Source organism: Protopterus annectens, chromosome 16.part0 (assembly GCF_019279795.1).
Source record: "Protopterus annectens isolate FY-2018-M chromosome 16.part0, PAN1.0, whole genome shotgun sequence".
NCBI lineage: Eukaryota > Metazoa > Chordata > Ceratodontiformes > Protopteridae > Protopterus > Protopterus annectens.
Window position 1 is genome coordinate 153,070,629 of NC_056750.1, and position 128,038 is coordinate 153,198,666.

The 128,038-nt window shown below is 39.8% G+C and overlaps 1 protein-coding gene across 1 annotated transcript; it reads left to right on the plus strand.

Moving 5' to 3' along the window:
- Positions 1-23,009: 23,009 nt before the first annotated feature.
- Positions 23,010-120,170, plus strand: LOC122790538 (vomeronasal type-2 receptor 26-like). The gene is made up of 3 exons (XM_044058087.1): positions 23,010-23,195; positions 65,382-65,505; positions 119,255-120,170. Exons 1-3 carry the CDS (start codon positions 23,010-23,012, stop codon positions 120,148-120,150), a joined length of 1,206 nt encoding a protein of 401 aa, XP_043914022.1. The 3' UTR covers positions 120,151-120,170.
- The last annotated feature ends 7,868 nt before the right edge of the window (positions 120,171-128,038 follow it).

Sequence of the window (128,038 nt, forward strand, 5' to 3'; positions counted from 1 at the left end):
GCCGGTACAAGTCACAGTCTACGAACTGGTGTTATACAAACACAAGAAGGAAATTTTAATAACAAAGCACCGAATGGTGGAGCAGCAGACAAAACCTTTAATTTTAAAAAATGGACAGAGCTCCAACCGGAGTTCAAGCAAGGTACATTCAATAACAATACGCAACAACTTGACCTAGATTTTGACTTTTTTAGTAATAAACTGTACATATATAAGAACTGGCAACTTGAAATTAACTACCTTAAGGAATGCATCAATGTTAAAAGAGTACCGAAAGGATTAAGATGCTATAAATTTCCCAACAGTGCTACTGTGGGTTCTATGTTGCATACACAATTAATAGAACTGTTTAACTGGACTGGTTTAGAAATGCTTGATTTAATGGTCAAAGACTATCAAAATAAATGTAATGGTATACTGGATGAATTAACTGTACTAAATGACAATATTGTGCAGCACAAAAATTTCCTTAGGCACAAAAAGAAATATGATGAAGTTTTTTCTGAGGTAGATCAACATTGCTTAAAAGTGATTGATAGAAAAGTTAAAAAACTGGACAGAGATTTGCTGGAGTATAAAGAGGGGAGGGCGTACCCCACGGGGTTGAAATATAACAAATCTGCAGGAACTAATGTAGAAGAATTTCAAAATAGAACAGTGGATCAGAATGCTAGAAATGTATCTAATACTGAACCTTTACGTAGAAGTGAAAGGCTAGCACAGAAAGGCAACAATAACACTCCACAGGGTTTTTACTACCCCCAGGGCAGACCAATGGGGAGGAATTTCAGTACCCCTTACCAACAGGGTTGGGGGAGGGCCCGCAATTAAACTACGAGACAGATAATTCCAACGACAATGATTCTGTACCAACAACTTCTGACACAAACAGTATAGTAGTCTCTTTGGATAATTTTAACATTTACAACTACACGGACCTAGACATTACCCCTGACTATTTTGAACTATTTACTAAATGCTTGAATTATATTCCAGCAAGACCTAGTTATTTGCCGAAATTGTTGATAGAATTAAAATTATTTGTTAGAAATTTAAATCTTTCTCTCTTTTTCAAGGGACAAAGTTCTATGCCAAGCAACATCACTAGGTCCAGTTTATTTAACCCCCCCCTCCATCCGAGTTTAAAAATTTTTGAAGAACTCATAGAAAAAACACTTAGAAATAATCTGGTAAATAAGCATGACCACTCACACAATTTTTATAAACATTTGGAAGAAATTATGGATTTACTGAAGAAACAAAAAATTAGGGTCATGAAACCAGATAAAGGGGGTGGGATGGTTCTTATGAACCTAATTGATTATGATAATGCAATACACGACATACTACAGGATACTGACACTTACGAGCAGGCTTCCATTAATGAATTGAATGTTACATATGCTAATATTAAGTACATTTTGAATGATCATCTACTCCAAGGAGTGATAAATGAAGAATTATTCAATTACTTGAATGTACCACATCCAAAAACTCATTCTAAATAATAACTACATCTTTTTCAATGGATAATTCTTCAGACAAAACAAAGGGGTAGCAATGGGCTCCCCATGTGCATCATCTTATGCAAACATAGTTTTACATAAATGGGAGCAAACTTTCATTCACGCCACTAAATGGAAAGAAAAGATTTTATTTTACAAACGTTATTTGGATGACATATGCATTTTATGGCAAGGCTCCAAGGAATCTTTTCTGGAGTTTTTTGGATACATTAACACAACTACTGACTTCTTGTCATTCACTTATGAACTGAGTAGAAACTCACTACATTATTTAGATATTCTATTAACTAAGGATAAGGAATGTGAACATTTTCATTCCAGTATTTACAGGAAGCCTTCGTTCTCTAACACATTTTTACATTTTGATAGTTCACACCCTATTTACACAAAAAAGGGGATCATTAGAGGGCAACTGATTCGAGCATCTAGAATATGCAGCACATTAGAAGCTTTTCTCGATGAAGTTACATCTTTAACAAAAATGTTGCTAGAAAGAGGCTATCCTATACAGTTAATAAATTCTGTCACTGAAGAAGTTCTAGAGAAAAGGGATTCCAAATTTCCACCTCTTCTTAGCAAAGGGCTTCCCCTTCCCACAACCACTAATACAATACAAAATGACATACAGAAAAGTTTTATTTACACTTACACTAGTGATTCAATATACATAGAGAACACCTTACATGCTTTTTGGCCAATATTAACAACACAGGAAGATATTAGAGTTTATTTACCTAAAACATTAACTTTTATTAGAAAGTGTGACACTAACTTGAAAGGGATGTTTGAACAGAACTCTAATCTACGACAATTGACGAACACTGTCTCCTCTCATAGAAAAAATGGCACATACAAATGTGGTATGTGCAAGCAGTGCAATTATTTACTAGATGCTGCAGAAATATTTTTACCATCTAGGAATTGCACTTTAAAGACATCAGGATACCACAACTGCAGCACAGCAGGAGTAGTGTATTTGGGTATATGTACATTTTGTTTTGGTTTCTATGTGGGAAAGACCACTAGAATGCTCAAAAAAAGAATTTATGAACATATATACGAGACAGAGAAAAAGAAAACTTCTAATGCATTCTTTAAACATTCTTTAATATGTACTAACATGTCTTTAAAAATTTTTGTCCTGGAACGGGTCACTATTGACCCTAGAGGAGGAGATTGGGAAAGTTACTTAGAAACTAGGGAGCTAATCTGGCAACTTAAATAGGATGCCTCTAGAAACCCGGGAATGAATGATAGTATTAGCATCAACAGTATATTAAAGATGAAAAGGAATAGATTATAAGTGGTTTTTATTTTAATTCAGACTTAGTTTTTACTATATTAGTTTAAATTGGTATCAGTATCAAATATGTTATGCAAGTTTTTTAAGAAGAATGTTATAATTTATGCATACATGATTTTAATTTACAGATAAATAAAATAATTAGGTTATAATAACACTCACACACAAACACATATCAACTTATGCAAGATGTTTTTTAGTGGTTTACATAGACAACAACAGTATAATGTATTTAATTAATGAAGTCATTTTTAAAAGAAGTTATTGTTAAAGAAGTCATTTTTATTTATTTAAAACAGAAATGTATCAAAAGTAAAGTAATATTTATGTTCCCTTTTTTATTATAGTTATTGTTATTTCTTATTTACTTTGTATTTATTACAACAGTAATTAATGAATTTTGTAACATTTTCGATACACAAGAAATAACATGCATTTCTGTAGCATATAGGATTTAAGTAGTGGAGGAAGTTTAATTATTAACTCCATTAGAACTTCGAAAAAAGCACTAAAGCACTATGGCACTTTAAATGTTGATGGTAATTAAATTTTAATTGCTAATTTGGTCTATTAACCTGTGTATTTAACCAGCACGGCCACAAGCTCATTTTTATCTTGAAAACGCCTGGAATTGTCCAGGCGAAAGCGCTTGGTTACATTGGATTGTTTTTACCGTGTTTTGTGGAATAAAAGATCTACGTGAAAACTCTTTGGTCTTGGCATTTTCCAACAGTTCTATTGGATTTCCTATTGGATTTTTGCTTTTACATATACCACTTGTATTTCCATCATCTGTATGGGCATTTGGAAGATTTTGGTGCATACTACTGTTTCGGAAACACGCAACTGTTTCTGAAACACATTTCTGTTTTAAAACCTTCAATTACTTGTTGGTTCGAGTTTGGTGAGACTTCCTGGTTCTGAGTTATCTCACTTGGTTTTGCTTCATTTGTATAAAAATGTCCCTTTTATGTATAGTGAATACTGGACATTGAAAGACAGTTTATAGAACGTTTCTTATGAGTCCAATAGATGTAGTGCCTAGGAATCTGCTATAGTTGACAAGCAGCATAACTAGTCTTGTTTTGATAGATTTGAGTTACTTAAGTTATATTTGCTTGTGACATTTGTTACCTTCCCAATCTCTAGTTAATTTTATTCCTGGATAGCTTATCTGGATGTTACAATTAAGGTCTCTTTTATTCAGACAGCTCAAGCACTGGAAAGATTCACAAAAGTTAAATTGATGACGGTCAATTCCCAGTTTGAAAAGATGTGCTAAGATGATTTTGAATTCAAAGGAGGTAGATAATGGTGCTGGACAAATTATTCTACTTTTTAGCCATCTCAAAGGATATGCAGTGTTGTGTTCAGATATGGTGGACTAGTCCCTGTCAGAGCACTATATGACAGCCGATGCATTGGAACATGGAATAGCATTTCTGTTTATGATCATATCCTCTTAAATAATTTATTCTTTTAGGTCCACAGGTAGGTACTAGGCTATTGGCCCTAGGGCCTATATAAGCCTAGCCAAAAAGGCACCCTGGCGTTCGCCACCCAAGAAAATTATTTTCCTTTGCCCCTGTCGAGCAGAGCCACAGAGGTGATCCCTGGGGTGAATTTCCTATTTCCCATCCAATCATCAAGATTTTTCTTGAAGAGTGCTAATGAGGAGCTTTGTTTGATATAGACAGGTAGTTTGTTCCAGAGTATGGGAAGTCTCTGGGGCAGGAATCTATCCCTCCAGTATTTTCTGTTTATTGTGATGACAAGGTTTAGGTCCCTAGAGCATGTACCTTGGAGGGATTGGGATTTCTTTAGGTGAAGCATGTCCAACAGCTCTGGGTGTGACATAGCTTTGTATGTTAGGCAAAGATCACCTCTGAGTAGGTGATATGTGATGGAGTAAAGCTGGAGTTTTTTGAGACGGTCTGTGTAGGGCACCTGTTTGAGGCTGGTAATCCTCTTTGTGAGGTATTTCTGTGGCCTTTCCAGTTGTTGTAAATGTCTTGTGAGGTACATACCAAAATGGGCATTGTACTCTATAATTGGTCTCATGAGTGAGGAGTAGAGGGGACCAATGACCTCTTTTTTCCTGGATGAGAAACCTTTTGTGATGAGGTGTGCAATGTAGAAGGATTTCCTGACTACTGTGGCAATGTGATTATCAAAGGAGAGACTACTGTCCAGCAGTGTCTCAAGGTCTCTTATCACACTTTCGGTGTTAAGTAGACTACCACCTATGTGGTAGCTCATGGGAACAGAGTTTTTACCAAAGGGGATGACAATGCACTTTTTGGCATTGAGCTTGAGGCCATGGCTTTGACACCAGGCATCTGTCTCAGTGACACCCTTTTGTAGGATGTCCACATAGTTAGGAGTTTCGATTATGGCTCCTAGTTTGCAGTCATCTGCAAACTTCATTAACCAAAGACCTTCTGTATTAGCCTGTACTTCAGAAAAGTAGATGTCAAACAGGAGAGGACCCAGGATTGAACCCTTTGGTACGCCACTTGTCACTGCTCTGAAATCGGATTTGGAGTATGCTACTTTCACAGTGTGGGTTCTGTCAGTGAGCCAGTTGGGAACCCATCTTGTGACATAGGGATTTATACCAAGTTTAGTGAGTTTATCTATAATTCCTGAGTGGGGGATGATGTCAAAAGCCTTGGCAATATCTAGATAGGCTGTATGAACCACCTTACCCTCATCTATGGCTTTGGTGACTGCTTCAAAAAAGTCTGTTAGGTTTAGGAGACATGATCTGCCTTTTACAAACCTGAACTGGATGGGATCCAGAGTTTGGAGATTGCCATTGCCTTTGTTCATAAGCTCGATGATGATACTTGGTGGCTCCCCCTTTGTGGAGTGGGATAACCATCAGTGTGTGCCATTCAGTGGGCACAAAGCCTGAGGTGAAGCTATAATTCAACATGGTGCTTAGGTGGGGTGCCAGTTCATTCTGTAGTTCATGTAGAATGCAGCCTGGGATGTTGTCAGGTCCCATGGATGCTGTGTTCCTGGCTTTGGAGTGTGTATTTTTTTACCTGTGCAGCCGTGATTACAGGAACTTTGCATTTTTCCAGTATAGAGATGGGCCCTTCAGGGGGTGAAAGGGGAGTAAAGTTAGCAGTGAACATATCTGCCAGGATGTTGACAATATCATAGGTTCATAGGTTCATAGCTTAGTACTAAGCTAACTGCCCTTGTGAGCCATTTTAAGCCTAGCCAATTATCCCTTGTGGGACTCAAACCCTGCACCTTGTGTTTGTAAGGCAAACACCTTAACCATTAGGCCACCCTCCCAACCCTTTAAAAAAAATATAACTAGTATGTCAGATCTGCCAGCCCATTTCATAGGTTAATTGCCCTTGCAAGCCTAGCCAATTATCCCCTGTGAGATTCAAACCCTGTACCTTGTGCTTGCAAAGCAAACACCTTAACCATTAGGCCACTCTCCCACCCTACAGTGGTTCTGTATATTTAGTCCCATTGTGCTGCAACTCAGAGCAGATCTGAGTGTTGCCATTGAGATTCTTGACAGAGCTATAGAATACTTTGTGGTTGTCTTTAGAATCAGTGGCGAATTTGTTTTCATAACTAGCTTTGAAGGATTTTATGAGAGATCTCAGCTTCTTACTGAGGCTGACCAGGGAGTTCCTCCAGTCATAGGATTTTACTCTTTTTTGCAACAGTTTCTTCCTTCTGTTGTAAAGTTTGTTTATGGCAGGGGATCATCAGATTGGCTTCCTTTTTTTGGAGGATAGCATCTTGGTTCTGTTAAGGATAGCATGATCCATGCACTCGTGTAAGGGCTTATAAAATGCATTTGTGTAGGATTTAGCAGTCGTACCTCTATTGTCCATCTGCATGGGTGAGGTGTCGCGAAGTTTACCACTTCTGTCTTAAGAAGTGTGAAGTTGGCTTTGGAGAAATTTTTTACAATGATTTCCCTAATGGGGGTGGGGGTGGGATGTGGATGTCTAGGGCGATTAGCTTGTGGTCGGATCTGACTAATGAGGAATTGACCTCTGGTGTGGAACACCAGTCGCCCATGTTGGTAATGACCAGGTCTGGGATATTGCTGCCCCTGGTGGGGGTGTGGATAAGCTGATCCAAGGCATTGGAATTTATGAATTCCAGAAAACGTTGAGAAAAAAAGTTGGTACATGAGTAGTTTTCCCAGTTAATGGTGGGGTAGTTGTAATCACCCATTATTAGGGTGTTGGGTTGTACCCTAATATTTTCCAGTGTATCAAGAAATGAGGATTGGGAATCCTGGGGTATGGTGGGGGATCTGTAGCAAGTTACAATTTGGATTGTGGTCTTGCCCAGAGTTAGTTGCATTTGGATAATCTTGGATGCATTATGCTAAGCAACTAGCCTGGAGCTGTGGATATCCTTAATGAATATGGACACACCTTCACCTTTAGTGATTCGGTCCAGGTTAGTTGGCCGAAAGGTGTGGTGTGAATTATAGCCTGGTAATGCAGGGGTACTCTCTGGAGCCTTGAACCTGGTCTCTGTCACCACACAGACGTCGATGTTCTCCATTTTAAGGAGTGCCTCAAGTGAATGCATTTTGAGGTTTAGACTTCTAGCATTGAGCAGCATTACCCTCAGATTTTGCTTGCTTGTACCTGTTATGGTGGTGAATTTGTCATTTGAACCTTGCCTAAAAAAATCACTATAGAGGTGGCAAGAGCCTTAGACAGTTTCTGGAATCCCAAGGGCAACAGGTGCAGGCCATCTCTGGCAAAATATCTTGGTCTGTCGATCATGTCATCCGAGGCAAACAGATACTGGATCCCCTTAGAATGACACCAGAAGCTTAGCCAATTGTTGATGTTAATCATTTTGTCCTTGTACTGTGGTATAATTCTGGGTGATGGCAGGATGCTACTCAGGGCTAGGGTCATACCTGCCTGGGCTACAAGATCGGAGAACTCTTCCTTGTCTCTTTTCATGTAGTCCAGGAAGGTACGTCTCAGGTCATTTACACCAACATGGACAATGACAGAGTCATATTTGTACTTGTTGTGGAGTGACCTGAGTGCGTGAGTTATGTTGTGGATCCTGGCACCCGACAGGCAGTTGACAATAACTTTCTCTTTCTTTATACTGGTGAGTAGAGCATCAGTGTGCCTACTATAGAGTCACCTATGACTAAAGTGTTGGGTACATTGTTATGCCTTATGGGCTGTGGTTGAGTGGCACACTGAGTTTGTGGGCTATGTGTCATTTGGGTTGTGTTGGGGATGGAGGTTGCTTGTGTTTCTGCTTTGGAGGTCTCTGTTGCTTGAGCAGATTTTTATCGAGAGCCTCCATAACTGTAGGTGTGCATTTTGTGTTTCTATGTGTGTGTTTTGGTGGTGTAGATTTTGAGGGACTGTGTGATAAGTGTGGTGTGGTGGAAGTGTTTACCTTCTCCTCTTGACTGTATAATCCGTCTTGTGTGAAGAGAGCTTTGATTCCAGTTTGGCTATATAAGTGCATCTCTCACAGGTTATAGTGTTGGGTGGTAGGAGGAGAGGGTTATCTGTGTACATGAGGCAATTTTTGCATTGCCCCAAGATGCCCAGATTTATCAGGTAGACAGGAGAAAACACTGGGAGCTGACCCTTAGACATGCCTGGATATGTGCTTATTTATTTAGTACTAAAAACTGTTTTTGTCTAGTCAAGTGAGAAAAGTTGAGTGCTGTAGTAATTTTTACCTTATTTAGTGCTTATGAGTTCTGAACAAGTGCTTAGCTCAAAGAAACAGATCTGAGTGCTAAAACTAAAAAACTGTGTAGTACTAAGGGAAAATTTGAAGAGGAGGCTTTATGGCACCGGGAATAGTTTAACCCTAGCTAAGCGGCGATGCATACATTTTCTTTTTAATATAACAGTAGCAAATGAGCAAACTGATTTAAACAAATTAACCAATTAATCAATAAAAAGCTAAAAATTGAGCCCCATTCCAGCAGTCTTTGATCAGACAAGTTCTAACTGCACACTCCTGCCACTAGGGGACAGGGGAGCCTTCTCCAAAAAAAGATGGTCTGGATTAGTGCTCAAGTTATACAAACAAAGCTAGATTCAGCAGGCCTGAATTTAGTCTATGCTACAGCAAACAAGGCACACCAATTTCAGAAATAAACCATTCAAATAAGCAGGCACAAAAAAACTGGCTAGTTCTAAGAGAAAATTTGAAGAGCAGACTTTATGGCGCCGGGAATAGTTTACCCCTAGCTAAGCGGTGATGCATAAAGTGTTTTTTTTTTTTTTATATATAACAGTAGCACATGAGCAAACTGATTTAAACAAATTAACCAATTAATCAATAAAAAGCTTCAAACTGAGCCCCGTTCCAGCAGTCTTCGATCAGACAAGTTCTAACTGCACAATCCTGCCACTAGAGTGCAGGGGAACCTTCTCCATCCTAGTTGCTAGTGTGTGCGGAGTCCCTTCTGTGGCGTTTTATACACCTAAACTAACCTCCTCACTGAACCCGCCTTCACAAACGGATCGGGAGCAAAAGGACTGCTGTAACCTTAATATAACCTCCTGCAGTCAGCATTTTCTAAAATAACTTTTTCTAAAGACAGCAACAAGGTTTATACACCTAAACTATCCCCCTCACTGAACCCGCCCCCATGAATGAATCGGGACCAAAAGGACTGCTGTAACCTTAATATAACTTCTGCAGTCAGCATTTTCTAAAATTACTTTTTCTAAAGACAGCAACAAGGCTTATATACTTAAACTACCCTCCTCACTGAACCTGCCCCCACGAACAGATCGGAACCAAAAGGACTAATGTAACCTTAATATAACCTCCTGCGGTCATCATTTTCTAAAATAACTTTTTCTAAAGGCAGCAATAAGGTTTATATACCTAAACTACCCTCCTCACTGAACCCTCCTTCACAAGTGGATCGGGACCAAAAGGACTGCTGTAACCTTATTATAACCTCCTACAGTCAACATTTTCTAAAATAGCTTTTTCTAAAGACAGAAAAAAGGTCATTATCTGTTACGTTACATTTTAAATGTATCTAGTAGTGTTATGGTCTGCTCGGGAGCTCGCAGCACTAGTAATACTGGATTAAGTCCCCTCCCGGCAATACCTATTCTAAGCTCTATAGAGTAAGCAAAGGGAAGCAGTCTTACAGACCTTACCCCACTTTGGCCGGTTCTTTCCTGCTTTCCCTGGTTAGACCTTACTGATCATCTCAGTAAGCTCTGTGATCTCGGGGTAGCTGAGTGAAACCACGTGAAGCTAGAATCCACCAATCAACTTACTGTTACTATAGCTTCTTCTGTAAATGGAAGTGAGGTTTTTTAAATCCCCTACCTTGGGCCATTTTTTACTGTACTTCCCATCCTAGTTGCTAGTGTGTGCAAGCCCCTTCTGCGGCAGTAAGCTGCTGGAAATAGCCACTATTTATATAATTTGTATTTAGTTTACTTAGAAGAACTGCTAGATATGCATAATTGTTCAATCTGATATATGCAAAGGAATGCAGACATGTTATTTGTTTAAGGCAAAGTGGCATATATTGGAGAGTATTTACTTGAATAACACTATATACATGCTCAAAGGTTTAGTTGAATCACACAGTGGCCTGTTTGATTTATTTTAAATTAATTTGACTGCTTACACCTATTTTAGAGTGCTTGGGTTAGTTACTGTAGTTTGCAAATCACTGTGTACTCACTTATAGCCTCAGTTGTCTTCTTTGGAATGCCTATGTAATTCGCATTTTGTTTTCACTGTGAATGAATGCAATTGTTACTGCTGAAACTTGCAATAAGAGAATTAGGTACACAGGTTTGAGTTCTGACAATATTTAACTCCCTAGTAAGCTGCAATTTTCTTAGATGTCAAAGAGTATAGGCTTTCACATTGGAACAAATAGGCTATTAGCTTTGGGCTAAAGTTGTTATCTCTGAATGAAAATATAAGCGGTGTAGTGGTTTTTAAAGCTGTAAGCCCCTCCACCCACCCAAACATGGGAAGGAGACATATCACCACCTAAGGAACATAATTGGTTTCACCTATGTACACTGCTGTCTGGTTCTGTCACAGGACAGATACCCAATGGCTTGTGGTTTATCCAGCTAGTAAATAAAGGTGCCTTCACTTACCTATAAGGTGGGAATGGGCATATTATGCTTTCTGCCATATCTCATAGCATATCTGGATTAAAGGTATCAGCTGGGTAAGTAGTGATTTAGTTAATGACATATTTTGGCGGTAACGGCCATTCTATGTTTCTTCCTCACATCTAAGCTTGTCTGTACTCAAGGCTTTAGCTGGGGAAGATCAGTTCTTTTTAGATTGTGTGAACCACGAGTGATGCGCAATTTAGGTCAATAGAAGCAAGACACAGACTAAGCGTCACTATACTAGATAACCTTTGCAAACTAACTGCCTATATCTTCCGAAACCCCCAGAAGGAAGCATATTTTTTCTATTTTTTTCTTTTTTCAGAATTAACGCTTAGAATAGCATACTACAAAGTGCTCATAGGACCCCTTTGTATTGCTGGGCCGGCCGTTAGTATAATAGGTGTATGTTTAAAAGTCTGCTCATGAAAGTGATAGGTCAATTCACAGTGAACACTACAGACACATGCTTTTCTAGGTATACACCTAATAACTGTTCATCTTATTACCTGTAACATATTTCAGCTGATAAAGGTGTCAGGCATTGTCAACTAAACTTGCTTACCCACAGCATTGTACATCAGTTGTTTCTTAATATTCAATGGTAAATGGCTGCTTGTTAAAAAGTATTGTACTTTGTTTACGCCTCTCAGTATATAATGTAAGGATGTATTTACCTGCTGCATAAGTCTGTATAGTGAATGTTGCCACATTAGCTATATGCTAAAGGGCAAATATTTTTCTTCTCATCTTTACCCCTAGGTTTATACACCTAAACTACCCTCCTCACTGAACCTGCCCCCACAAATGGATCAGGACCAAAATGACTGCTGTAACCTTAATATAACCTCCTGCAGTCAGCATTTTCTAAAATATTTTTTTTCTAAAGACAGCAACAAGGTCATTATCTGTTACAATGTTACATTTTAAATGTATCTAGTAATGTTATGGTCCACCCGGGAGCTTGCAGCACTAGTAATACTGGATTAAGCCCCCCCCACCCCACCCGGCAATACCTATTTTAAGCTCTATAGAGTAAGTAAAGGGAAGCAGTCTTACAGACCTTACCCCACTTTGGCCGGTTCTTTACTGCTTTCCCTGGTTAGACCTTACTGATTGTCTCTGTAAGCTCTGTGATCTCAGGGTGGCTGAGCCCCGCTCCGTTCACCTCGCTACGCTTGACTCACTCTACTCCCCTACCCTGCCCCCAATTCCCACACGCCCCCACTACCTCTAGATTTATACCTATACACTCCTCCAGCTACCCCAAAACCAATCACAAAACAACCCAATAAACATCATCTACCAATTCTCATTGACTTCAACCTACACACACCTCCCACTAATTCCCACACATATACCATTATAACCACTCAACATGTATGCAATCAATGCCATCAGCCTTGCACTACTAACTGCAACCTATCACCTCACCTCCTATCACACCACTTTTCCTAACACCATTACCACTCCATCAAAACATACATCCACCTACTCCAGCCACACCAAACACTATAGCCCACATATACCCTCAAGTAGCTACCATCACTACACAATCCCTCTAGTATCCAAAACACTTATCAAAACAACCACAAAATCACATTCCACACATAAGTGCATACACATTCTTGCTAAGCTATCAAAATTCCTTCACCATATCAGTCGCCAACTAAGATTAGCAGGTGACATACACACTAATCCAGGCCCAAACCCTGACACACACTCCCCCTCCTCCCCACCCCATCCAGTAACTCAACCTTACTCTCCAGACCAAAGAATAGCCTACTTTTCCTGAACTTAAACATACATAGCATTAATAATAAAATACATCTACTACATACTCTAATAGACTCCTATTCCCCAAATCTACTATCCCTAACTGAAAATTGGTTAAAACCAACTACTCCTGACAGCGAATTCCTTCCCTCAGACTATAATGTAATACTTAATGATAGACTTTCCAGAAAAGAGGGTGGGATAGCATTACTTTATAAAAACAACTTAAAGGTTACTAGTATTGACCCTCCTATACTCCTGCTAACACCCTCAGAACTACTACTAGCCAAACATGAACTAACTGACAAAAAAAATCTATAAATATTATAATAGGATACATACCACCAGGTAATAACATCCCCACCCTAGAAGCCCTTTTACATTGGACAAATCAAAACCTACCCCAAGAAACAATTATCCTAAGCGACTAACATAGACTGGCATACATGCTGTAGTTCCAATCCCTCCAACTTCATAAATCTGTATAATATCTCCCAAATCATTAACACCAGTACAAGGCTAGGTAATAATAAAAACAAAGAAAGCCTCCTAGACTGGACCCTAATAAACAATGCCAATACATTCTATCAAGCAGGTGTCCTACCAGACAACCTCAGTGACCACCAGCCCACCTTCCGACTAAAACTCAAATCCCACACTAACTCCGAACCACCAACCCGGACCATTAGAAACAAAAGAAACTTTGACATAACAAAATTCAAACTTGAACTACAATACCAAAATTGGAATCTTCTTAAGACCCACCCACTAGATGAAGCAGTTGACCTATTTAACATTACCTTCCTAAACATCTTAAACACCCATGCCCCACCTCACACAAGCAAACAAAAAGTTAAAATAGCCCCCTGGATCACACGTATCTCTAGAACCATGATAGCCCAAAGAAATAGAGCCTGGCATCAATGGTGAGCCAATAAAACCATAGCAACCAAACAAGAATTCCAAAAACTCAGAAACAAAACAACAAAAAACTAATTTTACTAGACAAAAGGAACTATTTTCTCAATTGGCCAAATAGACACCAAAACAACCCCGAAAAACTCTGGGCAGGACTAAATACATTATTCCACCCCAGTAGACAGAGTACTCCAACACCAGCCACCGTAAAGGATAGCACTAAAATTCTAGAATCCTTTAATAGATTTTTAATAAAAAACATTTCAAAACTGGTTCATCAACAACCCACAACACTTACTGCTAACAACCCCAAGTCTGCTACCAATATCAATACCACCTTCCAATTCAAACCTATTCCCACAGATTATATAAAAATGCTATTAGGTAAACTCAAACCAACTAGCCTAGCTGCCGACAGCATTCCAGCCAAATGCCTTCAAATAGCTGCTAATGATATAGCCTACCCAATATCAATTCTCCTGAACAGATCAATAACAGAAAGAAAAATTGCAACAATCCGGAAAATAGAATATGCCACCCACTACACAAAGGTAGGACATGTAAAGACCTTACCAATTATCGCCCTATTGCCATATTATCCCCACTTGCCAAAATATTAGAAAAATGTATTCACCACCAACTTATGCAATACCTACTAAAAAAACTTCTCACACCTACCCAACATGGATTTACACCAGTCCACAGTACAACTGCCATCCTCTCTTTCACCAACCTAATCAGCCAGTAGGCAATCTAACATCAGCCATATTTTTAGACCTATCAAAAGCCTTTGACATGGTCAACCATCCCAAACTTCTTGAGTCCCTGTCTGACCTTGGACTAGCCGCTAATTCACTAGCCTGGTTTCAAAATAACCTAATAGGTAGACAGAAAGCAGTCAGGTGGGATAACAAACTACCCACACTGCTCCCTATTACAACTGGAGTCCCACAAGGATCAATTTTAGGCCCTCTATTATTTTCCATGGTCATCAATGATCTGAATAAGATCACCCAAGATGCAACTGTCATACAATATGCTGATGACAACATTAGTCTGCTCAGCCACCAACCCCCTCACACTCCTTTCCGCTACCCAACAAGTCTTCAAAACCACTGAAGCTTGGTTTTTCAGTATAAACTTACTTAAAAAAGACCAAACTACTAATCTTCAAAGGAAATAAATCCAACTTAGACACTGATTATTTTAGTATTACATCTAGTGATGGTACCATTATCTCCCCAGACTCCCACACAAAGCTACTGGGTGTTACAATTGACAACAAACTGAAGTTTGACTTGCACATAAATCAAACCATCAAAAACATACACAGAAAACTAGGCAGTCTGTACAAAAATAAAACATACCTAAATCAACAGACTAAAATTACCATGGCTCAAACTCTGCTACTATCCACACGTCTATATGCTGCCCCCGTCTTCACCAACCTATCCAAACCGAAATGACAAAACTAGACACATTACAATCAAATTTCCAGATTTGCCACACATGCTCCCTATTGTTTCCATCATTGCCACTCGCTATACCAACTTAAATGGCTTGAACTTCAAAATCTCATTACATTCCACCAACTAGTTTTCGCTAAAAAACTCCTATTCTATCCAGACAAAATACCAACACTATCTAATTTACTTAAAATACATGAAAACCCAAGAGAAGTATGCTCTAGTGACAGGACCTTAATCAAAATCACCAGATCCAAAAACTCAGCAGCAGACTCCCTATGCACTAACTACATAGGCAGAATCTGGAACTCACTGCCCCCTGATATTACCTCAGCAAATTATGTCATTAAGTTTAAACAACTACTAAAGGAACACCTACTTACCCATAGGCAATGCCCATGCCTTCCCCCAGGTTGACCCTCTACACCTGCTTTTCCCTGAGGACTTTCTCTATCAACCTTCACATACTAATTTACTGAAGGTACTACTACTCTTAATATGCAAACCTCAGCTACTAGCAGTTCTCCTAAATTTTTGCAAACTCTATGGGAAAATTATCCATACTATCAAAAATTCAAGTACAAATTATTGGTCATACAACTAATTTGTCCTGCTACTACAATTTGCAGCTACAATATTTTTTTGCTTAAGTACCTCTAAAATGTGCAGCCAAAACATTTTTTTCTCACTTTGTACTTCTAAACTGTTATGAATTGTACTTTGTCTCTGTATATGTGAAATGACTCTGTATGTTTTTACTTGCCTTTGTATGCCTTTGTATATTTACAAACTCTGGAGCTTTTCTCCCCAGGCCTCCACTGAAAATATAAATTATCTAGTCGGATTCTCCTGGTAAAAAAAAAAATTAAATTAAATAAATAAATAAATAAATAAATAAGCCTTGAACCAGAAACTCCTAGCTCAGAAGGGCAGAATCTAACCTCTCCTCTCACAAGAGTGCAGACCACACCTTCTTAATGTAAAATAACTGGCCCGAAGTCTAAATGCTTAAACCAGAACTAATACACTTTAGAATAACAGGCACTAAATGTTCAATCAGCAACTTCCAACTTAGAAGGATGTAAGCTACCTATCCTGCCATAAGAGTGCAGACCACAAACCTTCTTAATGTAAAACAACTGGTCTGAAGCACAAGTGCTTCAACCAAAGGCTTAGAATAACAGTTATAATTTAATCAGGCTACTAACAAGCAGTAATAAATGCAGCAGAATAAATGTAATTAAGTACTTTTAAGAACAAGCAGCAAAAGCAAAATAAAGTAATAAAGTAGGAAGAAACACAAATACAGTAAAAGCAGATGCATAAAGTGCATTTTTTTATATAACTACAGAAAATGAGCAAACTTATTTAAACAAATTACCCAATTAACCAGTTAAAAAGATCAAAACTGAGCCCTGTTCCAACAGTCTTCAATCAGACAAGTTCTAACTGCACACTCCTGCCACTAGAGTGCAAGGGAACCTTCTCCAAAAAAGATGGCCTGGATTAGTGCTCAAATTAAACTAATAAAGCTAGATTCAGCATGCCTGAATCTAGTCTATGCTACAGCAAACAAGGAGCACCAATTTCAGAAAGAAACAGTTCAAATAAGCAGGTGCAATAAGCCTTTAACCCAAAATTCACAGCTCAGAAGGGCAGAATCTAGTCTCTCCTCCCACAAGAGTGCAGACCACAAACCTTCTTAATGAAAAATAACTGGCCTGAAGCCCAAATGCTTAAACCAGAACTAATAATCTTTTAGAATAAGAGACACTGAGCCTTCAATCAGCAATTCCTAACTTAGAAGGATGTAAGCTACCTGTCCTGCCACAACAGTGCAGACTACAAAACTTCTTAATGTAAAACAACTGGTCTAAAGCCCAAGTGCTTAAACCAAAAGGCTTAAAATAACAGGTACAATTTAATCAGGCTACTACCAAGCAGTAATAAATGCAGCAGGATGAATACAATTGAGTACTTTTACAAAGAGGCAGCAAAAGCAAAATAAAGTAATAAAGTAGGAAGAAACACAAATACAGTCATTTTTAAGGTTAAGTGGGAAGGGATGGAACATGATAATTTAAGGTGAGAAACTAAGGGGGTGGGCATTCCCAAATGATCTCTCTCTACTCAGTAGAATAAGCTGATGAGATGGGAGTTGGAGGAGTGTCCAAAATGATATTTATAATAGGGGTGGGCAACTTAAAAAATACCAAATTTAGAAACACAACAAGAACTGAGCAAAATATGCACTTGAGTTTCAGACCAGTTGTTTTACATTAAGACGGTCTGTGGTCTACACTCTTGTGGCAGGAGAGGTAGATTACATCTCTCTAAGTGGGGAGTTACTGGTAGAAGGCTGGTTGAAGGTTTAGTGTCTGTTATGCTGAAAGTGTCTTAGTTCTGGTTTAAGCACTTGGGCTTCAGGCCAGTTATTTTACATTAGAATTAGAAAGAAACACAAGCTAGACTCAAAAAATGAAGAACGAAAGGCAGGAGTCGGCAAATCCACTTGGTTATTTTATTAGCGATTTTGTCTGTCCAAATTAAACGGACTTCTTCAGTTATTTTACATTAAGAAGGTTTGTGGTCTGCACTTTTGTGGGAGGAGATGGTTGATTCTGCCCTTCTGAGCTGGGAATTGCTGGTTAAAGGCTTATTGTGCCTGCTTATTTGAACTGTTTCTTTCTAAAATTGGTGTGCCTTGTTCACTGTAGCATAGACTAGATTCAGACCTGCTGAATCTAGCTTTATTTGTATAACTTGAGCATTAATCCAGACCATCTTTTTGGAGAGGGTTCCCCTGCATCCTAGTGGCAGGAGTGTGCAGTTAGAACTTGTCTGATTGAAGACTGCTGGAACAGGGCTAAGTTCTGAGCTTTTTTATTGGTTAATTGGTTAATTTGTTTAAATCTGTTTGCTACTGTTATATTTAAGTGTATATCTGTTCTCCTGTGTTAAATTGACCTAATATCTTTAGCATAGTCTGGTTACAGGTTTTGCTTTATTCAGATCTGCTTGTTCCTGTGTTTCCTGCTATGCCATCTTGTGTTGGCCAGGGGCTTTCTGCACTTAGTGGGAGTAAGTGAACTGGTTGGAACTGGTCTGGCATAGGGTGTTGAGCTAAAAGCTCAGGGACAAGGGTTGATTGGTCAGTTCCAGTGTTTCTATTTTACTTTGATTTTTGTGGTATTTAAACTCAGCATTTGCATGGGTTTGTGCATGTTTGCCCATTGCACACTGCTGCTATGATGTGTTAACCCTTTGTGAGGTATCTCAGTTGCATTTTTCCCTTACCAGCACTCCTGTGTGAGTGAAGCCCTCGCCTTCAGCTACTGTATTGATTTTATCCAGCCCTACTCACACCTATAGGTACTCTCCTCAGATAGCACCCACTATACTATCCCTGACCTCTCTTCCACAGATTCTGATAGCCATGGACAGACAATTTTTTGAGGTTTCTCCTGCCAGTCTGGTTGATATGGGCATCCTGAGACAGTGTAACAACTGCATTATGTACACAGATAACTCTCTACTACTCCCACCTAGGAACACAGTATGTGAGAGATGTAATCACATTAAGAACCTAGAATTCTTCCTGTCTTAGTCACAAGCCAGTACATTTGGCACTGAGAAGGTTGTCTGCACAAACACTATGAACACCACACCTCTAACACCACCCACATCTATACAACACACTCCTACATATTGGTGAGTTCTCAACAAAAACATACCTAAACAAAAGAGACCTCCGAAGCAAAAACACACATGCACATCACAACCCACAGCACTAAGCATCACACGTAGTATACATGTCTGTGTCTCACAGCCTCTAAGGCTCAACCACAGACTCAACATGCTAGTCATAGTAGACTCTGTCATTAGACAAACAGATATGCCCCTCACCAGGCTAGACAAGGAGAAAGTCACGGTAAGTTGCTTGTCAGGTGCTAGAATCTGCCATATCATACACACACTCAAAGTCTCTTAACAACAGGTACTGTTATGACTCTGTCATAGTCCATGTTGGTGTGAATGACTTGAGACATACCTCTCTGGACTATATGAAGAGAGACATGAGTGAGCTTGCTGAATAGGTGTCACAGGCAAGTATGTCCCTAGCCTTAAGCAACATCCTGCCATCACCAAGAATGATACCTCAATACAAACAGAAAATGATTGACTTTAACAATTGGCTTAGTTTCTGGTGTCATTCCAAGGGGATCCAGTACCTGACAGCCTGATTGAGCATGACTGACAGACTACAATGCTTTGCCAGAGATGGCCTTCATCTGTCTCCCCTGGACTTTAGGCTACTGGCAAAGGCTCTTGCTTTCCCCATAGTGCCTTTTTTAGGCAAAGTCATGAGCACAAAATTACCAACATGAAAAATTCTTATAAACGAAATTTAACGGTCATGCTGCTTATCACTAGGAGTCTTAGCATGAAACTGCACTCATTGCAAGCATTGCTTGCCCTGGTGGATGCTGACATTTGTGCAGTCATTGAAACCTGATTCAAAGCTGTAGAGAGCACCCTGACCTTACCAGGTTACTCATCCTACCATACTTTCAGACCCCAAATGGAGGGCTATAAAGCCAAAGGAGGTGGAATTTCAATATTTATCAAAGACATACACACCTCCAGGCTGGTCAAATGGTATGACATACAGGACCCACTGCAAGTGCAGTTAACTGTTGACAAAACACCTCTTCAAATCTTAGCTAGCTGCAGACCCCCAACCATGACTCAGGATGCCCACTCCACCTATCCAGACTTACTTGAATTCATCAAGATTCAGCCCTCTACCCTGAACCTGGTTGACTTTAACTACCCAACCATAGAGTGGAAGACCTTATCTAGCCCAAACATGAATGCCCAGAGATCCCTCAACTTTGTCAATGCCAATGCATTGGATCAGCTTGTCAACACCCCTACAAAAGGTGAAAATATCCTGGATCAGGTCCTAACCAACATGAGTAGCCACTGTAGCAGTCCTACAGTGTCATACTCCTTGGTAAGATCTGACCATAAAGTGACACTTTTGAAGTCACCATCTCCCCTGACCCCCCCCCCATCAGGGTCAAATGAAAAAACTTTTCCAAAGCTGACTACAGTCTCCTCAGAGCAGGTATAAGCAGCTTCACAGCCACCATCCCTTCAGTTGGAACTAGCACTAATATTCAAGCCTACACCAAAAAACTATATGAGCACCTATATAGCTGTATGGACTTAGCAATACCTGCCAGGAACAAATCATCTTCCTCAAGGAAGAGAAAACCTCTCTGGTTGACAGCAGCAATAAACAAACTCTATAATAGAAGGAAAACATTGCTGTCCACGGCCAGGAAGGAGCAGGTGCCAAGTTGGAAACAATCTCTCCTTTTTCTGAACAAGCAAATAAGGTCACTGGTGAAATCCTCTAAGGCTAACTTCGAGTCCAAATTGGCCACATCCACCATGGTCATTCACATGGGCTTCTTCACATATGTCCACAGTCTCAAAGGCAACACCCAAATCTGCTCTGAACTGGTGGTCAATAACACCACATACAGAAACACCATAGAGATAGACAACCTGCTGGCAGACAGGTTCAGTGAAAACTTCAGCCCCCCTGTCCCCCCCAATCAGTAAACCAGGACATCTCCAGCACCTGCCCTCCTCCCCCCTTATCACCAGGGAGCAGGTCCTTAATGCCCTCTCAAAGGCAAAAAGTACAGTCTCCATGGGACCCGATAACATCCCTGGCTGTATCCTACATGAACTCAAAGATGAGCTCTCAGCTACATTAAACACCTTATTCAACCAAAATCTGTGCACCGGCTTCATCCCAGCTGAATGGAGAACAGCCACTGTCATCCATCTACACAAAGGTGGAGCATCGACTGACCCAGGCATTTATAGGCCCATCAGCCTAACCAGCCTGATCTGCACAGCCATGGAACAAATTATCATGCACCTTATAAACAAGGACATTGGCAACCTCCAAATGCTTGACCCCACACAGTTTGGTTTGTCAAAGGAAGCTCATGCCTGTTAAACTTGGTTGACTTCTTCGAAACAGTTACCAAAGCCATGAATGAGGGGAAGACGGTGCGCACTGCCTACCTTGACCTAGCCAAAGCCTTTGACACTATTCTCCACTTGGGCATAATAGATAAACACTCCCAGCTAGGCATCAACCCATGTGTTACCAGATGGGTAGCTAACTGGCTCACTGATAGAACCCACTCAGTCAAAGTAGTGGAAGCCACCTCTAGTAGTAGACCCGTAATGAGTGGTGTACCCCAAGGATCTCTCTTGGTGCCTCTACTGTTTGGGATATACTTTTCTGAGGTGCAAGCTGAAACCAGTGGTCTGTGGCTGACCAAGTTTGCAGATGACTGCAAGCTGGGTGGTGTCTTAAATTTCCTTAGTGATGTAAACAGCCTTCAAGAGAGCCTTACCAAACTAATGACTGGTGCCAGAAGCATGACCTCAAGCTAAATGCCAAGAAATACATTATTATCCCCTTTGTGGAAAATGTCATCCCCACTAATTATGACATTAATAACAATGTACTAAGCATGCAACCAGATGTGAGAGTCTTGGGTACTCAGGTTCACAGCAACCCGACGTTTGACCACCACGTTGCCTCGGTTTTACGGAATGCGCTCTACATGGCCCACCTCATAAACAAGGGAATTTCATCCAGGAAAAAGGAGGTCATAACATCCCTGTACTCCTCCCTTACCAGATCCATTATCAAGTACAATGCCCCCCTTCAGCATGTACCTTGCCAAGCACATGAAGCAGTTGGAGAGACCACAGAGGTTCCTGACCAGGAAAATACAGGGTCTCAAACACCTATCCTATACAGATAGGCTAAAATCTCTGTCCTTATACTCAGTCTCATACAGACTGCTCAGAGGTGACATGTGTCTAGCATACAAGGCCATTTGAGAACCAGCCTTGATGGAGCTGCTACATATCCATAAGACAAACTCTACTCATGCAACCTGCATGCAAGGCCTGTACCTGGTCTGTGATATCAATAGAACTTTTTGGCGGGACATATTTCTGTCCCAAAGACTCCCCCATCTGTGGAATAGACTCTCTCTCCATGTCAAGCAGAGTACCTTTCTAGCCCTGTTTAAGAAGAACCTGGATGACTGGATGGGAAACAGAAAATACACCCCTGGGATCCAACCTGTGTCCCTGCTGGACAGGGGAAACAGGTGCTGACTTTGAGGGAACATAGGAAAATTCTTGGCTAGGCTTATAAGGGCCTCCAGGCCAATAGCCTAGTATCATCCTATGAACCTATAAATGCTCTAAATCCTACTACTGAAGTAAATAAATGCATATGTTCAACTAATAATAGCAGTACTACAGGACACATTCACCTTGTATTCAAGGTTTCCTTAAACATTTTGTTCTAACTACAGAACTATAGTTTTTAAATTCCATATTTAAAATGTCTGTACACCGACCACATATAAAATTGATAAGTGATGTTCAGGGTCTCAGTAATAGTGAAGTCACATTTGACAGGTATCTGTGGTTACATATATCTCATTGCCATTACCCCACAGGTAGAAGAAAGTGGTCCTGCCTAGAACACAAAGTGATAAACAAGCAAATTAGTCAGTAATGGTAAAGAAATAAAAAATGTGTAGATAAATAAATAAATAATAACCTTTGGAATTAAGTTTTTTTCATGCTTCTAGCTAATTATACTCCTGATTATTGAGTATTGCTCACATATTATTACCATAAACATGTTGATTAAATGTCTGCAAATTACATAGAGCATAATAGCAGTTTGTTTATACATTTTGCTGCTTAGCTGTTTTACTTTATGAAGAATGTCCATTTCCATATGAAATCCAGTCTTGATGAAGAAGTCTTTTTTGACAAGAATGGAGATACACCAGCAAGTTATGATATTATGAACTGGCAACTGGATATGGAGGGCTCCAACAAATTTGTAAAGGTTGGACTGTTCAAAAATGGTAAACTATTCATCAATGAAAGCATCATAATATGGAATGGAGGACAGACTCAGGTATAATGGAATTATAGCCATACAACTACTATGCTACTATCTTTAAATTTTTTCCATTACAGAAGCTATTCTTTGACAAACTTCCTTTAGTTTCTGGAGATTTTTTTATTCTATTTGTCTGAAGTATGTTCTCTGTCTATAGTGATGTCTGATGTTTTAAAAACACAGCCCAGAAGATGAATGGAAGATGCAGACACAGTGCTTTTGAGTGCTTTCATGCAATTTATTTTATTAACTTCATCAGACCTCTGAATAAATTGAATGAAAGTATTCAAAAGCACTGTGTCAGCCTCTTCCATTCGTCTTCTGAGTTATGTTTTTAAGTTTTCAGTTTTGTTCCAGTTTTTTCGAATTTGAAATGTCCGACTTTTTATCTGACTATTATGTTTATCATTCTCTTACTCAGACAACTGTTCTTTGATTTTCATGCTGCACTGCTTGACGGCTTCCAACAACAGTCTTGTTAGTTTTTTGAATCAGAAGTGATCTAGTGGATTCCTTATAAATATCTATTAATACTGGCATGAATAAGGTACATGTCATCATGATGAGTTTCAATAAAATCTGACTCATTGTGCATGTTCAATTAAATATGATCAGAAGGAACAAAACAGATGCAGTGGGAGGCACAAACATATTGCTAACACACACACACACACACACACACACACACACACACACACACACACACGTGAGCAACAAACTTCTGAGGTCACATCATATGTTTTATAGTTGCCAATATCAAAAGTTTGGTATTTGTACAGTAGTACACCTTCCTTAAGCAACGGTATAGATAATAGCATAACATCTTCTGAGAACAATACCTTCCCACAGATAGCAAAATGAGAGTGAGAAAGAATACAGGAGGAAAGTTATATTAATTTTATATATCTGATAACTGAATAAAGGGACCAATGTTGATACAACATTTTCAGACAGAACTGCAGCTACAGACCTCAATAAATAACGCAAAGAAGTGCATACTGTGGGGAACAATGAATGTTTGCCATTAGTATGCTGATAATTTACATATACAATGCAATAAATGATAAAACATGAAAAACAGAAAGTGTATATATCCATATAATGGCTCAATGATAAATAAAAAAGAGTTTCCCACTGTGGAATGTAAAAAAATTCACTGACACCACAAACAAAGAAAAAAGATAAAAAAAGAACTTCATCAGAACTAACACAAAAAATTGGTTCACCAATTTATGTGCAACAATCAATCACATCACATCAGCTGACATGTTCACATCAAAAACATTACTTTCAAAACTTTAAGTAAATAGTCAAATATAATCTTAAATACACAGATGTATAAGTAAAACACTAGATGTTATTAGTTTTTATAGTTTCATAGGTAAGTACTAATGCAGCTGCCCTTGTGGGCCATTTTAAGCCTAGCCACTTTCCCTTTTTGTGCTCAAAATAACTTATTCCTTTAGCTTGTAGTTTGGTCTTACCCATTCCATGGTTGATAATTATTTATTAGCCTTTATAAGAATAGCTGGTATCATACCATAAATAATTTGAGGTGATCCGTGGATGGGATAAAGCATTTAGGAGCTACCTTAGTCCATTAGTAGTACAGGGGGCATTCCTGGAGTAAAGTATGTGTTTCCCATCCACAGAGCTAAGTTGTGTTTGAAAACGGACAGGAATAAACTTTGTTTTATGTGGATGGGGAGTCTGTTCCACAGCAGTGGTATCCTCTGCAAACTATATCTGTCCTTCTGAATTATTCTGTTGAAGATGCAGAAGAAGTTTAAATCCCTAGACTGTGTATATTTGGTCCATTTGACTTGCGGATGTGCAGTAAATCCATCAGTAATGAGTGGGAGAATACCTTATATACCAGACTCAGGTACTAGGTATAGTGACAGGGCTTTGAGTCATTCCATGTTGGACAAGTTGTTTTTGTCCTTGTATCCTTTTAATAAGGAATCTGTATGGCGGTTCCAGTTGTTGAACGTGTCTGGACAAATACATTCCAAAGGGGGCAGTATATTAAATGATCAGCCTAATGAGGGCTGAGTAAAGGGGCACAATGAAATCCCTAGAGCTAGACACAATCCCTTTGATTATAAGCTGTGCAATACAGAAGGACTTTCTTACAACTTTAGACAAATATTGGTCAAATTTAGGTCACAGTTTTGATCATACATTTAAACCAGTACTTATATCAGCCTCCAATAAAGTTTGCCATTTAACTTCTTTGAATTCTAATAAATGATTAAAATCTCATATAAATGGTCTATTATGCACATAATCAATTTAAAAAAAATTCTTAAAATTAACAAAGCCTGAAGCATGTTTTGCAAGGCATTAGAAATATCCTTCTTGTTTATTGCTAGCAAATGCTCATATATTATCTACAAGTGTTTTCTAGTAGTTTTACCTACATAGAAACTCTTGCAGGAGCAACAAGTAGTTAAGTAAACCAATACTTCTGATTTACAATTAAATCTCTGGTTAACATGTACTTCTCTTCCACTGTGTTTTAATACTACACTTGAACCAGTTTTTATAAGCCTTCAGTGGGATTCAATAAACTCAGTGTAGGCTTCACACAAAGCTTACATGGAGTTTACATGTTTGTGTGGTGAGCAGCAGTGCTAATTCATATGCATACCCAGCACTGCATTTAAATGTAAACAAGCACAGTTTCCTGGCTAGCAACAGTGCTGCCAGCCAAGAAACAATATGTCGCAAGACTGATAGCAGCAGACATGTAAAGCTGTTTACCTACAGGCAAATTAGGTCTGTGGGATTGTGCAGAATGCTACAATTATTACCAGGGTTAATATTATAGCAATATATATGGTACAAATGCATTATAGGACAGTGTATATGGTGCAGAGTATTGTGGAATCCCATTTCAGGCATTCTTTACAAAAGTTGTGTAAATGATCCATAACGATACATGGACTGCTATTTAAAATAAACAGTCAAGGGAAGTGTGTATATTGAGTAGCGACACACAGATGAATTGTAGGAATGAACAGTGGGATAGGGGACAGGTGAAACCTCATAATGTACAACAGATGAGGGCAGTACTTGCAGGAACACTAATCACATATCGACATGATATAATATAGACTGCACAGTGAAAGTGTATATTAGATGACTGTCAGACAAGTGACATAATGGAGAAGTCTTTGTGATATAAGCATTCTGACTTAAACAATGAAGAGGACATCTATCTTGGATGTTATATGCAATTGGGTTAGGTGCATATGGTGAAGCTGTGCAAACTGATTTGCCTCAATATGACTGTAATGTCAGCAGAGGTCTCCAACAAGTGGGACACAGTTATAGGCTCATGGACAACAGTAAATAGAACCACTCACAATCATGGACAATATCAGAATAATACCACTAGTAATCCTATGTCTGTGACAGGACATATGTGATTCTGAGTGATCATAAATGGTTCTGCACAAACACCCTTGTACAACTATTATGACATGTCAGCAATCTAAGACGGTAATAAAGCACACCATCCTGACACTGTAACATCTGCTGAAGGTTCTAGGAGGGACATTGCTATACCTGGATGTGGAATTATGGTAAAGACAGGTTAGTTGACTGGTATATATGGCATATATATGGCACAATTCACACTGTCATGAATGTAACCCATGCTATCAATGTCTTCAAACAGCTATGAGTGCACTGTATGCATCACCAGAACAGGTATCACACATGCAAATGGTGTAATCCCTTGATGGGGGTTCCGCACCATCAGACAGTAATGATTATGCAACAAATAGAATACATAGGTGTGGCCAATAAGATGCGTAGGAGCTCACTGTGGCAAAGGTGGTATACTTCAGTTGCACATCACTGGAAGATGTGTAAGGAGGGACATGAAGAAAGGTGCATTGTACTCAGTTATTGGTGTGATGAAGGCTGTGAACTATGGAGGTATTATAGCCTCTGATGTGGATGTCTTGCACATACTCAGATGCTGTGTTACATACAAGGGAGTTGTTACCACTGTGGGCACAAATTGTTGGCTGCTCCACATACCATCTACCTCAGGACATAGGTTACATTCTTGGTCTGCTTATTGGGGTGCGATGTCTAAATTATCATTGGGCTGTGCATTTGTTTCATAACATAACAAATCCCCCCATGTTTTTGTTTCATCTCATGTGTTGTCATGGCTGTGGTAGCAGTCTTTGGTGTGTGTTGATACACCCTGTATTATACAAATGTCACAGTTGTAGTCAAGGACTGCCCACAATCTGCAGTCCTCCAGACAGCTGTTTGGACACAGGATGTGTATGTCATTCTTGATGTCTGTGACTCAGATAATGGACAGAAAAGGGCCTAGCAGACAGTCTTGACGTATGGACCTGATTACTGGACTCAAGATATAAGTCACTTCACATATTTCAACATAGCTAGATGCCACATATGTGATCCGGTGATCTACCCACTTGGTGATGTTGGTGTTTATGGCCACTTGTGACAGTGTTGAATTAATACCTCAATGTGGATTTGTGTCACATGTCTTGGTCTGGTCAAGTTTCACAGGATGATAGTGTTGTTATGCATTCCTTCAATGACCTTCTTGCAGACATCTAACAGATGTAACAGATATGGATGTAGCATTACCTCACACATGTATTTTGCACACAGCCAGGATATTAGGCATAATGGTTTTATTTGATGTATTTTAACAGCTATTATTTAAATAGAGATGTGCAATATATGATGTAAATTCTTTGTACTTTTTGTGGAATTGTCTGAGTGTAAATTATTTTTTGATGGTGTTTGTTTAAATATATGCATGTTCATATTTCTAAATGTATGACTAACACTAACTTTGTGACTGTAAACTAAATTTACCTATGGGTACAAATAAAGGAACTGAACTGAACTGAAGCAGTGTCCATTTAGAAAAGGTCCATGATTACATGTTTGTCTACCTTACAGATGAGGAGAGTCAGGATGTGTCTATACATACAACAAGTGCTGCCCACTCCACTCAGATGGATGCACGTTGATGTACACCCTTCTACAGGAACATATTCCACCTGGAGGATGTGTTGAAATGTGGCTCCAACCATGGCAGGTGGGTCTATGTTCTGAGTCATGCTATAGGCAATCTGTGATGTTGTCACAGCCCAGTGATTCTGTATCCGGAGGAAAAAAAAAAACCAGGATTCCCTTCAGTAACGTGAAGAGTGAAGAGGGAAGAGTTCAGAATCCCATCCCCCGCTATGACATGGATAGCAGTGATTCTGCGCGGCGGCGCATAGCCAGCTGACTTAGAACTGGTGACGGGGGGGGGGACACTTTTGTTTTAAAAAAACAAAGCATCGCGAAGGCCCGAGACGGGTGTTGACGCGATGTGATAAACCTGGATGAAGATAAGACAGTGCATGCTGCCTATCTTGATCTGGCCTAGGTTTTGACATACTCCCCCACTCAGGTATCATTGAGAAACTCTCCCAGCTGGGGATTAACCCTTATGTCACTAGATGGGTAACCAATTAACTCACTGAGAGAACACATACTGTGAAAGTTGGTGAATCACCCTCTACCAGTACAGCTGTCACCATTGGCATACCCCGATGATCTGTGCTGGGCCCTTTACTGTTTGGAATCAACTTCTCAACAGTCCAGGCTAAAATTTACAGCCTTTTGCTTATCATCTTTGCTGATTATCTTATCGGGTACAATCATTGAGTCCATCAATGGTGTTGACATATTACAGCAGGGGCTAACACAGAAATTTGATTGATGCCAAAGCCACACACTCCACATAAACACAAAAATGTGTCATTATTTTTGCCTTCTGCAAAGTGGAGTTCCCCTCTAATTACAGCATTGACAACACCCCTTCCCCATGCTCAAACCCAATGGTGCAATACTTGAGAAAACACACAGAGAGCAATCTGAACTTCGACATCAAGTTTTCATAGTGCAATGCACGTCATAAGTCAGGCCATCATATCCAGATCTGATGATGTTATAACAGCACTGTACTCGAACCTCATCAGAACACTAATAGAGTACAATGCTCCCTTTTGTATTTGCCTCACCAGACACCTGCAGCAGCTGGACAGACCACAGGGGTTTCTTACCAAGAAAATACAAGGCCTACAAATTGTGCCATGATGTATGTGGAAAGACTGAAAGCCCTGTCACTGTAATCTGTATCGTATAGGATGATGTGACTTGTGCCTGGCCTACAGGCCAGTCCCTGACCCTGCCCTGATGGAAATAGTGCACATTGGCAAATCAGCTATAGCTGATGACATCAGCAGAGTCTGGTGAGAGGAAGATGATAATAGCAGTGTCCCACATGCTGGTGTAAAATGCTCTCTCTAATGTCAAGTAAGTGCACACACACACACACACACACACACACACACACACACACACACACACACACACACACACACCACATCCACACACACACACACACACACACACACACACACACACACACACACACACACACGACTCACTTCAGTGAGAACAGAACCCCTAGCTAAGTACACCGACTAGAGAGCTTTGTGTTTAACACAAGCTTCACAGCCCAAGTCTGACTTGTAAAGTGTCAGACAACTCTTCATAGGTGATGACATCAGCAGTGTCTACTGAGGAGAAGATGGTAATAGCAATGTCCTACATGCTGATGTAAAATGTTCTCTCTCTAATGTGAGAACAGAATCCCTAAGTGCACTGACTAGAGAACTCAGTATTTTATGCAAGCTCCATGCACGAGTGACTTTTACAAGGCTGCAGGACAATTTCTAGTGGATGACATCAGCAGTGGATATTGGAGAAAAGATGTTTGGAGGTCTGCATGAAATGGACGTGTAAGCATGTGCAAATGTCAAAATATTGGCGACCCATAGGATTGGAGTGGTAACTGCAGGATTTACATCTACACTCATCTAACTATACAGACAGACACATACACACACCTCAATTGACTGCAGTGAGAACATTACCCCTACCTATCTACCCCTACTGACTAGAGGACTCAGTATTTTATGCAAATGCAATGGCACAGGTCTGACTTTTACAAGGCTGCAGTACAATGTTTAGTGGATGACATCACCACTAGATGTTGGGGAGAAGATGCTTTGGAGGCCTGTATGACATGGATAGCTAGCCATGTCCATCTGTCAAGATATTAAAGTTCTATAAGTTACCAGATGGATGAGTGCGCAGTGTGTATTATTTGATGGTTGTGTTTCCAATGTGCAGGTATACTTTAAGAGGCAGCTTTACTAACTTTATGCAAACAGGTGTCCACATTACTAGAAGTATTGGAAAATCTGAATGCTTATTGCCATTATAAAGATGTGCATGGTATATAAGACAACATGTGTTATTTATTTCTGTAGTGTAGTTGATATATTTGTAAACAAGTACTGCGAGACCAAGGTTGCAGTGCATGGGGGAGGTAACAGATGGCTGCATTGTAAATATGTGTTGTTTTCTTAGATAGTGCCTTCATTTTGTTTGTGTTTTCACATGTAGTTTTGTGGCATGAATAATAAATAGACAGTAAACAAAACTAATACTTGCTATTGTCTACTTTGCATAGCAATACATGGAGCAGCAGGTTTGCATGATGGTTGGAAAAGTGTTTGCGCATGGGAGAGGCACATTTCTACTGCTTTCCTTGATTGCACATAGTTAAGCGGTGTGCAAACATGAACCTTGTTGAGAACATTATGACAGTTCTCAGTACTGAGTGTATGAAATACACCTGCTGCTTAGCTGACTCTGTGGTATCAGGTGTAATTGCCTTGACACATTTCTTTTGGAGCCCAAACGATGTAGGGTTTGAATCAAGGTGCATGTAATACTTTTAAATAAGTAATGGTGATGCAATGAAATAATTCTTTAAATGATATTCACTGTGTGTTATCTTGGCACAGTATGTTTAAGTGGCATTGTATGGAGGTAACTGCACCATTGGCATTGGTGCATGATGCCAAACTCCACACAAACATAGAGGCCAAAAAGTGAACGGCTCCATTTTCTCTCTCTCTCTTTTTTTGTTATTTATGTATGTTGTGTGTGATTCTATTCATTGACCAGATTAGAGGCGTTAAAATGAGGTTGATAGGAAAGTGGTGAAACTGGGGGGGCAAGCAGAGGAAAGAACAAAGGGAAATCAACACAGTAATGTGCAGTAGGAAGGTAGGAAAGAACTATGGCTATCCATTTCTTCAACAGTGTAAAATGAAAATATGTACAGAATATTAGCTGAATTTGGAATTTCACCTGCACAAAGACAACAATACAATCATGTTGTATAGCCAAATGGACCAAATCAAGGGTATCAAGAAGACATGTGTGCAAAGTGGAGAGCTATGTATGGGATGGTATTTTATTTATTTATTTATTTTTTTGCTGGGGGGCAAGTGCCCATTTTTTTTTACTTCAGTAAGAGAGGAATTATGGGTAAGGGATGTTGGTATTTCTGAGTCAGGTAAGTTGGGTAGGTTAGGAAGCAAATGCAAACAAACAGAAAAAAAAGACAAGACACAGCGACAGTGAAGGACACAATAGATTGGGGACACCATGATCGGGGTGAGGGAGGGGACGACACAAGCACATGCCCATCACACATTTGTACAGTGAGAATATAGACCTCACCCACAAGACTGTCATCACCATCCTCTTGCGCTGCTGGCTGCTGAAGTGTTTGACATTTCCTCTTCCTACAGACCATAAGGGAGAGCAGCCTTTCCATCCGGCATAGTTGTACACACCAACCCTGACATCACCTTGCAAGTGATAAAATCCCCACCTCTGTTAATATTCCCAGAGAAAAACACAGCACCAACTGCCAGGGAAGTTCAACATGAGGGCACAGGTAGTGTAAGGACAGTACTGCCAGTTGGGTCCCACATGTGCTGGGTGTCAGTGCTAGAGCTGGTGGAGCCACTGGGGTTGGCCTACCTCCCTGTGCTGTGAAGCATTTTGTGATTTGTTAGAAATGGATGACATGAAAAAATGCTGATGACACATAATAGAAAAAAAAAAAGATAAGGTTTGGGGTGAGAGAAAAAAAGAGATAAAATTAGTACTATCATATGTGACATACAATGCATTATCACAATAATACAACTATTTTACCTGAAGTTTTACATTTGGTACATTTCCTAACAACTACAAACTATAATTATGGATTGCTTAAAGTAATCCTTGCAATGTGAAGATGTTGCACATGTGCTTGCTCCAGTTATACAGATTAAAGTTAACACAAGGCATTTAAGCCACTTGTGTAGAATTTAATTATGTAATGTTATTAAAGGATTTCATTAGTTTATACTTTATATTAGTGGTATTTGAACCCACAACATCTGACTACAGCCTCTCACTTGACTAGTAAACTTGGTTTGTGCTACAAACTGATGCATGCATACTTGCTTTTACAGTTAGGATATGCATGCTTACTTTGCTAATACTGTATAGAAAATAAAACTTTTTTTGTAATTTTTAAAGCTACAATAGTACTTCTCTTGTGCTGCATACATACCACTTGCTTCCCTCAGTCTCTCTAAATACTCAGAGTGGTCTTGCCTAGTCACATTAATTTCAGAATTAGCTGTGAAAAGAAAAGAAGAACATTATGCATACCAGTCTTGCCTATATTAGGCTTTCCGTTTATTATAAATTCTCTATATTAACATACTTATGCAACTGTGGGATGTTGTTAGTTTGGAACTCATCCAATCACTGATTGAGTGTATCCCTCTTATACCTTTTCAGGTCATTAATGTGGTGCCTACACTGTTTTCCAGTATGTGGGATGACAGGCACACTGGATATAACCTTGGCCAGACTATTCTAACCCAAAAGCAGTGCAATAGCAAATTATGATTTCCTTGTATTAGAAACCAGGACCATCTATATTACAGCCCTACACTTACACCTGCTGCCATAAGAATAGTTAAATAATAGCTGGATATTTCCCTAATCATTATTAACTTTTGTGTGTTAACCACCGTGAAACACCACTTACCATGGTAAGAGACACTGCTGGGAACAGAGGCACCGAACACTTTAGGAACAAAAGCAAGAAACTCTTTAATGCAAAACAAATAAAACCAAACAATAACATTTTCCAACTTAAAAAGCTACAAAAAGCTGCAAAATTAATACTTAAACTTGTTAAAATTATTTTATATTGTCTCTTTTTTGTAGTTAATTGGAGTATTTTAATAATACTTTGTACAAACAACATATGTAGGTGTCTAGAGATGTTCTTATTAGAAGACCAAAGACACATTCTTTCAAATGCGTCTTGGTCAAACTTAAAAGACTGAAAAGGCAAAATATAGAAGTGGCTTTTAAGCGAATTCTTTCCCTGGGAAGGAATTCGCTTGGCTGCAGTGTGATCTTGGAGTTGATATATTTAAGTGGGGGTGGGGTGGGCAAAGCCCCCCACTTAATGTAACGTTTAAAGTGTTTTCTTTTTTTTTTTTTTTTTGTTGGAACAGCGATTTTTTCCCTTGGAAAAAAATCACTGTTCTGACAGTTTGACATTGCAAGCTTTCACTTACTTAGGGTCGATTAATCACCGTTCGTTTTTTTAAGCATTCAGTGATCTAATATAGACCCATCTAGAGACAGTATAAAATAAAATAATTTTAACAATTTTAACAAGTTTAAGTGTTAATTTTAAGCAAACGTTTAAACAATATTTAACATTATATTTGGTAACTAACTCTATGGTAAATGTTTTGTTTGGTGGGTGGGAATGGTGAGGTTGCTTGCTTAATACTTTTATGTAGCTTTTTAAGTTGGAAAATGTTGGACCTAGCTGTTTTAACATTACTTAATTACTGACGTTTAACTGTTTCTATGGAGATATGTTTTTATGGTTAATTAGTTTAATAGGAAAGTCCAGGGTGAATACTTAATGCTGCAAACTTTCTGCTTTCTTTGTCTGAAGAAGTCTGGCTATGTAGCCAGATGAAAAGTGCTTTACATTAATGTTTGGTTTTATTTGTTTCGCATTAAGAGTTTCTCGATTTTGGTCCTAAAGTGTTCATTGCCTCTGTTTCCAGCAGTATCTCTAACCTAGTTTGTCAGTTCTTTGTTTTTGAGAGTTGAACACCATTTACCATGTTTGCACAGTGCCCAACCTATAGTTAATACAATGTATCTGTTCTGAAATTGTTTACTGCCTGTTTCACAATGTTAAGCATTGCTCAAATGAAATAAACAAAAGCTAGCCTTGTTTTAGCCTTGATCAGTGTTTACATAGCATTTATTGTGTTTGTCCATTTCCCCTGTTTGTGCTACACCACACACAGTGCAAATACTAGCCTTAAAAAACAGGTAAATTATGAGGAAGGAAGAAAAGAAATCTATCAAATAAACAACACTACAAAATTTATGTTGGTACACATGAACTAATTTTACACAGGTCTGGATTTGAAGTCTTACTCCAATGAACCTCTAAAACACAGTAAGGTTGCCTTATCCTTCATTGCCACAGAAACAGCTTTGAGCAGAGAATGAAAATCACTGTGTGTGCAAGCAACTGTGACATCATCCACAGTATTAATAAAAACATATGAAAGTTGTAAATTTCTGAGTTGTTTGTACATGTATTAGTTTCAGATGTAGTACAATGAGTGATCTCACAACCATTCATTGCTACTGCTTGCAGAAATGCAGCTTCTATGTTATCTCTTTGTGTTTGTTACTCATTCTTTTATCTGATGAGTAATCTGAGATATGCAGTTTGTAAGGCATTTTTTATAACTGTGCTTAAAATGTGTAATGATATTAAATGGCAATAATATATAGTTGTCAACAAATGCATGGGGGTTGGATATTACTGAACAGAAAATTTGAAATGTTTGCTGCTTATTTACATTTCAAACCTTGATACAATTGCTTCTATGCTTTGTAAGTGTAACCTGGCTGACACACCCCACTGGAGGTAGGGATGTCTGAACTGCTGTTGTGCTTTCATTCTACCTGCCCATAATCATTCATAGTTGCAATGCATTAGCAAGAAACACTGCCTGCACTATGTTTACATTTGCTACAGAAAAGAAATTGGGATTCAGCAATTCTAATGAGGTCACACCTCATTTGTATCGTCACCATGCTCACAGTCCTGAATCTACACTATCCTTTGATCCTATGATCCTAATCCTATAAAAAGGCAATCATGCAGCTAGGGAGCCTGAAGATGAGGAAACCTGTTTATGTGGATAACACAGAAGAAGACTGTTATTACTTTGGATTTATCTGCACAGAAGACTACTGATCTTGATAAGGTATGATTGCATTCTTCAGTTATATACTGGATATGCTCACATGTCACTAAGAAAAATATTTTTATATATATGCATTAGCAAATGCTACTTTTATCTGTATGCACAGTTGAGAAATTTACTGATAGCATAGGCATTTTTGTCAGGGCACTTTACTTTCGCAGATCCACAGCCTTATTAACTTTCATCGCAAATGCTAATGTTTCAGCCGTTTTTCTCTTTATATTCTTCTACTGTTATTTCAGTGAAATGTAAATGCCCTATATTGTCAATGACACAGGGGTGTAAGGCTCATAGGATAGCCTGCAGACACCTCTAGGGGAGTATTGGCCACAGGTAAAGGTATCTGGTAATTGCATAAAATCAGATGTTCTGTCATGAATGTGTACACATGTTTTTGAGACAGTTTATTTGACAGTACTTTTAGCAGTTCACTGATCCTTTATTCATTTTGGTTTGTTAGCAAAATGTGTCATTTGCCTGTTGCTTTGGAGGTGGGGCAGCCAAGTTCCATTTCTGTGTTTGCACAAATAAAATTGTTTGTACAGAGGTTTGCTTGTTATTGTTAAACTCCTTGTTTTGGATCCAGCCTTGCTTTGTGTGTAACTGTAATATGTTACAACCACATAAATCCTTTTTTATATTTCAATATCTTGGCTGTTTTTTTTTTGTTTGTTTCTCCAGTGGGTAATACTGAAAAAAAACTGCCTTTTTATGTGTTATATCTAAGAAGGATTTTTATTTATGTGATACTTATGTGCATTATCCTTCTTTTGTGTTTTATGTCAACTAGGACTATTGCACCCAAGCATCCTATTCCCTGAACTCCCCCCCCCTTCTGTGACTCTGAGAATGAAGGAACTGTGAAAGCACTTAGGTGACACGGTGCCTTTCTGCTTGAGAGGGGATATAGGGATATTTTTGGAAGAATGCAAATTTGTCAGCAGATAGTGGATGATGTAAACACTGTAGGTAACCAGAGCTGGACATATGATCAGGTGCATCACAGGGCCACTGACATGATTTCATTGGCCGGTAGGAGAGGAGCTGCAGTGGCTCATTCACGGATGGCTACTGGTGGGTGGGGGGGCTTGCTACAGAGACACCAGTGACACCAAATGAAGAGTTCCAGAGAGCTCAGTGGAAAGTGTACAACAGCATGTGATTGATTCTGGTTCCCAGGAGGAGCTGACAAGCATGCTTACCTTTATCAATTGTTAAATATTTCTTGTATAGCAAAATATTGACAGCAATACTAAAGTTCTGTTTAACATAAATTTTTTGGAGGGACTATTTGTAGATTGATACAGTTAACAACACACTGTGGTTAATAACACATGGGCTCAGGGTAGATGTGTCATCCAAGTTTTTGTTAAATGTATCATTAACTGGAAAAATGGGCAAAAAGTTTGAACCCCCTGTGTTACTGTTATTTATGATGATGCTGTCCCAACCTTTTGCTTAACTTCTTCCAGGACCAGCCTCCATAGGAACTCTGGAATCATCTTCACATGGTAAGCCAAACATTTTTTATGTCAGTACTGATAAGCAGTTCAAATAATTATTTATTTTATCCATCCCCCTTTACCATATAACCCATCTCTCTACACACCATTAAAAAGTCTATTAAAACTAAAACCATACTCTTATGCCCCAGACAAGCTTCCTTCTAACTTTCTCAAGCTAGCTGCAGATGATATAGCCCTTCTATCACCATACTTATCAACCATTCAATCCAATAATCTTATGCACCCCTCCTCTGGAAGAATGCATTCATCATCCACAAAGGAGGCAACAATACTGAAATCTCCACCTTCCGTCCTATAGCCATCCTGTCCCCTATCTCAAAAATCCTTGAAAAATGCTTACACTTGCAACTCCTTCCCTACCTCCTAGACAATAACTTCTTTCTCCAACTCAACATGGACTTAGACCTGGACATGGTACTACTACTGCCCTTCTCCCTTTCCTTGACATCAACAACCACTCCCAAGACTCTGGCAACATTGTATCTACCCTTATCCTAGACTTATCAAAGGCCTTCGATAATGGTTCCCACAAACTTGTCTTGTTCAAACTCTGTTTTCTCAATTTCTCCCCTCCTCCATTTACTGGTTTTCCAGTTACCTTTCTATTTGACAACAAGCCAACAAGTGGAACAATAGTACCTCTTCCTTCCTTCACAATCCAACAGGAGTTCCACAAGGGTCTATACTGGGTCCCTTACTGTTTAACATCTTCATTAATAATTTTTATCAGTGCATTCCTAATACCAAACTTGTCCAATATGTAGACAATTCCACCATAATTTTCTATGGTCAATCTCTCCTCCAAACTCATGCAACTAACACAAGATGCCTTCTCTTGTACTGAGTCTTGGATGCTGAATAATCACCTTGCTCTCAATGCATCCAAAACCAAAATCATGATCTTTACCCCATCTAAAAACACATTTATCAATAAAAATTCCTTCTCCATAGTTAGAATAAGATTGCCATTGAAATAGTCTCCCATACAAAACTTCTAGGTGTTATCATTGATAAACATTTAAAGTCTGACATTCATATACAAACTAATATTAAGAAAACACACCAATCCTGTATCTTCACAGCTGTTATCTTACAAAATCATTCAAACATATATCTCATCACCTCTCTCTTGTATGGAGCCCCTCTCCTCACCAACCTTCAATCCTCTGTAAAATCAAAACTGTCATCCTGCTTCAATAAAATCTCTAAGTTTACTACTGGGACCAAATCCTCCTCCCATCTCTGTGATGCACTCCACTCCTTGAACTGGTCGGAACTCCTCTACTATCTCTCTTACATTCAACTGCTAACTGCTTACAAACTAATTTTCAAACCCGCTTACTGCCCTTCCCTCTCCTCCATACTCACATTACATCATCCTGACAGACTACTCGGGTCCAATAACCAGAACATCCTCAAAGTGTACAAACCGTTACATTTACCTGGGCAATTTCTCCAGTCTTTCTCCCTTGCTCATCTATGGAATTCACCCCCCCACATTTGAATCACCCAAAAACACTCTGCCTTAAAGAACATGCTCCATTCCCATCTCTCTTCTCACTGGAAATACTCATGCTCTCACCCACCTGACCTCCTCTATATCATTTCTGCTTCCCCATCCTTTTTTTTCTCCTTTCTCAAAACTCAGACTAGTGACTCCCTTCGTTTCATTTCCACTCCTTCTCCCCTTTTTCCTTTCTCATAACTCAACCTATTCACCTTTCACTATTCTTCTCTCCTCCTCTAATTCTTCCTCCGTCTCACCTCATGAAACTTTGAGTGCATAAATGCCTGCACTCCAAATTATACTTATATACTCCAAAATACGTATGTTTTAATTTCATTCAATGCTATGTTACAACACATTGCTCAAATTCTGTCTTCTATATTGCTGTGTTTTAGCAATTTTTGAAAATTGTATTGTACTTGTTAACTTTGTTGATATTAGCTTTGTAATAATTATATATGGAGCTTTTCTCCCCAGGCCTCCATTGAAAACAGGCTCATTCTGGCCCGATGGACTTTTCTCGGTTAACAATCTGCAAATAAATAAATAAATAAATGTGTGATGTGGGTGTAAGGACTGTGAGGAATGGAGGACGTTGCTAAAAAGTTGGGAAAGGGACCACGTACTGATTTTCTTTTGACCATTTTGGAATTTTGTTTGACTCATAATTATTTTAGGTGGAAGAATGATTTTTTTTTTTGCAAAAGAGGGGTACAGCAATGGGGGCAGCATTTGCCCCCTCTTATGCTATTTTGTATATGAGGGACTTTGAGATATGTTGTTGGATGATTATTTTGTGAATAACATAGTTTATTATAAGAGGAATATTGATGATTTATTGTTTGTTTGTAAAGGAGATGAAAAGGAATTTTTGGAGTTTATGCAGAGTCACAACAACAATCCCCATGGTTTAAAATTCACACGGGAAACTGATAGATCTAGTGTTACATTTCTGGACATGGTTCTTTATGCAGATGATAAAAACAGTATCCAGTTTAAACCATATAGAAAGCCAACTTCTGTTAATAATTTCTTACATGCTACTAGTATGCACCCTCCACATTTGATACAGTCCTTGCCCTATGGAGAATTTAATCAAATTCTCAACAATACCTCTGACGTTATGTTGTATGAAAGGTGTTTAAGTGAGGTGTATGATAAGTTATCCGTCAGAGGGTATAATAAAGAATTGTTGGTGAGTGCTAGGAATAGGGCATTGGGTAATGTGGAGGGCCATGTTAAGAGAACAATTAGTTCGAAGAGGGAATTTTTGTATAATGAAAGTGTTTCTGAAGATGATAAAGAAAAACTGTTTTTGTTTCTAGGTATAGTGACTTCTCGACATTTTTGGAAAAGATAGTTAGACTAGCTTGGGATATAGTTTGTGAGGAAAGATCTATTGGATTTTTATTTCCCAAACATATTGTTTTTTCCTATGAGAGGTATGACAATCTCAAAGAATTATTAAATAAGAAACCTTTAGGACAAATAGGTCATAGTAAAATGGGTAATCGGGTAGGCATCCATCCCTGTGGACATTGTTCAATATGCAATCGGGTAAGGAATTTACATGAGTATAAAATGAATGGGAAGTTGTATAGGGCTCTGGAATTTTATGATTGTAACAGTTGTGGTGTTGTTTACATTTTGGGATGTAACTGTCACCCAGTCCAGTGGTATATTGGTCAAACTACCAGGAGGGTTAGGCTTTGGATCTTAGAGCACTTGGAGGATGTTAAGAGAAAGAAAGTTGAGAGCCCAGTTGCAATGCATTTTTTGGCCAAGCACCAGGGTATGGATAATAGTTTATTTTTCAGTGTTTTGGCACGACCTAATGACATGAGATGTAATTTTAGGACAGAGTTATCTAGACTTGAGAGTAGATTAATTATCAATTTTCACACTTTACATCCAAAGGGAATGAATATGGAAAATAATTTAATTTTATAGAACATGGGAAACTATCAGTTCCTTTTTTTGAAATTTAGAAAGGATGTTTGCACATGTGTACATATGCATATATTTCTATATGTATTTTGGGTTTGATTTACTTATTTATGTATATGTTTACATGGTAAAAGATTATAACATCAGAATTATTTTCTATATAATGTGTAAGGTCATAAGTTTTAATAAAAAATTTGATGTTTCTGAAATTATGTAATTTAATAGAATATGGGCCATTACTGTTTCCCGCTTTGAAATTCAGAAAGGCTGTATGTACATGTGTACACATATACACATATATTTAATTTAGATATGAATTTTCCTTTATCTTTATGTGTATTTATGCGCATTGGAAAATTAATTTTGCATCAGAAGTATTTTATATTTTATATTTTATATATAGCATGTATGGTTGCCTGAATTAGTATTTAGAAGTTGATATTTATTAAATCATATTTGATATATATATATATATATATATATATATATATATATATATATATATATATTACTATTTAATAGATTGAAATGTGAACTATATATAAAATAACATATATATATATATATATATATATATATATATATCTTTTATGCAAGGCTACCTTATATGTTAAATTAGAAGGTGAAGATTTTGAAATTACAGTTTGTGTATATGTTTTCACATGAAAAATTAAATGTGATTTGCATTATATATGATGGGCACGTGTCCCTTTTAAGAAATATTTAGAATGTATTTAAAAATGATGATTCTGTCTAACTGGTTAACTAAGTAATTAATTGGAACATTGATTAATTGCATTAATTGAAGTAATTATGATTGTGCTGCATGTATTTAAGGATGAGGGTGTTGTTTAGAAATGTTCCATTAGAAGGCAAGAAGCCGAGGTACCAGAATGTTTTGTATGAATAAAAAGACTTGTCCTTGGAGTGATGTTCCTGTTTCTTTTTCTGATGGTGGCAACTTATGTTTATTGAGATTTCTTTGTGAAGGTGTTTCTTCTGTTTTTTTCTGTTCTGTGTATTGTTGTACAGTCTGTAACAGTGGCACCACTGTTAGTCTTTTAGCATATATTGGACTATAGTAGTGTAGGATTTAATTTCTTTCCTATGTTTGTTGCTTATTATCACAGGTTATCCTGACAGTGGAAGTGTAGGGCTCTTACCACTTGATGTCAGAATATTGGCAGACTCTGATGATGATGATGATGATGATGATGATGATGATGATGATGAGAAAACAGAGACACAGTCAGGAGTTACAAATGTTGAATATGACACTGAGATTGACATTCAGCCATCCCCTATAATTCCATCAGACATAGCCAGTAGGCTTACACCAACCCATTCCAGTGAGCCCATAGATGTTGGCCAGATGAGGTCTATATCACTTTGTTGAAAGCTTAATTGAGTGAATCACTAATTATTGAACTCAAATCAGCAAAAGCTAAATTAAGCAAATGACCTTTTCAGCAAAATGTTTCTTAAGGAACAAAAAGTAGTAGGCCGGCAGCCATTCATACCAAATGCATCAAAATTGAAAACCCTGTAAAGTGAGGGGGATTTGACCCCCACTCCCCCTAACTAAATATACCAACTCCAAGATCGGACTACTGTGGGGAAAAGGACAAATCTCCAATGATGGCAAATCACGTCCTTTCCCCTAGGAAATGTTTCACTGAAATGATTGTTCACTTAATTGACTTTCACTGAACAGGGTTTGACGATTAGTTACTCACTCAATTAAGCTTTTGACAAAGTAATACAGACCAGACAGGTGGGGGGTGAGACACTCAGTCAGGGAGTGTGGTTACTGCAGCTTCAGTGCCTGTTGACACTAACCATAGCCAAGGTGTGTGTGAGGTGCCACGCAGGAAGAGGCATGCTGTCCATCCTTCACCTAATCCAGGTGTGTCTTCCTGTGCCAGTAGACATATGTTTATGGCCTTCATGGAGGCACAGACATGTTCCAATAGGTCCTCCAGAGAAATACTTAGGGCTGTAGATGTGTCACAGTCTTACATGGATGACTGCCTCCACTGTGCTGCTGATTCAATGGATTGGATGAATGAGATGCCGGGACAGGCAGTGCCTGTGATAGAACAACTGCTGGGAGGGAAACTGCACCCATGTGGGTGCAGGTCAGCCACATCATCTGATGTTAGCTGATGTGGCCATGCTTGATCATATTTCTGTAGTGGCAGTACTTCCACTGCTCCATCAGTGGTTGAGGTATCCACACCCAGATGTGGCAGGGCAAAGGGGCATGGTCCTGGGAGTCCTAGTGAGGAGAGCTTGTCCAGCAGATATCAGTCACATTCAGGTAGGAGCAGTGCATCTGACTGTGAGAGTGGATGTGCCAGTGCAACTCCTGGCAGAGCCAGTTCTCATGGTTTAGTATGACAATAATCATTGGATCATAGGAGATTACTATGCTATCGACCCAGAGGTCATTTTAAGCCTAGCCATTTCAACCCAATGTAATACTGTATAGGTACTAGTCAATACCCAAGATTGCATTTAGTGATGACTATCCATGTCCAGGAGGGTTGTGGATGCTATCCCCAGTAAGAATGTATGATGCCCCATCCACTCATCCAGTTTCTCTTAAACAGTGTCATAGAAGTGCTCTGTTTCATATGAATTGCTAGCCTGATCCAAAGACATGACAGTCACTGAGAGATAAATCTATCCCTCCACCATGTCCTATTTAAGTTGCAGGCCATATTTAAGTCCCTGAAATGGGTAGCCCTAGACCCATTTGATTTACAGATATGCAGTAAGTTAGGATTGGGTCTTGGGTGCTCTATAGGCCAGGCATAAGTGTCCCCTAAGATGTGTATAATATATATAGTGACAGGAATTTTTGTCTGTGCATGTAAGGCACATGCTGGAGGCCTTTGATCTTCTTTGTTAGAAACCACTGAAGTCTCTCTAATTACTATGTATGGTACATATCAAATGGGGCATTATAATCAATTATGGGCTTGGTAAGTGCTGAATATAGGGATTATAACTTCTTTTGCTCTCAAGGTGATGCCTTTACTAATCAAGTAATCATGGAAAGCTTTCCTTACAATGGTAGACAAATGGTGGTCAAAGTTAAGGTTGCGGTCAACCTGTGATCCCAGGTCCCTTACCACTTCATGGGTATTTAGGTTATTGTTATTGATTTGATAGTGTGAAGGAACATTGTTTGTGCCAAAAGGAATGATGATGCATTTCTTTGCATTCAGTTTGAGACTGTGACTAATACACCAGTTGTTGGTCTGTGTGAGACCATCCTGGAGTATACTGACATCATCTGGGGATTCTGTGATTGCACCTAGTTTGCAGTCATCTGCAAACTTGGTCAGCTACAACCCTTTAGTTTTGATCTGAACTTCTGAGAAGTATATACCAAACAGTAGGAGGCCCAGCACTGACCCCTGTGGCACCATGCTGGTAGTAGGTCTGCTGGTTGATGAGGAGTCACCCACTTTAATAGTGTGTGTCTAGTTTGTGATCTAGTTGGCAACCCATCTTACAACAAAGAGATTTACATTAAGTTTGCTAAGTTTATCGGTAATGCCTGAATGTCGGATTGTATCAAAAGCCTTTGCCACTTTAAGGTATGCTGTGTGCAAAGATTTGCCTTCATCAATGGCCTTGGTCACAATTTCAAAGAAATCCACCAGGTTAACAAGCAAGATCTGCCCTTCACAAAGCCAAACTGGGTAGGATCCAGGGTTTGGAGGTCACCTGTCTTTATTTATGAGGTCCATAATGATACATTCCATGGCCTTACAGATGAGGCTGGTCAGACTTACATGTCTGTAATTCCCCAGGTCTGTTGCTAGGCCACCTTTTTGGAGGGGAATAACTGTAGCTGTTCTCCATTCCACAGGAACAAAGTCTGTGGTTAGAATATGATTGAAAATGGTACTTATTGGTGATGCTAGTTCATGTTTTAGCCTGTTTAGAAGATAGCCTGGGATGCCATCTGGTCCCATAGAAAGGCAGTGTTCTTTGCCTTTGACAGAGCTTTGAGGACCTGCTCTTCAGATATATAAGGTAGGGGGGAGTTTGGGGGAGGGTTTGTTGTAAGTTAGACGGGGATAAGGGAGTGAAATTTTCACCAAACCAAACCACTAGCAGGTTCTGTATCTCTGTGGGGTTAGTGTGTGTGTGATACCATCAGCCACCAGTTCTGCACATACTTTGGTCCTACCCTTTAGGTTATGTACATAGCTGTAAGGCCTTATGTTTTTTCTTAGCAATACTTGCTAGCTAGGTTTCTGTCAAAGGAGCTCTTGGAAGATATGACAAGTTGTCTTATTTTCCTGTTAAGGCTAAGGAGGTTGCTTTTCCATTGCTGGGTCCTTGTCTTTGTTTCCTTGGACAGCAATGTTTTGCTTTTATTGTAGAGTTTGTTGATGCTGGAAGTTCACCATGGCAGCTTGCTTTTACTTGGGGATGTGGCTTTGATTCTATCTGGTACAGATGAGTTTATACACTTATGCAAGTCATTGTACAGGCCTTTAGTGTAAGCTTTGGCTTCGTAACAACTTTCCGCTTGAGGTGGGGCTTGGAATGCATTTATGCCTTCACCTAGGAGAGTATAGTTTGCCTTGATGAAGTTTTTTAGTCTGATTTCACCCTTTGTGAGTTCTAGTGTTAGTATCAGTTCAAAGTTGACTGATTTGTGGTCAGTTTTAACTAATAATGGTCCAACAGTTGCAGCAGTGTACCTGTTTGACATGTTGGTGAGGACCAGATCTAGAATGTTTGTTCCTCTTGTTGGGGTATGGACAATTTGTTACAGGGCATTTTAATTCACAAATTCAAGGAACATTTGTGCTAGTTAGTTTGGGCTAGAGTAGGTTTCCCAGTTGATGGTGGGATAATTGAAATCCCCTATAACCAATGTGTTCTAAATTTGGATTGTCTTCAGTTTGGTTAAGTAGGTTTCATGGGTATCATGACCCATTGAGGGGGATCTATAATTGGCTAGGATTTGAATAAGGGTCTTACCCAATGAAACCTGGACCTGGAGTAATGCCATGGAGTTGTCCAGTCTAACTAGACATGAGGTGAATTTATCTCTACTATAGATTGAAACACTGCCTCCTTTGGTTTTCACACATTAATTTTGTGGTCTAAAGGTGTGGAAGTCATTGTAGCCTTGCAAGGCTGGGGTACTCGCTGAGGCCTTAAACCAGTTTTTTTTGACTGCACAGGCATCTACATCTTCTAGTGATAGAAGTTCATCTAGATAGTGCAGTTTTTGGTTTAAGCTCTTAACATTTAGCAGCATGACCCTTATTTTCTTCTGATTGGTTAACTTCACATTGGTAATGTTGCTTTCAAAATCATGCCTAAAAGGGCACTAAGGGGAAGGTAAGATCCTTTGCCAGCAGCCTAAAGCCCAGGGGTGTCAGGCTCAAACCATCTTTGGCAAAACGTTGAGGTTTGCCGACCATGGCTTCCCAGGCAGACAGGAACTGGAACCCCTTGGAATGACACCAAAACTAAAGCAATTACTGAAATCAATCACTTTTTGTTTACACTGTGGCATCATTCTAAGTGAGGGTAGTATGCTGCTCAAGGCTTGGGACATACCTGCCTGGAGCACATACTTAGAGAGCTTGACCATGTTTCTCTTTATATAGTCCAGTGAGGTACATCTCAGGTCATTCACACCAACAAGAACTATGACAGAGTCATAACGGTACTTGTTGCTGAGACACCTGAGTGCATGCATGATTTGCGAATCCTTGCACCACTCAGGCAGCTGATTGTGACTTTCTCCTTGTCCAGTCTGGTGAGTGGGATATCCGTGTGTCTCACTATTGAGTCTCCAAAGACAAGAAAACTTGCTTTTTGATTGTTACACCTTATGGGCTTGGTGAGTGAGATACTGGTGTTACTATGTGTCATGGGTGCTGTGGAGACTGCGTTAGCTGTAGCAGACTTGTAATTTGGAAGTCTAGTGTTTCAGTGAGATTTTTAATAGAACCTCCAAGTCTGTGGATTTAAGTGTTTGCTGTGTACTATATGTATGAGTAGTGCTACTATGTGGTTATGAAGTGGTGGGTGAGTTGAAAACCTTCTCTGTGTTACTGTTTTGAGTGAGAGAGCATGGGTTCTAGTCTCTTGGTGTAAATGCATCTTGCACTCTCTACTAGACTGTGTTATTAGTAGACGGTTATCTGTGTACATGAGGCAATTACTATACTGCCCCACGAGATCCAAGTCAACAAGTTTGGCAGGGGAAACAAGGGCAGTACAACTGTCCATAATGCTAGGTTGAAGACTGTTGTCACTAGGAGTGGCTTTTCAGAAATGATCACTGTGGAGTTCTGTGAATGGATATTTCTGTCTAGGTTGTAAGGGAAAAATTGTTGAATTTAACTGTCCAGCTTTGGCGCACAATTGCACAGTAGTGCTCAGTGCAGCATTATGTGCAAACAAACAGAATCCTGCTCAGATGCAGGGCCTAAGTACCAAAAGTTAAAACTTGAAAAAAGAAAACCTAACAGAATTCAAAAGGAGAAATTAGGAAGCTTATTCCAAACCTTAGACTGGCCTCCCTTTACCAGTCAACTGGCAATCAAGCACAATTCTTTCAAAAAAGTGCAGACAGGCCCTTTCCAATCCAAAATGGCCTGGAAAACATGCTCAGAGCAAACAAACCACTACAAACAATACCAGGAGTAACAGGCCTGGATATGGACTATGCTACAGTTTCCAGGAGTAGCAGGCCTGGATCCGGACTATGCTACAGTTTCCAGGAGTAGCAGGCCTGGACATGGATTATGCTACAACTACTAGCTATCCTACTAGCTATCAGTGAGAAGCACTAGAGTGTATTTAACACAGCAGAAAAATGGCAGAGGGACACTGGAAAAATGTTTAAAACAACAGAAAATCAGCCAGGAGGCTCTAAAGAATGACTTAAATATTTTAATAGATCAGTTAATTAAGTACTGCTTGGTAGAAAAACCAGAGCAGACAGAACAGATAGCTTTAAAACATTGAAAAAATACCAGTAAATGCTTAAAAACAGTGGAAACAACAAAAAAGCTTGCTAAACAGTGAAAACAGCAATACAATTTGATTTTACAGGCACAGTGTATCAGGCAATTGCAGTACAACAGTGCAGTTTTAGTACTCAGTAAATAAATACAGTATAAAAGTAGGCAGCAGGCAATAAAAAAGTGCAGTAAATAATATAAATAAGAAAAAAAGGCAACTTATGTTTATTGGAAGCTCAGAAGCCTCTAATCATCTGGTATCTCAGCTCAGAATTGTGGCTGGTAGCCCACCTCAGTTCAGCTTGGTACAAACAAACAGAAACTTGCTTAGATGCAGGGCCTAAGTACTAAAAGATAAAACTTGAAAAAAAAAAATCTCTAACAAAATACCAAAGAGGATGCTTATTCCAAGACCTAGACTGGCCTCCTTTTACCAGTCAGGAGCCAATTAAACACGATTCTCTCACAAAAGTACAGACAGGCCCCTTCTAATCCAAAATGGCCTGGAAAACGTGCTCAGAACAAACAAACCACTACAAACAGTTCCAGGAGTAGCAGTGCTGAATCTGAACTATGCTACTGCTACTAGCTACCCTAGTTTCAGCAGGAAACACTAGAGAATATTTAAGACAGCAGAAAACTAGAAGTGAGATACTGAAAAAATGTTTAAAATAGCAGAAAATCAGCCAGGAGGCTCTAAAGAATAATTTAAATGGTTACCAGATCAGTTAATTAAGTACTGCTTGGTGGAAAAACCAGAGCAAATAGAACAGAGAGATTTAGAGCAGTGAAAAAATATCAGTAAATACTTAAACAGTGGAAACAGCAAAAAAAGCTTGTTAAGCAGTTAAAACAAGAATACAGTTTGATTTTACAGGCAAAGTGTAGCAGGCAATTGCAGTACAACAGTATAGTTTAGTGCATGGTAAATAAATATGTATAAAAGTAGGAGGCATGCAATAAAAAAGTGCAGTAAATAGTATAAATAAGCAAAAAAAAAAAAAAAACAGACAACATGTTTTTTTTGGAAGCTCAAAAGACTCTAGGCATCTGCTATCTCAGCTCATAATTGTGTCTGGTAGCTCACCTCAGTTCAGCTTGGTACAAACAAGAAGAAACCTGTTCAGGTGCAGGGCCTAAATACCGAAAGCTTAAGCTTGAAAAAAAAACTGTAACAAAATTCAAAAAGAACAATGGGGATGCATATTTCAAACCCCAGACTGGCCTTCCTTTACCAGTCAGTTGGCAATCAAACACAACTCTCTCACAAAAGTGCAGACAGGTTCCTTCCGATCCAAGATGGCCTGGAAAACATGCTCAGAATGAACAAACCAAAAAAACAATTCCAAGAAGCAGCAGGCCTGGACCTGGACTATACTACAGCTACTAGCTACTCTAGCTTCAGTGGGAAACACTAGAGAATATTTAACACAGCAGAAAAATATAAGTGAGACATTGAAAAATGTTTAAAACAGCAGAAAATCAGCCATGAGGCTCTAAATAATGATTTAAACAAATAACAGAGCGGGTCATTAAGTGCTGCTTAGTGGGAAAACCAGAGCAGACAGAACAAATAGTTTTAAAACAGTGAACAGATACCAGTAAATACTTAACAAATAGTGGAAACAACAAAAAAGCTTGCTAAACAGTGAAAACAGCAATAAAATTTGATTTTACAGGCACAATGTAGCAGGCAATTGTAGTATAACAGTGTAATTTAGTACACAGTAAATAAATACAGTATAAAAGTAGGTGACAGGCAATAAAAATGTACAGTAAATAGTATAAATAAGCAAAATAAACAAACAAACAAAAAAACTTATGTTTTTTGGAAGCTCAGAAGCTTCTAGTCATCTGGAATCTCAGCTCAGAGTTGTGGCTGGAAGTCCACCTCAGTTCAGCTTGGTACAAACAAACAGAAACCTGCTCAGATGTAGGGCCTAAATACCAGAAACTAAAACTTGAAAAGAAAAAAACTTTAACAAAATTCAAAAGGACACAAGAGGATGTATATTCCAAGCCTTAGACAAACCTCCCTTTACCAGTCAGGTGCCAATCAAACACAATTCTCTCACAAAAATGTAGATAGGCCCCTTCCAATCCAAGATGGCCTGGAAAATGTGCTGAGAACAAATAAACCACTACAAACAGTTCCCGAAGCAGAAGACCTTGATATGGACTATGCTACAGTTACTAGCTACCCTAGAACTATCACCTATACTATGCATGGCCCAAACCTGTCTGACATACCAAGATGTAGACCTAGCACAGAAATTGGCCACGTTCTTGCAAACACACACCAATTTTACCCGGAGTGCCCATACAGACACACACACACAACAGTTACATTGTTCAGCAGTGAGGCTTAAAACTCATTCTGTTTCATTGGCCATTTGTTACTTTATCCAAATGTCTGCCTGTTTCTCTTTCTTACTCACATGCACTCACTTACCTGTTGTGTCAGACTAGCCTTCCTACCACCACCCCCCCCCCAACATCCTGTGCAAGTGATGATAACTGTGTTCCATCCTTGTTTTCTATCTTTTGGATTCAGGGATACATAAGCTTTGTATCTAGTGCTCAGGGTTGTATATCTGTGTTTGTGATGTTGTGTTACTGATTGTACTGCTTCCTTATTGTTTTTTGTAATGTGTACATGTTTCTCCCACTCTTACAGCAACAAAGCCTGACCAAGACATAAATATGGCTGAACAATATGGAAACTTTTTACATATTGTGGTCTTACAAAGTTAGACAGTTGATAGAATCACAACAGTTTTTGCATCAATATTTTTAACAATCCTCTGAGAGTTATGATGTCTGAAACTGAAAAGAGTCTCATTAATTTCTGACTTTTGTCTTTAATGATTTGCCAGTACAAAAGTATTATACCAAACTGAGGACATTCGGTGAACATCAGTACTTTAGGGAGGTATGAATGTGTATTAGGCTTGAGACCTAATACTTGATAGAGGACACATATAGGGTTGCCACCTCTCCAGCATTACTCGGGAGTCTCCAGGATTTTTATACCTTCTCACGTCTCCCAGAAGTAATTCAAAAAAGTCTGAAATGTCCAGGAATAATACACTTCCTTAACTGGAACTCAAGCAACCCGCATTCACTCACACATGATCATGCTCACTCTCGCTCTTCTGATCTCTCTCTCTCTCTCTCACACACACACACACACACACACACACACACACACACACACACACACACACACACACACACACACACAAACAATCAATTCCTCATTCATACCTGCATTCATTCACACATCGCACTCAGTCTCCTGATTTCACACACACAGTCACTTCCTCTTTCATACCTGCATTCACTCACACATCACACTCAAGCCATTATCATCATACAAGGTCGTTATTGAAAGAACAAAACAGTTTTCTCAATTTCTTCTGAAACTTTTGCACTGCTAATATCTTTTGAAACCTTAAGTTAAAATTGCTTAATAATGCCAAATATTACAGATATCTTACCATTTCCTATGAATCTGAGTTTGAATCTGAATCACCCAATTCAACTACCTTAATAAGCAAGCATTATTTATCTATACCCCTGTAGGGCATGTATCCCTACTTATTTTTTGCTGTGTCTTGGATTTTTGAGAGCAACACAGTCAGATGTATTACAGTAATACAATTATAGAAGTGATACGGCTTTTTGATTTTATCATCTACCAAGGTAAAATTTGTAAAGAAACAAGTTTAAGCAAGAATGGTGCAATTTCCTCATGTGATACAACAGCTTTGCCATGAAATGGTTTAGTTGTCTCTCACTACAACACTAACATGCCTCTCTCATTTTTCATTCACAGCAAAAATAAACAATCTAGACTACGCTGTTTCCACAAAGAATGCAAGCCAGCTGGTCGCATGCACCAACCAGCACACCATTTACAGCTATGCTACTTCTGTTGCCAGACTGTCTGCACATTTATAAGCATAGCTTCACTATTTACAATCAATGTATTTCAATTTCTTTAGCTGCAAAGTTGAACTGTATCTGCACTTGCAAGGATCAACACCTCAAGAAGATCCAGACTTTGTGAAATCATGACGAACTGATAATTACTCACCAGCGTGTTTCTCTGACATTTCACTGAATCCACTTTATATATCAGTACTGATCCATACTGCAATTAAATTAAAAATAATAAATAGCTGTACATTCACTAGGAAACAATTCACTTATTTTTGAGGAGCAGATTTGCCAGTTTGCCCAATGGGTGCCGACTTTACTTATCGGATGGACGGCACCTTTAGGTTTCCAAATCTTGATTGGTTCCCGGAACCACCAGTAGTCCCACCTTGTTCATGCTTGCTGAATTAGCAAATGTGCACATCAACATGGCACTATTGTTTGGCCTGCCTTCCTAGAGCACCTGTGATAATAGTATCATTTTATTGAGTAGGTTTTCACTTCTACAGCAGTGTTGAGGGATTAAACAGTGCACGGAAACCACATCGGGAATATCAAGCACATACAACCAATAGCATCAGATCATAATTTATATAAATTAATTCACCACTGGTCCTAAATGTAATCTCCAACCTCATCATGCCATTCAAGATCTGTTAAACCAGGAATGTATTAGAATGTCAGCGCTTAATAAGGTAAAAATGCTGGATGATCTCATTGATATATAATAAACACCTGAACTAAGAAAAAAAAGGAGGTTCAGTTTATCTTTAAGCAAATGACTAAACATTTAGATGAGTAACAACAAATTTGTCGGGGACATTTTGGGGGAACTTAGTTAGAATTTTAAACTATGTGGAGACTGCAGAAAGCAAAAGTTGGTGAGTGCAGTGGGGGCAGTGCCTGGGCTGGTTTGGTAAATACACCTGACTGTTGCAGGTGTGTGGAATGTTGTATCTGCCAGGGCTGCATACCTGCTGCTGCTGTTAAATCACTATGATGGGTTTGTTGAGAAGATGTGAAGGCTGAAGGTGAAGGAGAGTTGACAGGTGCAAACAAGAAAGAATATATGAACTAGCTATCTGTGGAACCTATAAGAAAAATGCTGATTGCTGTGAAGGCATGGCTGAAAGTCAAAGATGGGGCTAATTGATGCATATGCATTCCATATATTCTGTCATTTATAAAACAAATTTTTCCAGTGGGATGTTGTTTTGGTTAAATTAAGGGCATGCACTGAGGATGGCTGAAGAAAAAAATAGTTAAGCATAATAATTGCATTATATACTGCTAGTCTAAGGACTGTTACCAGTTATCTGTTTAGTGCAACTACAGTCTCAATGAAGCTGCCAACTAGGGTTGCCACTTCTCTGTTTTTTTTTCTGGACTATCCAGAAATCAAATCAATTCTCTGGTAGTCCAGAAAACACTGTAACAACTACATTATTCTGTTTCAAAATGGAAACAGACTGCAGGAGTTTGTTACATCGGCTGAGTTACTGTGCTTTTTTACAGGAAAGCATAGTAAATCGGCTAAAAGCAAGCAGCTGGAATTGAAAAAGTCGGCATTCTTCACCAACTCATGTCATAGTGATGTCACAAAATGGCAGGACAGGGGCGGGAGAGGGGTTGGGAATGGTCAGAGTTACGGATAATGCAGGGGGCATGGCCTTATTCCAGGTATGCCACAACAAAAGGTGGTAACCCTAGACACATGTTTTGACATAAGTCTCTGCTGTCTCATGATGAAGTCATTGCTGCACAAATCACCCACCTTTTACTTACTTACATTACCAAGGAACAACATGAAAGGATATGCTATTCATTCATTTGTATTATTACACAATTTAGTTTTAATACTCCAGGTTCAACACTTACTTTGTAAATCCAGCAGTTTCTACTGTTTTAGTTCATGGGTGAGTCTGTCTGATGCTAGAAGTACACAGCCATTACATTGGTAGTTAAAGGTTATGACGGTTGCCTGGTATCAATGTTACTATATATATGTGCACAGGAGGAAGGTTTTAGCCCCTTAGGTGGTGAGTGAGTGTGCTATACATTGTCTCCTAGCTAATGTGAGGGCATATTGAGCACACCTACATCTGCCTGCATCCACAGCAGCTTCTGGTTCCTCCTCTGACTCCTCTCCTACATGTGGCTGTGGTAATCTTGCCATTGTTAGCGGCATGTGTGCCCCTTCCCCTTGTTGATCCTGCTGAAGCTGTTTTCTCATGATGATGCCGTGACGTATACCACAGATGGTGAAGATTTCAGTTCATATACGTGCATTGTACTGCAGTGCTTCCCTACATGTATCAAGACACTGGAAATGCGACTTCAGCAGATAAACACATGCTCTATGATATTTCTGGTTTGAGCATGGGCCTCATTATGGTGTTCTGCAGCAGGCGAGTGTGTATTTCTGATTGGTGTCATCAGCCACATTTAAATAAAGGGGTGAGTGGGGAGCACAGCCACCCACAATGGGGTGTGTGGGGGGGTGTAGCCCCCCATATAACTTTAAAGTATTCACTATTATAAGACGGTATATCCATTAGAAATGCATTAATATATATATATATATATATATATATATATATATATATATATATATATATATATCTTTAGTAAAAACTATTGGCATAATGTGGGGGGCTATGCCCCCCACCCATGCCAATGTGGGGGGCTGTGCCCCCACCCCCCTTCTTTAATATCCTCACTCCAGGGTTGCACTGCAGTGGGGCAGGGGCTATATTCCATTTTCGACCAAACAAACTTTTACCAAGTGAACTTTCAGTCAAGTGAGCTTTCAGTGAAGTGAAATGCCTGGAATCTTTTTTGACTTGTGTAATTTGACCAAATGTATGGAATCCATATATATATATATATGTGTATATATATATATATATATATATATATATATATATATATATATATATATATATATATATATATATTAGGTATAGACGTACTGAAATTAAACGAGAAACCAAGAAACACAAAGATCAACATTTACAATGTTGATGACAAAAAGTTGACCTTGCAAATGTTGACTCACTACTATGAATGTGTCAAGCAGCAATCCTGGTGCATGCAAAACTCACACCTAAAAATTAAATGAAACATTAGTTTTTGCAAGGGTGTAAGTGAGCCCTCCACACCTCCCGCTAATTAGTTATCTAGGGTATATTTCTCTACCCTGAGAAATGTGCAGTCTTGCACACCTGTTAACTATTATCTGTGCAGTCAGCAATATTTTCTTGGCAAATCAGATGTTGACCAATGATAGATTCAGTGTATTTCAGTGGACACACACACACACACACACACACACACACACACACATATAATATTTATATATATTCGAGTTACATACTTTTGGTTTAAAGTTATATGTGTGGTCAAACTTCAGTTGTTTATCACACATACTGGCTTTTTTTGTGTGTGACATTGTGATAAAGCAGGGATTAGTGAATTTGCCTTTTCCCCACGGAAGTACAAATCTGAATTTTGCATGGGATGTGGGGCCTCCAGCAAAAAAAAAAAAAAAACATTTAATAAAGGCTTCTTTTTTTTAAAAATTTGGGTTTTCAACAGTTGTGATTGATGACTTGATGATTAGTTTTTTTGAGTATTCAAGCAAGTAACTCATTCACATCTGTACATGTATGTACATATATATGCATATATCTATATCTCTATTTATATCTATCTATCCATCTGTCTATCTATCTGGTTCTCTATTACATTATTTGAAGTACAGAAGACCGAAATTCACAACAACGAGATGAAAAGATCATAAGTTCAAAACAAAGAAATTTGAAACCATGAACCGCCAAGTGCACATGCCAAACAGCAGTACGAGATTGTGAATGGAGATCAGGGTACACAGTCGGAAACTAGGTGCTCTATTTATATGCTAAATTTTAATACCGAAATGTAAGTTTTGTAACACTTCTTAATGTAGATACTGGTACACTGAGGATTGGGAACTTTATTTCCCCACTGTAGTACAAGTTTGGAGTTGGTATATATAATTTGCAGGGAGAGTGCGGGGTGCAAGGAGGCTTAATCCCTGCAAAAACATTAAAAAGGGTATACATTTTGCTAAATTATTTGTTTAAATGGAGTAGCTAGTTTTCGTGTGTATACAGTGATCTCCATTCAGAAACTCGTACTGCTGTTTGACATGCACAGTTGGTGGTTCATGGTTTCCAGCATCGGCAATGTCATATTTTGCTGTTCAGAACATAGGATATTTTTATTTTGTTGTTATGAATTTCAGTCTTCTGTACATTTGATAATGTAATAGAGATCCATATACTTATATAAATATACGTAACACACGCACACATACACGCACACACATGTATGTGTGTGTGTGTGTGTGTGTGTGTGTGTGTGTGTGTGTGTGTGTGTGTGTATATATATATATATATATATATATATATATATATATATATATATATATATATATATATATATATATATATATATATATATATATATATATATGTGGGTGTACCAGAAAATATCGAGTCATGGTAAGGTCGACAGATCAACAGGTATGTGAGAATGAAAGTCCCCCCAGGTAGAGGAATATTCACTTTTCCTGGAGACTGTGCAATCTTGGAATTAGTATATCTAATTACTGTGGGGTGCAGGGGTGTTAGCCCCTGCAAAAAAATAATGTTTTTTTTTCTTTTCCCCTTGGTTGTGCGACCACAGAATTAGTAAATTAGTATATGTAAGTAAAGGTTGTGAGGGGTGCAGGGAGGACTGGCCCCCTGAAGATATATGTTTTTAGGATATATTTCATTTGCAGAATGTTTTTCTATGAAAAGAAATTTCACTGATTAGAAATCTGTAGATAATTGTTATATATAAAATAATACAGGGCGCTAATACCCTCTAACAGCAGTTAGTCTCCGAACCCCCTCCCTGTTCTTCTTGTGGTGTTAATCTTGGTGTAAATCTGTTTTTGGACACGCCTACTAAGCCCATCTCATTTGCTCACTCAACTAAGTACAGTGAGATCACATTTTGACTTCAGACACTCCTACCAGTCCCATCTCCTCTTCTGTGTACAGAGAGAGCACTTGGGAAGGACACCCCCTACAACATTTTAATCTGCTCTGTTCCCTCCCTTTCCACAAAAAAAAAAAAATATATATATATATATTACTTACAGTTTCTTGAGCTGCTCTTACATAATTGTCTTCTACCTTAATACATTAATTTGCTGTTCTGTGTGCTTTTAAGTGTTCAAGTGCTCTTATTTGATTTTCATAAACTTGTTTTTGCCATTTTTAACTTATCTGCATTTATTTAAACTGTATTTGCCTTAATATTTCTACACACTCAAGTGTGCTAGCTTGTACTGCATTTAAAGTGTTTTTGCTACTGTCATTAGTTCATTCTTTTTAATACAGAGATAACTTTTTGAGAATGCCAACCCACTTAACTAAATATATATATATATATATATATATATATATATATATATATATATATATATATATAAATTTTAAGCTTGTTTTCTGCCTTTCCTGTAAGTAGTCTAATCCAGATACAGATTTGCTGTATCTAGGACTGTTTGTAAGCTTCTGTGCCCCCAAGCCTTTCTGTGTTGGAGGGAAGCCTTATAGCTTATCAGTGGTAAGCACTAGGTAGCCTATCTACAACAAGATCCAGATACAGATTCTTAGTTTTAGCACTTGAATTTGTTTATCCGTGCTCAGCACTTGTTCAGAACTTGTTGTAAGCACTAAATAAACTACAAATTACTATAGCACTCACCGTTCCTCATTACCTAGAGGAAAACAGTTTTGGTACTTACTTTCCTCATTTGCTTTGAGAAAAACAGCTCTTGTACTCACTTTCCTCACTTGTCTGGATGAAAATATTTTTTTTATTTAAGCATGTCCAAGGGTCAACTCCCAGTGTTCTCTCCTGTCTATCTGTTGAATCTGGGCATCTTGGGGCAATGTAGCAATTGCCTCATGTACACAGACAGCCCTCTCCTCCTACCACCCAACACTGCAACCTGTGAGAGATGCACTTAACTAGCCAAACTGGAGGTAAAGCTCTCTCCAACCAAGACTGAACTTGATAGTTAAGAGGAGAAGGTAAACACTTGCACCACACCACACTCATCACATAGTCCCACTAAACCTACATCACCAAAATCCACACATAGAAACACAAAAACATTTGCGGAGGCTGTCAATAATAATCTGATCAAGCAAGAGAGACCTCCAAAGCAGAAAAGCAAGCAACCTCCCACCACCAACACAATCCAAATGACACATAGCCCACAGACTCAGTGTGCCAATCAACCACAGTCCATAAGGCAAAACAACGTACCCAACACACTAGTCATAGGTGACTCTATAGTCAGGCACACTGATGTCCCACTCCCAGGCTAAACAAGGAGAAGGTCACTGTCAGCTGCCTGTCAGGTGCCAGGATCCACCACATAACCCATGCACTCAGGTCACTCCAAAACAAGTACAAATATGACTCTGTGATTGTCCATGTTGGTGTGAACGACATGAGACGTACCTCAATGGACTACATGAAAAGAGACATGGAAGAACTCTCCGATCTTGTAGCCCAGGCAAGTATGACCCTAGCCATGAGTAGCATCCTGCCATCACCCAGAATGACTTCAACAATTGGCTAAGCTTCTGGTGTCATTCTAAGGGGATCCAGTATCTGTCTGCCTGGGACAACATGGTCGACAGACCGTGATGCTTTCACAGAGATGGCCTGTACCTGTCACCCCTGGGATTCTGGATACTGGCAAAGGCTCTTGCTGCCCCTATAGTGCCTTTTTAGGCAAGGTTCAAATGACAAATTCACTACCATAACAGGAACAGGCAATCAAAAATTGAGGGTAATGCTACTCAATGCTAGAAGTCTAAATCTCAAAATGCACTCACTCGAGGCACTCCTTAAAATGGAGAACATTGATGTCTGTGCAGTGACTGAGACCTTGTTCAAGGCTCCAGAGAGCACCCCTGCATTACCAGGCTATAACTCATACCACACTTTTTGGCCATCTAACCTGGATCACAACACCAAAGGCGGAGATGTGTCCAATTCATTAAGGATAGCCACACCTCCAGGCTAGTTGCTCAGCATAATTCAGCCAAGGTTATCCAAGTGCAACTAACTCTAGGCAAAATTGCAATCCAAATTGTAGCTTGCTACAGATCCCCCACCATGCCCCAAGATTCCCAATCCTCTTTTCCTGATATACTGGAAAATATTAGGGTTCAACCAAGCACCCTAATATTGGGCGATTTCAACTACCCCACCATTAACTGGGAAAACTACTCATGTACCAAAACCTTCGCTCAGCACTTTCTGGAATTCATAAATTCCAATGTCCTGGATCAACTTATCCACACCCCCACCAGGGGCAACAATATCCTAGACCTAGTCATTACCAACATGAGTGACCGGTGTTCTATACCTCTTTGGTCAGATCCGACCATAAGCTAATCACCCTAGATATCCACATCCTGCCCCCACCCCCCATTAAGAAAACCATGGTAAAAAATTTTCTCCAAAGCCAACTTCATGCTTCTTAAGACAGAAGTGGTGAACTTCATGACACCCATGCAGATGGACAGTACAGTTATGACTGCTGAATCCTACACAAATGTACTCTATAAGCACTTACACAAGTGCATGGATCGTGCTATCCCAAACAGAACCTTGATGCTATCCTCCAAAAAATGGAAGCCAATCTGGTGGTCCCCTGCCATAAACCAACTACAACAGAAGGAATAAATTGTTGCAAAAGAGAGTAAAATCCCATGAGTGGAGGAGCTCCCTGATCAGCCTCAGCAAGAAGCTGAGATCCCTTATAAGATCCTCCAAAGCTAGCTATGAAAACAAGATTGCCACTGATTCTAAGGACAAACACAAAGCATTCTATAGCTATGTCAAGAATCCCAATGGCAATACCCAGATCTGCTCTGAGTTACAGCACAATGGCACAAAAATTACAGAACCAACTGATATTGCCAACATCCTGGCTGATAGGTTCAGTGCTAACTTTACCCCCCTCTCACCCCCTAAAGGGCCCATATCTATACAGGAAGAATGCAGAGTCCCTGTAATCACAACTTCACAGGTGAAAGCAGCACTCTCTAAAGCCAAAAACACAGCATCCATGGGACCAGACAACATCCCAGGCTGCATTTTACACAAACTTCAGAATGAACTGGCTCCCCACCTAAGCACCATGTTCAATCATAGCCTCACATCAGGCTTTCTGCCCACTGAATGGTGCACAGCAACAGTTATCCCAGTCCACAAAGGGGGAGCCACCACTGATCCTGGGAACTATTGCCTTATTAGCCTGACAAGCCTGGTCTGCAAGGCCATGGAATGTATCATTATAGAATTCACAAACAAAGACATTGGTAACCTCCAAACTGTGGACCCCACCCACTTCGGGTTTGTGAAAGGCAGAGCTTGCCTCCTGAAGCTGGTCAACTTCTTTGAGGCAGTCACCAAAGCCGTAGACGAGGGTAAGGTGGTTCACACAGCCTATCTTGACCTCGCCAAGGCTTTCAACACCATCCCCCATTCTGGAATTATAGCTAAACTCACTAAACTAGGTATAAATCCCTATGACACAAGATGGGTTGCCAAATGGCTCACTGACAGAACCCACACTGTAAAAGCTGCAGACACCAAATCTGACTTCAAACCAGTGACAAGTGGAGTACCACAGGGTTCAGTCCTGGGACCTCTCCTGTTTGGTATCTACTTCTCTGAAGTATAGGCTAACACAGACAGCCTCTGGCTAATGAAGTTCACAGATGACTGCAAACTAGGAGCTGTAGTCAAGTCCCCAAATGATGTGGACATCCTACAGAAGGGCCTCACTGAGACAGATGCCTGTTGTCAGAGCCATGGCCTCAAGCTCAATGCCAAAAAGTGCATTGTTATCCCCTTTGCTAAAAACTCTATACCCATGAACTACCACATAGGCGGCAGTCTTCTTAACATTGAATGTGTGATAAGAGACCTTGGGATCCAGGTGGACTCTCCTTTGATAAGTCAGGAAATCCTTCTACATGGCACACCTTATCACAAAAGGGTTTTCATCCAGGAAAAAAGAGGTCATTGTTGCCCTCTAGTTGTCAGCTCAACACTCATTAGACCCATTATAGAGTACAATACCCCTTTTGGAATGTACCTCACAAGACATCTGCAGCAGCTGGAAAGGCCACAGAAGTACCTCACAAAGAGAATTACTGGCCTCAAATAGATGCCCTACACTGATCATCTCAAAAAACTCCAGCTTTACTCTGTAGCATATCTCCTACTCCAAGGTGATCTCTGCCTAACATATAAAGCTATGTCAAACCCAGAGCTGTTGGACATGCTACACCTAAAGAAATCCCAATCCCTCTGAGCTACATGCTCTAGGGGCCTAAACCTTGTCACCACAATAAACAAGACTTGCTGGAGGGATAGATTCCTGTCCCAAAAGACTTCCCATACTCTGGAACAAGCTACCCATCTACGTCAAGCAAAGTTCCTCATTAACACTCTTCAGGAAAAATCTTGATGAGTGGATGGGAAAAAGGAAATACACCCTGGGGATCTCTTCTGTGGCTCTGCTCAACAGGGGCACAGGAAATTAACTTTTTTGGGTTGGCGTAAGCCAGGGAACTTTGTTGGCTAGACTTACGTAGGCCCTTGGGCCAATAGCCTATACCTACCTATGAACCTATGAACCTATGAAATGAGGTTTCAATGAGCTAGATTAGATGATTTGAGTTTCAATAAAATGAAGATTCAGTGTTATGACACAGAGTAGATTTGGTCACAAGTGCATATTCATTGCATTCCACGATTTTTGCTAAATTTTGTCTTTGGTTTCAGTGTTTGATTTACATTACAGCCGAACTGCATTAGTTCAACTGTAATATAATATCTGGAGTTATCTTCTTTCTTCACAAATGTGCAACCATCATATGTGTAAATAATCTTCCTCTTTTTTCAGATCTCTAGCATTTAACACCAGGCCACTGATCTTCCGTCTCACCTCATCTGGTGTTTCGTTTCACATTTAAGGAAAACTGTGGTTTGGGTAACACAAGGGTATATATTTCGTTTAATAACTTTATCTATAATGATTGAGCAAGAAATGGAGACAAAAGTGTTGTCTAGGTCAAGTTAAGGTGAGTCTTTTGGGTCTATAATTACCAGAATCAGTAGTAATGCCTCTGTTTTGCATGGAAATGACTATCACAATTCTTCAGTCCCCAGTCACAGAGCTGGCCGAGAGGCTAAGATTGAACAGATTGTGAAGTAGGCAAAGAAGCATTGTGTCGCAGTGGCAGGCACCATTGAGTTAGTCTTTTTCAACTCCAAGAGATCCTTTACAACTGGTTCAATGTAAATATCTGGAGGAAGCCAAGAAGGGAACTCAAGAATGTGTTGGATAATTAAAGATAGGAGAGAAAATGATCCCTTATTGAAATATTCTGACTAGCATTGCCAAGTCCAGAAACCCTTGAAAAGGACCAAAAACACCAGAGAAGAGTGACTATTGAGCATCATTGTGCTCTTTTCAACTCATTTTTATGAGAGTACTCAAGCTGTGCTGCACCAGTCAATGTGAGTCCCCCCACCCAACCCACAGATCCAAGATCACCATACCTCAGAGAAAATGGAATGTCTTCAAAAAGGCAATCAATCTCATAATTAGTATTAGTAAGTGTAGATTTTTGGTCATTTAGTCTCTGCATTCCAGAACTCAGCATTACAGGTCCTGACATTTCTTACCAAAAGGAACTTGGATTAAATTTGTCTGCTAATAGGTCAGCAATGTCTTCAAGAGATGGCTGATGGAGCCATTATGCATTAACTCAGTGGCTATTGTTCTTAAGATTCCTGATGCAGTTGAAGAAGGACTTCTGATTGTGTTTGATAGAAGTGGCAATTATGAATTCATATTTAGCCTTGGAAGATTTGACTTTGATTCTTAGCTCTTTGTTTAACTTTTTGAGTTTAATTTGGGGGAATGGAGGGTTTCAGTTTTTTACTAAGGGGGGGAGCTTTTTTTTTCTGTTGGTATAGAGCTTGTTTATACTAAGGTTCTATCAAAAGGATTTATTCCTAAACTTGGCACTGTATTTGTTATCAACCAGAACTGATGTCTTAATACAGGTATTGAAATGAGAACAGAAGTCCTCAATGAACGCAGCAGTGTTTGCTATTGGGTTTTCTTAGGCAGGGGAAATCTTGAATCACTGTGGTGGGCCACCTCAATTGCCATGCCAAATGATAATGAGGCATTTCTGGGGGAGCACACTTTGCTAATTAACCATATGCTAGCTCACAGAAATGTCTACAGGAAGGGATTTATGCACCCTGGCAATTCTGTAAATAAAGTAGCTCAGTCAAATATATATTCATTAAGACTGCCATATTCAGCCATTAGTTCTAATGGGAGAGATGATGTTTCAGGTAAGTGTTATGGAGTTTAGCTGAAAGGAAGTAGCAGTGGGATGTAAGAATATGACTATATGCATGCCTGTGATAGTGTGCATTCTTGACTGGAGAAGTCTGAGTCAGAGGAGTAGCTGGCTCCATCTGCATCATGTGCAGATATCAAAAACTGACACCCCACTCCCTCAGCTTTTCAAGTGAAGAGCAAAAAAAAAGCACCTCACTGTATTAAGCCAGCTTAATATAATGAAGTGCTTTTTTAACTGTCCCCCACCCACAAGCTTTTCAATTGAAGAGCAAATAAAAAAAAATCCTTCTATTGGCACACCTTCCAGGTGGCCAGATGTGCAAAACACACCCACCCTGCCACATCCATACAGGGCTCATTTCTGCACCCTGCCACAATCTTCCTTTCTCATCACAATTTATTAAAAATATATATATTTAAAATGAAGCAAACTGCTTGCTACAAATGTAGCGATCTGTTGCTACAGTTTATACCCTGCCCTGCATGGCGCACTACAGTGCACATGTTTTAGATAAAAAAAACAACAAAAAAAACACTCATTTTAAACTGTAGCAAACTGCTTGCTACAAATATAGCAAAGAGTTACTACAGTTTAAACCACATATGCAGAACTGCAGCACTCAAGTTTGATCAGCTAAAGAGTGATTCTGATTGCCTCGTCCTAGCTACAATTCTGATATCAGTGTCTCAGGTTTTGTGTGTGTGTGTATGTGTGTGTGTTTGTTAGTGTGTTTCTGTCTCAGTTGTCACAGCAGGGGGTTAGTTAGGGGGTAGTGTGAGACTGGGGGTGTGTGGGGGTAAATAAATGAGTGTGCCCACAAGTGCTATTAAATGTGGATGATCTGATGCTGATGGATGTATGTTTGTTTGTGGAACTCTCTGTCACTGTGTGTGGGGGAGGATGTAGTCTGTTATACCTTTTAATGCCCGCACCAGACAAAGCCTATGATACTTGGTCGACTAGCTGACACCAAGGATACTTTTAAATATTGCTCTACGTCACTTAAAATTAATAAAACAAAAGGTTTACATCAAAATGCATTTTTAAAATATAAAGTATGAAACTAATATTTGGCACTACTGACACACTATAATTCTCAGAGATGAATTTACAGGGATAGGGTAAAAATAAGTGGCAAAGTCATGGGTGTTCTGCAAAATTAGGGGAAGTTGAATGTTATGGTGATGTATCCATGTCTGTGCCTGTGTGAATGTATGTGTGTGTGTGTGTGTGTGTGTGTGTGTGTGTGTGTGTGTGTGTGTGTGTGTGTGTGTGTGTGTGTGTGTGTGTGCACGTGCGTGTGAATGAATGAATGCATGTGATTGGAAGACTGTATGAGAGTTTACCTGTGGCAACATAATGCATAGGCCACCAGTTATAATTACCACCAAAAGGTACAGTTTAGCACTGGTGGCAATTGACAATTACACCTGATTCAGAGCATGCAAATTAGCCAACAATGAAATCTCTCTCATTGCTGCCAAATATGCTCTTGAATCATATCCTATTTTTGGAGCCCCTTTGGCCTGCAGCAGTCTATGCAAGCGCATGACAAGTTTTTGAATCCGAGACAGTTTCTAGAATAAATAAACAAATAAATAAAACAATTGCACTACAGTGGAAAGTCAGACCAGTGTTAATAGGTGTCTACCAGTTGATTCAAGCAAACTATCCACTTCTACCTATAGGTAGGTATAGCTTTTCTTTGCGTGGCTGAAAAGACAAATGCATAAAAGATTTAAAGATTATGGGGATGTATAATTCTTGCAGCTATAAAGCAACAATTTTATTTCTTTGTTTATTGCATGCATTTATGTATAAACAATATCAAATACAATTGTAATTCCCATTTTTATGCAAGAAATCAGCATTGTAAATGAATCATTTGTAATGCATTTCATACCAAAGCATTCCTTTTATCCTCTTAGTGTAAGAATTCTGGATAAATCCAAAAGTAATGGGGAACAAAGGCCTAAAATCAGACAGATTTTAACTATGGTTCTTATAAAAATAAAGAATTGCTACAACAGCAGGTTATGCATTATTATGCATTTTCTGAAGGACATGGAATCTGAAACTCATATGTTTGTTATTTTTTAGTGACTTCAGTATTCATTGATTTGCTTGAAAACCACAAATTTATAAGGAACAGTCAAAACACATGCGGTAAAACTCTGCACATTCTATAAAGTTCTGGACAGTTACATGGTATGCACAAGCCTATCTTTTCAAACCATAAGGCTTACATGCATGGCTCTGTAGACAAATCTTTACACGCCTGCAGTCTGATGTTCTTAAGTAAACAAACCTGCATGTAATATTTTCACCTTTACTTGTTAGTATTGTAAACATGGTACAGGCGTACTTAAATCCAGAGACTATTAAACTTAGTGCACATAATGTAATAGTATCTGAATAAATGTATGACTTATTTTTGCTCTTCTTAAGGTTCCTGTTTCAGTTTGTAGTGAGAGCTGTACAGTGGGTTACAGAAAAGCCTCAAGACAGGGCCAGCCAGCTTGCTGTTTTGATTGCATACAATGCTCAGAGGGAGAAGTTTCAAATGGAACAGGTAAGAAACCATACATTTGTATATATATTTCAGAAGCATTACTCAACACTGAAGTGAATGAGACGTGCATATCTTAAAAAAATGTTCAAATTCTGTGAGGTATTATTTTTCAAAATTTGCTTTAAAAGTGATCTGTTTGCAATTTTCTGACATTTATTAAGTGTGGTACACTTCGTCATTCAAAACCATTATTTTCAAATATACAGACAGGAACATTTTTTATTTATTTTTTCATCTCTGATTTTCACTGTTTGTTTTACAAAGTGTATAACGGATTGCTGCAGATGGCAGTTTTAAAAATGTCCAACTTTAGAGTAATTTTTGAGAATATGTAAATGTGTATATGTCTAGGAGAGTGTGAAAACCATTCAATGAGAAGGACTATACCTATAAAACAACTGGATGAAGCACAGGAGTTAAGCTTTATTATTATTATTTAATTTTAGGTGGAAATAACTGCTCATTTAAGTCATACAAGACTGTGCTAATTCTTTCCATAAACATTTATAGATTAACACAGCACAAAACTCAATAAAAATGGATGTGCAGGACGAATTATAAGATCTGCTGCCATTTAGGTATACCGGTAGTGACATACAAGGGAAGAAGTTAACAATGGCAATCATCTGGGGGAGAATAATATTCATAGTTACTATAATGTATGCATGTATGTGTCTGTGTATGTATATAAAATATAATGCACATATATTTACATCTCTGTATATATATATATATATATATATATATATATATATATATATATATAAAATAGATTCATAGGGTCATAGGTCATAGATTCATAGGGTCATAGGTGCATATTAGGCTTACAACCACTAGGGCCTTTATTAGCCTAGCTGTGCAATCCAAACCAAATGTGTCTCTATATATCATGGGTGTTTATTAGAAGGAGGTATATTCATTAGGAAGATTCTAGAGATTATGTGGGGGTTATGTTAGTTTGGGCATTACTGTCTGCCTCTATGAGAGACATGGGGCCAGACCCTTTGGTGAATTTCTGATTTCTCATCCATTGATCAAGGTTATGCCTAAATAGGGCTATGGATGTATTCTGTTTCACATGGATGGAACGACACATATCTGACTCACCAAAATATCTTATTTATATCACAAGCAAAATTCAAATTCTTAGAGCTAGTTGTTCTGATGCTGTTCATTTTGCAGATGCACAAAAGTTCTGTATGAGCTGGATCAAAAGATACCTGCTATACCAGGAGATATAGGGCTTTAAGGTTATCTGTATAAGACAAATGTGTTTATATCATGGACTCTCCTGGAAAGGATCATTTGTGGGTGTTCCAACTCCTTGACTACCAGATCAGCACTTTGCATCCTATCAGTTAAGTAATTAGCCTGGGTGGCAGTTTTCCCAAAAATCTGTATAATGCATTGCTTGTCATTGAGTTTTAATCCGTGACTTTGGCACAGTCATTTGTCTCTGTTAGAATCTCTTCTAAGATGTTTGTGTACTAGTGAGAAACTATGATAGTTCCCAATTTGCAGTCATTTGTGAACTTGGTCAGCCAAAGGCTCTTAACATTCGCTTTTACCTCTAAGAAGTAGATACCAAATAGGAATGGTCCCAGGATGGAGCCCTGAGATACCCCACTAGAGCCTGGTCTGTTAGTGGAGGTGGTATCAACAATCCTGACTTCCTGTGTCCTGTGTGTGAGCCAACAATCAATCCATTGAGTTATGTAGGGGTTTAAGCCCAGTTTGGTGAGGTTTTTCAACTATACCTGAGTGGGCTATTGATTGTATCGAAAGCCTTAGCCAGGACCAGGTGAGTGGTGTACACCATTTTTCCCACATCCATTTCCTTGGTGACCTTCCCAAAGGAGTGCATCATATTTAATACATATGACCTTGCTTTGACAAAGACAGACTGGGTTGAGTCCAGTGTCTGAAGGTTGTCTATGTTTTTGTCAATCATTTCCATGCTCATTCTTCCATGGCTTTGCATATTAGACTAGTAGGACTAATAGGTCTGTAGTTTCCAGGGTCAGATGAAGGTCCACCCTTGTGAAGTGGGATACTCTTTCAGTCCTCCATTCCCATGGCATAAAGCCGTTTTGAAGCTGTAGCTCAAAAATGATGCAAGTGGTCCTTATAGGTCATGCTTAAGTCTATTGAGGAGGCATCTTGGAATGTTGTCGGGGCTCACTGAGGCCGTGTTTTTGGCCCTTATTGAGCACCAGCAGGAACTGCTCCACACTAATACTTGGGGGGTATGCTAGTAGGTATTTCATGGGGGGAAGCAGGGGGAGTGGGGGGTGAAGTTAGAGCTGAATTTGTCAGTCAGCAAATTCGCTATGTAACTCTCCCCAGTAAACGTGGCACCACTAACTACCACTTTGGCACACTGATGTGTGCTGCCTTTTAGTTTCAGACACATCTGTAGAAGATGATGTGGTTGGATTTAGTCTTTGAGGCTACCTTGACCTCATAATTGGCCTTATTAGACTTAATTCATCCTCTCAGTTTCTTGTTCAGTTCAATTAGAGAGCTCTTATAGGTTCGTAGGATTTTCCTAGGCTAATGACCACAAGAGCCTTTTTAAGCCTAGACATGCATTCCAAATCTTTGACAAGTTCTGATACCCCTGATAAGTGTAAGCATGGGCCTGGGAGATTAACCATTTATAGGTTACCTGTGTCCATTAGAGACATAGGTGCCAAACCAGGAATGAATTTCTGGTTTCCCATCTAATTGTCCAAGTTGCACTTGAATTGGGATAGGGAGGAACTGTGCTTCACGTGGACAGGGAGTCTGTTCCATAGATGGGGTAGTCTCTGGGATACATACCTATCTCTCCAACAGGTCCTATTTATATCACAGGCAAGGTTTAAGTCTTTAGAATGGATAATTCTGCTGCTGTTTGTTTTGTGGATATGCAGGAGGTCTATCAGTCTGACAATGCCCTGTATGCCAGACATAGATCTCCCCTCAAAAGCCTGTAGAGGACAGAATACAGGGATAGGGCCTTGAGATGGTCTGCATAGGACATTTTACTTACACCCCATATTCTTTTAGTGAGAAACATCTGTGGACATTCCAGTTGTTGGATATGCCTGGTTAGGTACATACCAAAGGGGACATTGCACTCAATGATATCTCTGATGAATGCCGAATACAGTGAAACAATGACTTCCTTGGACTTAGATGTTATACCTTTGTTTATAAGTTGCACAACACTGAATGATTTCCTCACCACTGTAGACACATGATGGTCAAAGGCTAGATTACTATCTATGTATGTCCCTAATTCCCTGACTACTGGGTCATCTCTAAGGGGTGTGTTGTCAATATGATAGTTACCAGCGATGGATGGCTTCCCAAAGGATACTGTTATGCATTTCTTGGCATTTAGTTTTAGACCATGGCTCTAACACCAGTTATTTCTCTGTGTCAGCTCCTCCTGGAGAACATTTGTGTCAGTGTGAGATTCAATGACAGCTCCTAATTTACATTCATCTGCAAATTAGTCACTCAGAGACCAGTGACATTGGCCTTGACTTCTGAGAAGTAAATGCCAAAAAGGAGTGGTCCAAGGACTGATCCCTGAGGTGCTCCACTTGTGACTGGCCCCTTTGTAGAGGTGGAATCCCCAATTCTAACTTCTGGGGTCCTGTCTGTCAGCCAGTTGGCTATCCATCGGATGACATATGGGTTTGTACCTAACCTCTTGAGTTTGTCAACAATGCCCGAGTGGGGTATTGTGTCAAATGCCTTGGCCAGTTCAAGGTAGGCAGTGTGAATGATTTTGCCCTCATCCATTGTTTTGGTGACCTTCTTAAAGAAGTCCACCAGGTTGAGTAGGCATTGCGGTAGTTGATCTTTCTGATTTTAGCCATGACATTTTTCCTTTTATTCTATACCCTAGGATTCTGCCAGTGTAGTTTGTTTTTAGAGTTTGTTTTGGGCTTACTTCCAGTAGGTACAGCAGTCTCTATAAAGCCATTTATATGGTTGTACAGGGTCTCTGAGGACTATTTTGCATAGGTTGCTGTGGACGTGGAGTCTGGAGGGGCACTGAACTTTAGCAAACTAAGAGGATGCAGTTTGCTTTGGAATAGTTCCTAATATTTACAGTGTTTGCTGGAGTTACCACGTTGATTTTTGTTTTCATGGAGACAGCTTTGTGGTCTCCACCCACCAGTGAGGACTTGGGAGGGGGGTGAAACACTCTCCCACATTGGTGAGTACCAGGTCCAGTATGTTTGAACCTCTGGTGGGTGCACGCACTATCTGGTCAAGGGTGTTTGTGTTAAGTCCAGGAATTATTGTGCCTGTGAGTATGAGACAGTGTATGTTTCCCACTATATAGATGGATAGTTCATATCCCATAAATAGGGTATTTCACTTAATGGTGAGTGTCTCCAGTAGGTCTAGAGTATGGGCTATGGGATTCTAGGAACATAGAAGGTGACTTATGGTTTACTAGGACATGGTATGGAACTTTGTCTATGGTGACTGTATATCAGTAAATTCCATGGCATGGTCCTGTTTAACCAAAAAGGTTTTTAGACTAGGATAAACTTTTGTCCCTGCTTTTAAAAAACCCAACCAAACAAAAAAAAAAATTTTTTTCCCACAAAATTAAAAGGAATTTGTGTTGTGATATATTTTAGGGGGAAAATTGGAACAGTAAATAAACCACCTCTTAAAAAGGGAATTAGTTTTAAACATTCGTGCCACCCCCACCCATGTTTTTTTTATGGAATAAAAGTTTGGAAAACTTGGGGGGGTAATTAATTCAGGATTATAATTGGGTGGAACTGGGGAAACCCTGGGTTAAATGACAAAATCAGTCTCAAACCAATATTGAAGAATAGGAAGTTGGTGGTAAAGACATGTTAGGCAATTGAGTCATATAGGATTCAACCTTATGAATTGTTGTTATATTTATTTTTTATCTTATGTATAATTTGTATTGTATTCTACTTTTATAGATTTATTATCCTTGAGAGTAGACACATTCTTTTTATAAGAGACTCTGTCTGTTGATGGATTTAAAGAAATAGAATATTGAATGGATATTAATATATTGTTTATTTAAAGTAAAACAGAATCCTTTCCGATTAATAGAGACAGATATTATATTGGTGATATTATACTATTATATTTCTACTATTTTCTAATATTTTATGTGTGGACATATATGTATCACATCTTTATGTTGTATATTGATGCAGTAGATCATACTACTTAGGGTAGGTTCCTTACCCCCGATGATTTATTAGTTAACTGCAGGTTTTCCCATGGATTATTTCCCCCTCCTATACTATATTCCCTATTTATGATATATTCTATGCTGTTTAGCTAAAGGGTTTTTGTCTGTTTATCAGAAAAGTTGATTTAATTTATGTACACTACCAAGTAGTATGTTAGCGACTGTGATATTAAAAACTGCTGCTATGCTCTATACATTTTAATATCTTGTATAGTTTAGCGCCTTAAATGAAGTAAGGTTTATGCTTGACGCTATTATTAACCTATTGCGTAAAGCACCTATAATCTTTGTAGGTATTACTTAGGATAGCTCCCTTACTTCTGACCGCTTGATACTTATTAGTTAACTGCAAGTTTTCCCTTGGAGTATTCCCTTCCCTACACGATATATATTTTTATATATTTTTTTTTATATGTGAAATGTTTTACGCTGTTTAGTTAAGGTGCTTTTGTTTATTAGAAAAGCTGATTTAATATATGTACACTACATCAAGTAGAATGCCAGTGACTGTGTTGTTAAAAGCTGCTGCTATGTTTTATACATTTTTAACTTTGTATATAGTTAGCGCTTTAAATGAAGGAAGGTTTATGCTTGACGCTATTACTAACAGATTGCGTCAAGCATTTATAATTACTGCAGGTTGTTTTTAGTTTAATCTTATATTATGTATGGGAAGTTTTATGCATTTAGTAATAGAGTTTACTTGAATTGTTTTAATGAAAGCTAGTTGCTTGTTTTAGAGTGAAGTGATGATATATTTATGACGCTTTCTCATGAGAACCAATGAATTATGAGGGAAGTAGTATTTAAACTTTCTGTGAATGAAGGAATGATGTATTATCTGATGAAGCCTGATGGTGAAAGCGCTAATAAATTTTGTCTTGATTAATTATACCTTCTGGAGTTTTATATGCAGAGCGATTATAATATCTTTACAGCTGTAGAATTTTTTGTCATCGTCTACTATTGCTGAAGATTTAGGATTGTTGAGAGCCTGGTAACCACTGTGGTGACTTTTATTTTTGATATTAGTTACTAGTGAGAAACTATGATAGTTCCCAATTTGCAGTCATTTGTGAACTTGGTCAGCCAAAGGCTCTTAACATTAGCTTTTACCTCTAAGAAGTAGATACCTAATAGGAATGGTCCCAGGATGGAGCCCTGAGATACCCCACTAGAGCCTGGTCTGTTAGTGGAGGTGGTATCAACAATCCTGACTTCCTGTGTCCTATGTGTGAGCCAGCAATCAATCCATCGAGTTATGTAGGGGTTTAAGCCCAGTTTGGTGAGGTTTTTCAACTATACCTGAGTGGGCTATTGATTGTATCGAAAGCCTTAGCCAGGACCAGGTGAGTGGTGTACACCATTTTTCCCACATCCATTTCCTTGGTGACCTTCCCAAAGGAGTGCATCATATTTAATACATATGACCTTGCTTTGACAAAGACAGACTGGGTTGAGTCCAGTGTCTGAAGGTTGTCTATGTTTTTGTCAATCATTTCCATGCTCATTCTTCCATGGCTTTGCATATTAGACTAGTAAGACTAATAGGTCTGTAGTTTCCAGGGTCAGATGAAGGTCCACCCTTGTGAAGTGGGATACTCTTTCAGTCCTCCATTCCCATGGCATAAAGCCGTTTTGAAGCTGTAGCTCAAAAATGATGCAAGTGGTCCTTATAGGTCATGCTTAAGTCTATTGAGAAGGCATCTTGGAATGTTGTTGGGGCTCACTGAGGCCGTGTTTTTGGCCCTTATTGAGCACCAGCAGGAACTGCTCCACACTAATACTTGGGGGGTATGCTAGTAGGTATTTCATGGGGGGAAGCAGGGGGAGTGGGGGGTGAAGTTAGAGCTGAATTTGTCAGTCAGCAAATTCACTATGTAACTCTCCCCAGTAAACGTGGCACCACTAACTACCACTTTGACACACTGATGTGTGTTGCCTTTTAGTTTCAGACACATCTGTAGAAGATGATGTGGTTGGATTTAGTCTTTGAGGCTACCTTGACCTCATAATTGGCCTTATTAGACTTAATTCATCCTCTCAGTTTCTTGTTCAGTTTAATTAGAGAGCTCTTATAGGTTCGTAGGTTCATAGGATTTTCCTAGGCTAATGACCACAAGAGCTTTTTTAAGCCTAGACATGCATCCCAAATCTTTGACAAGTTCTGATACCCCTGATAAGTGTAAGCATGGGCCTGGGAGATTAACCATTTATAGGTTACCTGTGTCCATTAGAGACATAGGTGCCAAATCAGGAATGAATTTCTGGTTTCCCATCCAATTGTCCAAGTTGCACTTGAATTGGGATAGGGAGGAACTGTGCTTCACCTGGACGGGGAGTCTGTTCCATAGATGGGGTAGTCTCTGGGATACATACCTATCTCTCCAACAGGTCCTATTTATATCACAGGCAAGGTTTAAGTCTTTAGAATGGATAATTCTGCTGCTGTTTGTTTTGTGGATATGCAGGAGGTCTATCAGTCTGACAATGCCCTGTATGCCAGGCATAGATCTCCCCTCAAAAGCCTGTAGAGGACGGAATACAGGGATAGGGCCTTGAGATAGTCTGCATAGGACATTTTACTTACACCCCATATTCTTTTAGTGAGAAACCTTTGTGGACATTCCAGTTGTTGGATATGCCTTGTTAGGTACATACCAAAGGGGACATTGCACTCAATGATATGTCTGATGTATGCCGAATACAGTGAAACAATGACTTCCTTGGACTTAGATGTTATACCTTTGTTTATAAGTTGCGCAACACTGAATGATTTCCTCACCACTGTAGACACATGATGGTCAAAGGCTAGATTACTATCTATGTATGTCCCTAATTCCCTGACTACTGGGTCATCTCTAAGGGGTGTGTTGTCAATATGATAGTTACCAGCGATGGATGGCTTCCCAAAGGATACTGTTATGCATTTCTTGGCATTTAGTTTTAGTCCATGGCTCTAACACCAGTTATTTCTCTGTGTCAGCTCCTCCTGGAGAACATTTGTGTCAGTGTGAGATTCAATGACAGCTCCTAATTTACATTCATCTGCAAATTAGTCACCCAGAGACCAGTGACATTGGCCTTGACTTCTGAGAAGTAAATGCCAAAAAGGAGCGGTCCAAGGACTGATCCCTGAGGTGCTCCACTTGTGACTGGCCTCTTTGTAGAGGTGGAATCCCCAATTCTAACTTCTGGGGTCCTGTCTGTCAGCCTGTTGGCTATCCATCGGATGACATATGGGTTTGTACCTAACCTCTTGCGTTTGTCAACAATGCCCAAGTGGGGTATTGTGTCAAATGCCTTGGCCAGTTCAAGGTAGGCAGTGTGAATGATTTTGCCCTCATCCATTGTTTTGGTGACCTTCTTAAAGAAGTCCACCAGGTTGAGTAGGCATTGCGGTAGTTGATCTTTCTGATTTTAGCCATGACATTTTTCCTTTTATTATATACCCTAGGATTCTGCCAGTGTAGTTTGTTTTTAGAGTTTGTTTTGGGCTTACTTCCAGTAGGTACAGCAGTCTCTATAAAGCCATTTATATGGTTGTACAGGGTCTCTGAGGACTATTTTGCATAGGTTGCTGTGGACGTGGAGTCTGGAGGGGCACTGAACTTTAGCAAACTAAGAGAATGCAGTTTGCTTTGGAATAGTTCCTAATATTTACAGTGTTTGCTGGAGTTACCACGTTGATTTTTGTTTTCATGGAGACAGCTTTGTGGTCTCCACCCACCAGTGAGGACTTGGGAGGGGGGTGAAACACTCTCCCACATTGGTGAGTACCAGGTCCAGTATGTTTGAACCTCTGGTGGGTGTACGCACTATCTGGTCAAGGGTGTTTGTGTTAAGTCCAGGAATTATTGTGCCTGTGAGTATGAGACAGTGTATGTTTCCCACTATATAGATGGATAGTTCATATCCCATAAATAGGGTATTTCACTTAATGGTGAGTGTCTCCAGTAGGTCTAGAGTATGGGCTATGGGATTCTAGGGACATAGAAGGTGACTTATGGTTTATTAGGACATGGTATGGAACTTTGTCTATGGTGATTGTATATCAGTAAATTCCATGGCATGGTCCTGTTTAACCAATATAGAGTTATGCTTGTTCTTAATATGAACTGAGGCTGATACACCTTTTGTCCCTGCCTGTGCAGCTAGTGGTCTAAATGTGTGAAATATACTGAAGCCTTGCAGTGTCAGAGTACTTTCTTCAGATTTAAACCATGTCTCAGTAGTGACACAGATGTCTGTATTCTCCAGCGTGCAGAGACCTTGTAGGTTGTGATGTTTCTTGGTTAGGCTCCTAGCATTGAGTAGTAACACCTTTTGGTTTCTTTGGATTTTATTTGCTATGTCAGTAGGATTGTCAATTTGGCATTGCCTAAAACAGCTCTAAGGGGGTGGGTGAAGTTTTAGCCAATATTTGGAAGCCTAGAAGAGAAAGATGCAGACTACCCTTTGCAAAACAACATGGTTTGCTAACCACATCCTCCCATGCTGAAAAATATTGAATCACTCTGGAAAGACAGCAGAAACTAAGCCAGTTATTGAAGTCAATCGTCTTTTGTTCACACTGTGGTGGCATTCTTGGTGAAGGTAGAATGCTGCTCAATACAAAGCACATACCTGCCTGAGACAAATATTCAGAAAGAAAAACAATGTCTCTCTTCATAAAGTCTGGGGAAGTACGTCTCAGATCATTAACACTTACATTGATTATGACAGAGTCATACTTGTACCTGTGGTGTAGTGACTTGAGTGCATGTGTACTTGACAGATCCTGGCTCCAAATAAGCAACTGACCTTTATGTTTTCCTTATTTGGCCTAGTGAGTGGGGCATCTGTGTATCATACAATGGAGTCCCCTATGACTCCGCTGAAAATGGACACTTGTTGTCCAGTCAGATTATCCTGGCAAACAAATGTTAAAAATAAATAAATGGCAAGAGTGATATATTTTTATATATCTGTATCTATATCTATATCTGTATCTGTATGTATATATGTCTTTATCTATATTTAGCTATCATTCTATCTATATGATTATATTTCACTACATTGACCATAAATGGTCAAAACTTATTAGAGCAAAAGAACAAGAAACCCCTCACATTCCTTGCTTATTATGTATACTGACTCTGAGATCTCAAAAAAGTGGGGAAAAGGCGAAATCCCGCTCTCCACTTTGTTGTGATCCCTCAGGTAAATGATGGCATCCTGGGTGAAACAACAGTTTGATAAAACAAGTTTCCTTTCTAAGCATTCGATGTACTGAACATACGACAAAACACACTGAACCCTTACATCTGTAGGTGTATATATATATATATACATATATATATATATATATATATATATACACAAGTGTATATGTTTGTGTATATGTGTGCATCTGTGTCTGCATTTGTATGTTATGTATGTGTCTCTCTCAGTGTGTGTGAGTGAACAGGGTGAGCATGATTGTATATATGTATGTGAGTATGGTTGTGCAGATATGTCTGTATCTCTGTGTATATGTATATTTATATCTGTACCTATATCTATATGTTTCTGTCACTATCTATATATATATATATATATATATATATATATATATATATATATATATATAGCTTGTTATTTGCAATAGTGCATGATAGATCCTGGTCTGTTCTAATACTGCACATTGCTTTTATCACATCTATCTTACTGAGTATTTTTGTTGATCTGTTCCCTTTTCTGTACTCCTCTAACAGTGACACTTCTTGTCTTAATTGCTTTATAGTTTTTCCTATTCAATACTTCCATGATGGTATTCAATTTCTCCCCTTCCTTTCCCTTACTACCCTGTGTTCTTGTGGTAGAACTTTTATCAGTTATTAATTTAGCTGCACAGTAATATATCCTGTTTACTTCTGTTATATTGCATGGATCTCTATGGACAGTCGTAATTACTGTGTTCATTTGTTTTGTTAGACTTCTGGCTTTTTGGGTTTTATTGACCTTCTGCAGTCTATTTCTTTCATTGATCTTAAAATATCTATGTCTGTTAAATCAAGCAACTCTTATCTTAGCTCATTTTCTTCCAAACTGAAGGCACATCCCTTGTTTTCCATTTCCTGCAGACATTCTATAGAAAGTTCTATAGCATCTTCCTGTGGCACATTCTCTTCAATTTCATCCTGTGCCATCCACTACTCTGTCATATGGAAACTCACTGGCCTATCACTTCTCAACATTGACTGTATCAGAGTTTCCACAGTTTCCAGTTCCTTCCCTTGCTGTATAGCTTCAAGTAAACATTTAGACTTGTTTCTTGCAGAAAGCTCCAAAATATCTTGATATGGCACCTGACTAATTGCTTCCTGTTCCATTGGTTTCCCCTTAATTTGGATATCCATTTCTCTATCCTGTTGTGGTGTTTCCTGAATTAGATTTTCTACACTGAATCCTTCACTTCACAGGTACTCCATAAACTCAAGTTCTATTTCTTTAACTTCTCCATTACTAATTTCCTTTTCTACTTTCCCTCTTTGTCGTCTTATGTTTTGTATTGTAAAGCTTTATATCTCCAGTTTCCTTTGCCTGTATTTCTCTTCAAATATCTTCGGTGCTGCTCTTTCTGTATTGGTTAGTTTTGTTTTCTCCTTTGCATAAATATAACACCATATTAAATCTCTTTTTCTTTCCCATGCCCATATTTCTTTTTCAGATATCTCCTGACCTTCCTGCTTCTCCTTAATATGGGGACTTGCTGTGATGTCTACTGAAAATGTATATATATCCAGCTAGACTAGCCCGGTCAACAAATGTAAAATAAATAAATAAATGTAACCTGTGTTAGACCTTCTACACCAAATCCTTCACCTTGCAGACACTCCATAACTTCAACTTCTATTTTTTTAACTTCTACTTTACTGATCTTCTTTTCTACATTCCATCTTTGTGATTTTATTTTTTTATTGTGAAATTTTCCATATCCAGATGCCTTTGCCTGTATTTCTCTTCATATATCTTTGGAGCTGCCTTCTTTATATTAATTAATTTGGCTTTCTCCTTTGCATAAATATTGTACCATGTCAAATCTCTCTTTCTTTCCCATGTCCATATTTATTTTTTATACTTTTCAAATATCTCTAGGTTTTGTTGTTTATGTTTTTGCATTTCCTCAGATGCTTCTTTTTCCAAATAGATCAATGTTTCTTTATCTATATACTGTTTTTCACAAGTCTGTTATATCAGACTGGAGAGGGCCCTGCAATGAGTCCTGTGGCATAATTATCTAGCAGTCCTGTGGTATGTCACTTGTAACTTTTTTGCCAACCAGTTAGCTATCCTCTGCACAAAATAATGATTTATATTCAAATAGTCTGTCAGTATTGCTTGCAATGGGAACAGTGTCAAAGACCTTGGTTAAGTCCATATATGATGTATGCACTGCATAAACAATGTCAGCTGCTTCTGCTACTTTTTCATATAAACTAGTGAGGTTAAAGTGACAGGACTTTCATTTACAAACTCAAGTAGATGAGAGTACAAGGTTACAAGATTCTAGATACCCAGATTAATGAGGTCTGATATAATATGTTCCTTAGTTCTTCGTATGAAGCTAGTGAGACTAATGGGCCAATAGCTTTGAGAATCTGTAGATGGGCTACCCTTTTGTAACAACATTACAATGGCTGTTTTCCAGGCTTCAGGAATGTAACCAGTGGAGAGGCTTAGATTAAATAGGTTAAATGAGGTGCAGACTGGCCACCTTGGCACTGATGATCAGTCAATCTGGTATATTATCAGGAACTATGGATGCGGTGATCTTAGCTTCTGAGAGGGCAGAGACAATGTGTCCCATAGAAATTAAATGGAGGTGGCTGAGATTGTGGAATCTGTTTAACACCTATAATTGTGGGAACTTGGAATGTCTTTTGTAGCAATAGAGGGAGTCATTCAAATAGCAGGCCCTACTATCAGGCCTCCCAGGGAGCAACTAACCCATGACAACTGCAAGCCCAGTGTGTGATGCGTAGGTATGTTGGCATTTGGCCTGGCCTGGCAGTCAGCCATGACTATAAACACTTGCCCCAGGATTCAATAAACTCCGTGCAGGAATAGTGTTATTCCTGCATGGAGTGAACAGTGTCCGTTTCTGCATAGCCTTAACAGCAGCGTGCCTTACATATTCATGAATGCATGCTACTGCTAAGGCTAAGCAGACACAAACACTACTGAGTGCAGGGGGCATGTTTTAGTAGTGCCTGCACATCCAGCATGCCCCCTGCACTCTGAATGTGCTGTACAGCACTTTCTAAGTGCTTTCAGTGTTTGCAGACACTGAAAGCAGGAAATGTAAATGGGAAGCAATGCATGGGGTGTGTGACAGGTACTGTCACACACCCCCTGCATTGTCAAAGTGCCATACTGCACTTTCTAACTGCTGTCAGTGTCCGTGGACACTGAAAGCAGCTATTTAGATAGTAAGCAATGCAGGGTATGTGTGACAGGTACTGTCACATACCCCCTGCAATGCAAAAGTGCCGTACATCACCTTTAACATGTCCCGACCTCTCAGAGCAAAAAACTGGCCACATCCTAAAATGATGGGGGGACAAATAGGGACAGATCATAAATATTGCCCTTACAAACTTAGAAAGTTGATGGAGGAACAGGGTTTGTATTAACATAACAGAATGTAGGGAAGGATTAGAAGTCTGAAACTCAAATGCCATTATGTATTGCCGTCAATCCTGATATTTCCCATACAGACTTAGACAGTTGATAGAATGACAGGTAGTGCATTGCCAAATATGATTTACAAGTAGTATTGATACATGTAATTAAAGTGCTTTTATTATTTTTTTTCTATTCTAAGTTAAGTTTAAGCTTAGCTGAGCTGGTTTGCATGTTATGGCCCTCTGCTCAACATTGCTTAAACAACTCATAGGAGCTAAATAAGAATGTATAGCAAAAATCCTTTATGACAATATAGTGTAGAGGTTAGAGTCCTGGTTTTGCATGCAGGAGTTCATGGTTTGAGTACCAAAACAAGCAGTATATTTTCACATGGAAAAGCACTGTTAAAATTATTTTTTTATGTTAAATTATGTAGTAATTGATATTTGTTACCCAGGGAAGTGTAGCTGGTCCAAAATGGAAGTGTGAGTGCATATAACATGTGAAATCACCCATGTATACACAAGTGTCCCATACAGTACAGTCACACCCCAAGGTAATGTAAGGAAAGCACATAGGTGGACGTCATGTAAAGTAATTCATATATATTTAATAATATGTCAGTAATAATGGATTAATCTACAATCCTGATATTTTTTTAAAATGAAAACTGAGCAATGCTAAGCAGTGTTCAGCTATGCTTAGCCAGTTTAACCATTGTTTAGATGTAAATTCTAAGCAGCAGTTAGCTCAGCTAAGCAGATTTGCACATTGTTAAGCAGTGCTCACCACTTACCAATTTAAGCACTGTTCAACTCATCTTAGTGGATTTGCACACTACTTAGCTGAGCTTAGCATTTTCAAAATGGTGCAATGACAGCAAAGGGCAGGCATATGGCCTTATTTAAACCACACAGGTGGGAATACAGCCACAACCTGTTGTAGTCTGATCTCTGCAGGAACCTCATCTGATGTTAGAGACAGGAACACACTTTTGGGTGCAGCACTGGGGCATTCAGGAGTCCGGGGTCATGGTTAGGCTCAAAACCCTGATGACAGACTGCTGCAGAGCCAGTACCAGGGCTCTCAGTACAAAACAGAGGCCTGGGACTGTCTGGCACGTGACCTCATCAGTGTCACAGGAATCCCTGAACTGGTGAGCAGGTAGAGCATCACTATGCTAAACCTAAAGTGGAGGAAGGGGGAGCTCTTGGCCCAGTGGATCCAAGATGCTCAGGCACGGAATGCTCCAGTAGTTAGTAAGTATCTCATTCATAGCTGTACCAAATCTTAGCCTGAGTATGTGATAGACAGGTATGCATAATGTTTGTTTTCTCCCCCTACAGCTGCAGTAGAGAGGGCTAGCAATGCCAAGGCCCATGCAGACAGACTGACAAGGCTGAACCGACAGTCTGGTGTGTACAGATCTACCTTGCAGTATATAGTGAAATAAATAAGAAGGAATACATTGTTTACTGCCAAAAGGTGTAGTGTGTTCTGTGGCTAACAATTAAATAAAGGTTTGCCAGACTAATATTGATCTCCAGGATATACAGTAGTAAAGCACTGTGTCATATAAGTAAAATAAAGACCTAAACCACCAACTGTTGTGTTTATTTTGCTATGTTGTTGTAGAAATAGAATGTGTACAGGTTTTTCACAGCAAATATGGTTTTGACAGCATGCACCTACTGAGGTTGTTCTGAGAACCAGCTATTATGCAAAACAGTAGATTGTGGCACCATAAAACAACATATAAGCAATATGACATATGTTATGCACTACGATCCAAACCCTGAATAGTAATGTCCAGTGAATTATAGTGTGTCCCCTGCAGCATTGCCTTGTGTTAACCTTTGCTTTCCAGATTGTATTATTTCAAAGGATTAATACACAGTACACTAACTATCTGGCATGCAGCAATATCAGGATTACAAGGTCAGACTGTCTGACCCACACAGTATTAGGCAGAAATCAGTAAACAAGTGACAGCAGTTCCCCAGTTGCTCAGTGTGATGACAAATAGCCTTGTTGTTCATTTTAGCACACCCAAACATGGTTCAAATCCAGGGAATGGTACTGAGATATGTGCATATATACACCCAAGAATTCTTGAATATTTGTAGAAACAGTGAGATAGTGGTAACAGATATTTCCCCACAGGTCTTACATGTAAATAAATGCCTGTAGTACCTGTAGGAAGGGTATACCAATTCACCATGTACAACTGTCCCACTGTCCAAACCCATGCCTGCAAATTACTGCAGGATAGGTAAATAAACCATGCACTCTTCCCGATACATGTCTCTCAAATGTCATGCTATCACAGCTAGTATAGCAATCCCAGTGAAAAATGTCATTAGCAGACTCACACAACATCAGTGAAGGGCACTCCTTCTCTTTCAAGTATGTAACCCTGACATGTACAAGCCCCCTCCAGTAATGTAGCCATAGTTCTCCCAGTCTGCCCCATACCATTACAGGTTGACAGGTATGTATGTGCTACAAAAGCTATGGGCTATAGGTAGATGTAAAGCCTCCTCCAGTAATGTAGCCATAGTTCTCCCTGTCTGCCCCATACCATTACAGGTTGACAGGTATGTATGTGCTACAGAAGCTATGGGCTATAGGTAGATGTAAAGTGATGACAGACCTGTAGAGTATTGAGCAGTACTGATGTAAAAATAGAAGCCTATGCATTTGTTAATGAACAGTTTTCTCTCCCCCCACCCCTCATCTGCATCAATAATTATTATTCATATAATACAGGTATGTTTTTCTCAAAACCTATTGTTGGGCATGTGTCCTGTTATTGTTCATATATTTAATTGTTTGCATATTAATATACCTTGTTCAAATACCATTACTGGTGGCATGTTGCTGTCAATGCAACTTTCATGCTGTTAAAATGCTTACTGTTGTTTCATTTATGCATGTGCTCTGTTTGTTATGCAACTGTTTCAAATTGGCTGCTTTGGGTGAATTGGAATACACACACATGCTGTTATAACTAATTTTGAAATGTTTTTCATCACTAACTAATATATCTTGCAAAACCACAACAGCATAGCACGTTTGTTAAGGCAGATCCCTGCAGATCTGCCTGTCCCGTCTCATCTGGCCATGGCACTGGGCCCCAGCATGTCTGGGCCCCAACCTGGAATATCCTCCTCTGCTGCTCCTGCACCACCTTCAGGTGAAACCGTCTCAGGCAATGGACCCCCTGTGCACTGGAGTGGAGAGATGCCCATCACCTGCAACATGTTCCAGGGTATGGTGCACAGCATCATCCACTCCGAGTTGGACGGATGGTTGCGCCAGATGAAGGGCCACCTGGCACACATGGAGGGGCAGGCTGCCCCTGTTGTCCAGCCCCCAGCACAGCCACCTTTGGGGCCATGAAGGTGCAGTGGTGACTGCCCATGGGTGGGGACCTCAGTCCCACTGTATCCATTTGGGGGCTCATGGGCATCTGATTCCCATCTACCCTTCCCGTCCAAGGTGTTTACTCCCCTCATGTGTCATATAACACCCCTTTCTATTGTCTTATGTGTCTTGTCTGTCTGCAAATGCAACCTATCCTACCCAACCTACCTCCCCAAACATACCTACAACCCTTCCCCAACATCTCACTCTCATCTTAATGAAAAAAGGGCATCTGTCCTGCAAAAAAATCATTGCCTCATACATAGCTCTACATTTTCCCCCATATCCAATGACATAAATAAATCAACACTCATACTACCTTAAAAATGTATGTTGCCAACACCCCTCCCTGTGGGGTGTGAAGCTGTAAATTCCAAAGTTTCCAAATCAGTCACAGCTGTTACTGCAGTAGAAATTTAGAGCTATGGTCCTTTCCTACACCCATCCCGCACATCCCTAGCTGCTTTTTCTAATGTTTTAGCCCCTGCTTGCCCCCATTTTACCACTTTCCTATCACCCTTTTGTTTTCTTTATTTAAAATTAGCATGTGTGTAAACGGGAATAAGCACCACTAAACAAAGCTAAGAGGACTTAACAGTCTGTTAGCATCCCTTAGCTTCATGCAAAACCAGGCAAACCCACTTACAACTGCTTAAAAGTGCTTTAATCACTGTGTCTCCATCAGCCCTTGTTCTGCCCAGCAACAAAATAATCAGCACTGCCGAGTATCAAACCCAGAGCACTGTGCACTACAATTACAGCAACGTACTACTACACCATCTGAGCTGTGGAGGTTTATAATGCTTGTACAAACATATCATGCATTATGGTCATTTAGCATTAATGAAAAAAAAAATCATCACTATCAAGACTTGAACCCAGGACCCTGTGCATTACAATCACAGCAATATAACACTATATGGTAGTGTTGTTACCTCACACCAAGAGGTTCTCCTGTTCGATTCTCGGCTTGGATTGGGAGTGCCTTCTGTGTGGAGTCTGCATGTTGTCCCCGTAGTTGGGTATCGTTCGAAAAACATGCGTGCATAAATGGGCATGCCTTCGTTGAAGGTTGGGCGTCGAGCTGGCACCTCGGCGTTTTGCAAAAATCTACTGCCAATCACTAAAAGCCGGAGTTTCACTGTGGCGACCCCTTACCGGGAAAAAGCCAAAAGACAAACAACAACAACAACCATCTGAGCTGTGGGAATTTGTAATGCCTTTTCAAGCATATCATGCACTGCATCATTTAACATAAGGGAAAAATACACATCTTTAGCAGTCTTATATACATATATATTTATATATAGATATACTTATGTGTATATATATATATATATATATATATATATATATATCTAGAGAGAGAGAGAGAGAGAGTCATATATATATATATATATATATATATATATATATATATATATATATATATATATATGTATATAGATACACACACACACACACACACACACACACACACACACACACACACACACATATATATATACACACACACACACACACACACACACACACACACACACACACATATATATATATATATATATATATATATGTTTGCTATCAAATGGTTGCAAGTCCAATAGTTGAAAGTAACATACCTGAATAACATATATGTGAAAGATCTTTATTAGACTGTCATAAACACCCATTCAGAATGTTGAAACTACAATGCAATTCGAATAAATGAACTCAATCAGTTCACTGTCGTCACCAAAAGTCCAAATCGCCAAAAACTAATTCTGCCGAATTTCATGTCATCCGAACATAGTAGTGGCAGTGTGTATGCCCTTTTCCCCACTGTAGTGCTATCCTGGAGTTAGAATATATAGTTTGGGGTGGGGCGGGGGGTGTAGCCCCTCATCTAGCTTTGTTTCATACTGACCAGTTTCTATTAAGAGGGTAAGTAAGTAGTGTTTAATCACACTGGGTTTAGATTGGTGGAGGTTTGGATTCGCAAAGGGTGGAAAAATGTTGAAAATGGTTGAAAATGTTGAAACATTTTGTTTTTCAACCATTTGAATGCTTTCACGTTCTGAATTTCGATAATAATATTCTACATTATAATAACTTTAGATTCTGAACTGCAATTATTTGATAGTAAACCTATAAATATATATATATATATATATATATATATATATATATATATATATATATATACACTGCAAGTCATCTGAAAAAAGCCTGACAAAGTGGGGGGATAAAACACAAACAATAGTGACATATTTGAAATATGGCTGTTATAAGAATAGAAGTTTGCTAGACTAGCATGGTTTGTTTTAACATATATTTTCTGATAGATTTCAGGTCTAAAACACAAATGATTGTCATCATTTACTGATGTCAACGCTTACATCATCCCAGTGATTTGTCAGAAACCCACAACCATTATGGGGAACAGACAAAAATATGAGACACACATCTGTACAGTGTATAGAAATCTGGTCAGTGGAGAGATATGACTGCAGTCATGTAACAAAAGGGAAAAAACACTGGGAGCTGCCAATCATTTCACCCAGCACCTTCTGAACTACAGTCAGACAAAAACAACACTACCCCAAATCAGCTCTGGGGAATTACTCATGCATTTTCAAATATATCATGTACTACAGGGATGTAACTTTAGGGAAAAAGCAGACATCAGTAAGAAATTGTTCACAGTCTCCCCCTACAAACATATACACCTGATAAACCAGCAGAAACTGTAGCAGCATGCACCTTCAGATAGAAAAGGATCTATGACACTCACATATGCCACTCTCCCTACTCAGCCCTACAAATATTTACACACTACACTGCTACACATTCTGCTAACAATTTTCACAGGATGTCCAGGCTGTGGGACCATATTTATGGCCACTGCCTCATACCACTTCCAGAAGTCTGCTAAGTCACTGGGATGATATCAGGAATGAAGTCACTAAATAATGATATACCATACCTCTGAACCTCTTACTGCAAGACATCTGGACAAAGCCTGACATACTTAGGGGATAGGGGTCTAACAAGACAGACATATCTCACACAATGATGTTATAAACTGAAACACTTGCTGGTGTTTCAGGGTTTGTTGTAACATAACATCTCTGAAGGATATGATGTCTAAAACACAAATGGATGTCAGCATTTACTGACTTCAATCCTCACATTATCCTAATGATATCTCAAAAACAGAAATTATCTGAGGAACAGACCATATATAAGAGGCAAACCTCTGGGCATTCTGCCAACATCTGGACACTTGAGAGGCATGTCATAGATATATCACCATCAGACGTCAAGTCATGCAGAAAATGCATGTGCAGACAAGCCCTGGTAATCTAGCAATCTTCTATGTGTATAACAGCAATACTTACTTACAATGTGTACCTAATTCTGGAACTTTGTCCCCCATTTTGTTGGGCTGTCTTCACATTTCTTGTCCTAAAAGGTATTTCCACCTACCTTCTGTGAAGTTGTAGCCCCCATACCTCCATAATGTTCTCCTCACCAGCAAGGTAAAGGGGCAAGGCCCACATGAAGGACTTAATTATAGCACTTTGTAGATATGGCATTAGCTAATTGAAAGAAAACACAGCTGCTCTGGATGCAAGTAGCAAGTGGGAAACACTGATTGGTGCACAGGCCATCACCTGCTCATGAGCATTACCTACAAAAGGCAAGCTGCTGCATATGCAAAACAGGTCTGAACCCATCTACACAAAGACAGACTGTGACTACACAAACCTAAACATTTGCATTAATTTGAGGAAACTCTGCAGCACTATAACAGGTATGTCAATCTATTACACATGCAATGGAATGCAGAAGGGGGGATGCAATATTGTGATATAGGAAGTTAAACAACAGGTCTCAACAAGACTTGCTGGACTAACATGTTGCTGTCCAGCACCTATGGCCATTCCTGCTGGCCCTGTCTGCAGTGACATAGATTACAGCTCTGGCCCCTGAGTTACCCCAGCAACGGACAACTCATATATGACTACTATTGGAGTGTCTGTTGTCCAATACTGATCATGACCCTGCTAGGCCAGCTGCCTGGGATATTGTAAATATCCATATGTCACCTGTGAAGTCTACTAGGATACATGTGCTTGTCTTGCAAATGTAAGAGACCTATATAGGTTATGCATAGTAAACAACTGACACAGAAGTGTGTGTTGAACTGTATGTTATATACTGAGCTCACACCTTTCAACTGTTCAGAGTTTTGCAGACTGACCACGTGTTTACCTCATATTTGTAGTCAATGCCTCATACAGTCATGTATTGTCTGACAAATCACTGGCAACCCAGTAAAGACTGAAATCATAACATAATAGCACACATTTGAATGTCAGATGTCATATCCTGCAGAGACTTCCTGTGAATGCAAAATTGTCTTTGCTAGCAAGTAAGTGAGTTACAGCTAGATTTATAAAGCATCACTATTTTCCGGCCTTTGCCCACCATTGATGTCTGCCTTTGTCCACATGTCTTGTTCCAACAGGAGCTAGGAGTCTTAGCATGAATCTAATGTCATTGCAAGCGTACCTTGTCCTGGAGGATGCTGACATTTGTGCAGTCACTAATACCTGGTTTGCAACTGTGGAGCACACACTAACCTTGCTGCATTACTCATCCCACCATACTTTTAGACCCCAAATGGAGGGCTGCAAAGCCAAAGGTGGTGGAGTGTTAAACGGTATTATACACATACACACCTCCAGGCTGGCCAAACAGTATGACACATGGGAGACATCCCAAGTTCAGTTAACTGTTGACAAAACACCTACTCAAATCATAGCTAGCTACAGACCTCCAACCATGAATCTGGACACCCACTGCACCTATCTGGATTTGCTTGAATCTTTTAAGATTCAACCCTCTACCCTGATCCTGGGTGACTTTAACTACCCAACCATAGTGTGCATGACCTATTCTACCTTAACATGAATGCACAGAGATTCCTCGGCTTTGTCAATGCCAATGCATTTAATCAGCTGGTCAACACTCCTATGACATGTGGAAATATCCTGTATCTGGTCCTAATCAACAGGAATAGCCACTGTAGCACTATTACCATGTCATCTTCCTTGGTAAGATCTGACCACATAGCCATCACTGTTGAGGTCACCATCTCCCCTGCCCCCCCTTGTCAGAGTCAAACAAAAACACTTTCCAAAACTGACTATAAATCTCCTCAGAGCAGATATAAGTAGCTTTACAGTCACTGTCCTGTCAGTTGGAACTAGCAGTAGTGTCCGTGCCTCCACCACCATACTATGTGAGCACCTGCATAGATGTATGGAATCAGCAATACCTGACAGGACAAAATCATCCCCCTCAAGGTTGGCTAAACCTCTGTGGTAGACAGCAGCAATACTAGGTGGAAATAATTGCTGGACAGGGCCAAGTAGGAGGCAACACCCAAATCTGCTCTGTAGTGGTGGTCAATAACACCATTTACACGTATGGCATAGATATAGCCAACCTGCTGCAGACAGGTTAAGTGTATGTCCCGCCATCGGTACACATGGACATGCACAGCACCTGTCCCCCTCCTCTCATCATCAGGAAACAAGTCCATAATAACATCTCAAAGGCAATATGCAGAGGTCTCCATAGGTCTGATCCTACATGGCTGCATCCTACATGAACTCAGGCGTGAGCTCTTAGCTCCATTGCACACTGTAGTCAACCAAAGCCTGAGCACTAGTGTCATCCCAGCTGCACATAGGACAGCCACTGTCATCCCTATACACAAAGGTGGAGCAATCCACTGACCCAGCCAATCATATGCACATCAGCCTAACTAGCCTAATCTGAAGGGCATGGAAGGCAATATCAAGGACCTTATAAAAGGGATATCAGCAACCTCAAAACGCTTGAGCCCACACAGTGTGGTATTGTCAAAGGGAGATCAGGCCTGTTAAACCTGGTCAACTTCTTTGAAATGGTCAACAAACACAAGGATGAGGGGAAGACGGTGCACACTGTCTAACTTCACCTAGCCCAAAACTCTCACAATAATCCCCAGGCAGCCATGATACACAAGCCTACACAGCTAGGCATCAACCTGTATGTTACCAGATGGGTAGCTAACTGGCTCAATGATAGTACGACCCATTCAAAGTAGTGAAAGCCACCTCTAGTAGTAGACTGTTAAAGAGTGGTGTACCCCAAGGATCAGTCTGGGGGCCTCAACTGTATGAGATATACATTTTTGAGGTACAAGACAAAACCAGTGGTCTGTGGCTAACCAGGTTTACAGATGATTGCAAGCTGGCCACTGTCTTATATTCCCCTACTGATTTGAGCATCCTCCAAGAGGCCTTTACCCAAATTAACTCATTAGCCCCAACTACCATCTCATGGCGCCTCTGTGGTTACACCCGAGTGCGCTGTGAGATGATAGTAACTGCATGCTGTTCCACTCGAGTGACTTCCCCGAGCACACATAACTTTGCAGTCAGATTGTAACTCCAAAGTTGAAAATTAAGCTGAAAAAGTAACTGAACTTTGTCAGTTACCTTGTCGGCTTAAATTTCAGCATGAAGTAAAATGGTGTTCATATTTCATTTTTCTGAGAAAATCAGCTTGCAATTCACTGTGTACTTCCCTCTGCATAGCAAGCTGATTTTGAAAAGGAAGTTGCATGATTTCCTGTAGCTCAGAAGGCAAGTCTCAAATTACCTCACAAAACTCTGTAGACCTCAAAAAATAAGGATATGCTTTTTTTAATCAATCTAGCTAAGATATGCGTTTGTACATCTTGGGTACTTTTGGCTATAAGACACTATAGTTTCTTTTTCTAGTTCAGTTGTGGGCACTAGCTTCCTTCACTTTTTGGTTATTCCACATATCGGTTCATTAGGGTTTTCACTTATGCTCCAAAAAATAGTGTTTGTGAGAGTGTGTTTACCTTTGTCTCTGTCAATGCATGCATGAAAGTAGATTGTATGTGTCTGTGAAGGCAAAATAGATTGTGCATGTATGTATGAGGGGAGAGTGAATGGTGTCTGAGAGAATGAATGATGCATGCATGAAAGTAGTTTGTATGTGTGTGTGAATACAGCAGTGACTGTGTATGGATGTATGAGAGAGAGTGAGTGCAGGCACTGAAGGAGAGAGTGAATGGTGTTGTGATGCCTCATAAGAAGGTGACTGATGGAGCAGGAAATGGAAAGATCTGACCTGTGAGCAAGAATCGAGCTAGTGATGGTGGTAGGCGTGAGTGAGACTTCAGTAGCGATGATGAGGAACTCCTGGAGTTTGAGCTCTCGGGCAAATGGCCAGGCAAAGGCGGCGGGCCCAAGGCAGGGGTATGTGTGCAGGCCATCACTGAGCCAGAGGCCACCAAAGAAAAAAATTGTAAGTATCACATATGCAGACTGCTTTTCATTTAATGAACAGTGATATTTATTGATTTTCACAGTTTTTCCATACAAAGCTTTCAACCTCTATTTTTGGCTGTTGGTAAGTACTACCTTTATTCATGTTTAATGCAGAGCTTGGTTTGCGATGCATGAAATTTGTGACAGAGCACTGATTCTGTACCTCTCAACTATACAGATTTTTACAGCATGTCCAGACTTCACCCCCTTCAGAAAATGTATGCTAATTCAAAAACCTGTTATTGTATCAACTTTCTAAGATTGTATGAGAAGTATTTAAAAAGTGCCCCTATTTTGGACCTTTGCTCACCCATTATTTACGTTTTTTTTTCCAGATTTCTTGCTCTGAGTTTAAGAGGTATGATTCTAATTGTTGCATTAAAATATTATGCATTGATGACAAGTGTTTAAGTTTGATAGTTATGACAATTTTGCCTGGAGTAGTTCACACCTTTCAACTGTTGTGTTTTACATTTAACAGTTATGACAGTTTTGTCTGGAGTAGTTCACACCTTTCGACTGCTGAGTTTTAAGTTTGGCAGTTATGACAGTTTTGTCTGGAGTAGTTCACACTGAGTGGCACAGACTGAGGATGGTGACTTAACTGTAATAAGGAGTACACATCTTTTTCCCGTGGTGGCTCTGGAAAGAAAATAACCACCTTGCATGGATTTTATTGTATTGTATATATGTTAACAAAATATTATCCCAAACAGTATTCATTGTATTGCGTTTTGAACCGGAGTAACCTTGTTTTTGTTTTGTTAACCAGTTAAGTGCGGCGGGCTTGAATTATTTTCAAGTGTGACCTGACCTTCAAGATAGTTTTGAGTTTGGCCAGTCATCTACTACGTTTTGGAAGGTAGGAGGAAGTTGGCTTTCCTATAGGAAGCCCCATTATGATAGTGACAGCATGTCAGCATTGAGCTCCAGTCGTTCATGCTGTGAGCAGCAAGCTTAACACAGTGTTGTTTTGCATAATATAGTGTAATATTTAAAATAATTCCACAGTAGAAAATTATTTTGGAAAGGAGTTGGGTGTGGATGGGTTCTTTTTAAAGTGATTTTCCATTAGGATATGGGAATGGTTTGTTTGGTTGTCTTCTAGGTATTGTATCATAAAATATTTTAGTTGGAGAGAGAAATTTGTCTTATAAAGGGCAGCGGGAGAAATGGTAATTTTGTTAGGAAGTGTAAAAAATGTCCACTGGATGTGAGGATAAAATTACTTTTGGCAGGAGTAATATTGACCTTGCGGGATGCTGTGCAAGGTATATATAACCACTAAATCTCTTAACCCAATTCTTATTGGGTGCGAATAAAAATGGACACCAGTCTAAAAGGTACAGCTGGTTACCCAAGAAATGGTAAGTAACTCTAGTGACCAGGCAGGAACAAATGCACTTGTCTGCATATACTGGAGTTACACATGAATGGGAATTTGGGGCATGTTTTGGAAGCCTCACAACAGACACTCTTGTGGAGATTGGGGCAGGTCACCTCTTACTGTAGACAGGTGAGAATTTTAGTGAAGTTAGTTTGCAAGGTCTTATTTGACCAGATGGCATCCTGTATTAACTTCACAGGTACATTCCTATAGAGTAGTATTTAAAAAAATAATTTACAAAGTATAAGGACAGTTGTGATTCTCAGTGGCAAGAACTGAGAGCAGATGGAGGAACCCTGAGGTTGTGGTATCCAAAATGCGGCCACCCTCCAGTCTACTTTTCCAGAAACATGTCCCTCTTTCATTGATGTTTGGAATTTACCATTGAAGAGTGACTCAGTAACCCAGAACAAGTGAGGCCTGTGATCAAGAGTTGGGTACAAAAAGTCATTTTCACAGGCGGTACAAATGCATGTTTGATATTGCATGTCACTGTCCCCCACACCCAGTTACATAGATTTATTTATTTTTAATTAATTTATTTATCCTTTTCTGACTGGTTTAGAACCAAAAAGCAAGGGGAGAACAGAATCTCTTGTACTTTGTTACTTTTATAATAGGAGAAACATATGCTGTCTCTGTAGCATAGAGAGACAGAGCCTCGACTATGAGGCATCTGTCCTGAGTATAATTAGAGGTCCAGATATAGGGGCAGCAAACCTGGGACAGGGAAATGAATAGATAGAAAAGTAATTTTTGCTTACCTCTTCCATGACAGGAGACACTACCACTCTTTCTGTGAGATAAAGTTTCCATATTGCAGTCCTGAATCACCTCTCATACAGCTGTCAGATATGGCCCTTCTTCACTCTCTTTCCATGTCAGTAACAGTGAGTAATCCAGTACTTACCATCTCAGCCTCAGTGGTGACCCACTGCATAGTATATCAGCCTCTGTGGTGATCTGCTCAAAGGAATGGGATGTTTCACAATCAAAGACTCAGGGCTGTGAAGCCATGATGTTGTCCATGAACAATCAGCCTTGTTCTCCTGGTAGCCTTCAAAGGCCTTTTCCAGGAATGTATACATTGCATTGCAAGCCATCACCAGTAGCTGTACATTCCTCATCCTGTCTTCTAGTTCATTTTCCTGTGCACCTCCCTTAGTACTACTCCATTGACTCTCCGTTTTTCCAGCTGGAATTCAGTCCTTTCCTCATTCCTTCCTAGTTGTGCCCCACATCTCTCACTGTCCTATGCTCCCACATCACGCTATAACCTTTCTTTATTTTCAAATAAATTGACATTCCAACATGTACCATCCTGTAACTGACATAGTGTAAAATAAGAATTTTCCAACTAGTTAATACAAGGAAAGCAAAATGAAAAATTAATGGATGTTTGTTTTGATGAGTAACTAGAAATGACAAAGGTTTATAGGTTCACAGGTAAGTAATAGGCTAGCTGCCCTTTGCTGGCCATTTTAAGCCTAGCCAGTTTCTCTTTTTCTGTTTGAAATAATTGATTCCATTTGATGATAGATTGGTCTTACCCATTGCTAAGTCTATAATTCGACAGTACCCCTATTTAGAATAACTATGATTATACCATAGATAATTTGAGGGGACACATGTATGGGATAAAGCATTTAGTAGTTGCCTCTGTCTATTAGTAGTATAGAGGCAGTCCTGGGGTAAATTTTCTGTTTCCCATCCATAGGTCTATCCCTCCAAAACATTCTGTTGCTGTTGCAGAATAGGTTTATATCCTTAGACTGAGTATTCCTGATGCCATTTGACTTGTTAACATGCAGTAAATCCATCAGAAATTAATTGGAGAAAGCTTGTATGCCAGATACATATCACTACTTAGTGGGCTTTGTATCCTTTTAGCAAGGAATCTTTGTGGATGTTCTGGTTTTTGCATGTGATGTGTCTGGACAGGTACATCCCAAAGGGGGCATTGTATTCAATAAATGGCCTAATGAAGGCTGAGTAAAAGGAGACAATGACATTCCTTGATCTAGACACAATCCCTTTGTTTATAAGCTGTGCAATATAGACAGACTTTCCAACAACAATGGACATATGTTGGCCAAAGGTTAGGTCATATAATCTCCCAACTCTCAAACAACTGGGGCAGCTCATAGGGGTGTATTGTGAATGTGGTACTTTCTTGGGGTAGATGACTTCCTAAAGTATACAATAATGCATTTTTTGGCATATAGTTTCAGTCAATGATTTTCACATTAGTTATTTATTTGGGACACACCTTCCTACAGGATGGCTATGTCATTTGGGAATTCAATGACAGGTCCTAGCTCGCAGTTATCTGCAAACTTAGTCAGCTGGGGCCCTTTGGTATTGTCTTTTGCTTCAGAAAAGCAGATTATAAACAGGAGAGGTCCCAACAAAGAATCTTGGGGTTGCATTCAGTACTGTTTTTTTTTGTGGTGGTAACTTCTCCTATTTTGATTATCTGCATCCTATCTGTGAGCCAATTGGCAATCCAGTGGGTGACAGTGGGGTTTATTCCCAGCTTACTGAGCTTTTCTACTATGTCTGAGTGGGGAATTGTGTCAAAAGCTTTGTCCAAGTCAAGGTATGCAATGTGTACCATTTTGCCTTCATCCTTTCCTCTGGTGACCTTCTCAAAAAAAATACACTAGGTTGAGTAAGCAAGACATGCCCTTGATAAATCCAAACTGAGATGGGTCCAGTGTTTGAAGGTTCCCTATGTCCTGATTGATTAATTCTGTTATAAGTCTTTCCCTGGCTTTGAGTTTGAGGCTGATCAGACGTATGGGTCATGTGTGAATTATGATATTTTTGTTAGTTTGACAAATAACTGTGGTAGGGAGCTATTGAGCATGCTGAGAAAGGACAACTGTTTGAGCAGAGTGCTACCAAGTCCAAGAGAATATGTCAATAACCATCATGCAATAATTTTTTTTCTGCTTTTATCAGTCGCATAGAATTTAGATGACAGGAAGGGATAAGTAATACAGAACTGTTATAAAACTTTTATACAGCAATACTTCTTGCTTTTCCTGACAGATGATATTGACACAGTTTTACAGAATATTTGCACCATGAATGTAATGAATGTTTGCTGAAAAGGTTATGTGGAGCAATTATCACCTTTGTGATTGCATACAGAATCTTGCAGTCAAGACATGCAGGTGATTATCACATTATTTGTGCAGTTACAGTATGACACTGAGTCATCACTTGTGAGGTAAAGTCATCGGCAGCTGTCACTGTTCACATTACTAAAAGTCATTATCACATTGCAAGGACAGGTGTGGGACACTCCATATGTTTTTGAGTACTATACATATTTTTCAGATTTAGTTGTAAAAGTCTGGAACTTGTCATCTTGAAGACAGTTTTAGTACTTACAAGACGGAAAAACTTTGGTGTACACATCACAGTTGTGTTACAATTATGGTTGTGAGAGTTATGATACTTTTTCATATTTTGCTAAATAATTTTGCCAAGGAATATGTCATCAGGGTAAGTAATACCTCATTATAAAGGCAGTATTAGTAGTTACAGGATGGAAAAATAACTGTGTCTGTATGCTGGACAAATGTATAGATATCACATTTTGTTTAAGACTTTGGTTATGAGAATTATATTTTTTCGTATTTTGCTAAATAACTTTGTCAGGGAACATTCCAACAGGCTAAGTAATACCTCATTTTGAAGACAGTATTAGACATTATAGGGTGGAAAAAGAACTGTGCCTGTATGCTGGATGAATGCACAGATATTACATTTAATTAGTACTCCGGTTATGAGAATTATGATTGTTTCATATTTGGTCAACAATTTTGTCAGGGAACATGTCAGCATGCTAAGTAGTAGCTCATTTTGAAGATGATATTAGTACAAGATATAAAAAGAACTGTCTGTATGTGGTACACATATACATATATCAGTTTGTTTGGGACCCTGGTTAGGAGCATTATGATATTTGTTCATATTTTGCTAAATAACTTTGTCAAGGAACATGTCAATAGGTTAAGTAATGCCTCATCTTGAAGACAGTCTTAGTAGTTATAGGATGAAAAAGAACTGTGTCTGTATGCTGGACAAATGTACAGATTTCATATTTTGTTTAGGACTTCGGTTATAGAAATTATGATTTTTTTTATACTTTGGTAAATAACTTTGCTAGGGAGCATGTAATTGTGCCAAGTGATACCTCATTTTGAAGACAGTGTTAGTCCTTACAACATGATAAAAGCACTTTGTCTGTATGCTGTACACATGTACAGATATCAAAGTTTGTTTAGGACTAAGGTTATGAAAATTATGAATTTATTTTCATATTTTGGAAAATGACTTTGCATGGGAGCATGTCAATGTGCTAAGTAATACCTCATTTTGAAGACAGTAGTAATAGTTAGAACATTGAAAAAGAACTGTGTCTGTATGCTGTACACATGTACAGATATCAAAGTTTGTTTCAGACTAAGGTTATGGAAATTATGATTTTTTTTTCATATTTTGGTAAATAACTTTGTAAGGGAGCATCTGGATATGCTAAGTAATACCTCATTTTAAAGTTCCAACATGGTAAAAGAACTATGTATATATGTTGCACACATGTACAGATATCAAAGTTTGCTTCGGACTTAAGTTATGGAAATTATGTTTTTTTTCATATTTTGGTAAATAACTTTGCAAGGGAGCATCTGAATGTGTTAAGTAATACCTCATTTTGAAGACAGTATTGATAGTTCTAACATAGTAAAAGAACTGTGCCTGTATGTTGTACACATAGGTTCATAGGTTAGTACTAGGCTAACTGCCCTTTTGAGCCATTTGAAGCCTAGCCAGTTACCCCATGTGAGAATCAATCCATGCACCTTGTGTCTTTAAGGTAAACACCATAACCATTATGTCATCCTCCCACCCTAAACTAATCAGCCCTGCCAAGTCTTAAACCCAGGACCCTTTATACTACAGTCAGCAACCACACCACCGTACCATCTGAGTTCTTGTGCAGATATCAAAGTTTGTTTCAGAATTAGGTTATGAAAATTATGATTCTTTTTCATATTTTGGTATATAACTTTGCAAGGGAGCATGTCAGTGTGCCAAGTAATATGGGAGTATGTCAGTGTGCCAAGTATTACCTCATTTTGAAGTCAGTGTTACTCCTTACAACATGGTAAAAGAACTGTGTCTGTGCACTGTACACATGTACACATATCACAGTTTGTTTAGTCTTGTAGGATTATGAAAATTATACATTTCCAATACTTCTCATTATTATGCCCATATCTTTGCAAGGGAGCATGGTGATGATACAAACGATGCATCATTTTGAAGCTGACACTGAAATGCACAACTTCTACACTGATATGTAGCCTCTGTCTTTTAAAGGTGATGAGATATTATGCTTTGTTTATCATTTATGAGAAATATTATATTAATCATATTTCTGTGAATATCTCCATAAAGGAGCATCACACAGTAATGGTTAAGATATAATTTTAAAGCTGACATTCATACAAACAAATTAAATGCAAATTGTATGGGTCTACATGGTACATTGACCAAGATAGTGTGCTTTGCTTTTCCAAAAAGGTAAAAAATATGCACAATATCAGCATTCCTTGCCAAATATTTAATAATGACTTTGATACGGACTGTCAACATTTAGACTGTTGGAAAGGTCAGTGTCTGCTGAACAACTTTCGCATTTACATTTTTAGTCTAGTTCTTATAGTTAAAGCGATATGAACATTTGTTTTCTATTTGGTATTAGAAATGGATTTTCTGAAAATGAGCTCAGGCTGCACTGTTGTTCCTATGGTGGAATTAAGCAGGCAGCTTTTTCTGAGCTGCTCCGGAATTAATCAGTTAATGACTGGTGCCAGAAGCATTGCCTCAAACTGAATGCCAGGAGATGCATCATTTTCCCTGTTGTGGTAGATGTCATCCACACTAATTATGACAGTAATAACAATGTACTGAGCATGCAATCAGGTGTGAGGTGACTTGTGCACCAAGTTCGGTAGCAACCTGACAGTTTCCCACCATGTGGGCACCATTGTAAAGAAGGCTGTCTACATGGCCCACCTCACAAATATGAGTATGTCATCCAGGAACCAGGAGGCCACAACATCCCTGTACTCCACCTTTATCAGATGCATTACCAAGTACAATGGCCCCTTTGGCATGTACCTTACCAAGCAAATGCAGCAGTTGCAGAGAACACAGAGGTCCCTGACCAGACAAATCCAGGGTCTGCAACACCTATCCTTTACAGATAGGCTGAAAGCCCTGTCCCTGTACTCAGTCTACAGACTGATCATAGGCGACCTGGGTCTGGCAGACAAGGCCATTTCCAAACCAGCCTTGATGGCGTTTCTGCATATCAGTAAGATAAACCTCACTCACACAACACGCACAAGGCCCTCACCTGGTCTGTGACATGTATAGTACTTGTTGGTGGGATAGTGAAGTGTCCCACACAATACACTGTGTGTAAAAAACACTCAGTTGGCATGTCTATCAGAGTACGTGTATAGCCATTTTGAAGAAGAAACAGGACGACTTCGGGGAAATGAAAAAGACACCCCTGGGATCCCACATGTGTCACAGCTGGACAGGGGAAACAGGTGCTGTCTTTGTAGGGACATGGGTGAAAGTCTGGTCTACGCTTATAAGGGCATCCAGGCCAATAGCCTGGTATCATCTTATGAACATATGCACCTAGTACTTTACGTTTCCTGTATGTATTGCAACGTGCCCTGCAATGTTGTCTGAAATGAATACCTGGGAGTCTGAACTGTGTAGGTACTGCATTGATAGAGTATTCTCTTGTTCCTTCATTAGTTATTATCACATATTGGTAATCCTTGTCATTGTGTCTGGTCTCTATATCAATAAGTCAGCTTTTACAGTACTTGCATATGCACTTGGTGAAACTGTATAGCTCACTAGAATAGCCTTGGTCTTGGTCATACTTACCATTCTTCTAACAGGCCAGTCATACAGTAGGATTTGTCACCCTTTGTTGAGGGCCTTACAGTAGCTGTTAAGGAGATGGATTTTGGCAGTCAGAACTACTGTAAGGCCTGGCCTGAAGGGCCAATAGTTGGCAAAGCTGTGCCAGACATTACCAGGAGAGTGTGTGTGTGTGTGTGTGTGTGTGTGTGTGTGTGTGTGTGTGTGTGTGTGTGTGTGTGTGTGTGTGTGTGTGTGTGTGTGTATCAGCAAACATAATACTGCAGGATATTAATTTACATATGTTGCCTTCCCCTCATAGGTGAACATGGGGTTTGGTGTCTCTCGCCCTCACAACCTGATGTCAGTGTCTTAGTGGACTCTCGTGGTCATAGTGAGGCATAGGTGGCGTTGTTGGGGGCTGAACCTCTGCCACTGGTTGGTATCCCACTTTCACCCACAATGTCCCTGCACACAGTCAGTATGCCCATACATACCCAGTCCCCAGCTGCCATAAATAATGGACAGTTGGAGAGTGGTGGCATGGAACAGGCTAGTATGGTGACTATGGCAAGTGTGAGTGTAGACACTAGCTATAGACAGAAAGCAGGTAAGGTCACACACAGGCAGATGGACAGTGGTGCCTGACAGAGGACTGCCCATTGAGCTCCTGTCACAACTGTCACAGCAGGTGTCACCAGATGCAGGTTATGTCAATCATGGGGGCACCGGCATGTACTGAATGCAACTCCAGACTGATGCTCAGGGTCATGATTGCAGCACTTCCTGCCATGCGTGATGACCTCCACGGCATTTGTGATGCCATATGTCATTTTTCCAATGTCATGGATAGACGGTGGGGTGAGACATTGTCACTGCTTGACTGTGCAATGTCTGTGCTTGAGCATGTGGTGGGAGTAGGGCATCAGCCAACTGGACGTAGGTTAGCAACAAGATGAGCTGACAGCCAACATGGCCGTGCACATTCACAGTCCTGTAGTGGCAGTACCACCAGCTCTTCCAAAGAGAGGGTGCTGTCCACACCACACTGGAGCAGGCCATAGGCATGTGGTCCTGGCCCATACCATCATGGATGTGAATTCAACAGACAGCAGTCACCATTGGGGAGTAGTACTGCATCTGTCTTTGGGCCTGATGTTGCCACTGAGACTCCTGGCACAACTAGTTCCCATGTCCCTGGCAGGAGATGGTGAACCATACATCCTGCCATGTATGGTCCACAGCTGTCCAACATAGCCCTCTGTCGGGCATCCACATGGCTTGATTGTGTGCATACAAACACTCACACATCTCTATCACAGGCTGGTCACCACCAGACATGCACAGCTCCTCTGCATGGCCCAGTTGAACACCACCCCTCCATACACACACACACACACACACACACACACACACACACACACACACACACACACACACACACACACACACACACACACACATATGATGTCAACCATATGGCCCAGCTTAGGCCTCTGGCGATCCCACACCACACCCTGTGCATGTGATGGTACTTGTACCACATCCCTATTATCCATACCATTGATGCATGGACATGCTCATATGGGTCTGATGCACAGTTTGAATATATTAGAGTGTAGTGATGTAATGTTGTGTAAGGTGCTGTCTGCTGGCAATAGTTATGGGTACATATCAAGGTGTATGTACCTTTTTAGCCATGATGCATTATTGCTGTTAGTACTGCTGGCTGACTGTAGTGTCATGTACTGTATTCTGTTTGTGTTCCAGGTATCTGTGTGTCTGCAGGCTGTAGGCCTGCTGACATTAGCAATGATGAGTATAGCAGAGTGGAAACACAGTGACCTTTTCATAGCCAAGGTACAGCTGTATATGTACATGCTTACCAAGTGTGTTTACATGCAACAGTGTGTGAGGGACAATTGTAGTGGACAGTGTGACCTTGCATACGTACCCTTGACACAGCCAGCTAGCCTTCATACATGTCACCTGGGTGTTCTTTAGTACCATAGGCTCATACATACTGAGGAGGTTACTTGAGTATTGGCACTAGATCCCTCACAAGCTTAGCCATTACTTTAACTCCATCAGATTCCCCTATCAGCACCTGTTGCCCATGCCATTTCTGTCCCATCCACTCAACCTTCATGCAGTTGATGAGGGTATGCCTGGTACTGTGTATGACAGGTTTAGGGTATGTATTCCTGACACAGGTCAGCCTGTGTTAGTCTAAAATGACAATCATCAGCGTGTGTGTTTGCTAACTCCTATATATGTCTGGCCTCTTGTGCTGGTAGTGCACACAGAGTCATAGTCCTGTACATGGGGCAGCTTTTGAAAGGCTGAGCACAACCCCTACCTGCACAGTCTTATGAATGATAGCACTAGATACATAACACAAATAGCACAGAGGTAATGTAGTGTTGCAGTGTCTGCCACCACTATTCAAGTGGGTGACAATTGCAGGGGCTGTTAGGATTGCCAGTGGTGAGTTCAGAGGGCCTTAACATGGTAGAGCCATCTCACACACACACACACACACACACACACACACACACACACACACACACACTGCTGCACGGGGCCATGCATTGAAACACACATGCACATGGAGCTGACACTTCTTAGAGTAGATGACCTACTCATCTATTTATGTACGATACACAGTGATATGACCATTGCATGCATCAAAGTGGCTTTGTGTTACAAACTGTGTAACTGTGTTTGTAAGGTAGATGACATCTGTATGGGCTGAAACTAGGTTGGCAATCTGTCTGGGCTGAAACTAGGTTGGCAATTTGGGAGTTCACAGGGTGGAAGAAGCACAAAAAATAGTATAGCCATCACATACACACAGTAAAGACAGCCACAGAGGATGTGCATACAGAAACACATACACAGTTGCCAACAGATATATTAGTAACCCTACGTATCCACTTGTATGTACTATAGTACTGTATACACATGATATGCTCCACATAGATTATATGCCTGGGACATAACACACAACCTCTTACAACAAGTAATATTGTGAATACCTTCATGGATGGTGGGATAACCCACCAAAAATAGTGATTGGTATCATCTGCTGCTCCTACAAACCTGGACAAGTGATATACTTTGTATCAGCATGATGTGTCAGTCAGGTACGATGTCTGATGCTGGCATGTGTGTCACTACAGTAACTGTGACATGTTTGGCAATGATATCACTGGAATGCTCATTGTTCATAGGTTCATAGGTAGGTACACGGCTATCGGCCCAAGGGCCTATGTAAGTCTAGCCAACAAAGTTCCCTGGCTTTTGCCACCCAAGAAGGTTATTTTTCTGTGTCCCTGTTGAGCAGAACCACAGGAGTGATCCCTGGGGTGAATTTCCTATTTCCTATCCACTCATCAATATTTTTCTTGAAAAGTGCTAATTAGGAATTCTGCTTGACATAGATAGGTAGCTTGTTCCAGTGTATGGGAAGTCTCTGGGACAGGAATCTATCCCCCAGCATGTTCTGTTTATTGTGGTGACAAGGTTTAGGTCCCTGGAGCATGTAGCTCGGAGGGATTGGGATTTCTTAGGTGCAGCATGTCAAACAGCTCCAGGATTGACATAGCTTTGTATGTTAGGCAAAGATCGCCTCAGAGTAGGTGATATGCTATGGAGTAAAGCTGGAGTTTTTTGAGATGGTCAGTGTAGGGCATCTGTTTGAGTCCCATAATCCTCTTTGTGAGGTATTTTTGTGGCCTTTCCAGCTGTTGCAGATGTTTTGTGAGGTACATACCAAAAGGGGCGTTGTACTCAATAATGAGTATAATGACAGCCGAGTAGAGGGGAGCAATGACCTCTTTTCTCCTGGATGAGAGCCCTTTCATGATGAGGTGTGCCACGTAGAAGGATTTCCTGACTAATGTGGTGATGTGATTATCAAAGAAGAAACTACTGTCCACCTGAGTCCCAAGGTCTCTTATCACGCCTTCAGCATTAAGTGGACTGCCGCCTATGTGGTAGTTCATGGGTACCGAGTTTTTACCAAAGGGGATGACAATGCACTTTTTGGCATTAAGCTTGAGGCCATGGCTCTGACACCAGGCATCAATTTCAGTGAGGCTCTTCTGTAGGATGTCCACGTCATTTCGGGACTCGACTATGGCACCTAATTTGCAATCATCTGTGAACTTCATCAGCCAGAGGCCCTCTGTGTTATCTTGTACTTCAGAGAAGTATATACCAAACAGGAGAAGACCCAAGACTGAACCCTGTGGTACTTCACTTGTCACAGGTTTGAAGTCAGATTTAGAGTCTGCAACTTTTACAGTATGGGTTCTGTCAGTGAGCCAGTTGGCAACCCATCTAGTGATGTATGGATTTATACCAAGTATATCTATGATTCTAGAATGGGGGATGGTGTAGAACGCCTTGGCGAGGTCAAGATAAGCTGTGTGAACTGCTTTACCCTCTTCTACGGCTTTGGTGACTGTTTCAAAGAAGTTGATCAGGTTCAGGAGGCATGATCTTCCCTTCACAAACCCAAACTGGGTGGGGTTCAGAGTTTAGAGATCACCAATGTCCCTGTTTACGAGTTCCATGGTGATACGTTCCATGACCTTGCAAACCAGGCTCATCAGGCTAATACAGCAATAGTTCCCAGGGTCAGTGGTGGCTCCCCTTTTGTGTAGTGGTATAACTGTTGCTGTGTGCCATTCAGTGGGTACAAAGCCTGATGTGAGGCTTGATTAAACATGGTGTTTAGGTGGGGGGCCAGTTCATTCAGAAGTTCATGTAGAATGCCACCTGGGATGTTATCCGGTCTATGGATGCTGTGTACTTGGCTTTGGAGAGCACCTGCTCAATTTTGATTGCAGGGGCACTGCATTATCCTGGTATGGATATGGGCCCTTTAGGGTGTGAGGGGGGTAAAGTTGGCAATGAACCTATCAGCCAGGATGTTGGCGATATCAGTTGGTTCTGTGATTTTCTTGCCATTGTGCTGTAACTCAGAGCAGATCTGTTTGCTGCCACTGAGATTCTTGACATAGCTATAGAATGCGTTGTGGCTGTCCTTAGAGTCATTGGCAATCTTGTTTTCATAGTTGGCTTTGGAGGATTTTATGAGGGATCTCAGCTTCTTACTGAGGCTGACTAGGGAGCTCCTCCACTCATGGGATTTTACTCTCTTTTGCAACAATTTCTTCCTTCTGTTGTAGAGTTTGTTTATAGCAGGGGACCACCAGACTGGCTTTCTTTTTTTGGAGGATAGCATCTTGGTTCTGCTAGGGATAGCACGATCCATGCACTTGTGTAAGTGCATATAGACTGAATTTGTATAAGATTTGGCAGTCATAACTGCATTGTCCATCATAAGTTTGCCAATCTGTCTTGAGAGGCATGAAGTTGCCTTTGGAGAATTTTTTTTACAGTGGTTTCCTTAATGGGGGTTGGGGGTGGGATGTGGATATCTATGGTGATAAGCTTGTGGTCGGTTCTGATCAACAAGGAGTTGACTTCAGGTGTGGAAAACCAGTCACTCATGTTGGCAATGACTAGGTCTAGGATATTATTGTCCCTGGTGGAGGTGTGGATAAGTTGAACTAGGGCATAGGAGTTCATGGATTCTAGAAAGCATTGAGCAAAGGAGTTGGTACATTAGAAGTTTTCCCAGTTAATGGTGGAGTAGTTGAAATCACCCATTATTAGTGTGTTTGGTTGAACCCTAGTATTTGCCAGTATATCAAGAAAAGAGGAATGGGAATCATGGGGCATGGTGGGTGGAGGATCTGTAGCAAGCTACAATATGAATTGCAGTTTTGCCCAGAGTTAGTTGCACTTGGATATTTTTGGATGCATTATGTTGGGCCACTAGCTTGGAGGTGTGGGTATCCTTAATGAATACGGACACACCTCCACCCTTGGTGTTTCAGTCCTGGTTAGATGGCCAAAAGGTATGGTAAGAGTTATATCCTGGTAATGCAGGGGTGCTTGCTGGAGCCTTGAACCAGGTTTCAGTTACTGCACAGACATCAATGTTCTCCATTTTAAGGAGTGGCTGGAGTGAGTGCATTTTGAGGTTTAGACTTCTAGCATTGAGTAACATTACCCTCAGTTATTTCTTGCCTGTATCTGTTACGGTGGTGGGTTTGTCATTTGAACCTTACCTAAAAAAGGCACTACAGGGGCGGCAAGAGCCTTTGCCAGTATACAGAATCCCAGGGGAGACAAGTGCAGGCCATCTCTGGCAAAGCAGCATGGCCTGTCAACCATGTTATCCCAGGCAGACAAATACTGGATCCCCTTTGAATGACACCAGAAACTTAGCCAATTGTTGAAGTCAATCATTTTGTCCTTGTACTGTGGTACCATTCTGGGAAAAGGTAGGATGCTACTCAGGGTTAGGGTCATACCTGCCTGGATTACAAGATTGGAGAGCTCCTCCATGTCTTTTTTATGTAGCCCAGGGAAGTAAGTCTCAGGTCATTCACACCAACATGACTGAGTCATATTTGTACTTGTTGTGGAGTGACTTAACTGCATGGGTTATGTGGCAGATCCTGACACCCAACAGGCAGCTAACAGTAACCGTCTTCTTGTCTATTCTGTTGAGTGGAACATCAGTGTGCCTGACTATAGAGTCATTTTTGACTAATGTGTTAGGCATGTTGTTTTGCCTTCTGGGCTGTGGTTGAGTGGCACACTGGGTCTGTGTTTTATGTGACTTTTGGGTTGTGTTGTGGGGTAGAGGTTGCTTGCATTTCTGCTTGGAAGGTCTTTGCTGCTTGGGCAGATTCTTAGTGAGAGCCTCCGAGAATGTTTTTGTGTATCTATGTGTGGGTTTTGGTGGTGTAGTTATAGTGGGACTATGTGATGAGTGTGGTATGGCGCAAGTGTTTACCTTCTCCTCTTGACTGAGAAGTTCATTCTTGGGTTGAGAGAGCTTTGCCTCCAGTTTGGCAAGATCAATGCATCTCTCACAGGTTTAAGTGTTGGGTGGTAGGAGCAGAGGGTTGACAGTGTACATAAGGCAGTTGCTACATTGCCCCAAGATGCCCAGATTCATCAGGTAGACAGGAGAGAATACCAGAAGCTGTCCCTTGGACATGCCTGGGTAATCACTATTTTTCTCTAGACAAGTGAGGGAAGTAAGTACTGGAGCTGTTTTCCTCAAAGTAACTTGAGGAAGAGAAATACAAAAACTATTAACCACTAGGAAATGAAAAAGGTTGAGTGATTCAGTAATTTGTAGCTTATTTAGTGCTTACAGCAGATCGGAACCAGTGTTGAGAACAGAAAAGCAGATTCAAGTGTTAAAATTAAGAAAATGGCTAGTTCTAAGGGAAAAACTCAAGAGCAGACTTAATAGTGCCAGGAATAGTTTAAACATAGCAAAGCGGCACTGCACGATGCACAAATATGCACAAACACGAGTTTTTAAACAGAAAGATGAAAGGAATAGAAATAGCCCAAAACAGCCAATAAAACTACAGTTTCTGAGCTCAAACCACTCCTCTAGTGACAGATAGGCTGTTCCAAAGCTCACCGCTCTCACTGATGAACAGAGAACCTTCCTTCTATCTTAGACGTTCTGGGCAACACAGGAACTTACAAAACAACCCAGAATTCAGCAAACTCTAAAAACTGGAATTTACAAGATCTAGAAAGATAGAAAATTACTAGAAGGATAGGAATTTTTTTTTTTTAAGTTAAAGCAAACACAGCAATAAAAACACTTTTAACACAGAAAATAGGTATCACACTTGAGTGTGTAGCCCTTTACAGTTAAACAGATGAAAAACACTTAAAAATGATACTTTAAAGTGCAAACAGTATTTGGATTCAAAAACAGTTCAGATAAGTAGCAAAGTTAATAAAAAATGGTCAGAACAATGCGGTAGAAAACACAAGCAATAAAAAGCAAAACAGAGGTACTTAATCCACTCAAAGTCTCCTTTTCTCTCTCTCTGCTGTAGTACTCTGCAGGACAACCAGGCAGGCTCTTGCTGAGGTAATACAAGTGCAAACACCATGCAAACATGGGTTTTTAAACTGAAAGATAAAAGGGATAGAACTAGCCCAAAAGGCCAATAAAACTATAGTTTCTGAGCTGAAACCACTCCTCCAGCGACAGATAGGCTGTTCCAAAGCTCACCGCTCTCACTGATGAACAGAGAAGCTTCTCTCTATCTTAGAAATGTCTGGGCATCACAGGAACTTACAAAACAGCCCAGAATTCAGCAAACTCTGAAAACTGGACTTTACTAGATCTAGAAAGGTGGGAAACAAGTAGAGGGATAGGATTTTTTTTTTTTTTTTAAAGTTAAAGCAAATACAGCAATAAAAACACTTTTAACATGGAAAATAGGCTATCGCACTTGAGTGTGTAGCCCTTTACAGTTAAACAGATGAAAAACACTTAAAAAACAATACTTTAAAGTGCAAACAGTATTTGGATTTAAAAACAGTTCAGATACGTAGCAAAGTTAATAAAAAAAGCAGTCAGAACAATGCGGCTAGCAAACACAAGCAATACAAAGCAAAACAGAGGTACTTAATCCACTCAAAGTCTCATTTTTTCTCCCTGCTGCTGTAGGACTCTACAGGACACCCAAGCAGGCTGTTGCTGAAGCAATACAAGCACAAAAAATGCACAAGGGGTTAGGGGACACAGACCACGTATAGGTTGCAAACATCTGGATATTCCATGTACATCTATACAGATGACTGGTTTGGGCTGTATAGTGTTACATGGTGCATGTGAGGCAGATGCCATTAACAGGCTCTTCACAGTAATGTCATGGGTAGGGGGTCAACAGACCTTAAAATAGTATAACCTATACACACAACAGCCACAGGGGATATGCTTCACACATAGTACTATAGTTGTCAGTATTGAGATTAGAACCCCTATCTATCTACTTATTTGTACTATAGTATTACGCAGTTATTGCACATGCCACACAGCTTAGAGGGCTGGGAAGTGTGCACAGGTACTTCTAAAGTGAATGACATCAACAGACCTTGAAAAGTATGGCAATGGGAAGTGTACTGGGTGGTACATGCCTCAAAATGGTATAACCCACCCCCCAGAGGATATGATTTCTCACCCAAACACACACAGGGAGGATATGATTCTCTCTCACACACACACACACACACACACACACACACACACACACACACACACACACACACACACACACACACTGTAATACCCACATGCATGCACACACACGCACACATACACACACACACACAAACACACATATATACACACACACACACACACACAGTCACACAAAAGCAGGTGATGTGATATTATAACCCCCTCCTCAGTACTAATACACAATGGAGCTCACCTTCATGCTGGGACGTGCGAATGCTTACAACCGGTATTCCACTGTCCACACCAGAACATCACTCTATACCATTCAGGGTATCCCTGTGTATGACCCACTCATTGTGTGTGTGTCTCCCTGTCTGTCTCTCTCTGTCTCTATCACTGTCTATCTCTCTCTTCCTCATTTCGATGTGTGTGTGTATGCTTGACATATTGTTATATGTTGCCCATATATATGTCTGTGTATAACACACAACAGATGAAGATATATCACATGGGCCTCCTACAGCTAGCTGAGGGTAATCCTGTCTGATGGGTGTGTGTAAAGACAGTTAAGATGTACATAGCTGTCTGTATGCAAATAAATATATGCACAATACAGTTATATAATCCGATGTGGGTTCTGACATGGCCTGTGATTCTCTAAGTGTAGGAGCATGCCCAGTGTGACCTTCTATAGTAAGAATGGGACTCCATTCCAGAGATAGTTGTACTCTGGACTGGGGTTTTGTGTGCGACAGCCATACCTCTCAAAAGTAAATGTGAAGTTGCTAGAGGTACAGGGTTTGTTTTAGCAGGCATTTTCTGACATATCTGATGTCTGACACTGGAATGTATTGTGTCATTATCTAGTGAAATACATCCTCAGATCTTTACAGTGCTTTACCAGAGGAATACAAGATGTATGATGCACAGACCAATATTATGAGTCCAACTATAGACATTCTTTCCCAAAGAGGCAAGTTGAGAGGTGTGGCTACAACTGATTGATTGATGAAGCTGTGTAAACAGTCCAGCACCCTGGTAATATACTGGCTGGGTGTCTCCTGCTTGTGTGGTATTCTTCTTACCTGACAGGTCATATCCTGGTGTGGTCATACCACTCAACAGTACAATTTTTGGCAGATTGTCCAGATGTTTGACTAGAAGTTTTGTCCAGTCTACATAAACTTGTGTTTTTATGGCAAATTAGTTGCAAATAATTAAAGACTGAGATTGCAAAATAATGACAGACATTAGTGTTTCAGACTTCATTACCTTCAGACAATTCCTGCTAATGCAAAACCTGTTATTCTACCAACTTTCTCAGTTTGTAATAGCAATATTTATAACATGTGCCTATCATTGGGTCTTTGTCTCACTTATATTTATGACCTTGTCCAGATGTCTTGTTGTCAGAGGATGAGAGGTATGGGTGTGGGTACAGAATGCATTCTACTGTGCAGAAATGTTTATTATATGTGTAGTATATTCCACATAGCACTGTGACTTCCAGGTATGTCAGTGGCAGAGCAGTACAGAGTAATGTGGTGAACCACCGTCAGACAGCTGTGTATAGGTTGATATGACATTAGTAGAGTATTGGTCCTGGAGCCCTTATAACCCATGCAGATGGGATGGTAGCCCATGTTAAGACATGTCAGCACACAGAGCCCCTGTCCACTAAGGACAAAGGTGGAATCACAGGACTGTATTTTGTGTTTCCCATGCACTTATACAGGGAGCACAGAAGTATTGAGGCACTTGTCTTGATTCTGACAGGGAGTGTATTCCACAGATAGGGGAGTGTGTGGGACATGTATCTGTCACACCAACAAGCTGCACTGATATCACAGACCAGGTTTATGCTGTACTTATGGGTTGATCGAGTGGACCTTGACTTCCAGATGTGCAACAGTCCCATCAAGGCAGGGTCTGGATTGCTTTGCATGCCAGACAGGGGTCACCTCAGCAGAGTCTGTATGGAACTGACAGTGCTCTTAGCCTATCTGTGTAGGACAGGTGTTTAAGGTTTGGGGTAAAGCCTTATTGTTTGCAAGACCCTGGTGTGTGGAGTCTGCATGGTCTGTGGTGTGTAGGTTTGTGGAGTTCTCATGTGTTTTTGCCTCTGAGGTGTCCTTTGTTTGGGTTTTTGTTTTGTTGCAGACCTCCACTTACATGGGTGTGTGTTGTGTATTTGCAGGTGATGTTTCCTGACTCCTTACACTGCATGACACCTATGTTACTGCACAGATTGTTCTTGAGTGCACATTCTTCATTTGTCCGGCCAGTGGTTCCCCTTCCCCTTATGTGTGTCTCTTTGTCCTTCTGTAGTCCAGCCACAGGCTTTGGCCACAGTGGCTGCTGTCATGTATTTGTAATTCTGATGTAATCGGGGTAAATGCTGTAACATCACACACAAGGTTGTGGACTTCAGACCTCTGAGTGTACCTATTTAGCAGGTTGTCCATCACTGCACCACTACATTTGCTGTGGTCCTCAGATGGTTTGTGTTGCTATATGTTATTATGAGGCTAGATGTTGGCCTAGCTGTCAAACCATCACAGACTGACACCTGGACAGCCCCATATATGACAGTCAGACAAAGGCCCACACATGGGAACAGGGTATTAATACTGCCCTGCCAAACATATACAGTTGGGAGATCAGTTTGGTATTTGCTTGCTTTCTCTTATGGGTATGACATCTGCTTCCCCACTGTCTGGCACTGATGTTTTGGCATGACCCATTTTTGTTTTGGAAATAGTTGACAGGCAAATGCAATGTTAGGACAAGCATAACAGATATACAAGACATACTTGTGCTCCTTCTGTTTCAACCTGCCATTACAGGGGTATGGATGTTGGCCAGTGACAAGTTGTCAATGCTGACACAGTAAGTTGGCAGCCTTTTATAACCTGGTAGTACAGTGACCTTCAGGTACCTGCTGTACTACTAGGCACCATACCTCCTGACTTTTTAGAGCCAGACATCTGAATAAAGCCATAAGTAACTTGGGGACAAAGGCCTATGTATAGGGACCATTGTTAACTATTGGCCTTACAAACCTAGAGAGCAGGTTTTGCATTAGCATGCATTTTCCTAAAGTGTATGAAGTCTGAAACTACAATCTGTCATTATTTTCTGACTTTAGTCTTTTGTGATTTGCCAGAAAACCACAAATTTCATGATAAAGAGACTATAAATATGTTGCAAACCTCTGGACATTCTGCAAAAAGTCTGTAAGTTGAGGGGTATGCTAGGCACTCTGTAGGTTACTCTGGGCTGTGTACTGTCCATATGTGTAACACCCTATCCCTGACCTGTCTAGCTTTCCTGCAGTAACAGATATTGACATCTGGGCAGTGTGTACAACTCCTACCATTGCTTATTTTGACATGCAGAATAGTTGGTACTGCAGTTCTTGGAACATGGACCCTGTCAACCACAGTACTGTAACTAGGCCACTATGGCACGGCAGCCAGGAGTAAGTGCAGGCCACATACTAACAGTATTGACCACACATATACATAGCTCATTGACCCCTGCATATTGTGAACATGCAACAAGTTATCAAGTTGATTGGGACTGCCCTGGGAATGTGTGCTCTGCTGCTAATACCTTACAAACATTACTGTTACTGCATTTCTATGGGAGCATGAGTGTGTGGGGGGGCACATCTGTCAACTGTTCACATTTGCACAGACTGTGCTGATGTTCCCTTTACATTTTGGTTCCATTTAGGATAGTATTGTGCCTATCCTGGAGACTACAGGAATATCACTTAAGACCACAGGTTAGATTGTAATGGCAGACATTTGGGTTTCAGACGTCTTACCATTCACAGCCTTACTGCAAGCGCAAGACCTGCTGTGATATTACTGTGTAAGTCTGTATGGGCATATTTCATAATTTTCCCCATTTTGGGCCTATTCCAGGCATTTCCTTATGGTTTTCTATGGCTGACTTGCTGGGTGAGGCTGAGGGGTGAGTGTGGGACCCCCACATTGACATCCATGCATGTGACCTATGACCCCCCATTTAGTTAGCCCACCACATATACTGCAGTGAGATTTGTCACCTAGTGGACTACTGTATTCTCTGGGGAAGCCTGTATTGGGCAGATATTTCCTGTTGTCCCATATAGCTGTTGCTATCCTGGTAGGCCACCCCATTCCCTTGCATACATGCAGTGATACCATAGCTATGCTACCACAACATATTACTCCATTAATTTATTGTTAAGAAGACTGACTTACCTTGTGCCTGTGGCAGTTGTTTGGGTGGTGCTTGAGGGATGGCTCTGTCGGATGCATGCAGTACACAGCCTATACATGGTAAGTTACAGGTAGTGTGATGTGTGTGGCATCCATTTTATTGTGTGTGCGAGTCAGAGAGATGTGTCAGTCCCTGGGTCCCTACAGTGTCAGTGTGTGTGCTATGCATTGTCTCTTTGCCAAGGCCTGGGCATACTGGGCATGCCCCCATCTGCCTAGAGGAACAGGCTGAGGGGTTTCTCCTCCAAGTCCCTCTGTGCCTGTGGGCCTTGGCAATGATGGGGGGGGATGTGTGGGCCTTCCTTGTGATGCTCCTGCTGCAGCTGTTTCCGCAGGATCATATTGTGTAGCATGGCACATACTATGAACATGTGTGCACATGTGGCTGGAGAGTACTGCAGGGCTCCAGCAGAAATGTCCAAGAAGTGGAATCATGACACACATAATGTTCCTGGATTGTGCATGTGCCTCATTATGGCATTCTTCAGTGTGTCTGTGTGCATTTCTGATGGGTGTCATCATCCATGGCTCCAGTGCATAGCCAAAATCCCCCACTAGATGGCCATACAGGATGTTCCCCCCTGGCAAATGCCTGGTACAGCTGTGAGGCATGCCAGATGTGGGAGCCATGATAACTACCAGGGCTGCCAGCACACACATTCATGATTATGCCTTGGGCATTGCACATGACCTAGCAGTTGATGGTGTGCTAGCCCTTACTACTGACATAGACTCTAGACCCTCATGATGTCTCCAAGGATCTAAACCTTGTCATCACAATGAACAAAACATGCTGGAGAGATAGGTTCCTGTTCCAGAGGCTCCCTAGACTCTGGAATAGACTGCCCATACATGTCAAGCAGAGCACCTCTTTGGCCCTCTTCAAAAAACCTTGATGATTGGATGGGAGATAGGAAATTCACCCCTGGGATCACGTCAGTCACCCTGCTAGACAGGGGTCCAGGGAAGTAAATAATGTGGAAAGAAATAGCCAGGAAATCATTACAGCTAGGCTTGTATAGGCTCTAGGGCCGATAGCCTAGTACCATCCTATGAACCTATGAACCTATGAACTCTACCTTCTTCACCAGGTGGTGCCTTGATGTGGATGTGCATTCAGTCTATGGCATCTAGTACCTCTGGGTAGTCTGCTACATGGTGGAAGAGGCTCATATTGCTGGTCCTCTCCTCACGAGTGCTGGGGAAATATATGTGTTCACCAGTATGTGTTTGCATGACATCCAGGAACTGGTGGAGTACCCTGGATGCAGATGCCTGTGAGACCCCCATGATGTTCCCAGTAGGTCTTTGGAAGGTACCTGTAGCTAGTATTCTTAAGGCTGCACATACCTTGGTTTCACTTGGGATGGGTTCCCCTCTGTTGGCTCTGGTTCTGAGGTGAGGCTGGCACAGCTCAATGAATTGCTGAAGTAAGTCCCTGTCTACCCTGTAGCACTCTAGTATCACCAGATCATGTATCCCCTGGTAGGTTACCCTGGGTCTGAACACTCTTCTCCTCCTCCTCAGTATGGGATGGTTGTCAGCATTATCCTCCTCACCGCTCAGTCTCTAGCACATACTGATGTATTTAAGCAACAGCAGCCCCTAACATTTTGGCAGTTAAAATTCCCCCAAATGTGCACACCAATTGTGCAGAGTTTGTGGGAAAAACCAGACTGAAAGGTGTTTGCATAATTTATACTGGAGTGCTGCAAATGCCGCCTGTGTGATTGGCTGACTATGATACATTCCACCTGCCAGCTATATTATTTGTACTTGAGTGCCTTTATTCTGCTATTTCCCTTTTTTTCTCCATTTCCACCCCTTCAAAGCCCCTTGGCATGCCGTGCAAACCCGCTGCTCAAATGTAAACACTTCTAGTTCCTGTTTTTTTTTATTATTTACATTGTGTTTAAGCCCTGCAGTGTGCCACGGAAACCCTTTGGCTATAGTAAACAGTATTGAGCAGAAAGAGCCCTTCCAGGGACATGAACATGCTCAGCATTTCTTGAACTAGCTCAGACACACCCCCTTGCTTAGCTCTGCTTAGGTGAGCGCAAATAGATGCCGCAGAGCTCCAGTGTGCTTACACCAAGCATGACACACCGGCTTTTCATGTCAGTTGTTTCTCCTGCTTACACTACAGCATTATAACTCCTACATAGTTAGGTGCAGGCGAACACACTCTTCCATTTTGCTATTCAATAAATTTAGCTAATTTGCATACCGCACTGCCTTAGTCCCTTGTTACACCACTACACCAGAGCCTATTTCCTTAGCTACTAGTGTTACCTGTTATTGTTTTGGTTCTGCATGCTACCCATTATAATGGCAAAATTCATATTTCACATTAAATCGTCTTTTTACATTATTTTTTTATTTGCTGCACAATCTTGTTTGCATACCTCTGAGCTACAATTAAATGGTTGGAACTGGCCAAAAAAAATAAACTTTGATTTTTATCATTTTGAAACATTCTTCCATGCCAGTGGCCATATTTTTGGCCATTAGCATGCCTAATAGTCATAATCTGTGCTTTACTTTGAGCTGTCATGTCCCTGTTTTGATTTTTGCATAAATGTATAAAGTTAGTAACCGAATACATTTCTGCAGCAGACACTGCTCTGACATGGATGCCTGCCTGCTTACTGAATCGGTAATTCACCTCATTTGCATGGTTTTCACCAGCAAATTAGGTAATTAGCATTATTCTGTGGTGTCCTAGTCAGAATAGTGCTGGCAGGCTTGTGCACACCTCCAGCCTTGTTTACTGGATCGCTCAGCAGCCATATTCCGTGCATTAGCTGCTACACTATTCTGACATGGAGATTTAGCTTTATTGAATCCCAGTTTTTATCTCCTTTCTAGTGTTACTCCTCCTTTGTGTGTTTCCCCATACCTTGTTCACTGTCCAGCCATGCCCATTACCAGTCATCAATCTTTTGCCTGCATCAGCTGTATCTGAAAAATGGCTAGGTCATGTGCCACCATGTGCAGTTTCCCAAATTGGCACAAAAAAGAAATAAAGGAAGGAAGAAAAAATACTGTTCTGCACTCATATGACTACTATTTTAAAAACAACTTACTACAGTTATTTTCACACCCTCAGATACTGAATGCTTCAGCCACAGCCACATTCACCACAACTTCATAAACCCATGCCAGTAGTGTATTCCCACATCAATGTCACCTGCCAGTTATGCATCCTTACAATTTGCACTCCAGACATCCACCTTCCTTTGTCAAACATGAGAAACAGCTCTGGTCTGTATATGTCCAACTACCCTACCTATGTGTGCTCACCACCTTTGTCTATGTGTGTATTTCATGTAGAACTGTGTGACTGTGCTGCCTGCCCTCTTCACCTTCACCCATCCAAAGCCATCTATTGATACCTTCTTCACTGACCCTTTTCTTCTAATTAAGAAAATGGCCTCTGACTTCACAAAATAAACCTCTCCTTCCTTCCCATAATCTGCTCATTGTCAGTTACCCTTGTGTTATTTCCTCTGCTTTCTGTGCTCTCTTTTCCTACCTACCAGTTTTCCTCTCCATAATCAACAGGGTGGCCTATGTGATGCGTTTGTCCCCATTGGTGTTTTTGTTGAGTGCCGTGCTCTACAATACTTTCCTATCTGCTTGCTGCCACTACTGACCACATCACTGTATATATCTCCTTCTACTGCTTTTGGCCATGAGGGGCAACCTTTTTGTGATGTCATGCATGTCAACCATGTAAACTGTAATAGTATGTTCCCTGTGGCATTATATGCTGCTTCACGTTAACACTGTATGTCCACCTAGTTATCCTGGGTTTAGATCAGCATGTGTGCTGACACTATCACTTGTTTGTTAAATAAATAATTAACTTTTGGACACTTTGTGCAGTAAGCCTCATTAGAAATACCACTGTGCAAGCATGCTACACTATGAATCACAACCACATACTGGGTAAATCTTCACAAATTCCACACCTTGCCTTTATACATGACAGGTAGATAAACATTTAAAAGATTTTTATAGGCATAAAAGGCTGTTTTATCAATTGCCGTGTGGTTTGTCATTTCTAGAAGAATGTAAGGACATTTCTGCACAAGCACATACTTGTCACAAAAAGTCAAAGTGAAAGCCAATGCACAAATAAAGAAAGGAAAAACTGAAATTCTGGACTGCTCAATAAACTATATGTATGTATGTTTGTGTATATATATATATATATATATATATATATATATATATATATATATATATTTGTATGTATGAATATATATTTGTATGTATGAGTATATATGGTTTCACTGTGTTAATGTGTTTGACTGAATGTGTGTTTGTTCGACAAATACAGGGTTTTGATTTAATGATGGTACAGATGTCAGAACAGTGGATATGTCGATGGTATGGAATGTCAATTCAGGAAGGTGGGGTTTGGGGAGGGTGAGAGAATGTACGTGTGTGTGTGTGTGTGTGTGTGTGTGTGTGTGTGTGTGTGTGTGTGTGTGTGTGTGTCTATGTGTGTGTGTTTGTGTGTATGTGTGTTAGGGTTAGGGTCAGGAATGATTGAACGATGGGTGTTGTGTGTTTGTGTGCAAGTCTGTGTATTTTAAGGTATGGATAAGGGTCAGATTAGGGGGATAGATGTAGTGTTGTTTTGTGTGTTTCTGTACGTTTGTGTGTCTGAATCTGTCTTGTGTAGTGCATTAATGATGCTAAGATTTAGGGTTAGATTTAGGGGAAGGGGCAGCGTTAGTGTTAGTACCCATTACTAAGGTGGTGCATTTCAGAAGCAGATGATCCCTTTAATTCACAGAAGGAAATGTAAATGTTTTTTTCTGTAACCTAGAATGTTTAAAATGTCTAAAAAATAAATCAAAGAATATTGTAATAAAACAAGCCCCAACGTGTAAGCATATAAACTATAAAGCAAACAATAAATAAACAAATGAAAAAGAAATTAAAAAATAGGCAGCTCTGACAGAAAACCTTAACATTTCCTTCTTTTTTACCTTAAATAACTGTTACTCAGCTTCTACCACAATTGTGAAAGAAAAGATCCAACTTGTCTCAAAGAAAGGAATACTAGGTTGACTTAATGATTTAGTGTAGTCCTTTTTATGTTGCTTTAAGCTCATTTTTATGGCCAGATCAGCTTGATGCACTGTTTTCACGGTCAGTTATAGTATGTAATTACTTAACATGCCAAGGGCATGGTATAAACATGTCTTTTATACCACAGGTCACACCATGTTGTTAGCACTAGTTACACTATATTGGTTGTTGGCTTTTTCTGATATGTAAATGTTCTCCTTCCTTTAAAGAAACCTTTGCACATGAAAGTCATTTTGCTTGACAGCAACAGCAGTGCTGTCCATATAAAAAATGTGCTTACCTTGTATAAACTGCCTATAAAAGTAACTTGGTTTAAACTAATTTCTTCTATAATCCATAGTACACTTTTTTTGTGGTAACATCACCCTCTGCTGTTTATATACATTTCTTACATGCATGAATTAATGGAGGTATCAATTTTCTTATACTTTTAGTTTTTAGCTCTTTTAGCGTTATTTACATAGAACACATCTTTAATTGCTTCTGTGGATTATTTATGCCAAAAACAAGCAAATACCTTCTATTTTTGCTCCAGCATGAGGTTTTCATTGTCTGCTATACCACTTTTATTTATTTTTATTCCTACCCTGATGATGAAATTTCAACATATAACCTCAAAGCAAACATCTTGCTAGATTATTGTGGTAAATGCTCTTTTGACAGCAGGATACATTCAGATAAGGATCTAAAAATACTTTTTATGAAATGCAATTATTTATTTTTTACAAATACATTACATTTGCATTGCAATTGACTAGTGGCAGAAGGATACACTCAATCTGCTAATCCATTGCATGGATCTGCAACCTTCTCTATGGGAAGGTACTTTAAGACATTCAGCAAGTGGTTAGTCCCTTCTATCTGCTGTCTGATCTCCCTCGTTCCACTCTATGCTTCATTATCAGGTCAGCCCCTTCATGTTTTCCTAACATGATGTCTTACACAAATACAATGTTTTGCCATCTGTTCAGCAGCCTACTGAGAAGAGTTCTATCTTCTAGAATCTCTACAGATACCTCTTTTTCTCCATGTCATGTACTTTCCTAATGCCTTTCTTCTGGACTCATTCTAGCAAATCAATGTCTCCAGAATTGCACACAGTAGTCAAAGTATGGTTTGTTTATCGGTGTGGTTAATATGAAAAAAACAACATATTTGTTTTTAAAAGTAATTTATCGCTTATTAGTATATGAAGACATTAGAGCAATGATTAATGCATGTGTTTGAATTTGTAAACTGAGGTAGGACAATGATCCAAACAAATCTTTTTTCAGACTCATGAAACATAATAACATAAAATCTTTGAAGATTAGAATGTGCAGGAACACAAAACTAGTGAAATATTGGTGGAATAATTGTCTTCTCTAGGAGACAAAGTATGAAGAGTGAGAAAAATACTATATGAAGGATATTTTCACTGTTATAAATATGACGTAATACAGCAGAAAAAGTAGAAAAAATGATCTAGGTTATGGAAGAGCATTATTTTGGAAGTGTGGAAGCATTTGTGTATTGCAGCTTTCAGTAATGACTTCTTTGGTTTACTTAAAAATAGTGTAGGACTCAATAGCCTTCATGTAGGTAGGGAAAGAGTCACAAGGGTTAGGGACCAGGGGAGAAAAACATGTGGCTGCTACAAACTAGTCTGTTATAAGTATGAAAGCTAAAACATTTGAAGAGATAAAAGATACAAAAGATGTTTGCTTATTAAAAAAAAGGAAATTGATGAATTTGAGTTTATTAAGAAAAGATTCAAGTTATTTCTATTGTCAGGGTTAACTGACCATTAAATATGTAATTATTACATACAGGAACACTAAAGACAACCATCTAAAATTTATTTTTTGTATACTGAATACAGTAAGAGCACTAGCAGGAGAGAAATTAAAACAGATTAGTAACACAATTTATTATTATTTTTATTTCTAAGAGGCTAATAACATTATTTGTTTTAAACAAACTATTTCTAGAGAATTAGAATTAATTTCAGAGGAGGACAACTTATATGACCAATGTTGTCCAGAAATATTTTGCTTCAGAAAACATACCTCTAGTGTTTCATGACATAATACATCTATTCTAGAAAGCTTTGACAGTAATGCATCCTTTTTACATGTGAATTTAGAACAAATATGCATTATTTTGCTTTATATGTTTCAGTTATGTGAGTTCTGCACTTCTCAAGACGTACCTATTTTGCTTTCTTAGGCATGAGTGACTGCATAAAATGCCCTGAAGACCAGTGGCCTAACAGCGGAAGAGAGAAGTGTGTTACAAAAACAGTGGAGTTTCTGGCATATGAAGATCCTTTAGGTTCAGCTTTGACTTCTGGAACAGCTGTTCTACTTTTACTTAACTGTTTTACATGTATAACTTTTGTAAAATTTCGTCACACTCCAGTTGTCCGTGCAAACAATCGCAAGCTCAGTTATATACTTTTGTTCGCACTTACACTTTGCTTTCTTTGTGCTCTGATATTCATTGGCCAGCCAAAGAATATGACCTGTATACTGCGGCAGGCCATGTTTGGCATTATTTTTACTCTCTGTATCTCATGTGTGCTTGCAAAAACAATCATGGTTGTTATTATTTTTAAGGCAACAAATCCACACAGCACTCTGAGGAATTGGCTTGGGTACAAGTTACCATCTGGTATTGTATTTTCTGGGACACTTGTTCAGCTTGTGATTTGTATCATTTGGTTGGTTTGTTTTCCACCATCTCTAGAACACAACATGAAAACCATAACTGGAAAAATCCTTATTGAATGCAATGATGGCTCATTATTTGCATTCTGGTGCATGCTGGGATACATAGGAGTTTTGGCTAGTGTTAGTCTTGTGGTAGCCTTTCTAGCTAGGAAGTTGCCTAATGATTTCAATGAAGCTAAGTTCATATGCTTTAGCATGTTGGTGTTTGTCAGTGTCTGGTTATCCTTCATCCCAGCATACCTCAGTACCAAAGGAAAATACATGGTCGCTTTAGAGGTTTTCGCCATCTTGTCCTCAAGTGCCGGCTTAGAAATTTGCATCTTCATCCCTAAGTGTTATATCATAATTTTCCGACCTGATCTGAACACAAGGAAAGCAACTGTTAACAAGTAGACTTAATACGTTTACTTGTGTTTTACCCACTAATATCTGGCTTATGAGTTATATGGTGTTACAAGTGTACAGCCAAAATGGATTTCATAATGCGTTTAAAACATATCTTTGTCAGTAGTTTATTTTATCATTATGGTTTGTTATAGCCATCATATCACTGTACCAGGCAGTTTCTCAGATTAATATGGTTTTGATTATACAATATTAAATAAGCAAGAAGAAATTTAAAAATCTCAATTTGTATAGAGTGGGAATTTGTCTTAATGTGATTCAGTTTGTTTACATGTTTACAGGATTATTTTATTATTTTGACCGTCATCATGAGTGAAATCAGATAAATTAAATGAAGTGGCTTTCAGTCTCCCTCAGCTATGACATACACTTTCTGTAAGTGACAACATGAACGTAGCACAGACCCTCAGTGCGGCAGACAGTTAAATACATAGAAAATCCACATCTGCAGCACAGAGTAACCATTTTGCATGACTGTCGCCTCTGCTAGAAGGAATATGGTGTGGTGCTGGTAAGTCTAATCCTCTCATTGAAGGGGATTACCCCCATCACTTTGTAATCCAGTGATGTAAACAGACCATTAAGTAGTTACATGCATGGCAACGTGGTGTGATTTACACCAAATAGTCCATGTATTCGAAAGACATATAGTGACGTTAGGTGGTGATATTTAAATATAACTGAAGCTAAAAATATGGATAATCCTAATCATGAATGACATATTCCAAGATACTAATGAAGTTGTCAGCGTTAAACACATTCTTAAAGATTATGGCGTTAAAAGATAATTGCTGTGTCTCTCTTCATTTTCCTTATCTATTCCTAGCCAGGACAGTAAGGATTTTAAATATCTGAGCAGCCCCAGCTGGGCATTTTGGTATATTACAGCTACAATGTTGAATTATGGAATAGTAGTGGACCTTTTCCCCCAGTAAACATTTTGCAGGCCCATAGATTCTACAGATTTGGGGAGAAGATTTATCCAAGTGTCCATGTAAGGATCTAGCCTGACATTTGATTTTACTATTATGAATTGCCAGACAAGCAAAAATGATTCTTATTAGCTCTTTTACATCTCTAACTGCTATACATTTCTCTCTCATCTATCTCTTCAAATCTCTGTATATTTTACTTTCTTCTCTCTCATACTTTTATACATTGATATAATCTCCTATTTCTTCCTTATTTTTTTCAGCTGCTACCACATTACAGACTGTCTTTTTCTCACCCTGTCTTTGTCTGGCATTCATCTCCTGATTTGAATTGCCTGACTATTGTTTTCGTTGGTGTCACAGTTATTCTGTTGTCTATGCTCCTTGTTTACGTTTTCCTCTTACATAGGCCAGTTATTGGCAGTAAATTCTGTCATTACCTCATTTAATCTCATGCCATATTTATGTTACGTGTGATTGCACTTGCCCATCTATTTACTGCTTCTATCTTTTGTTCTATCTTTAACATTGCAGTGTCCACTGTATGCATTATGTCCACATCCCCAATATTCTGATGTTTATACTTCTGAGGTGTTTCGATGCCCACCATCGCCCAGCTTTTGCCCACCATCGCCCAGCTTTTCATTCTCCTTTTCTACATCTAGCCAGGACAGCAAGGCAATTTGAAACTGTTTGTTTTCTGGATTTTGTTTATTTCCATACTTACTTTGATTGTTTTTTTTTTTTTTTTTTTTTTTGAAATCATACTAACTAAAATTGCCTTGTTTGGCTGCACTACGATTCCCTGTTTTACCCAGCATCTCCATCCACCTCCTCTTACTCTACATTTATACAATCTAACTCCACCCCCACATTACTCTACCCAATCTAGTTTCTTTCTCATTAAAACTAAATTCGTCCTATTGCTTCTTAGCCCTGCAACTAACAGATATCACCAGCAAATCAACAACAACTATCAACTAATCCCTCCTCCTTTGTGGTAACACCCTTACACAAACTCATTCCCACAAGACTCACACACCTGCATCTACTCCAATAACAATACTTTCCACCCAACTCAGTAAATTTAATCAGACCACTTTCATCTATTCAAGCCAAACTTAACCGCAACCACACATTTTTAACCTTACAATCATCTTTTCTAATCCAGCTACTGCTCTGTCTATATAATCTCTGCGGTCTACAATGAGCCTTAACTTCATGAACTCACAGGAACAAGACCAGTTATTGTTCTCATGCCTCTTCCCCTTATAGTATATCTTCATTTAATTTTCTGCAGACTAATACATCCGTATATTGTGACATTCATATTTATAATAATGTCTACCCTAATCCTCATTCTTAGTAATCTCACATCTCACCACAGTCCACTCTTTACACACCATCTGATCTCCTAATCAGATTTCTCTTAACTGTTCCACCACATGTACCTCCCTCGGTATGGCACCAAACCTCTGCAATATGTCATCTGTACCTCCCTCGGTACAGCACCGAATCTCTGCAATACATTTTAAATTAATCTCTTCAGACCTAACTATCTAAACTCATCACTCACCTTATCTAAAACCAAACTGCAAGCTAGATTACAGAACAAGATGCATATTGCATCATTGATCTTTATATCAAAGTACACCTATGTGGTGAAATTCACCCTAATCCCAGCCCATCTAAATTGATCTCGGATTCCAGCTATTCATCCAGTATGACCCACTCTGCAACTCAACCAACACCAATTAAATCCACTGTTGGCTGAATCCAAACTGCAGCTCAACAAATTTTTTGCTAAAGGCACAGGCTTGAACCTAGCTAATATCAATGCCCACATCATTTGCAATAAACTGGTGTAATCTCATGCTTGAAGAAGCCTCTGCTCCCTTGATATAATAGCAGTCAATGAAACTGGCAAGCCTTTCAACTTAGTAAAATCAACCCAAGTGAATCCAAAGGTGTTACTACTTAATGCCAGGAGCCGAAGCAAGAAAAAGCCTCTCTGTCCAAGCCCTCCTCACCTTGGAGAATAAAGATATCTATGCAGTTACCAAGACATTGTTTAAAGCCATGGATTGCACCCCAGCAGTACAGGGGTAAAAGGCTTTCAACACATTGAGAATAGATGTTGCAAAGGCAGAGAGTAAAAGTGGAGGTGTCTCAATCTACATGAAAAACAAACATACCTCATGGTTGGTCAAACAGTATGATGCACTTGAGTTTCTCCATGTCCAAATTATCATAGGTTGAGTCCCATATCATATCCTGGCAAGCTATAGATCACCATGTATGACCCATAAAACCCAGGGTTCATATTACATTATCAAATTGTTAAACGTTCGAATGTCATATGGTCTAACCCATGTGATCAAAACAATTCAAAAAGCTAAAAAAAATAAATAAACAAGAGAAAAACCTACCTCACCATTTTAAGCAGGGGGGGAACTTTCTAGTAAACTTTTATCAATCTAGCCTAACGTCCCAGTATTGATAGCAAATTATTTGCAACTCTGTCACTTTTATAAGAATATGTTAATGCAATGTCTTTTGGCTTTACTTGATTAGGGTTCGTCACAGCAGATCACCAGTCCACTTATGCCTGGAAGTGGATTTTTATGGTGCCATGTTGCCAGCCTGGTGCCCAACCTTCAAAGAAGGCACACTCATTCAAGTACGCACCTACCTGCATGTCTTTAAATGTCACTTGACCGCAGGGAGGACATGCAGACTCTGCACAGAAGGTGCTCCAGCTGAGAATCGAACAAGAGAGCCAGTTGCTGTGAGGTGACAACTCTAACTGCTGCACCACTACAGCTGTCTACAACAAAATGTTAATACTATACTTTATAACAGTAATAATGGTATAACCAATTAAATTTGAAATATTGGGAGTTTGATATGGGAAAACAGATGTTGTGGTAATTAAAATTATGTATGCAAACGTTATAACTGTTTTTGAAAGCTTGGACTGAAAAAAATAGTTTTGATAAAGAAACGTGTTTCCTATAGTCTGACTCCCAGTTTTTCTACATTTTGAAGTAGTCCCAGACACCTTGAATAAAGCTTATTAATACATGAGAATGCAAGTACAGAATAAAACAGCAAAGTTTTAAAATGATATCACATGTTAACAATAGTATCAGAATTTTATTAAAAAGTAACAAAAAGGATTTACTCACTACCTATGGCTTCTTCTGTTTACAAATCAATTTAATTAATTTTATTACCGAAGTTGCCATAGCAAACAATATGTATTTTCTGCAGGCCATTCATATTACATCCGCATCAGGTTTAAAGCTACTTAGAGCAAACAGCTGGACTTTGTCTTATTGCACATTCTTAGGAGGAATATTGGCTACATATGTTTCTCCATTTTAAGGATAAAGTAATAGATCTCTTAAGGCAGTTGAGATGTCACCTGCTGCAGGTGGAGTGCCTACCCACTCATGTTAAGTTCAGTTATATGCAGATAATTCCTACTATAGTGCCTACCCACTCATGGAAGTTCAGTTATATGCAGATAATTCCTACTATAGTGCCTACTCACTCACGGAAGTTCAGTTATATGCAGATAATTCCTACTATAATGCCTACCCACTCACAGAAGTTCAGTTATAGGCAGATAATTCCTACTATAGTGCCTACTCACTCACGGAAGTTCAGTTATATGCAGGTAATTCCTACTATAGTGCCTACCCACTCACAGCAGTTCAGTTATATGCAGATAATTCCTGCTATAGTGCCTACCCACTCATGGAAGTTGAGTTATATGCAGATAATTCTTGCTATAGTGCCTACCCACTCATGGAAGTTCAGTTATATGCCGATAATTCCTACCATAGTGTCTACCCAATCACAGAAGTTCAGTTATAGGCAGATAATTCCTACTATAGTGCCTGCTCACTCACGAAAGTTCAGTTATATGCAGATAATTCCTAATATAGTGCCTACCCACTCACAGAAGTTCAGTTATATGCAGATAATTCCTGCTACAGTGCCTACCCACTCATGGAAGTTGAGTTATATGCAGATAATTCCTACCATAGTGTCTACCCACTCACGGAAGTTCAGTTATATGCAGATAATTCCTACTATAGTGCCTACTCACTCACGGAAGTTCAGTTATATGCAGATAATTCCTACTATATTGCCTACCAACTCACGGAAGTTCAGTTATATGCAGATAATTCCTGCTATAGTGCCTACCCACTCACAGAAGTTCAGTTATATACAGATAATTTCTACTATAGTGCCTACCCACTCACGAAAGTTCAGTTATATGCAGATAATTCCTACTATATTGCCTACCCACTCACGGAAGTTCAGTTATATGCAGATAATTCCTACTATAGTGCCTACCCACTCATGGCAGTTCAGTTATATGCAGATAATTCATCTCACAACTCATGCACTTACTTATTCAAAACAAACAGCTCGCTGACTCTCAGCATGGCTTTAGGCCATTCCACAGTAGCACTACTGCTCTCCTATCTTTCTCTATTGTCATCAGTCTTAATTGTAACAACAACAATCTATCCTCAGCACTCTTCCTAGATCTTTCTAAGGCCTACGACATGGTCAATCATCAGCTACTGCTCCATACCTTGAAATCCATCAGCTTAGATCATCAGGCAATACAATGGTTTCTGTCGTACCTACATGGTAGACAGCAGGCTCTCTTATGGCAGAAGAAGCTGTCATACCAACTACCTCTAAACCTCGTAGTCTCACAGGGCTCCATACTAGGCCCCCTTCTTTTCTCAATCTTTATCAATGATCTTCACACAACCATCCCAAGAGCCACTTGCATCCAATATGCAGATGACTCAATACTGATATGCTCTGCCTCCTCTCCAATACAACTACTGTCCCTAACCCAGACTACATTCAAAACCATAGAAACCTGGCTAGCTAATTGCCACCTGCTTCTAAATCCTAACAAAACCAAAGCTGCTGCTTTTCTCCCCTAACCATAGGAGTTTTCCTCCATCCTTCAACATTAAATCTAACAATGACACCATTATCTCCCCAGATGACCACACTAAGCTACTAGGTATGATAATCGACAGCAACAAAAAACTTGGCTCCCTGTACAAGGCCAAAACTTTCCTCATCCCTCTTGCTAGGGCAGCTATTGCAAAATCTCACCTTTTCTCTATCTTTATGTATGCCTCCCCTGTACTCAACAACCTGTCCAAAACTGATCTCAATAAATGATCAGGCTGTTACAACAATACAGCTAGATTCACTACTTGCATGGCATATAGGACTCATCATTGTCACAACCTAAAAGCTCTCGGATGGCTAGAATGTCCTACCCTTCTGCAGTTCAAGCAGCCTATAGTAGTGCACAAAGTCCTCCAGCAACCTGAAAACACCCCTACCCTTAAAAATATTATAAGCCCCCATAGTGCTCTCAGGCCACTACGCTCATCTAATAAACTAATGATACTGACCCAAAAATCCACCAACTCTGCAGGAGATGCTCTATTTGCCAACTCAGTTGGTAAAACCTGGAATCTACTCCCTATTACCCTTACCAAGGAAACTTCACTACCACTATTTAAAAAAGGCCTAAAAAATTACCTCAAATCACACTGGTTGTGCCCTTGCTCAAAACCTGATTAACAACTCTAGTAATTTATGTGTTAATACCCAATCTGCTGTTTAGCTAACTACCCATGCCTCATTTCACATGTACGTCTGCACATTGTGAATAATGTTATCTGCTTGTATCCTATGTTTATACTTTGATATGTTTCCTGAGTTTAAAACATAGTTATGTATTTACTGTCTCTGTACTGTTTTGTTATGTGGAGCTTTTCTCCCCGGGCCTCAGCTGAAAATGGACATGTATCCAGTCAGACTATCCCGGTCAACAAATGTAAAATAAAATAAATAAATAATTCCTACTGTAGTGCCTACCCAATCCTGGAAGTTCTCTTATATGCAGATAATTCCACCTATAGTGCCTACCCACTCATGGAACTTCAGTTATATGCAGATAATTCCTGCTATAGTGCCTACCCACTCACGGAAGTTCAGTTATATGCTGATAATTCTTGCTATAGTGCCTACCCACTCATGGGAGTTCAGTTATATGCAGATAATTCCTGCTATAGTGCCTACCCACTCATGGAAGTTCAGCTATATGCAGATAATTCCTACTATAGTGCCTACCCACTCATGGAAGTTCAGTTATATGCAGATAATTCCTGCTGTAGTGCCTACCCACTCATGGAAGTTCACTTATATGCAGATAATTCCTACTATAGAGCCTACCCACTCATGGAAGTTCAGTTATATGCAGATAATTCCTACCATAGTGCCTTCCCATTCATGGAAGTTCAGTTATATGCATATAATTCCTACTATAGTGCCTACCCATTCATGGAAGTTCAGTTATATGCATATCATTCCTACTATACTGCCTACCCACTCATGGCAGTTCAGTTATATGCAGATAATTCATCTCACAACTCATGCACGTACTTATTCAAAACAAACAGCTCGCTGACTCTCAGCACGGCTTTAGGCCATTCCACAGTACCACTAATGCTCTCCTATCTTTCTCTGTCATCAGTCTTAATTGTAACAACAACCAACTATCCTCAGCACTCTTCCTAGATCTTTCTAAGGCCTTCGACATGGTCAATCATCAGCTACTGCTCCATACCTTGAAATCCATCAGCTTAGATCATCAGGCAATACAATGGTTTCTGTCCTACCTACATGGTAGAAAGCAGGCTCTCTTATGGCAGAACAAGCTGTCATACCAACTACCTCTAACCCTCGGAGTCCCACAGGGCTCCATACTAGGACCCCTTCTTTTCTCAATCTTTATCAGTTATCTTCACACAACCATCCCAAGAGCCACTTGCATCCAATATGCAGATAACTCAACACTGATATGCTCTGCCTCCTCTCCAACACAA

What these genes read in the sequence shown, in the direction of transcription:
- LOC122790538 (XM_044058087.1), top strand. Translation starts at nt 23,010, where the DNA reads ATGAAATCCAGTCTTGATGAAGAAGTCTTTTTTGACAAGAATGGAGAT. An exon ending in GGAATGGAGGACAGACTCAG is followed by an intron (nt 23,196 to 65,381) that starts GTATAATGGAAT and finishes GCTCTTCTTAAG; the next exon opens with GTTCCTGTTTCAGTTTGTAG. An exon ending in AGAAGTTTCAAATGGAACAG is followed by an intron (nt 65,506 to 119,254) that starts GTAAGAAACCAT and finishes TTGCTTTCTTAG; the next exon opens with GCATGAGTGACTGCATAAAA.